The sequence below is a fragment of the Harpia harpyja genome, chromosome 14 (genome assembly GCF_026419915.1).
Source record: "Harpia harpyja isolate bHarHar1 chromosome 14, bHarHar1 primary haplotype, whole genome shotgun sequence".
In the NCBI taxonomy this organism is placed as follows: Eukaryota; Metazoa; Chordata; class Aves; order Accipitriformes; family Accipitridae; genus Harpia; species Harpia harpyja.
Window position 1 is genome coordinate 19,762,523 of NC_068953.1, and position 144,179 is coordinate 19,906,701.

Here is a 144,179-nt window from a genome sequence, read left to right on the forward strand (position 1 = left end):
CCTCAGGCTAAACAAAACCTAGTAAATCTTAGACCACAGCAAATTTCCACTTTTTACATTACTCCGAGATTTATCACCTAATCTAAATTATACTATTACCGATCTAATTTATTCTGCGATCACCTCTCACTCAGGGTGTCTGGGGGCCAAATATCACTGGAGCGTGACAGAAAGTGCCAGCAAGGAGTCCTGGGTCCTCCCTGTCCCTTTACAGGTCCCTCAGGGCTCCTACTCACACTGCCAGAGACTGCTGGGCTAACCTGATACAGACGTTGCTTCATTCCAAGCAGCCACTAAAACATCTCTTTGTAAGGGATTTCCAAAGTATATTTATCCTGAGGTATTCTCCAGTCCTTCACCCCTGCGGGGACATGCTTCGGGACAGCCAGTATTCAGCTCTTTCTATGCCTTACAGACAAGGAGGCAAGTTAGTTGGCTTGGGCCTTCTATGAATAAACTGGCTTTCAGAGAGGCTGAAAGAAAAGCATGACAGAATTTGGTCCTTCTCATTCAAAAGACCTTATCTAGCAGCAGAGGGAGTGAGTAGGGCAGATTCACCTTCAACATGATAATCTCTTGCTAGCTCTCCTTACGGTATTCCCAGCTTCTGCCCTTCACTGGATGCTGAGCATGAATGTGGGAATGAATCACTGCTGATCTTGGCAAAATACCAGTCTCCCTCCCTTTGCTCCAGCTTGGAATAATCCCAATTTTCCAAATGGCTTCAGTGAATCCAGGATTTAAGTTCAGCTATTAAAAAGTAGCGGGAACCCATAAATCACAGGCTTTATATCAGCGAGCTCTTTGAAGCATTTAAAACAATTACTGGGAAATATATGGTCTTCCTAAAAATAACTATTTACGTGAACACCAGGAGAGAAGCTGCTGTCAAAACATAATACATGGACAATCTTATCTCCACCCCTCAATCCTAAAGGCATGCACAAGGACTGTCTTTACTCTCTTTTGCTGCTCACGGCTCTATTAGAATTGATAATATGCTGAAATGACACATGCTTATGATGATGTTAGAGCAGTATAAAAATTATGCAGTACGTTAATGTATGCCTGCTTCCAAGTCCAAGAGGGTGAAGATCACCAGCCTACAGGACGGCATTTTTTTCACCCATCATATTGCTTACAAAATGGCTTGTAATTACAAACTTTTACACCAGGCTTGTATCAATGATGACATTTCATGCCTGCCACTGAGATGGACATAGGAGTGCTAGGAACAGACAGAAAGAGCTAATCTAGAAACAGGTCAAAGAAGAAAGCAGATTAATTCATTCTGCAGCCCACATCTTGCTAGACATTTTCACCGGCAAAACTTTTCCAGCCTGCAACTGGCTCTGTCACGGGAGTATACAGTTTTCAGCTTTCGCTAATGTTGTTTTCAAGTTTCCACTATTGCTATTGGTATGTCACTAGAACGTGACAGAGTTTGGGTAGCATAGGGACATGGTTCCCGTAACAGCATAAATGGGAGTTGTCATCTCTGCTGCTCATGTGGTGACAAAATATGACTTGTATTAATTAAGTTTTAGAGGAGAGAACAGGCTTTAAATCAGTGTATCACAGATGCCCTACTGACTAGGTTAGAGCACGCCTACCACCTGACCTGAGTTAGGACAGATCAGGAAACCACACACCAGCAGTGCATTAGCTCCAGGTCATGGGAAGCACCTGTGCTGCGGTGGCACCAGATGCCTACTCAATAAAGTATCTGCAATGGCTACAGAAACACAAAACCTCTGTGCTGTCATCAATTCTTTTGCAACAAGACAGGACCAACACACAACTTCCACCATCGAGGCAATTTCTGTCATTAAACCCAACAAACCTGCAACTCAGCCGTGAATGCTCTGAAAACTAACCCTTTAGTGGCGGTGTACAATGCAGCAGAGCTGGTCTGGTGAACCTATCGAGCAAATCCATGCTGTCCTATGGATCCTCCAGTATGCGAATCCATGCTGAAAAAAATACACTGCCTCATCGATGCTGGGACTGCTGAGACACTCCAGCCTGCAAGGAAAGGCTTTTCCCGCAATGGTTAGAGCAGGCTGAAACAGGAAGAGGGAGCTCTCCCACTGTCCCCTGCAGAAACCCAAAGACAAGCACATTCCTCAGTTTTGTCCTCTCCTTCCCAATCTCTTGTCTTTGCTCTCACAGCCCCAGATCCCTTCACCTTCTCTTGTTGCTAATTCCATCACCCCCTCCCCAAGAAAGGGCACATTGCTCATGAGCTCGCTGTGTTGGAATCCAGTAAGCTGCACTTCTGAGCCTCCCTTATCGCACCTTCTCAAGGCCACACTTGCTCTATGGTCCCTCTGGCAAGAAGCTACCAGGGAAAACAGACACAGAGTTAACCTGGTGGGGGGCATCCAGCTCCAAATAAACCCAAAGCTGGGAAGTAGGATTTACTGCGGGGAGCACTGAAAACCTTTGGGTTTGGCTTCCTTATGCATCTAACTTTTGACTGTGCGCTCTGTCTGCACAAGATTAGTGTTATTGGTACAACCCACTTAGGAAATCTCTGAAAAAGATTCAGTCACTGCAGCACGATGAGGGAAGATGTCTTGATTTAAGAACACAGACATTACTAGAAAGGGAAAAAAAATAAAAGGGTCCCTTACTGTTCTGACAAATCAAAGGGAGACTAATGAACCACCAGTTCATAGAACGACCCTGCTCTTCATTTCAGAGCCAGGCTGGCCTTTTGTGTTAAGGACACTGAATAACAAGAGCAAGAACAAACAGAAAGAACCCTTTCCCCCTGCCCAAAGTAAATTTTGAAATGAAATAATTTAAAAACTACACCCTTCTGCCCTACTTTAAGGTCCACATAAGAACAGATGAAAAGTTTTGTTCCATTGGCAAAACTGAATCAAGGCTTTTGATCCTCAAAGATCTCTTAATCGCTTTGCACATCAGTTCTTTTCATTATTTCAAACATACTTGAAGACAGCTACTTTTCTCTCTCTCTCTCTCTTTTTTTTTTTTAAGAAAAAAAACCCCTTTTCTGTGTTTGGGCCATTTCCCAGCCAACTCTGGCAGTATGGCAGACAGCTGCTTGTTCTTTACTCACTGTAAGTTTCAACATATATACATGTTGATCTGCATTAATAAAGTCTAAAAAAGCATAATCCTTGCCACCAATTGTGCTAGCTCACAATATCCACCTCTTCACCCTTCTGGTGCTTAAGAAAAGTTCCAGGGAAGATTACATGCTTCTGGTTAAAAAAAGAAAGTAGTTGTTGGTGGGATGATTGTTGGGTTTTTTTTAAAAGCTTGACTCAGAACTGGAATCTCTGTCGCATCAAACTGAACTTAACCCAAGGTTTCTTGAAAGTTTCATGTCTCTGCAATTCCAATAAGTCAAATCCAGCACTGAATCACCAATTCTTAAACAAAACAGGGACGGAATTTGCAATAACCCTGGCCATCTTAGCATCCCTGTGAGATGAGTGCTTAACTGGACTCAGAGTTTTCCAACAAATATGTACAGTGCCCTTTGTTTTTTTATTAAAGCCTTGCTCCTGGTTTTTCACTTATTTGACCAACTGAAAGGGCAGAGATGTTTTCTGAAATGGAGACCGTTCTTTGTCTGCACAAGACTTTGCAACAAGCAGGCTCCCAAAAATTATAATACAAATTATAGACAGGAGAGATGGGAGGTGGAGTCAGAGTTAGCCAGCTCGCAAGCCATCAAGGAGGATGGATAACATCAAAAACTAACTCCACCTGGAAAGCTGCATGTAGGCAGCAGAGCAGAGCAACAGTTTAATGCATTCAGAGCCTGAGGCATTGTTTAGCAAGTGGGTGGATGCTTTCTGAGCCAGCTTCATCTACCCAAATGGTGTCAAAGCCATTGTAAACTGCCTTGTTAAATTCTGGTCACAAAGCAATCCAGAGCTGAGGAGGGCCAGCAACAGAAAGCTTCTGGCTGCACCAACACAGAACAGGCGTACGCCTTGTCGTGCTACAAGGTGCAGGTAATAGGTTGTCTGCAGAGCAGCGCACAGTTTTGTCATTCAGTCCAGTCAATACAACCCGCCTGAGACCCTGCGGCAGTTTGAGAGGACACTGTCTCCGCGTTATCTGAGCTATCTATCAGTCAGACTCCTCCATGTTTCCTTGATATTAACAAGAGGAAAGGCAGTCTTTCTGGTAGGTGTCAAAAGATCCGATTGGAACTTCTGTGCCCCGCATGTAGCTGTCAAACAGTCCAGCCTCTCCGAGCCTCCTCCGCCTTGCCTACTCTCTTTATCTTGCATTTATCCTCTAAAGGCAGCGGAAGTCTCTGTCTGTAAATAAATACGGTATCTAGCGCCACACTGTCTGTACTGATATTTGGGCTTGCAGATTCAGCCACAGTAAAACAACATTTAGATCCCGGTCATTTATTCCACTGTACCAGATGAGTCAGATGAAACACAGCTGAGACCACATCAGCCATCACTGCCTCACAAACTCATCAGAGATGAAAAAAAAACAGATCCCCATCTGACAAGCGTCCTCCATGCAGGCTTGTGGGTATCTCGCTGACAAAGAGCGGTCCCCAACACCGAGCCCACGCAGACCTCACAGAGGCTGTACATGTCCAACACAGCAAAAGGAGAAAGCAGACCTGGGAAGATGAGCTTTCTCCTCATCAATTTTTAGGAGCAAACCACCACGCAACATAACAAGCATGTTTTCCACTGTTTGCCAGGACATAAAGCTTGACAAGAGAGGACTAAAAGGAACCCGGGGATTCTAGCCACCTCCTGACTAGCTTTCCATAACAGGAATGCCAGACACGGGTTGGCAGCTGGTGTGTGGCAGGACAGAACTGCTCCTACGAGCCTCGCTGAGGACACGGCTTCCTCACTGACAGTCATGCGGGTTACTCGCTGTAGGTGGCTGCCATTTTCCAACACCTTCCTGCACCTCAGTCCTGTATCTGCCACAAGCTACAGCTGAGTTCTGCGCTTCACATGGATTGCCATATATTGTACCTACTAGTGTCTTGCTGCTTGCAGAGTAATTACCACCTCTGCCCTTCCCAGTGCACGTTGTAACATTAAACCTTATTTTACTTGGCAGCTAGAGCTCACTTTTCAAGCAGCTGTGAGAAAAAGACCCCTCAACTGATGCAAATAAACATGGTTTTATTTTTATTTTGTAAATTAAAACAAACAACTTCTGTTCCAGACTGTGCAGTCCACATCCATCTCAATAACCCCCCCCACAAAGGAGACCTTCTGGCCTCTCTGAGAGGCCTGGTGTTACCCTTAGTATTGCACATTGATAAGGACAGAAAACTTCAGAAGTGTCTCTGACTCCTTTTTGCATAACCCCCACGAAATTTGAGGCCAGCTGTGAAGACCACCATTTCTACCAAAATAAAAGTCTAGCTGGAGGTGGGAATTAAACCTAGAGCATAGGTTTAGCCTACAGAAAACTGAAACTATGGAATAGATCTGACTAGTATTTGTCCATGGCCTTATCCCTCATGGCGAGGGCAGGCTTGTAAAGACCACATTTGGGAGCTAACTCACAGCAACAGCAGTTTGCTGTTTCACCAAGAATAGTGGGTCTGAATGCCCAGTGAATTTTTACCCTTGCTAGCCTAATTGCCAATGGCAGTGGTCTTATTCCTAACAAACTTAAACCATTGAAGCCCAGCACTAAAACACAAGTTTGTGATGACCTCACCTAGCACAACTTATCGGAAACACAGAAGCAATGACAGACAGACTGATGAAGTGTCTGCAAGCCTGGCGTCACTGAGTTACTGCTTCACACACAGCTACAATAATAGGAGCAGTAGCAGCAGATGGAGGAGGATTGTTCAAATGGCAGAGCTGGTCCTTCCTTCAGAGACATACGGCTCTAGCAACAGATGAAAACAACCAGCGAGGAGGTTGAGGAGAGCAGTCCTGGAACACGCGAGAAACAAATGCAAGACTGAGCAGTGGCTCTGTATCTTTTGTTGTTCCTGGCATGGCAGTACGTTGGATATACAGGTTCTTTTCCAAGTAGAACCAAGTTTAAATGAAACACCTGATGAGCAAATAATTCAAACTACATCCTCAAAAGATAGGGGAGATAGCCAAAGGCCTGGGTCCTACAGTCTTTAGCATGCTACAGGTCTCTGCCACAAAGTAAACCCCAGAAGGTGAAGATGTACCAAGTATGCACAAACCTGCCAGTCTAGATGTGCCCACACGTGTTGCTGGACTACAGAAAGATGCCAAGAGCAGAGCTTTTTGAGTTAGAAAGGCATGCAGGCAGGCAATGAAAGAACTTCAAATTTTAAGTAAGTTCCCTTAGCATATAAACTGTACAAATATACACACACTATATACATATAAAATATTGTATGTATTTTAATATAAATACATATATATGAAAACATAGAATAGTAAAGGCACAAAGGCCTGGACTCAGGAGCACTTGGCTCAGTTTATGTACATCCCACAGGCTTTCTGTAAAGGTTTAGGAAACCTAGTGCCCCTCTCTTCATTTATAAAACAAAATTGGTAATTCTTCACCTGTTTCTGGTTAGAATCCACTTGCATCAACATCTATATCAATGGAGCAGTTCAGACCACTAATTTCTCTGTAAACTAAATATTGCTACTACCGCTGCTGGAAAATGGCGAGGGGTTGCCATTCTACAATTGCTCTTTGAGATCGTATTGGATTATTGTGACTGGGGGAGAGAAGAGAAAATCATGTTGCAAATTCACAAGCTTAGGATATCATATTCTGAAGCTGATCTGTGCAACTGGATGGATTGGAAAGCTTTGCTGTGGAGTTTAGAGATATGAGGCCAGAGTTTTCATTAGTCCCTCCTGTGGATGCTTTAACACAGCAGAAGATTGTTTCCAGTACCTCTGCCCACCAGCTTTTCCCAGTTCAGCCCATTGCTTGTGGGAGATTTGTGCAAGAAGCCGATCCGTTATTCTAATGCAACTGAAAGCCAACTCCTTCAGCGGACAAAATACAGTCAGAGCAAATTTTGTATCTGCTTTCCCAAGGCCCCTTCTCTCAAACAAATAAATAAACAACAAAAAAAAGTTTGTGTTTATAGAACTTGGGCTAAAAAGCCAGTCTTGGAAATGTACTGAGTGGAGCAATCTTCCAGCACCACCCAAAACTAGCCAGCAAATGAAAGCTCGCCAAGACTGTTAATTTTACGGCTGGGGGGGAAAGGAAACCTATTGCTACCATCTGCACAAAGGAAACGGAGGCAAAGAAAAACCCTGCTGTGTGAGCAGAAAGAAAGGTTCAGCATAGCAGAGACAACACAAACCATATGAGACACTTGTTAAACCCCCTTCCTGCTTTTTTCTCCACCACTAAATGCTGCAGGACAATGATCAATCTATTCAACAGAAGCTTAAAACAAGACCCTCAGGACTGTCAGTGGTGCAGGTCTCTGTTTTCTTACAGATTCTGGCACATTAAGGCCCTGCTCCCTGGTAAATCTTTAAGACAACATGAATAGTTTGCATACTCTAAGCCCCACAGATGGTTTGGATCTAAAGACCTTGTGCAGACTGCAGTGGTCATGAAACCCATCCTCACAGCTAGAATTTGGGATGCATCACATTTTTACTGCTGTTTGTACTGCTCAGTTTGTGAACCAGAATAAACAAATGAGCTTTCAAAAAAGAAAGGCAGTTTGAAAAGGGCTTGATCTACTGTGAGCCCTTTATTCAGCTAATTTTACCCCAAAGGCAACTGTGGCTATAGTGTGTGCTATTTCATAGGTGAAGAAAACATCTCTCTCAGTAATCCTCCTGCCATGGTGGGGGTTAATCTGCAATCAGCTCTATCTGTAGCTGGCCCCTACAGCTGCACCAACATCTCAGGCTGGAAAGCTGGCAGGAATGCCTTGGTAGTGCACCAGGAGGCTCTGGGAATTTCATTACATTTTCCACTCACCCAGCATGTCTCCGGAAGACCATCTACGGAAGAGAACAGAACTAGCGTGTTGCCGCCCAACCCTCTGGAGTTTCTCCTTTCACAGCCACTGCCAAAGCACAAACACCCTCACCCTAGGCCAGATTCTGATCTTTGCACCAGCAAAAGCCAAAATCCAGTAATATCGGCTACGGACTCTTGGTGCACCATCTACTGACCAGCAATTCAGAGGGGGCAAGCCCTTCCTCCCACCTCTAGCAGTGCTGAGCACCGATTCTCCCTTGCCTCAGACTGAAGGTACAAGAAAAAAGCATCTCAGTGCTGTCCATGGAGCAGCATGGCTGGCATCCCCCCTCCCAGACTGGGCAGCAACTCGGGTACACGTGTAGGCTTGTTACAGCCTGTCTCTCAGCTGACACTTGCAATGATGCTGTGGCAGTCCGGCACTTTTCACTTGAGCTTTGAAAGAAGCTGCAATTTGCAGAGCTGGCAGGGGCGAGGGGTAAAGAATTTATCTGCTCTGCAGTTCATTTTACAGAGGGCACACACAAAATGCAGCTCAGCTGGATTCACTCATCTCCTCATCTGAGCAGATGTGAGGATATCTGGTGACCTTGTTGAAAACAGTCACCTGGAGAGATTCAGAGGTTTGTACCAAAACCAGCATTCTTCCAAAGAGCAGTTTTCACTTGGTGATTGCAAAATTCTCCTTGCAAGCAAAAAATCCTTGTGCAAATAAGAGACCACCAGTGGGGTCTCACACACAGAGAGGCACCTCTGTGCTGAAAGGATACATAGAATTTCTGTAGGTGCCCAAAACAGGAGGAAAAGGTGTAAGACTCAGGAGTCCTGACTCCAGTGCCTGATAAAGACCACTCCCTCATTACAGGAGGATACATGTCACCTTTTCAGTATGTTCACAAGACCTGTAGGAGTTGGGGGACAACCAAGCAGATGTCCTGCCCCCGGCATCAAAACACCACTTTGCACACTAATGAGGGGATCAGGGTTTGGTGTAATACTGTACCCTACTGTAGACCTATTGTCCAGGAGAGAAGTGGCACCAAACCCCAGGGGTTGCCATTGCATGAGTAGTCACAGCAGTGTGTCCTGAGATGACGGACAGCTGTGGTGTAAGCAAGCCTCTCTCTCCGCAGGACCATCTAACTCCAACTTAAAATTGAGCTTCTGTTTCAAGTCAGATTTTCCCCTGATGTGCCTCATCCTGCCCAGAGACAAAAATAGAGAAAGTGAGAAAACAAACCTTTATTACCAACTGCAATCCCCACTGCCCAGCAACCAGCTCTACACTCCATGTTAGCCTTGCATAAAGAGAAAATAATAAAACCCAACAACCCGCACTACCCACAAAATAAAATATAGACAGCATAAGCCTTTATGCAGCTCAGGCAGCAATCGCCATGTGTCTGTAAGCTGAGCAGAGGAGAGCTGCAGTCCTTGTCCTAGACACCGTCTAACCTCTGCTCCTGCTCCGAATGTGCTTCAGCGGTGCTGATGCAGGAGGTGAGCACGCTGCAGTCCGAACTGTGTCATTAGGTAAGCTGGGGCTGCAGGGTCAGGTCTCCTGTCTGTCCTGCTGAATAGGATGATCCCTTTCCAGGATTCCTCATTTCTTACCTATATATACAGAGTGGACCATTTATAATTTTGTTTTTTTCCCTGCTGGAAAAGAAAACAAAAGGTAGCGGATACAGTGATGACTACAATGAAATAGTTACATCAGGGTTAAATTGCCAGCCTGTGTGCAGTTGTGGTAGGGAACATGAGAATGACTGCAGCCTGCTGTTGGCATTGCCTACCATAATTACCCCTAACCAAATCATGGTTACACCCTGTTCCGTACAACACTTTGGATTTCCAGATTCAAGCACAATCTCAGACAGATACAGGGCCTGTTTCTATCCCTCCTGATGTCTATAGCGAGACTTCAAGGGTCCAAAGCAGTCCACACAGGACTGCTTATGCAAACTTGGTATTTAACAAATGATTTGGATGAGCCAAGGTAAATAGGCAATGCAGACACCATGGAAAGCAAGGGAGCAGTTTTAACTGAAGGAGCACATTATGCCTTCACACTATTTTATGAGGAACACATCAGCCCTGAGGGAAATGTGTGAGGAGACAAGTCTTGAGTCATTATAAAAAGGCCTGGTCTCTATTAGGAGATAGATGAATACCTTCCCAGTCCACCAGAGATACCTGCCTTCTCCCCCCAACTGTGAACTGCAGTGAGGAAGAGCAAAACCATCTTTAACTGTCTCCCATCCCTTCTTATCTCCTATTTCTCTCTGCCCTGCAACAGCCCGGGGGGACCGTCCCCACTCCACCCCGCACCGCACTGCTGGTGACACTGGAGCCCAAGAGTCTGGGCTCTGAGGAGCACATTCAACCTCTGGCATATAACCCTGCAATACGATCTCCATCATTTCCACGTGGGGCATCCCTTTCCGCCTCCTACGCTGCCTAGCATGGGCACCGGCTTAACCCACCTGCTGCGAGCTGTTAGCTGGCCAAGTGTACTCTGCTAACATGGCATTTATATGCAGTTTCTGGGATGCTAAGAGGACATCACAACGCAGCCTGCCTAGGGTAGGCAGGATTTGCGGGAAGAAAGCCTTCTGAAGCTGCTGCAATGACAGGCTACAGTCTAGTCAAGCATTAACCCCCAGGACCACTCCCAAAACTGGCAGTAACAATCCAGTTAGGAATTCGAAAGCCAGTAAGGATCTTCCCACAAACAGGCCAGGCCTTTGGCAGACAGGGGCAGGAGGGCCAGGGCAGCACACAAACACAAGCTCTCATAACACCATAAAGAGCTTCTGTTTCCCAACACGCTGCAACAGAGGGAAGGCGGAGGCAGAGAGAAAAGCAGCAGTCTCCGGCCACGTGGCAGGTCAAACCACCGCCCAGTTTGTTGGCATCCCCTAAAGTTTAAATATGCTTTGAGCCAGCAGTGAATCATCCCTGGCAGGTAAGAATGATGTTAATTTATGACATGCCAAGTGCAAGCAGATCTTTTGGTGTCGGTCCAACGGTTTTAGTCTTATTAACACACGGCGACAGCTCAGGTTGCAGCTGTGCACATTAAACTCTGGCGAGTGGCATTTTGAACAATGACAAACTTCAGAACAATCACTCCACACATGGAGCCAGGCCAGGCAAAACTGAAGGGTGGCAGAATAAAGGTCAGGAGGGTAACCTGTTTGTCTAGGAGAGGAACAGGTGGCCCGCTTGGGTTGCTGCAGGGTCTTTAAACTGTCTGAAGGACACAGTCACAGATCATTTTAACCCATTAAGCTGCTTAAGCCTTCCCTTACACTGGTTTGAACTTCAAGAGAGTATTAAATCTTAAAGAGCTTAGTAATACATCTTCAGGAAAGCTCTCCCCTGTGCTTACGCATTCACGATGCACATGCTGCACCATGGAAGTATAAATCCATCTCTGGCACCTGAACCGGATCCATGCAGCTAAAAAGCAGTAAGCTTGAACCAGAGCAGCAAGTCACACTGGGAAAGAGACACCAAGGAGGAACGCATACCCTCACCACCACGCTCCTCAACAGAGCCCGTGGCAGCCTTGGGTTGCGTCTAGGGAATTCAAACCACATCCCCAGCAAGGAGGGCTGCCTAAGAGAGTGACTTCTGAGCACAGCTTCTTACCTTGACAACTGGGCAGAGAAAAGTCAGTCCAAACCTTTCCTGCCAGTTGTGTTTTCATCAGAAAATGCGTTGGTGGAGACATAAAAGGCATTTTCATGTCAGAAAACTTAAATATTCCAAGCCATGTTTCAAAGCTGTATTTCTCAATTTGAGATATTGTATCACAATAAATTTTTTTGAAGTGTCAAAAGACAGTTGTTTCAGAATAAAACAGTAGAATAAGATCTGACCCGTAACAATATTTTCTAATGTGGTGCTTCCAAACCAATTGTTTTCAGAATTTTTATAGGCTGTCCCATCCCCGTTCCCCCCCCCCCCCCCCCCAGATCTTATTCTTGCAAGCGGAATTCTTATTTTCCAAGCAGGTATTTCCCAAAAGAAAGAATTTTAAACAATAAATCAGGTCTTGTTAAATGAATATGAGGATTTAGCTACACATGAGATCTGATCCAGAACAGAGTAGGGTGTAAATTCATAAAAAATAGTTATCTCAGATTTAAATACCAGGTGTGTGGATGTACTTATTCCCAAATGAAATTAAAGGAATTAAATTCTTTTGTAACAAGGCACTTTTATTCTAGAATAGGGGCATCCACATATGAAATTAATCAAGAACAGCTAAAGCCACAGTAAGGTCTCAGGCTACCGAGTGTAAATGAAAACAGTAAATTCATTCTCCCTCTTGCAGCTTCTTGCCACATAACATACTAGATTCCCCCTGGATAAATGTTCCTGTAAGTAAAAGACTAGTCCCAGCATGTCTGTGAACACTTCATGATAATATTTCAATGAGATGGCCCAGAATCAATTTTTCATCTTTGCAGCTTGGGGCCAGAGAACAGCGAGTGGGGCAGGGATGTCAGACAGCGTGCCACCCAACACGGCAGGGAAGGGAACTGGCTCGGCACTGACCTGGAAATAGATTTCTAGCTAGTAGGTATCAGTTCCTGCACCATTTGAGCTTCCTTGAGGGAGAAGGGAAAAAGGAGATAATTAAATAGAGGTTTTCAATTCAAACCTTCTCTCAAGTACCCTTACAGGAATCAGACATAAGTTTGGCTACAGTTTAGATTGAGCTACTGGAGAAATTTGAGCCCCCATGTTTCATAATGGAGGCTTAAGAGTGGGGATTAGATACTGCTAGATCTAAAAATCTGATATGAAGTACTGATTTAATATAAATGAATCCATTAATTTAAGTTAGATATCCTCTATTCATCTGCAGCCAGAACAGAATGCATATTCATGATCTAGATAATTTTACAGATATGTGATTAGGTGCTTTTGCCTGATGAAGAACAAACCTGTGCCACTGTGCAGGTAACACACTGCTTTAATATTAGTGAAAATGGGACCACAGCAAGAGTTTGTCTACTGACTAGAGAACAGAGCATCATTTTCTAGTCACGAGTGAGGACTGAGAGAGGAAAGAAGGGCTGTTACTTGCAAGTATACAGGAAAAGAAAGAAAAGAGGTATTGCACTGTGAGAGAGTAATGAGTGTATCAGGGGAAGTATAAAATCAATCTTAATTCTACAAAGATGTAAGGATATAAACTAACTCACTATCGTGGCAGTTACTCAGTTTTTATAGAAACAAAGATACAGAACAGTAAGGTGTGAATATACAGAATAATTAATCCTGGTACTTTTAGACATGGGATTCTCTACTGCCTGGACAACTCACTGTTTTTCATCCTACTTTAAAAGGAGCACTTACCTAGAATTCATATAGGAGACTCTGCCAGCCCTATTCCAAGCTAGGCTTTCTGAAGAAAGTTAAAGCTGTTTTTCTTGGTAATTCCTCTCTTCCTGTATCATCTACATTGATTTGGCTTTTTGCAAAATGAAATCAGACAGCCAACAGAGACAAGGCAAAATCAAAGGCAGCCAAATTCAAGTCCACGCTCAGACTGTTTTGAAAACTTCAGTGCCAGCGAAGCAATCATGGTTATCACAAACTGACCCAAGAATATTCAGCTTCATTTTTTTAATTGGTTTAACAATAAAAATCAATGGTTAAAACTCTGAAGCATAAAGGAAACCTAGTAAGATTGATATAATAGCTAGAGGTACAGAATTACAGGAGCCAGAACGTAGATCAACAAAAGCAGAATGGGGCACATTTTATACCACCATTAGTTAGTACTTGTCCCTAGAAGGAACACTTGTTATCTTTTTAAACATATTTTTTTGTAAGATCTAGGCAATGTCATCAGCATCTTCAGACCATATCTCCATTTCATCATGAATTATGTACCCTAACTGTTTCTCATTCTTAAACAAAACACTAGCTTTCCAGTGGACCTTACCTGCTCCAAAATGGAATTTAACAATGCATTCTTTGCTTTCTTACTAGAATAGCTTGATTTGCTGTTATAATAGTGCACTTAGAGAACATTCATAGTACCAATCAATAAACAAACTCAGTATTGCATTTTTCATTACAAGAAAGCTTTCTCAATTGATCTGAAGAAAAAAGTTTTAATCTCATAACTTCCTGAGGTTCACAGAAAATGACAGGAGAGCACCTTCAAGGCACTGGTCCTCATACTGTGGCTGTAGTCATATTTAGCAACAGAACAGGCATCCGTGACTGACAGCTTTCTTTGACAGAAAGAGCCAGTCAATATTTACATTCCTCATGAACATACAAAAGAGCATCAGGGTACTTGAGAAATTAGCCCTTGATTGCCACTTGGAAGGCATCATCAGAAAGTCAAATCACTTCAGCACCTCCAACAACAGAACTGCTTTCATGCTTGAGACTCAAGATCTCTCACAGATGTGTCAAGGTCTTTTGCCTGGGAGCGGGAGATGTCTCAAGGGCATAGTGGGTGCTGAAAAAGCATGCTATGAGGATTTCATTATTTAAAATGTCAAAAGATAAAGAAAGCATTCGGTCAACTCTTGCTCTTTCTTGCTGACGTAGCAGACACAAACCTCATAGTTATAAATGGCTGCTCCCAGGCTCCTGAGCCAGCTACAGGGAATACCAGTAGGATTCTTGAGTACAGAATAGAGAGGGCTCTACTGTAATTATTAAGTGATCACTAAAGTTGGGGGATGCAGATGCAGTGGTTCAATTTGGCTCTCAAGTTCCCAAAATGTCATCACACATAACAGCCCTAAATCTTGGCTTCAAAGTCACAGAACATGTACTGCCTTTCTAAGTGAGATCTCAGCTCCTCTCATTTCCTGCATACAATAGCATTATTCAGCCACTGAAGTTTCCACTTAGCTTGCATTTATGCCAAGTACTTTTAATTGCAAAGGAAAAGGATGTTAAGCTCTCCCGTTTGTTTCTTTCTAATTCATAAGGGACACAGCAGTAGTTGGTAAAAGTTATAGGTTAAGGGTTGTTCTCCACCCCGCCATCTCACTTTAGGGACTTGCATCCTCCTCCTGCTGCCTTGAATCAGAGGTTACCTACATTGCAAGGGTAGGAAAATTTATGTTGTCATTTGTAAAATACTAAAAAGGCAAGTCATTGTAAACTTACTAGCAAACAAGCATCAGGGAAGTCTGAATGGTATCTAAACCCTTCAAGGCATCCATTATAACTGATGTTCAGAGTCACCTTGACCAACATAGGTGTCATTTAAGAATGGATATGCTAGTATTCACCCAATACATGTGCAATAATTCAGACAGCATCTCACTCGAACTCATCAGAACAGATACAGGGTAGCAGCTTTGACTGAAGCAAAATGCTACACAGCAAGGAGTGAAATAACTTGAAAAACAGATGCTTAATTTCCACTTCTTTTTGGCAACCTTGTTCCTATGGTATCTGTTAGATGAGGGGAAAAAAGCTGCTGAATGCTGCTTAGTAAATAATACATGAACCACAGCCACATCTATGGACTATCAGGGTAGCACTTAATACAGCCCTATTCAAAGTTATTTTTCTTTTGATCAATCCATAGAAGGGTGTAAAGTAATGTTTCCATATGGGTTTTGTTCCTATTATGCAAGACCTGGTGAACTACATTGTCTGAGACAAAGGCATTAAGTGAATTGAAGTGGTGCTTTGGGCTTGGTAGTGTTTTAAGAAGTGTCTTCACCCCACCTCTTCAGCCTTGGGACAAGAGACTTACTAGCTAATTACTATGCAAATTAACTGAAATGTAAATTAAATGCTACATCCTAACATAGCTTAATAGGCCCAGGAGCACAAATTTAGTTAACTTTAATGGACTGTAATTCTATCAAAAAATATAGTTTATTAACAAGCACATACAATAAATTGCACCACTAACTTTAAATAAAACATCTAGCAATCTCACCTTCACACTAAGTGACATTTGGTTAATACAGAGCAAAAAAGCAATACACATATGCTTTCAACAGACATAGAACAAACTCAGTTGCAATCCAAGTTCAAGTTGTAATCCAAAGAAGGGCACATAAAAGCAAAAGCAATGAAGACGTCACATGAATCTTGCCATTTCTTTCCACCAGACCTTTGGTCTCTTACAAAATATGTCTGTAATACAAAAAGTAATAAAAACTCTGGATTCAATTTACTCAGCCTCTTCCATCACAAGTTAACTATAACATTTTGCAACAACGTGAGTAGTATTAAGAGGGAGGTAAGAGGCAAAGATAGTTACATCTTGGAATTACTAAGTTCAGCTGCAGACAGAGGCTGCCTAGCAGCAGGCATGGACTTCAGTGTCATTGTCCCAGTTTTCGCAAGAAGTACAAAGACAGTAAAACACATTCTTCTCTCTCATCAATTAAAACTTGATCTGTCCTCCACTGACATCAAGGCAAAAGTTCTTCTGTTATCAGTGGTACTCTGATGGGGCCGCAGTGGCCTTCAAAAAAAAAAAAGTCATCCTCTCTAGTGAAAGGTTTGTCACTCTCCAGTCTTCAACCTGGCTGTGATGTCAGTAAAACCTGACATGCTGTTACCACACAGGTGTTAGAACAGTCTCGTCCTCCCTTCATGCCAGAAAAAGGGATTCAGCAGAATTCGATATATAAGAATTAGAAGCCAACTTGGCAACAAACAGCTCTGCTCTGCTCCGCGTAAGATCTTAACCTCACTGCAATGAAGTAAATAGAAGGTTTGTAATGAACTTCAGTAAGAGCTCAAGAGAAGCATCAGGCCAAATCAGAAAAATATGCACTTCTTGATATTAGACCTTGTTCTTCACATGGGAAAGGACATTTGTATTTCTGATCCTTCGGGGGGAGTAACAGGAAGGTTCCCAAGAACAGTGCTCCACATGTAACAGTGTCCATAGTAAAACCACTCAAATAGTATTTTTAAACGAAGCCAGAGATTCCTCTGTTTCCTTTATGGCAGAACAAAAAGTTATCTCTATAAGCAGTAGGGTCCCAATTTTATTAACATGGTGCCTGTTATCACAACATAAACAAAAATTATGCCTGTGCTCCCTAATCACATTAGGAGTTAATCTTTACTCAGAAAAATTTTATAGCAATATCAATGGGTTAAAGACTTATTTTCTCTCATTTCTCTCCTGCACTTTTCTCTTTATAATGCCTAGGAAAAAAACCCCAGAAACTTCTCCTGCTCCCACCTTAAGTAAAGAGTTAAGATCTACTTTTATGACAAAAAAACCCTTAAAAAATGGTAATTTTTTCCAACTGCTGGAACCAGATTTTTTGCAGTACAAGGAAAAATTTATCTCATTGTGAACTAACCTGACAAACAAGAGCAAGTAATCAAAAAGTACCTAGAAATAAACACATTAAAGAGAAGTCCAAGTATTATGACACCTCATATTGAAAAACAAGTGATGCACAGTTCAATCAGCAACAAGCTCCCTCTCCCCTCTGCAACTTGCATAGCTGGCTCTCATGTTAGCTGGTTATGAAATACTCTTACAGTAGAACAGCTTAAAAATTTGGACAAGTGAGAATGGAGTTATTTTAATCTAGAACAATATCACCCAAAGATACAGATGAATGCAAACACTGTTCGTATCAAAAAACCATCAGAGAAACATGAATTTAAGCTGCATTTTCAGTCTATATATTGGCTTTCGTCTTCCTTGTTTTATAAAAATAGGGTATGACATTTCAGCTTCAATTGCGTGTTTAAGTCATTTATTCATTGAACATTCCATTCTTGAAATATCATCTATTAAAATGTTAGTTAAAATTCATCCTGCTTATAGAACAGACTAGAATTTCTTCTAAACTGCACTTCTAGACAATAATAAAGAGACTGATATGAGCTCAATAAAAACCAATTAATTATGGGAAGAAGAAAGTAAAAAATTAAAAAAAAATCAAGCTCCACTCTTACTGACTCCTAATAAAAAAACACCGCCTTTTAACTGATCAAAAGATTTAACTCCAAAATAATATTTACAGACTGAATTCAGAAATAAACTGTGTTTTAAAAGTCTGTAAGTTGCTATGAAAAGAGGACAAATAAACTTCCAACAAAACATCTCCTTCAAAGACAGAGGAAGCCACAGTAAAACTAATAATGAAAATTCCTGATCAGAGCATTGTATGAAAAATTAATATTTGTAACACTACCATAGTTCTCTTATCCATTTAAAAAAATGGATTCTGTACTACACTTGCACATTTTGGATTAGGTATAATAGGTATAATACACGGGCAATTTACATCTCAACTATGTAGTACTGAAAGAAAAGAAACAAGCTGAAGATTAATTTTGCTGCTTCAGTGGTAAACCCCACTGGGTGGGAACGCCTGTTGGGGATACCAACATTGAAACAAATTAGTGAAATGAGAGAGTCAGAAATCCAATAGTACAAAGTTTGCTTGGACATGGCTCTTTCCCCTACTGCAAAGCACATTTAATAAATGGGATTTATTTTAGAAAGTTTCACAATTCTTAAACAGTAGATGATACTTGCATTCCTGGAGGATTAAGTTCTACATGTTTTAATGTTAATTCAACTCTCTAAAACCAACCCAATAAAACCAGCAACGCTTTTACAAGTAACATGCACAGCACAACCTAAAAATTCCACCCTCAAAACTGCCTTTTCGGTACTCTTTTAAGCTCTTAAGATACTCTATTTATTGAAGAGATGCCAGGAAGCCTGCAGCAGGAACAAATGCTTCTTTGGCAAAAGGAAAACGTTTTACTGCCTCCTCCCTTCGAAGTATGCACACCTCACCACAACATATGCTAATATACTACCAAATAAGTCTCTTTATCTTGCCATTTTTATAACAAACTGCTTCATTCATATCTATTTCAGCTTGTAACTACCTACTGCACAGAGTAGTACACTGTGCTAAATCAACAAGTAGTTTATACCTAAGAAATATAAAGTAAAAAAAAAAAAGAACACATTATATTATAAAAAAAATATATATTCCAAAACAAGTCAAGAGGGGCTAATTTTGTATAAACTGTTTCAGTGTAAAATTAAAATTTTAAGTCATGCAGGCATTTTGGGTCTTTTTTCCATCCTTTGTCCTTTATTTAAAATGAACAAGATCTAACAAAAAATGATCCCCACAAATATGATAGTGAGTGGAAATTTGCGCTAAATATACCATTAATATACGAAAACAAATGTTACAGCCCTTCTGTGAAGATATGTATGTATGCATATATACCTATGCATGGAGATACACATACCTCCCCCTGGATTTCCAGCCTTCTTCGAGGCACACACTCCACTGACACACTTTCACAAATCAGCCAAATGCTGAATCTAGAAAAAGATGAAGACCAACTCTTTGCAGATCTACAGTCTGCAACTGTAAAAATATAATAAATATAGATAAATATTTACTATCATATTACTAGTTTTTTTCAAGTGAAATTGATAGTTAAAGTTGTCTTCTTCCTGAAGAACTCAAAGAAGCAAAAGGGGAAGTGTTTTTAAAAATAAAAAACTCGAAAGATGAAAATACAGAGAACACACCTGCAAACATGCTGGAGCAAGACCACTTCGTGTAGGCATCAGTACCAGCCTTCTTTACTGAAACAGGATCTTTAGTCTCCAGACATATCCTAGTTACTCCAATTAAATCAGTGTGGCTTCTAATGATACCAGAAAGGAAGATCTGCTTTTAATACGTGGATTTAAATACCACAGTTAACTGTCAAAGACTTGGTATACAACTGGGGGGGAAATATTGAGATGAGAGGAAGAAAATAAAGCTAAATTCTGTGGGAAAGTCACTGGGATCCATCAATGGTTTCTGCAGGCTTAGATTTATACACCTTAATCCAGCTGTAGGGGTAAAGAGGATGGGGGGAGGGAGAGGTGTAAGTGAAAACTCATTTGTCACAACTGAAATTTTTTTTTTTCCCCCTGTTAGGGGAATGAAAACTGCCTCAAACGATGCAACGGGTTAACCTGAAGACAGCCACATTTGAAAAATACTGGAAATCCTCAACTTAGAGCTTGTGAATTTGTTTGGTTTGTATGCTATCTTGGAGGAGAGAGAAGTTAATACTTTTAAAAGCTTGGTATTTACACTTCTGAAAAGTTTCTGCAGTTCATCCAAATCTGATAGGGCAGGATTTAAGTGCCTCTTAGTGTTTCCAACTGGGCACTTCTGCTGCTTTGGCACACGCGCACACACAGAGTATTCCAGTACCAATGGGATACGACGTCTAATGCAGCTTTAAACTGGCAGCACTCCTGAGTAGTTTTAAATGTTTATCAACTCAGTAGGTCAAAAGTCTGCAGACACTGGGTGGAGCAGCAGTATGCCACAAAACTAACAGTTGTCCTCCTAGGAAAAAAAAAGGGGGGGGGGGGAGAGAACAGTTGTCAGTTAAGATTAAAGCTCCTGGCCCCATCCCACAGCAGACAACATGCTGGTTTGTAAAATATAGGATTAGCCAATCTTGACACTTGGAGAAAAAGAAGGTTCATTTGCTCTATATGAGTGCCTGATACAAAGGCAGGGAAACACTGCAGGGGTTCTCAAAAACCTTCCTGGTTTCTTACGTATTCAGCTTAAAGCAGCAGCATGTGGTTTTTCTTTCTGTGGAGGGTGTGGCTGAGTATTACAGCCAGTAGGTTTAACAGCTAAAAGGAAAATAGCTGGGTAATTCTTTGCTTCAGCTTTGCTCATGTGTTTCTTAAATTGGTGCTTGTAGGCATGAAATAACTGAAATCCAGTGTCCTCCTTCGGTTCAGCCAAGTGAACAAACTGGGCCCAGACCTTCAGAAAGGATGATCGACAGGCAGTGCTGTTGCATTGTGCCAGGTACTACAGCAGGGGTGGCAACATGAAAGCGTGATACTAGCCTCACTGTGCTCACTGTGACCCTCCTCTTGCCCCCATCCTGGCAGGAACCTAGATATCTGCTTTAAAAATGTTAAGATCTGTTTTTTACTAACCCAGAAATCACACTTTACCCAGTGCTCATGTCATCTGTGCTTTTTCAGATACAGAAATCCAGTTCAACACCTAACTATGCTCTCCTATAAGAGGATACAGAATGTGATACAGAAATGCGGACAGAAGTTACTGGCATGGATGTGGCATGTGTTAATCAGTGCTGTTCAAACATTCAGGATCCCTACCCTGTGTGTTTTCATGGTCACTGTAAGGTCTTCAGAACAGAAACCCTGCCCTTCACATCTTTCTAAACCAGCTATCACACCTCTACAATTCCACATAATCTTACCATGTCAAGTGCACAAACTACAGAGATACGGATGACAGGCTGCCCTGTTTAGATCTCATTTTCTGTGGATTTGCATCAAATGTCAGCTACTTAAGACTGTATTCATTACGGCATTTTGCAGAACACAGTACATTCTTGTCTAAGGGAAGGAATGATAACCATTTTCTTAAACAAGTGAAAACCATGCAGAAATAAATATTTTCAATGAATATATTTTAGAACGTTAATATACTGTTCTTCCAAAATAGCCTTAAAGTATGTTTTTGTTGAGTTGTAACTTTAAAAATTCATAAAGGTGTCTACTTATATGTCTATCATCTCATGTAAGTTCTACAATGAACAACGCTTAGCAATTAATTAGAAAGTAGAGCTCTCTTCTCCAGTCCAAACTTTCCCATTGTTGGATTATTACAGATAATATAAGGATTTAGTGACCAGCAAGTAGTTTTCCATCACTTTCTAAGAAAATTATACCATTCTAATGGAGCTCAATGCTTGGAAGAAATACTTTATAGCATGATTATAACATCTTATGCCACTCTGAACATAATGACTGTAATGTAGAAGCAATTTATTTTACTCAACATGAAATCCATTTAATTTCAACATACGACTGAAGTGTAACAGAATAGCAAGTTGAAGTATACAATCTCTACATTCAGATCTTTCTAAGAAAGATGACTTTTCCAAAATAGTATTTATACAGCCTTCTGGCTGCTGTCCAGATTTGGCATACCTAAGTTGTTTTCATTTCATAAAGCTGAATTGCTTACAAATCAGATACCTTTTATGCCACAAACTCACAGCAAAAAAACCTGTGATACAGCGGTGGAAAATAGGTACCATCAACCTGAATCACCAATTAGTCTCTTCTTTTTCTTAAAGATCTTCCTGTTGAAAAACAGTGTCTTATTTTTATGGAAGATAACTATCAAATCAATGGATTTCAGCAGGACAAGAACTAAGTGGCATTCTTGTGCATTATACATATCAACAAGTAATTTCAGAAACATTCCTTTTTAAAGCACCTCTCTTTTCTGCTCCTCACCTTTAAGCAGATGCTTTGTAACTAACGGCTTGACATGAATTCTCTAAAAAGAACCTGAGCATCACATTTGCTTAACTCCAAGTGACTTTTCTTTAAACTTCCTTTATTAGGTTTCAAAGGCTACTGTAGTTTTGTCCATGTAGAACCAGTTGAAATTCTTCTGATGATACTTTTCCATTGCAGAAAGTGGATTTGTTGATATTATGGCTCACGATGGGCTACAGTATGAGCTCAGACTAATAGGCTAGGGAAAGAATCACTGCAAAACTATCAGTGCTCACCTTAAAGGTATTATGAATCTTCATCTACATGATGGCACTATTCCCTGAACCGTATCTCAGTTTTAAGTCCCTTCTATGACTGTACTGTCCAGCAAGTCAGGAAGTCTGTGTAGGCTTGTCTACTTGACTTGTGAATCCTGCAGACACAGTCACAACTGCTACAACCATAAAAACTGAAATATTTTTAAAAAGATGTATTGCTATGAAATGTATGTTACAAAGCAGAATGTTTCCACAGCATATCTCAAGTTAATTAGTGGGGAAAGAATAACAAGAGTATTTTACTACAGAACATTTTGATTAAGCTCCGGCTTTAAAGATTTTTTTTCTGCCTTTAATCCTACAGCACTTTTATTTGGTGGCGGCATTCTCCTGAAGTTGGGGTTGAGACCATCAGGGGAAGTACTGGTGTCAGGTAGTATTTCCTTCCTAAGGCACAGAAGTGCCATGCATGTGCTGCACTACCACAAACAAGTCAATCCTATCATATCAAAACGCTTCACTATCTTACAGCAGTCTGAAAGAGGCAAGTGTAACAGCCCTTGTTAAACAGTCTAACAGCATGTGCTGGTTTTAGCTGGGATAGAGTTACTTTTCTTCATAGTAGCTAGTATGGGGTTATGTTTTGGATCTGTGCTGAAAACAGTGTTGATAACACCGGGATGTTTTAGTCACTGCATACACAGAGCAGTGCTTACACAGAGTCAAGGCCTTTTCTGCTTCTCACACCACCCCACCAGTGAGGAGGCTGGGGGTGCACAAGAAGTTGGAAGGAGACACAGCTGGGACAGCTGACCCCAACTGACCCAAGGGATATCCCATACCATACGACATCATGCTCAGCATATAAAGCTGGGGGAAGGAAGGGGAGGATGTTCGGAGTGATGGTGTTTGTCTTCCCAAGTAACCGTTACGCATGATGGAGCCCTGCTTTCCTGGAGATGGCTGAACACCTGTCTGCCGATGGGAACTGGTGAATGAATTCCTTGTTTTGCTTTGCTTGCACACACAGCTTTTGCTTTACCTATGAAATTGTCTTTATCTCAACCCAGAAGTTCTCACTTCTACTCTTCCGATTCTCTCCCCTATCCTGCTGTGGCAGAAGTGAGTGAGCAGCTGTGTGGTGCTTAGTTGCTGGCTGGAGTTAAACCACAACACAGCAGTATGCTGGTTGTCTTATATTTATAAGATTTGCCAACTTTTATATGCAATCATAGGAGAGGGGCTTTAGATCTGAAAGGCTTCTAAGTTAATAAAAAAAAATCCTTCAAGAATATGCTTTGTTCCATAAGGTGTTTTTCTTCCTAAATGAAACCCCAGTGTAATTTCCTGTATAATTACCCTTGATGCAATCCTGCCATTGGAGTTTCCCTTAAGGGAAAGAGCTTTGGGTAGACAATGGTAAACATAGGCTGGCTGCAGCGGTGGCAGTGTCCCAAGGGACAGTGCAGCAATTCCAAGAGGCTTTTGGGTAGGGAGATTGGAGTCAGAAAGTTCAAATCTAGAGAAAAGAAACAAAAAAGGCTTGTAACAAAACAATTGCATGATAAAGTCAAACACAACAAGCATGATCCATGACAATTCAGAAAATCAGCTGTCTCACATTCTTAAGACTTTGTCAAGAGAACCACAATTAGGGTGAAGCGCATGGTGCTTTCCATGTATAAGCTCAAAAAGTTAAATGTATAAATTTAACATCTGTGGGTGTAAGATTAACTGGCCCTAAATACCCAGGTGAAAATATTATAGCTCAAGCAAATAATAAAAAACAGTAATACATCACAAAGCATTTTTAGACACAAAGATGATCTAGACAGATGTTTAGTAATTAATAACAATATAAAATTCTGAAAAAGGACATCAACAGTATTTTATTAAAATATTTCAGCAACCAATCCAGCAGAATAGCTAAGCTCACTAAAAAGCCCAAACTCCACCATCAGCAAAAAGGGATCTGAAATATTTAGAATTACTTGAAATACAATCCAGCCCAGCATAATTCTCACAGGTCCAACCAAAGAGACCCCTCTAAAAAGATCAATACATTCATAATCTCTTAAGTGTGCCCCCACAGTTTACAAGATGCCATCATTTTCACCAAATGGGACTCCAGGGTCATTTCATGGGAAAGAGCAATCATCTTCTCAGGCTTGGCCCAAGCCATGTAGTGCTTTATAAATTAAAACCAACATCCTAATCTCCATCTAGAAACTAAGAGATGGCCAAGGCAGGTGAATGAGTTTAGGTGCTGAGTAATCAAGACAAAACACAGTACTTGATAAATCTGTTTCACGATATCACACTAGTTTCAGCTTTCAAACACTGTAAGGTTTAACCCCATACACAATGTACCAGAACAGCCTCAATTGAGATGACAAGCATGATGAATAGTACGCTTGCGTCAGAAAGAAAAGGTCACATTCTGGAGCCAAGCAAAGATGGAGGAAAAGTAGTCCAGTCGCTTCTGTCATACTTACCTAGCAGCCGCCAAGTATTTAACAGCACCCTTGGAACTGCAAATTTAAGGCAGTGATAGAGCAAATCTGTTACTTTAATCTTAAGTGCCACCTGCTTCCTCAGCACACCATTATCTTACACCTGTCTGAACTATGCATTACTCCTGCCTCACTGAAATGTGGGTGTTGCCAGTGGTAATGCACATAGTCTTTAATAAGGTCACTCAAAATAAGATATTTATGTCTGTGTGTTTATGTATATATAAATATATAAAAAGACTACATAGTACAGTGTAGCAAACTAGAAGTAGACAAGATAGTTAAAAAAAAAGTTTCACCATCTTTTTCAGGTTCTGCACCTTGGCTGCAACTAGATATAATCCTCACAGCCTTGTATAAACCATCTATGAACCATGTCTTAAACTGATTTTGCAATGCTATCTTGCTATTCCCCAACCAAATTTCACCAGCATCTTCAGGAACCACATTCACAGAGTCATATTCCAGAAATTATTGTGCAAGTCACAACCCGGTGAGAAAAGTAGTTACTGGTTATTTAAAAGATCTTGTACCTGATGTTCTCAAACTCCTTTTCAAAGACTAGAATTTTGCAAATCAAAATGAAATATCATTCGTCATTGTGTAATTTTGGTGTAGCTGATAACCTGATACTAAACTAAAAACCTCCCCTCTCCCCACCATAATGCAGAAATATAAAAAATACACACCCGCAAATGGGTCAGCTAATATGTTCTTTATATCAGTAAATACATTCTCCATAAAGCAGTGCTGTTTCCTGTGAACATAGGCTTGTATGGTTATCCCACCCCTCAACATGAAGCTTCTTTACAGCATATTTGCTGCAGATCTCCTTGTACACTTTTCCTGGCAAAGCAATAGTTCAGCAGTTACGATTTACTCCAGTGGCCATGGTACTAGTGACCCCTTATCATACACCCCCTAACCTTTCCATTGTATCTCTCCACCCTTCTGCTTTCTACTTTCACCTCTAAAGCTGACGAATTCCCAAGATGCCCTGAATAGGAGGGAGTCACAATACATCTAAATCTGACAAAATCTGAATCTGCAGGTTATCATCAGATATTGCTAACTCATGTGATTGCATGATGCATAACCAGATGAGCCAAGGGCCACTTTACAGCAAAGAGCCTGAATTGGGGCAGAACTAAAACAGCTCAGCTGTCACACTGTACTGAAATGGCCAAGGGCTGCTAGCATTTCTTTTGCCTTATGTATAACAAGTCTGCCAGTTTAGGAGTGTGCTGCCTGGCAAGAAGTTGCATTGTTGGCTGATGCATCTAATCTTGCCTCAGGAACTGTATTTCTCATCTCCTATTTCCATTAAAGAGTTTCCCCTGCAAAAAGTGTCCTTCTTTATATAGTCCTCAAGAAAGAAACCATTTGTAAGTACCACTCGACCTTAGAAATAGTCTTTGGATCTCTATTTCTTGATATTTTTTATATTTGTTCTAATACAGCATTTCAAACATAATTTGATTAATTAAATCTTTTAAAATATTAATCCTTGCCCAGCTCTTTGAAGACCTATTTGAAATGTTCCTATCATTGCCAGAAAAGGACTTCCACTCTTTCTGTAATCTGAAGAATGCAGAAATTTCATACCTTTTAAAAACCTGTAGTAGGTGTTATAGAGGGTCCTCATGGCCAGTTCTTGCAAAGGTAGCACATGATCTGTTTCTGTCCCTATAGATTTCACCTCTGCTGGCAGGAACACAGTTAACTGGCCCGATGAAAAAGAGAGCAGTTTCACCTCTGAAACTTGAACTGGAGAACCACAACTAGAAGGACACAAGACATTTAGGAAGTGGTTAGAAAAAAAAAAAATAATAAAAGTAACTTTATGGGAAAACCCAGATGACCAACCCGAAGTATGCCTGATACTGTTGTTCAGTGCAGCACCCTTCAAGGATTTCTTGCAGAGTGCAATACATGTTGGGGCTGGACTAGATGACCTTTAGAGGTCCCTTCCAACCCAAACTATTCTACAATTCTATGTTGACACACATTTTCTATAGATTACCACCTTCTGTGATGTGCTAGTCATGGCACATCTGGAGGTCTTTACTTATCAAATAACATTCAAAAGCTGGAGGAATGAGAACACAATCCCAAGGAGGTGAACCAAGTGCACAACATGTCCCTTACTGTACCAACGTGCTAATCTCTTTTAGGCTCTGAATGCCATTATTACTGAATATTTTATATAGGGGAGCAGTTTCATAGACCTAACAGTTGGCTTCCTGTGTCTTGGATCAACCAGTTCAGAATGGTAATGGATTTCTCAACTACAATATGTGAGGCAAACTACAACCACCAAAAAATATCATTTAAGTGCCACTGTGTGATTCTGTACTATACCCTTCCCCACCCACAGAGTTCCCTTGGAGGGTGGGGGGGGTAGGTGAAGGAAAAATAAAAAGAACATCCTAAGCTGTAGTGGAAAGATACCCTAGTATGTCTACTAGCCTTGCCCTTCCCAAATGATCTAAGGAAAAGGAAGGTTATTTGGATCCAAGGAGAGAAACTCAGCTTGTAGTAAAAATAACAACTCTTTACATGATCCCTGTTGCAAACTATCATACCAAAGAGACACGCATAGGAAAATTCTACTAAGAGGTTGGAGAAGTCAACAGGGGAATTGGAATTGTTTATGACAGCTTAAATTTGAAGCCAAGAGCAACTTGTTAGGGCCAGTCCTAACAAATGGAACAAACACAAATTTGTCAGCCATCCCAGATATTGGACCTAAAACTGAGGTAACTACACTCGACCTTATCAGTCGTGAAAGAAATCTTACAGTACTTCTCTGATAACAAAGAATCTCATCTCTTCTGATTAAAGGAAAAACAGCCCAGAGAAACAAGCAAAAAAGAGCAGCATCAAACAGCAAGTCAATAAGCCTCTTGTTAAATATTTAATGCTTTCCCACAAACCATTAATGAGGTTAAAATATAATTGGGAATTCAGAGATCCAATATTCCAACAATCCATTCCCCAGCAATCCATATCCAATGAGTTAGCTATCACAACAAATAAATCTAGAATGTTGTATTTTCAAGCTGATTAACCCCTTAACCTAGCTAGAAGACACACCCATAAACTCACTACATTTTCTGCAGTTCAGAGCTGGGCCATTTGGTCTACTTTATGTAAAGAGTGAGGCTATTAATGCCAGACCACAACACTGAAAACCAAAGTAACAAGGAAAACAGACCATCAAGAGGAATAATCTAAGAGATATACACCCTTAAATCAGGACGGATTAGGGAATGAATCTCAACCTATGAGTAATACTGGGTGCAGGAACAAAGAATTGAAAAAACCCCACACAAAATCCATAGAGGTTAAAAAGTGGAATAGACAATGGTCTAACAAGCTGGAAAAAATGGAGCTGCAGAAGAACGCTGGTGAATAACTAACTGGGGAAAAAAGGCTGTAACCACCTATTGGCTGCCTTTAACGAGACTGACAGATACCTAGCTGGAGACTATGAAATCCAATCTGCAAAAAATAAGATCAAAATTTATTTTGAGTGCTGAGATCATCACCTCTTACATAAAAGACTTTTTCAGTCACTCTGACTACAGGATTCCCAGACAGAGATTCATTACTTACACAGTGCAATTTATATTCTATTTTCAGAAATCTAGCTTTATGTTAGTAACAGCAGCATATCAGATTTTATTCTCCAGTGGATGACCAGACAGAGCACTAAAGCCTGGATCTTCAACTCTCACCTGACCCATAAAAACCTTGCATTGGTTACTAATGCTTTCTTGGAAAGAACACAGAAATTCTTCACATGACCATTATTGCATGATTTTAACGTCACTTAGCGCATTATCAAAAAAACCCTTTGGTTTCATAATAATATATATATATATGTATATATAACTACTCTTCCTATGTTGAAAATTTTCCTTAAAAATAATCTATGATGTTTCAAGATGGCTTCACAACATAAAGACAAGTATCTGTTTGGTACACAAATACAAATATTATTTTGCTTACTAAAAATAATTTCTTTTCATTCTTTATTATTAAGGGGAAAAAATTATCATTTTTTTAATTCTACAGAAGCATTACAAGAATTAATTTCATTGCAACACTTGCAAATTTTTTGGTCTCTTCTATACTAGATTTATACTACTCTCCATCAGAGATACTAGCAGCTCGGCTCACCAGCAGTGTACACGTAATGACAGCAAAAAGAACTGGTAATGTCTTTACAAAAGGTCAGTGCAAAGATAAAATTATTTTGACTGAGTATAAAATAAGGACTTAAAACATTAAAAAAAATAAAGCCATGGTTGTTTAAAATCACCTGAAATAGGCAGGACAGTTGGACCAAACTTGTTGGAACACTTTCTGCATTGTCACTAGTGGTTTTGGTCACAATCAATACAGTTCAATTACCTTTAGAGTCAATTTAATGTCTGTGTTACATTTTACTATCAGTTCTGAAAGAACAAAGGCTAGAAATTATTTTTCTTGAAAAACAAAATTAGTAGAAGCTTGAGACTGCATACAGTTCAGCAGAATTATAATCCAATTCCAAGTATTTAAATATCATACAACCAGCTGACACGGGAATATTAGAAAAACCTTAAAATGCCAAGACTCAGCATCTCACATATTGCAGTAGAGCACAGGCTGTAGAGAGGGAATTTATATTTAATGCAAGATTTGCTGAGAGTGAGCATACCAGAAATTTATAATTAGATGGTAATGTGGACAATCCTCTTCTGATCAGTGTTACACCAGTAAGGCTCCGTTCATCAGTGGTGCTGATCCTAATTTATGCTAGTGTCAGTGCAGAAAGAATTAAGCTAGTGTCCTAGACAGACTACTTTTTTCTCATATCCTAACCACAAACATGACACAGCCTAGGATATTTTGAAAATCCACACATAAAAATATACCTGTCAATCCATAATTCCTAAAAAAAGTTACTTATTTTAGTTAGTAGGTACCAAGACCTACAAGAAGCTGATACTGGGATGTAAAATGAATGAAGGAGCTGCACGTGACATTCCAAGATATATGTTATGGCCCACAACTTACAGAAATGTGAGAACTTATGAACTAGATAGATGCTGCAACACATTAAAAAATATTTTGTTCATTCTTTAGTTCTCGAAATTCTGTGAAGCCTACATTTTTGGCCAACCTTTAAATGCAGCTAGGATTCAGCTTTAGGCCTTACGTTATCATTCATTACAAATTCCTTCAGAATAACTGCACTGTCTGTCACAGCTTAATACTAAAACGTTGAAAGTCAGCAATTAACACAGAGATTTATTACAAAAATAATACAGAACTGGGAGCTGCAGTAATATCCTCAAAGTAACATCAGTTCTGAATCAATCACACACACACAAATCAGATATATCATACAGGAAGATATTTATGAGAAATTTTACAAAGAAAAGGTATGCAAGACATCTGAATTAATTCATACCTACCCACTGCAACCAATGACTTTATTATACAGATAAGATGGGAGGCCTTTCAGATGAATATTGTTATCCACATAAACATATTGCAGCTCCCGAGAACGACCTAAATCTGGGTTTAGAAAACAAGAAAAGTCAGGGGGAGAAGGGATGACAGTGACAATTGTAAGCAAAGCAATTCTCTTCAATTATAAATAAGCTAATCAGACTCAATGTAAGCAAACATAAATAGTACTTCTCAGTTGTAAAATTTCAGCCAATGGTTTTATTATGGATAAGCTGAAAAGCTGTTTAGAAAATAGCATTGAAAATTACTAAAACAAAACAAAAGCCCTTTTCAGTAGCTCTGAAAATCCCATTATAAATAATTAAATTTTAACATTGATAAACTCCAAAGTCAGTTTGAAGAATCAAAGGGACAATTAATTTCTAATCTACAGTGCATACTTCGAGTTCATAAGGTCAAACCTGCTTTCATTAACTGGCCTCATGTCACTGAAATCACAGCTTCACTATCTTTGGTAAAGTGGTAAAGACATAAACAAGAATGTGGCCTGTCCTACGCTTTCTTTTCTCCAAGAGGAGATGTTTGATTACATTAGCCATAACCAAATACAAACAGTAATCATTCAGAAACAAGTCTGTGTGATGCGGTAATTTACAGAACACAAGAAAATATACAAGCATTAAATTGCAGAATATTATACAACAAAAGTTGTGGCTACAAGTAAATGATCAATACATCTGAAGGTGTGCTGCTTACATTATTTCTGTTAAGATATTCATGGCTGGCAGTCAAAAGAAGCAAGTACAGCATATTCAAGCAATACCTTCATGGACTAGAAATATATTAACATACCTCCAGATAGGAGCATATAGGTATGGAATATTATTTTGTTTAGAAAATTAAAGTGGAAAAAAGGAGCAAAATTAAAAAAGGGAAAATTTAGTTTCTAGGAAGAATTCTTGGAAACAAGAATTTTGCTTATCAGCAAGATCTAGTCAGTGGTAAAACTGTCTGCTATCAAAAGAAGTGGAAAACACGCTAATGTGAGACATTTAAAAAGACAAACCAAATAGTGAGCTAAAAAGAATAGTCTAAAAAAGTTTTGAACTGGCAAGAAAGATGACATGTAGGATCATCTGGGCAGGCCATTTCATCTGTAGCTCTTATGCTGTTCAAGATACTAGGTTAGGAAAAGACATATGTGTTTAATACAAAGCACAAACTAAGTGAACAATGTTTGAAAGCCTCTCTTGCTTGGGAAGGGATAGCTGCAATCCAGACGAATTGCATTATGAAAAAATAAAAAAATAAATCTGTATGCCTCCCAGCTTCTTAAATTTTTATGAGCATGTTATAGAAACTAAGCAAGATAAACAAGCATTTGGCTGAATCAGCCACATTGCAAGATGGTACTAATATCAACTAATTCCAACTTCCCATCTTTATCAACTGTCAATTACCTTGGTTGGCATAAACATAAGGATACCCAGAGAAATTAGCATAGCTTTTGTCCCTTTTGTAATCATGGCCAAAAAGAGAATAAAAATTAAAACAATTTCCATGATAGTTCTATTCAGAAATTCTATTTGGAATAATGATCACATCATTCCCTACTATGACTATAGGTAATACAGTCCCTTCTTTATTATTGAATAGTTTTATTGTACGCAAGAGCTCTGGACACCACTTAGTGCAGATAAAGCAAATGATATTTTAAGTGATCCCTCCCCAAACATTTGGCCATCTTAAAATATACTGAATGTCTTCCACTGTCACCCACTTGAATGGCAGCTGTAAGCACCAGAAGCCTTAAAAGCTCACTCTGAGGAACAGCTTCAGAGGATGTCACATTATCAAATCTTTGATATAAAGAACAAGTGATGATACCAACAGAAAACAAATAGATTGTTTTTCTGAAATAAAAATGTTAACATAGAAAAACTGAGTTTTGCTTTTTTTTCTTTTAATACAGGCCCTTGCCCTGCAACAGTCTATGGAGGTTTCAGGGACCATAATCTGGACTTTGTCCAAACTGGAGTTACTGGACATCAGGGGACATGTTCAGCCATCACATACTGCTTTGACCCTGTCCCAAAGACATTCTAGTTTGCAGAGTTATCTGCTGCATCCATCAACTGTCCTGCCGCAAGAAGCAAGTACAAATATCTCTGCTGACTGGTAGGCACTGCTGTAAGATGCTGCTGTACATAGTTATGAGCTAACACCTCAAAGATGATTTATTTTGGCTCAGTATTGCAGGGCTGAAAATAGTTTAGTAAAGTTCTGGGATATTTTTAGATGAAACAAAAACATTGTTATCCTACAACGAATAAAAACATTGCAATACTGAGGCACTATAACATCATAAAATATTGTAAGGCTGGAAAAGAATCAGCCAATAAAATTTAAAGCAGATAGCATGTGCAGGGCACACCTAACACTTAGAGAATATTGCCTCATGTTGCAGAAGCCAATTACACTATGAGGAGCAGAAAACTATGGGTTGCTGGACTAGCTTGAATGTGCTACTGTTTAACTTATTAATTTAGAGAATGGAAGAAAATTTTTAAGAGAGGCTCATCTTGTTCAATTCTACACAGATGTATGCAAATGTGCTGAAAATCAGGCAAGTCAAAAAAAGCCCTGAAGCTGTTCTTTTCATATGCATTGAGGGGGGAGTTAGGCTGCATCTCATCTCTTCCCTCTGTCTTTATCTTATGCTATGTTTAGATTCTGAGTTGACTGCATTTCCTAGGTAATTAAAGCAAATTTTTTGATGTTAGACAAAATATCTCAGTGGGAAAAATTCAATAGCCAAAGCCAAATAGCCTGTAACTATAAATGTTCCTTTGATATAGTTTCTTTGCATTAAATAACCAAGCATCTTCTAGTCCCCAAAAGATTTTTTTTTTCCAGTTTCAAACACTATCCATAAAGTTTAAATTTAAATAAATCATCACTTTAAAAAGCTCTTTGTAACCCATCCACATTATTTTTTATGTCTTATATCAGTCAACAAATATTGTTAACAGTTCTCTAAAAAACATGCTTCTGAAGAACTTTGTAAAATAAGGAAGCTGTCCATCTTTGAAAAGGCTAAAGCTACAAAGAATGTTTTCATGTGGCTTCTGCAAGCACTGTACTGTGTCTAAAACATTTCCACTTTCCTCCTTCCAGGCTCCCAGATCAAAGACCTCTCTCCCAGAAATGACCAAATGCCATGAGTCCTGAACAAACCCCAATTCTATTTTTCCTTTTTTTTTTTCTCTTTTTTTTTCCCCAATTTTTTTTTCTTTTTTCTCCTTTTTTTTTTTTCTTAACCTCAGGGCCCTGGCATATGCATTCCACATGGCTGAAGATGGAACAAAAGCACTTGTGTGTCTGCACTGATGCTCTTTTAACCATACTGTGAGGGCAAGGACACAAAAGCAGCATATACCGAGGTAGAATAAGACCTTTGTTTACTGTGCAGTGATAATTACTAGACCCATTTTCTAAACAAAAAGTGCACATAAACCCTCAATAAAGTGATATAACACTGAATATTTGCTGTCATAACATCCCCTGTACTGCCAGTACACTTGAGAATTTATGGCCAATTTAATTATATTTGTACTTTATTACATAAATCATTTTTACTTTTGCAATATCATCAGATTCAAATTTCTGCTTGCACTGGAATTTGTTTTCAGGCATTGGAGCATTTGCTAAAGGTAAAATTTTAAAGCTAAATTTCTGTCAAAGGATAATTCATATTTTAAGTAGATTGACATAAAATGATCAGTAGTTCCATCTACCATTCAAGAACAGAATTCCTAAGACCATTTATTTGGGCAGCATGAAAGCTACCCTGACAATAACAGGACTGTCCAGGATGCAGTTTCCAGTTCAAGTTACACATACAATTTGGGCTTTTCTAAAAAATAAATTTATTAGGAAGGTCCAAAGGCTTGGATCCATGCAGTCTTGTTTCATTGGATATTCAACAGCTGAAAAATACTGGCATATCCAAGAATTAAGTGTATTCTGCAGAACAAATGACTAATTCATTATTGTTTACCCATCTGCTTCTTTATATACCAGTTCTGAGAGTCACAAAGCGGGATCAGGTATTTTTATTGTATTTTGTAAAACTGGTTAATAGTGTTACACTTTTTTCTTACGACACATGTGCCCACAAACTTAAAAGAATGCACAGGACAAAAAACTACGTAGTACCCTTCCAGCAGTGCTGTGAAAGTACTGTGTGCTGCTGAAATAAATCTTACACCTATCAATCTAGGAACAGGAAAATGCAGATTTCCCTAACACTTAACAAGAGGCTCTACTGGCAGCTACAAGGGACATACTTAAATGAGGAAGAATGGATTCCTTGGCATAGTAGATGTCAACCACCATATGGAATAAATGAAGTAAATCACACATTAAAAACCATTAAGCAATATGTTCTAAACATATTTCTTCTAACATGGACATGTCTAATAAAAAAGAGGAAAAAAACCCACATTCTGTCAGGAGATGAATAAATTGTCTGCTTTTCAACTCAGCTCCCTAACTGAAAAAAATCGTTTGACAATTCTTGCTTGAATATCACTTGTAGATATTTCTACAGTATCTTTTGCTGTTATTTAATGTCCTTACTCAGTCATTAACTAGTAAAGTGAAGTTGGATGTAAGAATACACACAAAACAACCATTAGCCAACATGTGCAGCTAGCAGAAATAATGCTACAATTATGCCTTAACTTCAGTAAAACTCCAAGAAAAATATTTTCCCATACAACAGATGGTAAATTTAATCTTTCTCTTTTTCAATGCACTAACTCTATCTTCTACTTTATTTCATCACATCTTGACCACTCTGAAGCCCTCTGATTCTTCTGAGGAAGGATTAAACATTTACATTTATACTGTGCTGCTTTTCCTCTGAACTCTAGGATTTATGATTCAGTTTCATATCCACAGATAGCAAATTATCTCCAAATGTTCACCAGTGAGTCACTATTAAGAACTACTGAACAAGGTCAATTGGCAGTCTTTGATGTTTCCCGTTATTTTAAAAGTTCCTTTTGAATGTTTTGAATTTGAGTCTAAAAATAAAGAAAAAAAAAAAAGGTGTGTCATTATATTAGAGATTTATTTCCTTCTTTTGAACTTAAAACACTTCTGCAGATCTACAGCTCATCCAGGTCATAGCTCGCTCACAGATAAGCTACTAGCGCAAAAGTAGCAAAAACTGTTATCCTTTAATATTTCACACCTCATCTTACTGAACAGCATCTTATTTTGGCAAAATTAAAAAGATTCAACTTCCTGTCTCATGAAATGGAGTTAGAAATATTTTCCAAAATAGGGGAAGTTATTTTGCTTGTTTTAGTTAGTACTGTGGAATCTGGATGATGCATCCTGGAACTCATTTTCTCATTTATATAATGACATATGTTGGAACATAACTAAAACACTATGTCTGGAGACATTATTTGCACTTACTTTCCAGTAATATAAAGTAAGGTGCTAAGAAAATCAGAAAGATCATAAACTTCTTTAAAGACTAAATTGCTAGCACAGAAAAAATTAAGTTAAAGGCATACAATGTAATTAATTTAGAAATTATAATCTCATTTTTAGCCACCTCAATTTTCAGCTTCTTTTCAATGTGATTATCATAACTTCATCTGCACCTAATTAACACTGAACTCTGATTGTATTCTAGAAAAACTATTAATGGCTATTCAAATGACATGCCAGATCCTGCATGTGTGTCTGTATTTCAGCAGAGATTAGCCCCTGGCAGGGCTAAAAAGTAACAAACGCAGGGAAGAGGACTTGCTTTTCACGAACAGAATACACAGTCCACGCTTACTGACAACACAACTACTTCCCACAACAAACCACCACACACTGACTGCACCTCCTACTCTTGAAGGCCTGGTTCAACACTTCCAAACTTCGAAAGGGTTGAGAAGGCGGCAGATAAATTCTTTCCTGGGCTACTGCTGTGGAAGTTTTGATGGATGCCTATACACAGCACAAACTAAACCTTTGCTAGATTTTGCAGTACTGACATTCCCAATCATGAAAAATAATTTATGTGGAGTCACTGGGATTCCACAGCAAGTTTTAGACACTAGCTGAAGAATCTTAGTTAAATCATCAGATCCCGCAAACAGAAACAGATCATTACCCAAAGTGGTAGAAGTCAGATTACATAGTACCGTATTTAAACACAACATCATTTAAACTTTCTTCCCCCTCAGTTAGCTAAAAATAAAGCAAATTTGATAGCTGACCTATGATTTAAAACAGACATGAAACCTTAACCTGCTTTTTTTTTTTTTGTTATCAACATATTTTCCAACAATATGATCACTGTGACAACTCCATAAACAGAGTTTGTAGGGACCACCAAAGAAAATCACTTGCTGTGGGTTTTTAGTTTTTGGATTTTTTTTAATTATTATTATTTTTTTTGTTTGGTTTTGTTTGTTTGGGTTTTGTTTGTTTGTTTCCTTTTCTTTTGGGACAGAAGGTTTGTTTTCCTGTCTCTGACCTACCCCCTGCCCAATGACAGTGGTGACTCACCAAGTGGCAAAAATGCAAGGCGGTTTCCAGCCATGGAGAGCTCATTGAGGCTTGGTAGTTGGCACAGGTGGCGGGGAACATACCACAGGTGGTTTCGGTCTGCGGTCAAGTACTGCAGTGAAAGGCACATATGCAGCCTTTCAGGTAACGTTATCAAACAATTGGTTGAAATGTCCAGTGTTTGCAGCTCCCTCAGGTCTCCAACCTCTACAATCCAAACAGGAGGAATTGAGAATTATTAATGTAACTATTTTCACAAACAAGACCACAGAAATATCTCACATAAATCAAAAACAAAGGTCATCAGTTAGCTGTGCTGTTTTTCTCTTAAGATACTGTTCTGTCAATCTGTGTTGAGAACTGATACTAATAATCCCCATCATCATCTTATTTCAAATCTTTTTGATGAGGAACAGTTATCAGTTAGGCAGTATGTTTAAACACGAGATCTGTCAATATAGAGCATTCCTGAATTGTGACAATTACTACTGTCAAAAATATCAAGCAGTTTCCTGGTCCTGCATCAGAACTAGAAAAAAAAAACCCCAAACAACAAACCCCAAACAAAACACATTACATAGCTTACTGTTATTGATGGTGTTTTGCATGACCCCAAATTCATGCAAATTCAAATTAATTTAAAAAAAACCAAAACATTTGAGGATGCGATGCTTATATCCACCTTACTTAAGATTCTCTTGCAATGAGACTTACAAATGCATGCATAACACTTCTTGCTTAGTGACAGTCTTTCACCAAGCATGCTTAGGAACAACAGCTCTGTCTTCATAATACAATTCAAAAGACCTAGTTTAAATTAGAAAAGAAATCTCTTAATAACCTGTAAGTTATATTGCTATGTTACATTGTAGGAAGATACTACAGGAAGCGCTAACCTGTAGTTGTAATAATTAGTTACAGCTTCTAGAAATTCTTTTTTAACGTTTTAAGAATTTTAAAAGTACATGTTGTGTTTTAAATAGTATAATTTTTTTATGTAGGTAACAAATGAAGTTCTTAAAAGTCTGCAAGATGTGATCACACAAGTAGCCTCCCTTGTGCAACGGTGATTTTCCTTGTGTCTGGTCTGTGGGACCAGGATGCACTTCTTTAATGACTGACTGAGAAATTTATTAAGCAGCTCTACAAGTTATCTTGTCGTTTATTTACTTATTTTTTTTACAGTTACTCTAAAAATTGGATAACTCTATAAATTCTTTTCCCCAAATATGGGGAAACTGTAAACAGTTTTGCTTTGTTTTTAAATACTTTACAGCAATGGAACCAACTCATGAAGTGCTTGATGCCCCCTAATTCTTACTGCAGTTCTGAGCAACTTGCAGAGCCAAATGTACTTTGCTCTCAGCTGAATGAAACCAGCTCTTGCATCTGATAGCTGCTAAAACAAGATTCACTAGAATTTTCTACACAGAAAACACCAGACAATCTACACAATTCACAATCCGCACAATTTACATCTCTATCACCCAGAATTTTTTAAAAGATATAAATAGGGTAACACTGTTTAAGTTAAAGCTAAACAGAAGCTGTTGTGCCCTTAAGCGCTCTCTCTGCAGCAGGAGCTATAAAATTTGCTATTCCCTGAGCTCTGAGGTAGCACCCTGTATACTACACCCAAAGAAGAAAACAAAACACTAGGTTAATTTCAAGCTGTCTTCTACACAATGGGGAAAAAAAATGCCAAATCTGAAGTTGACCTTGGGAAAAACTGCTATAAATGTTACTTTCAAGACTGAAAACATGAAATAAAGGGAAGTTATAATTCAGTATTAGAGATTTTCACAGAAGTACTAATTAAACAAAAGCGTGCACATATAAAAGGAGTTTCTGCTCACTACAAACAATCCCAGCATTAACTACAATAATCAAAAACATAGTACATGCATCCTTTTATAAAATATTACTGACAGAAGCAGCTGCTCTACACAGATGACCACATTCTTCAAATCTCTTAGTTTTGATGTCAACAGGAATCCTAAGCTTTATTTTAAAAGTTTTTTTTTTTTTACTATGAGATTGAAAATGAATGGCAAAAGCAAAATAATCACTACCAAATAGCAAAATACTACTGTGCAAAAGAACTGCAGTAGAACTCATTTTTAAAGAGTTTTATATTCATCACAAAGCCATATGCTTGAAAACAGTGACAGGAAAAGAGCCACCTACAGTCAGCCAAACCACTGACCACATGCAGTCAATAATAGGCCTAGCTATTTTCATGCACTAACCTTTTTCTCTGCCACTAAAAACAGTTTTCTAATTCAGTTTAGGTCCAAAATCCCATAAATGTTACAGTTGGCAAAGCTGGCAGAGTTTCAAAGGCATTGCTAGAATGATATGTTTCAAATCTAAGAGGAAATAAAAGTATTCTCATTTTATCCTTCATCCAAGAAACACATACTTGCCCAAAACTTCATCCTCTCTACCTTACTCTTCCAATGCATACCAGATGTAAACATCCACTTTCAACATACAGTGCCATATGTTACAGAAACATCCATTGACCCATGATGAAGTTAAAAAGTAAACCAAACAACTTAAAAGTGCCATCAGATTAAAGATATAACCCCCAGATTCCCCACTATAGTGTTGAAAGCTCATTTTGAAGAACATGCTCAGACATTTACTAATGAAACTAAATTGGTTTCGATCTCGTTAAAGCAAAGGAAAACAATAAAGAGGAATAACACAAAATATAAACAATCCATTAATAAGTTTTTCAAGCTTTTAGTTACTATATACTATTATCCATGCTTTAAAAATCTTGCAACATAAATACTGAAGGATGTCTTGGCTAACAAACACAGTGAAAGACTTACAAATCTCTCTCTTGCTATCACCTCATCAAGCACTAAGACACATATGAGAGGTGGACTTTGGAAATTTCAGGCAGACCCAGTAAAGAAAATAGCTATTCCCAAATAAAAAGAACTGACAAAGAAGGGACTTTTACCCACCCCTGCCCCTGAGGGTAGGAGAGAGAGAAGCATTATACATCACCATTAAACCACATTGAGGCGTTCCAATTATGTTTAAATGAAATTCATAAATTAATAATTTAAAGTTTATATTAGCTCTAGGATTAACACTATCAAAATCAACACGGCAGAGCACTGAACCCCATTTTGATATCAGAAGCCAGAAGAAAATCCTCAGTGGCTTTGTTAATCAGAAAGACCTGAGTCCAGACGTTAAGTTCCTGTTGCTAGTTCTTTGGACCCAAGTGTTTCAGTCATGTCCATCTGCACAGATTACTGCCTTCACATATAGCTGGGCAATTCTGTGGCTTGGCCGTATGGTACAAATGTGTTCATGGCATTGTACACACGAAGTGGCTGACAGACTGTAAATCTGCACACTACCTTACTTCACAGAAACTTAAGCGCAGGCTTATACACAGAGTCCTGCCTACAGCCTCCTAAAGGTGGTTTCAGTGACAGAGACATACACATAAATACTTCCCTGTATTCTAAAACTGCAAGCACTTGACTATTTATCTTTTTCATCCCTGACGAAGATTCAGAAGTGATTACTGTGGCTCCAAAAAGCAGCCTTTGCATTCATGGTAATAGCTTTCCCAGCCCCTTGGAGAAAGGGACAAGTGAACTGTCATCACATGCATTTGGGTTTTCAAAAGAAAAACTGCCAAATACATTTCTCTCTCAACACAAAGAGAAAAGACACATCAGCATACCTTTTAAAAAAAAAAAAAAAAAAAAAGAGAGAGAAAGTGAAACCTTGAAAGATTTCAGGAAATTTCCAAAATTATTGGCCTTCTAACAGATTGCCTTTGTATAAACATACCTAGCATCAGGAAAGAAAAAAATCTATTTCTGATTCAGATGGTTTAAATGCCAGTCTTTAATTCCCATGGCTTTACATGAAGGAAGAAAAAACATCTGGAAGTAAGCAGCCTATGCAACATATAATAATTGCCAAAGGCAATTCAAACTTCCTTAACCTTCTGGGGGTACAGGCCTTACCAGCTGCATAACTCGAAAATAACTAACAGTTTTCTTTACATTTCAAGAGCAATCCCACCTTTCCCTGTTGGGCCATAACCCAAAATTTCATCCAAACATATATGAAACACATACACAATTGGATTTGAGTGTATGGAATGCATGGATTTACTTTAAATCAAATGCTATCTGAGTCTTTCCATCCAAGTAAAGGAAAAAAGGGGACAGGAAAGGCTACAGACCTACCTGCATGAGAATGCACCTCAAAGCAGGATATTAAGAGAAAGCAGAGAACCTACAAGGAATGGAAAAAGGGACTGATCAGCAGAGAGAGCTGGCACTTAGAGGTCACGTCACAGAACTTAAATGAAAACTGCCAGTAGGCCAGGAAAATGGGAACTCACCGTCAAACAAAAGGTTTCTCAACAAGAAATAAAGAGCAAGAAATGAAGAACTGGTGTCAACAAGGGGTAGAAATTAGGAGGAAAGACCAAATATTAAATTAGCTTTTTGCATCATTTTTTCTTGTAAGAATAATGCTGTGTATGAGGACAGAGACAGAATACCTCATGGGAACAAGGACAAAGCACTGAAAATTACCACATCCATTACTAAAATGAAATGAGGCTGCTTAAAAAATTTCCATCCCAGAACGCTGAAAAAATGGGTTATCTATCAAAATTGCAAGCTCAGGCACAAAGATTCTCAATGAATAAGACTTTTTCTGGGATAGCAGCCTAGGGCTGGAGAAGAAATGTGGAACCTGTGTTCAAAAAAGCCCTGTTAACATGAACTTGGCGCTCTTCAGTATCTTGTAACAACTGTTCTAAGGGGAAAGAGCAACCAAGAGTAACCAATGACTGGAACATAAATAGAAAGCAGAATGAAAACGCAACCCAGATCTCTCCAAATGTAAATCATGTTATACTGGCTTATCTTTCTTCAATGACATTTTTTGGTTAATGGTAACATATGAGTATCACATCTCATGGCAAACTATTGGGCTGGAGAAAACATTACTAGTGGTGTTCCTCAAGGGTCTACTTTGTGTAGAATTTCTATTTTCTACCTTGGTTAAAAAATCCCTAGGTTTTAGTTTGCTGTTGACACAAGCATTTAAAGTATTGCTAATATGATAGAGAACCAAATTATCATACAGGAAGAAGAGCAAGAACTTTTAGACTGAAGTGACTGCAATGGAGTGAGAAATAACAGAAAATAAGGATCATAAGAAGGTGCTGCAAGTCAGGTCTCTGCTTGAAACAATGAAGGAAGAGAAGGATCAGCTATACTGGTTCACCACCTAAGGATAATGAGCCACCAGTGAAAATAACTAATGCAACTTCTATATATAGCCAGCTTCAGAGCAGGAAAGTATGTTAATATACCTTAGTATTGTAGGCAATAATGATGATCTTGCTATTATCCTACAAACATTTACATCTACCACCCTGCTACCAAAGGGTTCTAACATGGAGGCGATCCTCTCCCTTGCCTGTCATCCACTCTGCAATGCCAGCAGCATGTCGCTGTTTAAGGCTGCAACACGCTGTACTAAAAATCTTTCCTATATAACATAGAGTAATGTTTTCCAGCTTGTGGTACCCAGAGGGACATATTCCTACGAATCCTTACAGAATCAAGTGCTGTGATGACTGGCTGTGATTGTGAAGCACTAGCCTTTATGCACCCAGTGATCCCTCTCTATACTGCGGTCTAAAAAGGACCTTGGTTGCTTCAGGAAAAGAACAGAAAGTCCTAAAAGTGGCGACCATACTTCACCCTTGAAATAATGTTTTAATCAACTTCCATGAACCTGAGTACAAGATACATTTTCCTATTAGAGCTATAAAACCATGCAACAGTGAGTAAAAGGTGTTTTGAAGTCTTTCATACTTAAAAAGCTTATCACCTGTCCCATTAGAAAAAAAATGCAAGTCTCTATACATGCCTGTGAATTTGAACTGTAATACTTTTACCAGTTAAAACTGTAATGGACAGGAAATGTAAGTTTAAATCACTGAAAGCTTGATAGAAAAGATCTCCTTTAGATCTGCTCTGGGATGTCTCAGGAGACTTAAATAGATTTTAAGATGGTTAAAACAAATTAAATATCCTATTATATATTACATTACATTTACTGTCCTACCACGCAGCTCACGTTTCATAGCCTATAAAAATTAAATTTTCTAGCACAAATTGGCACTTATGATAGACCTGTGCCATCTTCAAACAAGGAAGTTTGACCATAACTGAAAATTGGCATCATTAGATCTAAGGACAAAGAAAGGGGGAGGCAAATTGAATCACATTTACATTTTGACACTGCTGTATGCAATCTGTTACTGTATTGTTAGCGAAAGAGCTTGAAAAATGTTCTGTTTCTCAAGCCTAACTCACCTGAAGGTGATTCTTTCCTTGTATTTTTCACATGTAGGCTAATACTTGCTCAATATTTAAAGAAAAAAAAAAAAAGAGGGCCTGGAAGAGACATTTTGATACTGCAGCAACTATTTTATGAATAACCTATTTTAAAATAAGGTGCTGAATATGAGTTCAAACCCATAAAAATTCTATGAAAAAAGGCCTCTATCCCAGCTGATCAAACTTGAATCTATTACTTTTAACCATACTTATGGTTGCATTTCACACACACATCCTGGCTGGAAAGAACAGGGAAAAAGATTTTCTGGGGTAACACCTCAAAAATGTTCCCAATTCTCAGTTTCACCTACTTCAGCCATAAACTATATTGACTCTTCTCCAAAACATTTAAGCAGCAAAACTCAAAACCAAGTGAAAAATACATACTTCTATTGAACATACCCAAATAGCATCTTTTTTTCCTCAACCTTTCTAAATACCACAAGCCAATTTAGTACCAAGTCTTACTTATTTTGTACCATCATTCACAAGCAAAGGTGAAGAAAAGTGGCTTTCTAAAGGCCAATCTTGCTAAACAGTAATTTTAGTTCAGCTAAAAGCAGCTGAAAACAGCCATCAGGCATGAGGGTCTCATTAAACCAAACTCATCTAAAAGGTCAGTGGTTCCCCATCTTTTACCATAATTAAGCTTAAATTAACAAAACTGGCAGCCTTGTGCATTTTATGGGTCCAGCACTCTGTGCTTTTCTCAGCATCAGCACTGAAGCACCAGACAGAGAGCACAGATCCAGAATGGTTATCAGGTTATGCTCCATATTTCCCCCCAGTGCAGGTTTGGAATTCCATTTTCTTCCATAATTTGATGGTCTCACTGAGAACAGTTAGAACAAATCAGATTATAAAAATGCCAGAAATTAACATACACGAGAAAAGTGGAAAAGGTGGGTGAAGGGGCAAAAAGGATAAGGAGGGGAAAAAAAAAAGTTTATGCACAAAGGAAGCTCAAGGCCCTGAAACAATCAAGTTTGCCGTTGTTTGGTTTGGTTTTGGTTTTTTTGTTTGGTCTTTTTTTTTTTTTTCTTTAGAAGACAACCTATCCTTTCATTTTGTTCTAGTGTACTTTGCCTAGTACTTTACTGCCCCACAGCAAATTACTACTGCTACACAAATATGTAATAGATGTGAAATTAACATATTAATATTATTCTATGGTTTTATTAAACAATATCCCAAATTGTGGGCAGAGGAGCCAAAATGAAGTGTGAAGAGACAGAATCGTACTTTGTCAAGTATATTGCATGAAAAATTCTGCTAGCACCTTACGGAAAAGTCTCTTATTTAGGAAGTGATGTGGGTTTGCTGTTGTCTTTCCTTTGAGGAGCAGCTGTTTTCCTTTTTCTGGGTGTTCCTGAGTGGTATGAACATAAACAAATGTGAATGAATAAAGCATAAGACCTATTACATTTTTCTTGTTTTGTTTATGTCTTACCATCTTTATTGCTGCACATCATCTACAGTTCACTGTGCACTAATATCACTACATGGTAAGAGGGGGAAAAGCCTTCCAGAAAAACTTTGTGCGTAAAATAAAGAGCTAATAATTTGAACTCAAAATGCCAGTCAGCTAGAGATGGCTACTTAAGTACGCTGCTTTGATTAAGTACAAACCAGTAATCACCTAAAATGAAGGCAAACAAAATGAGCATCCTAAAGAGGTATCAAGGATGGCTCAGTGTCGTGGTTTAACTCCAGCCAGCAACCAAGCACCACGCAGCCACTCACTCACTCCCCCCCTACCCAGTCGGATGGGGGAGAAAATCGGGAAAAGAAGCAAAACTCATGCGTTGACATAAGAACAGTTTAATAGAATATAAAAAGAAGAAACTAATAATGATAATGATAACACTAATAAAGTGGCAGCAGTAATAATAAAAGGATTGGAATGTACAAATTATGCACAGTGCAATTGCTCACCACCCACTGATCAACGCCCAGTTAGTCCCCGAGCAGTGATACCCCCGTCCCCATTCCCCCCAGTTTATCTACTGGATGTGACATCACATGGTATGGGATACCCCGTTGGCCACTTCGGGTCAGCTGCCCTGGCTGTGTCCTGTGCCAGCTTCTTGTGCTCCTCCAGCTTTCTCGCTGGCTGGGCATGAGAAGCTGAAAAATCCTTGACTTTAGACTAAACATTACTTAGCAACAACTGAAAACATCAGTGTTATCAACATTCTTCTCATACTGAACTCAAAACATAGCACTGTACCAGCTGCTAGGAAGACAATTAACTCTATCCCAGCTGAAACCAGGACACTCAGGAAGCCACAGAGACAGGGCCAGTCCTGGCTATAAATTCTCAGGCAGCTTTTTCCTTTCTTCTTCTTCAAAGGAAAAACTTCAGATCAACACAATGGACTGGTCTCTCCGACAAATATAGATTAGTAGCTCCTAACTTGTTACTACACTAGTGTCTAAATAATCCAAGCAAAGACCTATCTGTTGTGACTGTTGCTATCATCTGTTTCCAACCAACTGGAAACAGACACATCTTTCTTCCTTTTCTTGAGGTGGGTGGGTTTGGGTTTTTTTCCTTCCTCACCAAGAAGTAACTAAATGCATAACAAAAGCAATAGGTCCAGGTTAGATTTTCATCTTTCAGTGGAAAAGTATTATGCTATATCAAGCCAAATTATGCTTACTTATATTACTATTGGGAGATATGAAAGAACCCTCTTCCCTGAAGGTAAACTCTGTCCCCATAACAAAAAAAAATGCAACTACAAATTTGAGTGGGGTGAGGGAAAGAAAAAGAATCAAAGGAAGCTCTTTAGTTTGGAACCACTCTTAGGGCAGTGGAGTCACCATATCTGTTTTTCAAAGGAATGCTAATGGATGGGATTGTTTTAACTGAAGTCCTATGAAAATAAGAATTCTTCCAGGCCACTGGAAGTTACTACAAATTGCAACAGTAATTACATGGGAGGGACTGGCTAAACATTCACATGAAGTATTCCCACTATAATAGAGGTGCATCTTAAATATAAACTATGGATTCAGATGCCCTTTACTAGCAGCATTAACAGGAGCTTCTCTTGCTCCTCCTCACTTGCCCGGCTCATTTGTGCTCATCAGTGTGTGGCCACCCACCAGACTCGCTAATTCAGCAGTTGAGGAGGGCAGGCAGGCACTACTATAATGATGTGGTTACTACTGAGAAAATGGCATGGACCAACTACTAACAGTTTCTAACTAAGATTATCACCAAAAAAGAAGACATCTGACTTCAAACAACACTAGCAATGTTCTGATTTTCAAAATGCTGAGAGCAACTGCAAGCCTCATCTTAATCAGTGGAAGATACTGCTGTTTAGTGTTTCAAATCAGCACAAAAGACGACAAGTAAGGCTTGTAATTATACTCCCCCCCCCCATCATTCCAAATTGCATTCCTTTAGCAACACAAGTAAGTAGTCTTAGTCCATAAAGCTCTCAAACATTAAATAATTACCAACTGGAGTATACTTGCAGTTGCTCAGTATCAAAGCCTTCCATAAAGAATGACAATTTAATGCAGATTTAGACAATGCTAAGTTAAACACCCGTCTTTATTTTAAATACCACTGTGATAAAGTTAAGATAACTGAAATACAGGTATCAAACTCTGTGTGTGACATGAACCACAGGAAAGTTAATCTCACATAATACCTCCAGTTCTACACATTTTCTTTAAAAGCTTTTTCCATTTAGATTTAATGTTAGTAAACAATGCATTTTATTTTGCCTCAATTTATTTAAGACTAGCTGAGTAAAAACAAGGATGTCGATAACAAGTAGTATTTTAACTCTCTCACAATGGTATGTATAAAAGACAATTATATTTGGCCAGAAAGGTCAAAATGGAAATCAATACATTCTAAAATTCTTCTGTTGCACAGCACTAACAATTTGTGTTTGTTCAAAGACTGAATGACACTGTTCTCCAAGCTTCCCTGAGCACTCAAGTCCTACTAGTAAATTCCATTTGCTTAATGCACAAGTAAAATCAACTACCCGTTAATGTAGCTAATCACTGTACATAAGTTACAGAGAGCTTAGGGAAAGGAAAAAAAAACGAAGGGAACCAAAGAGACAAAAGTACATTCATAGATAACTTTATTTATAAAGACTTAAGGGGAAAACAAGTTAACTTTTAACACCCAACCCCAAAAATTTCAAAAACTAAGCTTCAAGAGCTAATTTCTTCTTGTCACAACTGTTAATTTGGTGCAACAAAAAAGAATCTCAAATATTTCGAATTAGTAAGAGGTTGTACATGAAAAACGAGTAGCAAATTACTTTAGTCAACAGGTAATTTTCTTCCAAACACTAAATAACTGAATAGGGTCTATGAACTAACAACTACTCAATTTCATGAACAAGTTTGCAACAAGTTTGCAGCCATGTGCTGGCATAGCAGATACACACTGTTTAACTTTCACCAACGTCGTTATGGTGGTGCAGTATACAATAAACTGCAGTTTTCAGCATTTTTTTTATTTTAAAACAGTATCAGTAAAGGCAGTAAGCATGGACATAACCCTCCTGAAAAGCTGGTTTTGCTTGTATGGCTTACTTAGTCTTTGCTTAGGACCTTCCTGAAATAAGTCAGTGCAGCAAAACGAAGTTAGAGCCCTTAGGCAGTACAACATTCTGAAATCAGTAAGGCATTCCTAATGTAAACCTGGAATTTGCAAAGCAGTTACTACTACCATTTCCTTTTTCACACATTTACAAACCGATGAAAAATTTCAGAGAAAAAAGGCTCACAGTTTAATACCTGTTCAAAGCTGAGGTTCTTTGAAACCCTGACTAAATGCTATTGAACAGATTGTCTGCATTAAAGAAGTTTTCATACCACAGAAACACAAACACCATTTGTATATGAAACACATCTTTCTGAGCATACATTCAACTCTCCATCTTGGAGGTTTAGTCTCAGCCTTGTCAATACACATCTGTCTCCACCCATGTGAACAGCTATTGGCAAATGTTTATGAGAGAGGCCCTAAGCATCTTAAAACCCCCTTTAAGTTCAGTTTTGCTTTTGGGTAACAGTTCTAAAAAGACTTTTATAAGTATTTTAACAAACATCTGTTCTGAAGTTTCACAAGTGAACTTCATATACATCATATGTGCCTTGAACCAGGCAATCAGTAAAGTCAGATCTTTACTATCAGAATGATCAGAAGAATTCAGTGCTGACAGATGAAGTACAAACCAACTTTTTCTGAAATTCCTTTACTTAGGAAGCTAGTCTGATATTAGGCACTATATGATCACTCAAGTTCAGTTTAATTTCTTGGAATATGTTAACTCTCAAGAACAAGTGATGATTTTTATAAAAACAGACAGTCAAAGGGAAAAGACTTACTAGAAGTCCCATATTCTTCTTCTCATAAAGACAGGCTAGTACATGCATTGCACAAGAAGGAGAATCCGCCTCATGACAGCCCCAAGCTATGTTGCTCAGAACATGTCTGTTGCCAGCCATAACATGGAAAAACCCTTGTATCAAATTCCAAAGAAGAGGCTTTGCTGGGCTCAGTAAAGGATTCAGCATGTTGAGGGAAGAAGTTCCAAAAGGAGGGGCATGACACCTTAAAAAAAGTTACAGTAACTTACGTGAATTTTATTTTAATGTAGTTTTTTTCTTATGTAAGAATACAGTTGAAAAATCCTAAAGATTTCTTTTGGGGTTAGTTTTTTTGGTTTTTTGAAAACACAAAAGCAAACACCCCTGCCCAAATGTCTTAACATAGGTCCAAGCATTCTATTGTAATAAATACAACAGTGACTACATTCATTTTCAACAGTACTGAAGACAGTTGTACAGCAAATCAGCCAGACAAGCAATGAAGCATCATACCTTCTCAGTTATGAAGATTATCAGAGATGCCACCAAGAATTTCGGGGTGGGAGGGGATTTGCCAGAGCTATGAATGGAATAATGATCTGTAGAGCTTTAGAGCCCACGCAGGTAATACATAAATTAAAGCACCAAGGAATGTTAGTTTTTATAGTCTTCATGGATTTTCAGATATATTTATGTAACTAACACCTTCAAAGACTCAGAGCAAGACTACAACACAGAATTACATACCTACAGAATTACAAAATTAAATTCCTGGTAGTCTGCTTTTATACATCTTAGATTCAACTCCACAGGAGTAAGACTGACCAAAAGCAACCAAAGACCCTCCACTTCTCCTTCCTCTCCTCTGCTATGCAGTCAATAAACTCACATAAAACAAACACCACAAATGGAATAATTACTGAATTCAAACACAACTGTGGCCACTTTCAGACTTATTTTTTTCTGTGGTATATAACTGTGTCACAATGAGTCCTGTCCATAAATCTCAAACCCAAGTTTTCAAACCATCAAAACATAAAAACCAAATAATTCTATTTGACCTTCATTATTTAGGTCTGCGTGCCAGGTCTAATCAGTTCTCACAAGCACATTCCAGTTTTTAAAAACAGACTGTAGAAATACATTTTTCAAACTAAAAGGAACAGAATGCATTGTTTTGATGCTACAGCCTGAAGCCCTTTATCTGAGTTTTATCAAAGTATACTCTATCACTGATCAAAGCAGCAATGACAACTTAATGTTCTTTAAAGTTATATACTGCTGCATAAACTTCCCACTTTTGCCTTGTGGCCTCCGGCTCAGCATGTCATTGGGAGTATATTCAAAGGTCAAAAGACTTTCTTTCAGAAGCCCTCTGTTCCCAAGTGGCAGCTCTAATGATTGCAGGAGCGGAGAGTAGAACAGGGTAGATTAATTCCATCAGGGCTCTGTTCTCATATACCCTAGAAAATTCAGGTTGTCATTTCTTCTGTCAGATGTTTGAAAGACTACTTTGTACATTACTGTATGAACTATTTGTATGTGGTAGCAGCATTTCCATGTCACCCTATTACTGATTTTATTATCTACAGACCTCTTCTCAGTCTAGCACTGAAATCAGTATTTCATTTTAAATTCCTTTCAATTTAGTATTTTGCATATGCCATGTGACTGGCTGACTTTTTGAAGTAAAGTTTGGAAGTTACTTAGACATGAAAGATGACTTTTTTTTTTAAATCTGTATTTTAACAATTTACATTTAAGAAATCTCAAATTGAGTTTACTAGAAAAATATTATACAATTTTATGTTTAATGAACTGTGTTGAAATGAATTGTACTTAAGATTCCTTATTTAATAAAAAGGCATAAGAACATGCAACATAACTACCATGCTTCCACAGTTACATTTAAGATCTCCAACATCTTCATAAAGTTTTAAGCTTCAGATGAATGCTTGTCACAATTACTTAAAGCACTCTCAACATATTCAAAATTCCTGTCCACCCGCCACAGAAAAGAGGAAAACCCCTGGAGAAACAAGGCTTACAGTGACTTGAGAAATCAAGGACTGCTGAACAGAAGAATAAGCCAGGATTCAAGAGGCAGTACCAAATCTCTTAACAATAGAGAATCCAGTTAAATCTGCTCCCATACTCTCAGGAATGCACCAATCGTCCAAGTACCTCACCATTAAAAGCAGCACTCAAACTCCTGTATCTTGGCACACCTCCTTTATCTCCTATCTAAAAGCCCTGGAGGGGGACGGCTACCAGGGGGAAAGCCCATGGCCCAGAGCTTAGAAAACATACGTGTTCCAGCAAAGATTTTTATTTTCGCAAGTGGAGTACTGCAAAGCCAGAAGCACAACAGGCTTCAGAGCACCACTGGTAGTAATTAGGCTGGCTCTTCTCTGCTCCATCCTGATTTCACCTACACCTTACCAGGTCTCCTACTAACTCCTTTTCCAAGAAGGAAAGGAACTGGGGGGTGGGGAGGGACATATGGGGCTGGTGGGGCCAGATTCTGCAAGTTTGATGCACGGCAACTTTCACAAGGATCTCAGATGGAATAGTAGGGAACAAATGGCAACATTGGCCCATTCTCAGTAACCAGTTTCAAAGCACTAAACCCATAAATATCTGGGATTTTGATGCTTCAAAGGAAATCAAAATTGAAAATAAAAAATTGCGCAACAGCAGGTCACAGGCAGCCTTGCACTGACATATTCTTACCCTCTAAAATAATGTTCTTTCTACCAGGAATACAATATAATAAAAAAGTATTTTAATGATTAGAACTCACATGGTGTCATTCTGAAAGATGTCTCTTTCCAGACGTGTGATACCACCATAACTTTCACCAAGATTCTGTGGCCAATAAGAATTATCACATAAAAAGTGAACCTTTACAGGTCAATCCCTGCCCAGACCATATGAAAAATTCAAATGAACTTAACATGGTCTGAAATGCTGATGTACAGCACCCTACTCTCAGGCACTCTTGGATCTTTTCATGAACTCAGTAATTAAATGAGCACACTGTTCATGTTTTAGATATAGTCAAACCTCAACCAGGCAGAGATTTTTCAAATTAAAGCATCACCAAAACCAAAGTAGGGATCTAAGAAAGTGATTGATCCAAAATCTTTATCATCTTGCTAAAATACATAAGAAAGAAGAAAAAAATCGAAATCAGTAAGGTCAAGTTACAATTTTGAGTGACTTTTAAATATTGTAAAACTAGTATTAGAAAACTCCAGCACTTGGTCATTAGCCTTTTGCTTCAATAGGATTTTAGCTTTCAATTTACTACCATGAAACCTCAATGCCAGTTTCAGTTTGTCCCTGATCACTTTTCTGGATACATAATGACCACAGAAGCTGTTTTATGACCTATGTTTTATAAAATTGCAGGTATTTGGAAATATGATGCACTGAGCCATATCACAATTCCTTAACTAAAAACATGCTCATTAAAATAGCTTAATTTCCAAATACTTTTTCCAGTGATTGCGCTAAATTACAATAGCAAAATTTAAGATGGAATTTTCTAGTCCAATAAGCCTAGTACACAAAGCAATATTTGAATACATAATTTAAATGTTACAATGAAAGACATTGATGGTTTCTTCCAACTGTTTCCTATTAGTTTTCAGATTAATGAATTACAACACATACATACTTAGCACATGCATTTTTGAGAACCTGCTGTGCAACACCATGAGGAATACCACAGGCCATTGTTGAAAGAGATAGTTTTGTTGGGTTTTTTTGTTTTTAACGTCATTTCTGCTACAGTTACGGGAAATACTTCAGTTCCAGTACACCCAATAGAAGGCCATCTGGAAGAAGTGTTGGAACAAAAGCATACATTAGGACAACATTTTAAGCTTAAACTATAGCTCTAGAATTTTTCTGACTATGTGTTTATACTACTATTTTTGCTACCAGCATCCAGTGACATTATGAACCTTCCATGGTATACTAAAAAATGTTGTATGATACTAACAAAGAGGCTTTTAAAAGCCCCTCAACAGTAGGGGGATTGACAAAAAATAACCATACAAAGGGGCAAGCAGACAAACAGAGAATAGCGAGCAGCTCTGCATACACAGATGACTCATTCTGACACACTATACAGGTGAGGGTATACAGGAAAAACTTCAGTTAATGAAAATTTCCAGGAATTTAATGGAATTTTTTTATTCTCTGTCTTCACTTCCCTCCCCATAAATTTAAAGCACTCAGAAGTACTAGTAGTCCTTCTGAGAATTTAACCCAAACCAAATGTTTGAGCAAGGCAGAGTCTGTTGTAAAATCTCACACAATCAACATCCTTTAATTAAATAGGTACCACTGTGTTTGGACATGCATGAAAGCTAATCTGTAAGGAATACCACTTGTACAATACATTATCCTGTGCTGTGGTCATCTCTATTTAGGTCACAAATTCCAATGACAATCAGTAACCATCCACATTGCCATTTTGTTCCTAACTCTTCAGAGATTACTCTCTGCTATCATTTCCTAGGAGACATTTTTCTTAAAAAAATTTCAGTCCTTACAGGCTGTCAGGACAGGGCTGTACTGGAGTTTATACAAGATCAAAACACATAAAAATCTTTTCCTCCTAGAAATTCAAAGAATGTTTTAAAGATACTATCAGTTATTTTTATTGTGCTTCTACATTAATACAGCATAATTACTGAAGACTTACTAATTCTAATATGAAAAAACAATACAGTAACAGGCAAGTGTGGGTAAGTTTTGCATTGATTTAGGTAAAAAAAAAAATTTGTTGTTGTTGAACCTAAGAGCTAATGTAAACCTTAGTATGCTGAGTCTTGGTTTTATACAGTAAACTGAATCTAGAAATGAATTATTAAACAGCATATATTTTACAGATCTGTGCAAAGAAAAAATTATTTTTAATAATTGGGCATCAACCTACTTCAAGGAAAACAACATATTATGATAATAATTAAAAGATATTTTTATTTAGAAGTCCATGCTCCTTTAAATAGTCATATACTTAGAGAGTGCAAAGCTCATGTAACCTAATCTATGTTTTCCTCAAATCCCCACAAGTCCATTTACTTAAAAACACCACACTCCTGGATGGGTGCCTGGCGTACCAAACCTGTCCCGTCGTGCATATTTTTATACATGTTACTAAATTAGGAAAGCAGAGTGGACTAAGGTTATGCCAACTCTGAAAAAAGAACAGGGTCTGCATCAGTTTGTGCCTTTGCTTTTAAAGTCACAATCATTATTAAAAAAAAAAAAAAAAAAGAACTTTATTAAGTATCAAAGCGGTCTGCCCTTATCAGAGACAGTAATAAAAGCAGAAAGGAAGGTGGGGGGGCAAAATTATTCCCCCCCATTTTGAAGGCTCTATATCAAAATATGGAAAACAAGTTTAAAAAATGAGTTAGGACTGCATATTTTAATGCTAGGTTCTAGAATAAGAATAGAATTATTTGCATGCTGTACCCACGATCAGTGGAAATCTACTGTGAAAAGGAAGTAGGGAAGAAGTTATGTTTATATGGCTTTAAGATTTACCAAAATACCTCATATTGAGCTCTACTCAGAATTACTAAGTTGGGTATTCAAGAAGTCTTTACCCGTGAAATACTAGTATGAATAGTAAATACAGATATTGTACTTTATAGCAACTTAAAAAAAGTGAGAAATGAATATGCAGTTTTCATGTCTCAAAGTTTCTCTTGCCCCCAATTAGCAAAGCAAATTCCTAAGGAAAACAGACTTAGGAATAATCAATTAACATTGAGGGTTACTTTATAAATAGACAAAGCAGTAATCAACAATTATAGTTTGATTTATAATTTTAATAACAATTGAACCCTTCCTGTCATTACCACTGGAGTTACCTATGCAAGAGAAAATGATCTAGTGTTTATCTGCAAGTTATATTTTTCAAAATTCATCTTCATGAACTCTTCCAGCCTTCTGGAAGCACAAGTTGTTTCAGTTACAAAACCTCACTGATCTTACCCCTATTAATTTCCTATTAACTTAGAGAGTTATTAATTATGGAAAGGTAATTATTAATTTCCTAATAACGGGTAGAAAGACTCAATCCTCCCCAATATTAAATATGATCAACCTCAAAAAAGGTGTGGTCTTAACAAATGGAATGGGAACACCCATGTTCTATTTCTGGGTAACACTGACTGATGCTGTGGCCTGGAGCAAATCACTTCTGTACAAACACTTTTTTCCATTTTATAAAATGAGGATAACACTCCCTTATCAGCTTCACAGGATCTTTCTCAAATGCTTTGAAGATGAAGTGTTATAAGACTACAAATGTATTTTAATGAGGCTTAAACCGACTATATTTCTAAAACATTTTGCCTTAAAACGGAAAAGGATTTGAACAGAAATGAAATGAAGAGTATATGTGCTATTAACCTCCCCTAAATATTGTTGCAGTTTGCACTTTGAAAACACCAAAGGCAGATGAATAAATTTCCTTCAGATTCTACCTAAATGAAGAAAAATGGCAAGAAGTGGATGCAATATGCAGAAGTCTCAAGAGACAGCATGGAAATGTCAATTTGAAATGGAAGCCACACATCTCCTCATATGGGGAAGAAAGGGCATTTGCTAAACCTGCCTTTGACTCTTGCAGAGATCTGTACCCCCCTTCAGCAACAGCAATTGCTGGTGCTCCCCAGTCATCTGCACTTTCACCCTACAGATTAAGAAATAGCATCACGCAGTTTACATGAAGTTTGGTATTATTTGACTGCGGGTGTTTTTTTGCCTGATCAATGTGCTCAACTCTTGGTTTTTAAAGTTCCCTGACAACAAACACAAAGGGAAACTTGGTCTAGCCCATGTAAAGACAACTGCTGATGTATTTCTTTTTCCCCCCCTTCTTAAAGGGAACTTTGCCAAAAGATGGGCTGGGATCATAAACCATACCCTATTCTTTGTTTAATTACTTAGCTTTTGCTCTTGACTTGGCAAAACATTAAGCTTTTCATTTTAGTAAATCTATAATTAACTCCAACATGTGCTGAGTAAACATAACCTCATTTTTAATTAAATCTTAAGAACAAGATGCTACAACATGCCATTTCTAAGGAGAAGTATATCTCAAGTAATGTGCAATAAAAAAAAAAATCTAATCCATGTCAAATAAGAAACTTAAGTCCTACTTTGAGTATAACTCACTCTTTTTTAAGTCATCTGTCGGACAAACGTGCATTCACTAAACTACAAGACCAAAATGTAAATCTGAAAATCAAAAGTTTCCAAGGCTAAAGCCAAATCAAATCTAAATGGTAACACAGCAAAACTGAGAGATAACTTTGGCTTTGGAACTCCTGAAGAATCATTTTTCCAGTATATTTCACTGGATTACTTTGTTTTTTTTTTTTTTGCAAATGATGCAATAATGCTTACACAAAGAGAAAAGAAATACAATTTCTCAAGAATGAAAGGAGTTGAAATATCACATGTATTATAAACATCAGAAACAAAGGGGAACTTCCTAATCAGTCATTCATAAGTGAGAAAATTCAGAAAATGTACTTCTGAGAGCACATTCATATAGGACTAAATACAATTCTAAATTAAAATGAGACACCAATTCTCTGAATAAAGAGAAATCCTAAAATCTAAAGTTAAGCTACTATGAAAACATAATGTCAACTCTTAAGTCAAGCTTACACATGAACTAATGTAATAATATCAAATAATAACCATATTTTGTTTATGCTGCAACTCTAAGATTTTTTCAAATAAAATCTCTGGCATTACATATTTCCAAATGGCCCTCAAGAATTTAGATTATTTAAGTGCTACAGTTAAATAGTACAAAACTTCACAAAACTTTACAGCATGTTCAAGAATTATATACAGCAGAGCCAAACAAAAGAACCAAGAAATTGTTAAAGACAGAAGCTACAAGATTTACAGTTTGCAGAACAAAAAAATGCTGTGCATTTCAATAAAGGGCTCAAGAGAACTTAATAATATTAAATCTCATCTTCTTACTTATTTGCAACTCTTTTAATCAGCTCTCCTGTCAGAGTCTCTCAGTTAGTGATTCTGATTACCACAGAACCTAGATACTGATGACTCCGCATTAGGCAGAAGCTGGTCCACTTACTAACTTTATCCAAAGTATATTCAAAACATGACTTCAAGAGAATTTCACAAAGCATTTTCTTCCAGCCATTTTATATTATATTTCAATTTCAACATGCTGCTTCTGGACAAATTTTTCACTTTGCTTCTCATCAAGTTTAGCTTCGTCATCTTTCAACAATTCTCACAACAATTTAACGATGCGTGATGGAAGTCCCATTGTTTCAGTGGTAGCGCACTATTAAGCAAAGTGCCTTGAGGCCAAAGTACTTGATCTTATCCATGGGTGACACTGATTTGCTAGTGTTTGCTCAGCACAAAGGTAGGATTATCCTTTACACTACAAGAGTGCCACAGCACAGAAAGTGCTTTCTAATCTCCAAGGCCCTTTCCCCCCCCATCAATCCTGTATTGCCTGATTTCTTCAGGAAACCAAGACTTAAGCATTCATGATATATTTTCATCATTCTCCCCCACCTCCGCCCCTAAAGTAACTTCTTCAAACTAGTTGGACAATCATGACCAAACCTGAGAAAAGAATAGAGGTCTTCATTATTAAATTCTCGCAAGTTTAATGAAAACAAGTACTTAAGAGACCAAAATCTTGCCCATCACATTGAAGATAAACAGCAGCACAGGCTCAACCTTTATTAGAGTCTGAAGAATGTCTACAGACTGAAGACATAAATCTTTATACGGCTTCATGATGCATACTATTTCAATGGTTTAAAAAAGAGTTATGCCAGACTTCTATAAGGCAAATATTAAATACTAAAAATCAACATTAATTGTGAATTGTGGAACAAAAACATTAAAAATAGATAATGAATCAACTTATGCTATTAATTGCATTGTTTCTTTCAGTTCTTAATCACAGTTAAGGAAGACACAACAGAGAATCATTCTTAAAATACAAAATGCAATAGAAAAGTGTGGATGTTCAGACACTTAATGGCAAACGTTTACCATCCAACTGTTCTGCAGTTGTAATGAAGAGTTTTTTTAGCAATTGATTAAGGATATTACTAAGAGTATCCTCCTAGATATCCACTGAGTTTCAACAAAAACTGAGGGTACTTGTAACACCACACACTGGGAAGGGAAAGACAAGAGGAATGACAGGGCAACAACTCTAAAGTAAGCTTTTTATGTGATGACATCATTATGCTGCAAGTCGGCCTATGTGGTTACACAAGGTGAATACTGATCAGCCTGTCTTAACTAGAACCTCTGCTGTGATAAACAGTTCACTGCCATTTGTGTGATATGTGCAGGTCTAAGTCTGGAAGAAAATGGTCACTAGTTTTGAAAAGTTACTTTAAAAAAATGACTATCACCTATACCTGAAAGCTATTTTTTAATGCAAATCTTTAAATTCTGCACAAGCTGCACTAGTAGAAGCTAAATTGTATCTTAAATGGTTACTTACTATAAATTAAGAGCAATTAAGAGCTGTCTTTCCCTAACAAGGCATTGCAGTGCAGTATCTGCTGTAAAGAAAGCAGTTAACACACAGTAAAATGATGTACTGCAGTGAAATTACATCTCATCCTAGTTCATTTTATTAACTTTACTAGCTTTCCTAACAGAACGCTGTTTAACACTATTATGAAGATTCATGCTACCAATATAATTAAGGATAAAAGAACTCATCAAACCCTACTATTTTGCTCTATTTTTTCAATTGTTGAACATAAATGTTATTTTCAAACTTAAAGATTTTGGTATAAAGTCATCTTCGAAATATTAGCAATTTCACAAAGAAAAACTATGCAAATATGCTTGGAAGCCCTCTTCAGGAAGTGTTATGTTTAAGAAATGCAGCAGATTAACTCTCCAGTCTAAGTGAAAGACTAATCTTGCTCTGACTGGTAACACTCAAGCTGTATGACATCCAGTCCTGTTGACAGTGACAGCACCTGAACAGGCAGGATTAGTAACGACAGCAATAATGGCATATGTATAAACTGATGGTACACTACCAGCAAAACCAGAAAGACCAGACACCACTGGATTCTCTGATTCAACAGTAGCCAACAGCGGTATTATTTCTAAGCATGCAAAATTTTCATGCACGCAAAACTAGGCGCGCTTAAGGACAATGCTCAGTACCAAATTTTGTAAACTTCAGGAGAAATTAAACGCAGCATGTCTATGCAGCTGATACCAGTTCCTAATCAAATGTGGTAGACTCGAAATCAACTCTTCAGTAATGTAAATTATCCTTTTGAAAGTCTTTTTTGGAACCTTTTTAAGTTAACGTGTGAAGTTTTGCAGAAAATGTGTCACTTTTTCTTTGAACAAGTCTTTCTTTCATGGTACAGTACCATAAGGTAAATTATCTTTGAGGAACATAAAGCACACTCAAGTCACTCCTTTCTTTTGAATGTAGGACATCCGAAAATTGATGGAAATTTTATTGGCCTTAGGTCATAATGTTTAACAGGTTTATCTAATTTCATTCCAGAGAATTTACATAGTCATATAAATTTTTTTCTTTCTAATCATAGTCATCCCTTGACTTGTTCTTATTAAGCTTATTATGCCTAGAAAAGTACATGGGAAGGACAGCTAGATTTCTGCACCCAAAACTTCAAGGAGCAATTGCAATATATTTCTTGAGAATAAGCAATGTGAACTTACAAACACATGAAGGTCACATTGAGAAGTTAGTTAAAATTAGAGCCAAAAGCTAATTCTGTTAGATTAAATTAGACTAGTTTTTTGAAATGCTGGCCCTAGATTATCATCTCTGCAAATCAGAAAATGCAAATACGCCAGAGAAACATCAAAATATAAAATAAGGAAGTATTAAAAAATCACCATCATCTCATCTGGACAGATACAAGGGCAATGAAAGAAGAATAATCAGTTATGTCTGCTTATCAAAGTATGTAGAAGGAAAAAAAAAAAATCATTCAAAATCTGCCTATGGTCAACTTTTTCTGACTTTGCGTCACATTCACTTTGAATAAATTTTGCTTTTTTTATTATAAACTAGCAAGACAAACATTTGTTATTTACTGTCATAGTGAGGTAGAACTGCCATAGGCAAACCTACTAGACGTGTCTTTTTAGAAAATACAAGTATGGGGCTGTTGGGCAAAAAGCAAGGAAGGACAGACTGGAATCCTTTATATTCTGGAAATTTGGAAGAAACATCATTTTATCATAATGCCAGTTGTCACTGGCATTTTGTGTCTTCTCAAGGAAGTTCAATATTTTCTTGATACAATGGCAAAGACTGTTAAATAGATAATTTTTTCCCCACTTCAGAAGCATTTTTCAGGACTTTTTTACCTCAAGTACATACAGCATGGCTTTTTTCTAACTACAGAGTATATTTAGTACAATACATAGAATGGCAATCCCTGCCTAGTCTTTAAATGTAAGTTGTACCATGCTTCAACTGTAAGATACGAATAAACCTAGAGCATATCACTATGCAAATTGAGTTCAAATGGAATTTGTCATTGCTGTAATCCCTCACACATTTTACTTACCTGCAGGTAAATATTTCAGCTGGTTGTTAGCCAAGCGAAGATGACGTAAAGATCTCAGGCGGCCAATCTCTGGACACACAATTTCGAGGGCATTATCACTTAGGTCCAGAAACTGCAGTTTAACGAGGGAGCCAATGGCTTGTGAGAGAACAGATTAAAACGTGAATGTGACCCAACAGTAATGTTAAAATCTTAATAGGACTATGAGAGGATAAAAAGCCACAGTACCTAACACCTATGTCTGAGCAGATTTTGACGTATTAAAGCCAGTCTCACAACTGAATGACATAATTTGTAGAAATGCTTATCTATCAAACAAGCAGTACTGCTGGCAGTGAGACAGGGCGGGGGGGGGAAGCAAAGTACAGAATACTCCCATTTCTAGATTCCCCTCAGACGATTCTGCTCTGAAATCACTTTTTCCATTCCCTTCCTTTAAGTCTACCCATTTTATATATTCAGAAAGAGTTTAAAGTACTTTCCTGAGGTTGGGCATGTAACTCTACAATTAAGACAAGAAAGAGAAACTAGTACAAGTTCTTGATACTTTAAGTTTCAAATCTGTCATGATCTAAATGAGTAGAATATTCTGTGTGGTAACTGGCTGAAAGCAGAAGACACTCCAGATTTTTGTTTCTGTAGATGAGCGCCATTTAGACTTTTCACTTTCTGCAATTAGAACTGAAGCAAACAGCATTTAGGTGCATTTGAGAATTCATTAAAAGAATTTAACATAGCATAAACAAGGATATTATCAACTAAGAGCTACACTGGTATATTTTGTATGAAATCTTTAATGTTTTATGGGAAAATAAAGGAAAAATAGGCCTCTTGAAAGAAGAAAAATGAATATTTTATGATTCCTGGCACTTATTGTGAGCTGGTAGGTTACTTACCTTCAGGTACAACAACTATGTTATTTGAATGAAGGTACCTGGGGGGAGGAGAAAAAAAAGCAAAGGACACCACCTGTTACCCTCAAGGACTTCTGCTACATAATCAGTTTGCAAAATATCCAATTTCAGACTGAAAGAGCACCCTCAAAGCCATTCCTCTCTATGACCACAAAAGCTGTGGAAGCTGTATAAACTGGCAATGGATAGGTACTTAAGTTCCACTTAGACTATTAAATGAATAACATAAAAATGAGAGAGAATAACATAAAATTATTTAAAACAAAACATTCACAGTTACAGTAATAATGGGCTTTAGTTTTGAGAGTTGTAAGAGGAAAACAAAAAGGGAAAAGGATAAAGGAAAATGAATAACCAGAACGAACCATATTTGATCACTAGGTTATTCCCCACTAAATGCTGAGCAAGTAAAGACAAAAGCCCAAACCCACACAAATTATACAATTAAAAACATTCTCCCTTGCACATAAATTCTTACACCTTTACTGACTGAAGAAACAAGCACATGATCTACTCACTGCAAGTGGGTTTTTCAAACCTAGAGTACATTTTTCGAAAGAAAAAAAGCAATCTTACACATCGTCATTTAGGTAGTTACAGAGGATGGCCAGATCTCTCACCAAGAATATTCAGCACCCTCTGCTGGAGCACTTCCAGTACTATTGGTAACATAAAAACTACATATTTTTTTAGTTGTCAATCAACATTGCTGCAAATGAACAAACGGGTCTTATAGAAAATAAGAGTAACATAATTTTCAAATATTGATATCTAATTATAAAGGAATACTGAGTACTCAATGTCCAATTGCTTAGGCACACATGGATTATTTGCACAGCATGTTTTTTTCCATTCTATTCAAACAGCATTTCCTAAAGTAGGAGCCTGTCTTTTCGGGGAGATAGAGGCAGAACAAGACGACAGACATAGGAACATTTCAACTGCATGGAGCATCTGAGCCTTCTCTTTTTCTTTAAAAATTGCAGACATTTAAAGTTTATTAAAAATGTAACAAACATAAGGATAGCAGATATGTTTGTAGAAATCCTCATGTATAATCACAAGATGAGAATTCTTCTACTCACTTCAGCTGCAGCTCCTGAAAATACTTGTGAACTACTTCACTCAAGCTAAAAAAAATGTGTATTATGAGGATCTATCCAGTATGAGGGAAACAATATACAAAGAAACACAGACAACAGTAAAGTTTTTAAAAATATATAGTGAAATTGCTAAGACTGTAACTTTCAGGAAAATGAAAATCAGTTAAGTGTGTCTTTCAAAATGTAAAGCTACTATAATACATTATTCTTTAATTAAATCTTTATTTTGTGGTCTCTTCTCTGTCAACAAAAGATGTCTTATTGTCTGATCAAATATTGACTTGTACTATTAGACCTACACAAACCACAGGCCCACTGCAGTTCTCGCTAGACCACGAGAATATGTTGGATAATGGTGGTACAACTAAGCTTGCTGAACCCCAAATAATCAGGTTTGACTCCTACAATTCATTGTTTGTAAGAGATTATTTTAAGCTGTAATTTATACAGGTTTTCCTAAAGGCACCATCAGATAACATGGAGATTTCCTGATGCCCCATGGCAAATCATTAAATACTAGGTATATCAAATACAAAAATATTTATTTTACTGCTTCAGAGCATAAACATACTCTCAAGACTCAGGCATGATGAGACAAGACCATCTCTTAAGCAAGTCGGAGACTGCAGTGACCTACAAAACAGTTCAATTATACTGTGGTCACGTGTACCAGAAAGGTGTGGTTTCAAGGGCCAAATTAAGATGACAAGATCAGACAGCTGAATGCATTAGACTACTCAGATATACACGTCCTCTGTTTGGAGCTTTCCATTAAACAAACAGAATCAATGGTCCATCAGTTAGTCAACTGAAAGTGAGCCAAATGAATTATAAAGGGAAAACAGAATGTCCCTTTTAACACCCCTGCCATCAATCCTACCATACAAGGAAATCATAACCTTACAAGAAGAAAAGGGGAGGGAAGAAAACATTGACTCAGGGGCTTACAGCTTAAAATTAATTGCCAAAATAATACAGTTCACGTGACATCCATTCTTTGGACAAGATTGGATAAACTACTCTGCCTACAGCAGTCACCATTAAATAGTTACTACCCCTACTTGCTCATTCCTTCTCCTATTTGACAATCTGTGACTTGGTTCCAAAAAACTTATTACTACAATCAGCAAGACTGAGATCATACTAACTCTGGTAGCTAGGGTGGAAATGAGCAGCTAGGAATGGGCTGGAGGCAGTAACCTGTTACTCTGGCTCTGTCACAACTACCTGACCATTGCATTTGGAGGTTCCAGTGCTTTATCAGGGTGACAACAGTCTACACAGGAGTTGGGGGGGGTTAAGTATTTTTTCCCTTAGCAGTGTAGACATTTGTACCAGAGTTCTTGTTATACAATAAACAAAAAATTGTTAGAAATATTAACATGGGACTGAATACATCTGGATATACCTCCTTTAAAAAAAGAAAAGAAAAAAGAAAAACCCAACAAAAATTGACCCTTTCTTGCCCTCCAAGAAAACCCTTTACACTTAAGAGGTAGGTTATGTGCAAGCAATACATCCTAGTATTATTTTAAGATAAGATGGATCAGCATAATAAAAAAATATATTAGAACTCCTACACAAACTCACAATTCCACGAGGTTTGGAAGCTTCTGTGCAAGGTTTTCTGGCTGAAAAAGAGTTAGAGATTTTTTAGGTTTCAAAACAAAAACCAGACACACACATATCGTGTACCCAACTCTTTTTAATAACCATACTAAAACATGTCAGCAGCTAGTCACAGAAAAAATGGCATCAAGGAGGTTGTATACAACACCCTATTTCCACATCCCCGCACGTTCTCCATCAGTGCGATCTGGGATATATGAAGTGAGCAATTCACTACTGAAACAGAACTACAGCCTAGAAGCGACATCAACGTGTCCTCAACCAAATGGTAGTCAGACTTCTGTGGCTGAAAAGATGAATTACCAAAACCTTACTATTGAAAATATATTCAAATAATTGAGTTAGTTGAAGCCAAGAGACTGCTAAGAAGCTGCAGCCTTTACAGACTTAAAGTAGAACAAGAACTATACAAGATGTCTAACCATAATGTATTTTATTTTGTAATGCTGCTAAACTGGGAAATGACCTACAAACTTTGTGTAGCTTAATCAGTTACCACCAAACCAGAAGTGCTGAATCCATCAAACTAGATTTCCATATTTACATATTAACATGCATATCATTTTCTAACTGCTAACTGATCCCTAGCTGCAATTCTGTTTCTTGATGGCATTTATAACCATGAATATATATCACAAAATCGGCTTCACAAGTTTCAGATGTCATGTTGGTAAGCATACCCAAAATTATCCAAGGTTAAAAGTTTTATTGCTTAAGAAATCTACTTTAAACATAGATATGTTTTATTGAAATAAGTTTTTACAATACATATATATGCAGAAACAAATGAATTTTAAAAGCAGTTCGATCACATGGTCAATTTACTTTTTTAAAAAACCTGGCAATTTTCACTCACATGTAAATTAAAGGTATACTATCATCTAAAATACTTTGTGTTTATAAATTTATTATGAAGAAATATGCTAACCTGAAAAAGTAATGTCATAATATTCTTATATAGCAAACATGCCACATCCTAGATCTGAGTACAAAAAATAGTTTGTTTTTAACTATGGAGCAGCAACTGATGTCTCAAATGCATCCGTTGACGTCAAGACCCAAGAAACAGGCTATAACTAATCAGTTGTTGCCACCTACTGGAAGGTTTGCTACAGTTCATTTATCTTCTCAGCACAGAATTTTATTTGGTCAAAGAGGAAAGCTTAAGCTGGGAAAATATGCAAAGGCTGCAACATGCTTAAGCACAAAAAATTCAAGCTTTAATTTAAAAAATTAAGAGGGAATGTGAAAAAACAAATTCATTGTCATCCTACACCCTTTATTAGAATAAGGATACTAACCTGAATCACAAACTATTTTCACATTATACATGAAGGTTATATTCTTATTCTTCCTTTAACTGCTTCATATTGTTAAGAGAGCTAAATTCAGGAGAGAGACAACTTTAGAGCTGAGCAAGTCCGTAACAGAAATTCTGCTTATCTTGAGTACCACAATAACAATGGGTCTGAGTCAAAGTTGCTCAATACAACATCCTACAATGAAATTAAGATTTTAAAAAAACTATTCGTGATCCATCAGTTGAGAGGTAAAACTAACTCCGGTCTCTACTGGTGACATGACAACAAATGATGATAAACGAATCATTAATTCTGCCACCAGCTTAGGGAAGCTTGCCTTGCCTTCACACCCCACAAGATGTTTTTCAAAAAGTGAACCTGCTGATGTGCTATACAGCTTCTTGATCCATTCATTATGTCATAGCCCTCTATCATTTCCATCTTGCCAATGAAGACAAAAATTAAATTATTCTTAGGCAAGGTATATGTAAATTCTGTCAGCATAACTAATCCAGACGTTTTCATACGAGCCATCTGTCAAGGTCTAGAGTAATTTTAGAAGAGCAAAGAACAAAAGCCGATTTAGTCAACATTTTTCAGAACTCTGAAGGAATGAACTGGTGGGACAAAAGTACCACCTAACTTTAAAGAAATACTGTGCAGATTTAGTTTTGATGATTGCTAATAATCCATATGCAATTTAAAGTCTTTATTCATGAGCTAATGCTCATCATCTCACATAGAATCAAAGGAGCACAAGGCCGAAAGAGACATCTTCCTTCAATAACCTATTTGTTTTCAACTATTCTCAGATGAGATTTCTCCCCCCACCCCCTGGCAACTTACTACTACTTTACTGAAATTGAGAGTATTACTTGTCTTACCAGCAGTGGACATGAAAAAAAAAAAATCATTATGAAAATACTGCTTTGTAAAAATACTGATGATTTCTGCTCTCCCCCATTCCTCCTCTTCTATTTTTTTTTCCTCTGTCTTCTCTTTTTGCAAGAGGAATTAACCTAAATCTCTCAACCTTCTCTCACAGGGCATGTTCTCTAAAAATCCCTTGTTACTGCTTTCTAGGTTCTTTCCAGTTTACCTAGGTTGTTCCTAAGTATGAAACTCCAGACTCAACCTTTGCTCCACCTTATGCTTTAACAGTATCCAATAATTATCCCCTTCTGCCTCTAATGGAGATTGTGAAACTTCCAAAAAAACATTTGCCTTTTTTTGTAACATGCTGCTAACTTGATCTATTTTGGTCCACTACAACTTCCAACATCTATTCTGCTGAACAGATGCTCAGTGAATTAGACCCAATTTTGTTTGCCTAGGTCCTAACTGTAGTAATATGCACTTGAATGAGATGCCACCAAGTCATATTATGAGCAAGTTATCCTGATCGTTTTGAATCCTAATGCTCTACTTGATGCTGTTTGCAAGTCATTTTGCTGAGGTATGATCTACATTTTAATATTGTTTCAGTTCCTTTATCCCAGGCCTCAATTACAATACCTAACGGTTGCGGGCGAGAGCCGACTCCCTCATTTAACATATCTTCTGTTGACAGCAACCATGGGTAATTACTTATGCCATCTTACACATCTATTGGCTGGTAGTATTAACAGATATCGAGAGGAAAATGGAACTAAACTGTTACTTTCAAGACTTCGTTTTGCTTTCTATTTTATAATTACTTTGAGAAAAACAAAACCAGGCTCTAACACATACATACAAAAAAAGCATATGCAAAACTCTCCTTACCATTGTTTTATCTTTTGAGCAGTACAAACTTCACAAACCTTACACCACTAAATAATCACTGAATTTCACAAAGTGTCAAAGCAGAACTGTTTACAGTCATCGGTTAATTTTTAAAGCAGTTTTAATTTGTAACCATGAATCCTATCCTCCCATTAAATTATTAAGCAAAGGACTTGCTCAAAACCAAGAAGTGCCAAAATACTTCTCTACAGTCAATGCAAACTGAAGTGACTCATTCAAGATGAAGAAAAGGCATAAAAATCTTAAGAATCCTTTCAGCTTTTGGCCCAAGAAGCAAAACCTTTATTGAGGAATTCTAATGTATCATTGCCAAAGCTTTAAACACTATTCCTTAAACTGGAGTACTGGACTTATTCTAGGAAGTGCTGAAAAACATATTATTTTGGTGAATTTTAAGTAGTCAGGCCCTCCAGCTCCTCTGCCCTGGCTATTATTTTACCTATCACACCATGGAAGACCCCAAGACAAAAAAAAACTGAATTACTTGGAGACTTGAGCCTATTGACAGTGGCAAGTTCTGACTCTATAGAGAGAGTCTTACCAGCTCAGAATATTCCACGCAATTATTTAACTAGTCCACACTGAATTCTGAGGTCACATCATTCATTCAGGGTGAGAATTTGTTCAGTTCAGGGAAAAACAACAAAACAAAAACCCCACAACAGAAAATCCCACATCCCTGAAATTAACTGTTTGTTCTCCTATCAACAGCAGCCCACAGATACAAGTTTTCACTGGCACCTTAACAGCAAGCTTTGAATTAGACCCTGGGATCGATGACACCTTTAAAATAAGGCATGCACCAAGGCAAAAGTAGTTTAGCCTAACAAAGGAATGTAGACTAGATTTGCATAGTATCACCTAGTGGTAGAAAAGCCTGACCACCAAGCAAAATTTATAGCAGTAAAAAAAAAAAAAACACCAAAAAAAAAACCCCCACAAAAAACCAAACCTCACAAGAAAACCCCCAGCAGATCTTCACAGAGCTTCAAAAGTGTAACTATAAAATGTCATAAACTTTCATTTATTATACTCTACATTACCTATGCAAGTTCAAACATAATACAACCAAATACTCATATTTCACAATGGATGACATCATTCAGGATCAGATTTGCTGTAAGATTTTTTTTTTTTTTTAAATTATCTTGGTTTTTTCTGTTCCAAAAATCAGAATTCCTAAACATACAGACAGTAAACATGACAATAAAGAGGTTGTCGTACCAATGTGGTCAGGGAATTTCTTTTCATATAAAGTCTCTCCAAGTACTGCAGCCCCTCATCTTTCAGTAACTCCAAAGGAAATTGATGGAGATTTCGGTAATTTAAGAACAAGTTCTTGTGCCTTTCCAGCTTTGCCTCAGATATTGTTTTACATAGTTCTGATGCCATGACTAATCCTGTTCCAAGCACCACATCTAATGCATTGCATCTTCTGAAAGCAGACCCATTTCTAGGAGACAAAAAGAGCAAAAAAAACCCCAAAACATTATCAAGGTGTATGCCACGCATTCTTTTGCAGAAAGAGTTAGTTACTACATTTTATCTGATAATTTATCTAAACACACTTGGTCGAGTTAATACATAAATGAAGTACCCAGAACATCCACACCATAAGATAAGTTAGAAGCAAATCTTTGACTATTTTCTGGATGAAGTTTTGGTGTGTTTTCATACCAGCAATAACAAGATCTTAAGGTATACATAACGCTTTTTTTCATCCATTTTCCACAGACCTTTTAGATAATTTTGTCAAAGTCTTCACCACAAGAAGAAACAGAAAACAAAACAAAAAAAAACCCAACCTCTCTCTTCTAACCATTACTGATGTCCTACATCTATTCTGTGCAGTGTGCTAAAAGAATCTACAGATCATAAGAAAAATGCACAATTTATTAGAGGACTTCTTATCTTCAGATGACTAAAATGCCTTCATGTAGCTTTTAATCCAGAATGACAAAAGGCAATGAAAGTTTGTTAAGCTTTCCCATATAAAAGTATTGTAAGAATTTATTAGTTGGAAGAGATATTGGGGATGGACAATCAGTTAGGGCATTTTAAAATAATAAACTAATATATGAGAAATCTGAAACGTAAAGCAAGAAAATTTATAAAGAGCTAAATGTGAGAGCAGATTTTCAGCTCTCTTTCCTAAAAATAAAACCAGAAAGAACTAAATGTCAAGCTTTAACTGACAATTTCAAACCCAGAAAACAAAAGCATGAAGACATATTAAAAATTAACTTGTATCTGGAACTAGACTTTATTTAGCTTGTTTTTCTGGTATAACCAAAGTTCTAGTCATTACTATGTTGTCTAGATTTAGATAACAACAGCAATGTTACATGTTTTCAATTGTCTCAGAAATCAGAAGACCAAATAAATCCAGACTATTTATTAATTTAAAGTTACCAGTTTGCTAGACTCACGTGTATAAATTAGTTTCCATTATCAAAAGGCAAGGAATCGTAACTGCTTTCCACCAACAACATTTTATATTTTAGTTCCTTCTGTTACTGAAGGAGAGATTTCCAATCATAACAGATATTGGAAGTGAAGGTACCGAGTTATGAACAAGAATCCTATCTGATTATATGGTAGTCTTTGCAAACAAAACTCCTTACCCAGCTGAAGACTGACAACCAGACCATACAAGTAAGTTAAACTACTTTATCAGTTTCAATAATTCTCTTGATTTACAAATCAGCAGCTTTTACCAGTGACCTATGTCCTTCTAGAAGAATACAGCATTTTTTTTTTCTTAGAGTTCCCATAAGCACTACTAACCACAACTTAGGGTAATATCCTGCACACCAGTCTTGAGTTATCCCCAATTCAAGCCACACTAAGATAGTTCTGCAAGCAAATGACTACTGTGTTAAGAATCCTATACAAGATTAGAAAGTCCAGCTTTGGTTAAACAGTATTCACATGAGAACAACCATTGCTATAACAGTTGCCTTCATTAGCTATCTTAAGGAGACAGGGTACACACACTCCCGGCCCTTGGCACTAGCAACATTAAAGCTCCCTTAGTTCAGCAGATAAAGGAAATTAAGCCACTACAATTCCAAACTCCACATCTGTGATCAGCATTAAAATATTTCAAGGAAAAGCATTAGAATTTTTAACGTGCATAGTCTGAGACTATGTGAGGATTAACTGCTACAATGTAAGAAATGGTAATGGAAAGCTCATCTTTCCCCGAAATATTTTTTTTAAATGAAAAGCTGTGAAGTCACAAAACACATACGTAAATATCTAACCGCCTGCCAATCTGTCCAGAGATGCTTTCTAGGTGTTCTGCACTTGCAGACTTCTCTTCAGAGTTGTGACTCCATACACCAACTGGACCACATTTAGCCATGGCACACATGAATACACAGACCTACAAGCCCACAAATGCAAAGTCCAGTCATAACCTACCTACTCTATTTTGGCTCTTACTTCAAAGGAAAAGCCTCCTACTCCCTTCCACTACCAGCCAAACTTCTTCTCTCTAAATACTCTTTTTCCAGACATGAGACACAGCACTACCAAAAAGGAACAGACACAATCCTGCTCTTCAAGGAAAGGCAGAAGGGAGGAAGAGGACAGATAATACCCAGTGACAATGGCCCTGTGAGGAGTCAGGTCATTCAGGGGGTAAAACCGCCGTTTCAGAGGATGGAGAAGACAGAAATACGCCCGCACTGAGCACACGACAAGGAGCAGATGCTGTGTGAAGGCGTGCGAAGGGCTGACACCGGGAGGCTCGGGAGACCCCGAACACCTGCGGACCGCCTCCAGCCGAGCTGGAACTGCTTGGAGGGAAAGGGCGCACGCGGGCTGCTGAGAACTTGGAGGAGCCGCAAGGCACAAGAGAACGAGGCTATGAGGTAGGGCCGCACGGAGCCGCCCTGCTCGGTGCTCCTCGGGCCCTGGGAACTGGGGGAGGCCGGTCTGTCACGGGTGGGTGCGGGGGAACCAGCCTGTCCCGGGTGTGTGGGGGTAAGCCGCCACAGGCGGAGGCCTGCGAGGACTGAGGAGGCGGCGGGAGGCCGCCCCCACGGCTGAAGGGGAGCCGGAGAGGGGCAAGGATGAAGGGGCCTCGGCCAGGGGCGGAGGGCCGGCGAAGGCTCACACCCCCTCACGGAGAAGGCGCCGTGCCCGCGCGGTCCAGTGGGCAGACAGCAAGGGGCAGAGCAGCGGAGGCACCTACACACCCCCCCAGAACCCGACCCGCGCTGTCCCTCTCCCCGCCCGCCGGGGAAAGAATTACTCACCGGCGCCGCCGGAGCGGGGAGCGGCGATCGGCTCTGCTCGGCGGCGCCGCCGCCGTCGGCCCAAGCACCCGGGGGCGGGCGCGGAGCGGGCCGCAGCCGCGCGAGACCGCTACCGCCACACGACTCTCGCGAGACACCGCCCGGCCACAGCACCGCCCTGCCTCGCGTCCTGCCACAACACCGCCCCCTCACCGCCCGCACCCGCCTCTCACCCAATCACAAGGCAGTCCACCGTCCACCATCCAATCACAAGTTCCCCCCTCTCCTACCCTCGTGCCCCCAACTCTGTCAGCCAATGGGAGGGCGCCCCACCTCAGCGCCTCGCCTGCCTCCTGCTTTGGCGTGGAGGCGGGTGGGAAGGTCTGGCTGGCGTTGGGGTCAGGGAGTTTCCTTCCTTCCCTCCCGGTGGGTCTCCTTGGGGCAACGTGTAGGCTCAACTTGCCTTCCCAGGTGTTTACACAGTTCTTGGTGTTAACAACAGTTGTTCCTGCTTAACAGCTTTTGAAGGAGAATGTCATTGCAGGTAAGAGCCACAACTCTCGGTGGCTGGAGACCGTCTTTCCAGCCACATTTTGGTGCAAGTAACACTAGCTTTTATATCTTTGTTAACAGCAGACTAGACACCCTTAGGCAATCCTGCCTACACCCACAACCTGCCCATCATGACCGTTTTTACCCATGATAGTTGGCTTGTTGAAACAGGTAAGGGCATTATGGAAGCTCAATTTACCTATGTGCTGTTCACTTGATGCTTATTTTATGTGTATTCGCACATACTGAGATGACCCAGTACATAAATCCTGTCCTAGGGAAGGTCTCATTTGTGTTATGTTAGTACTCTAATGACAGCAAATTCCCTCATACTTAGAATATTTAACATTACTGGGTATTAAAAGTTCTTCTTTGCTGAAGATTAGCCCTACCAGCTGCCTAAAAAAAGAATCCCAGCTGCAGAAATCCTCTTTCTAGTTCCCACAGACTAATTAACATAAACTTGTCTTAACAAGATTCACATAGCAGGTCTGCAGGGGAACCAAGAAGCTGAATGTAGAAGATGAATACCTTGCGGAAGGCTTTTCTTCTCTCCTATATATTCACAGAACTTTCACTTGAAGCAAAGCAGCATGCAGAAAAAGCTTAAGATTTTTTCTTGCAGACTTATTTATCTTTTTTTCAGTTCTGAATAAAGAATAGCAACCCTTAATTGCTCATTTTTCATTTTCCTACACTTGAAAGGCAATAATTGATTTTGACAAGTATACTTGCTCAGTCTTACTTGCCACTTGCAGACTTTTTGGAGTTGTTTTTTCCAATAAGTAGATTGGATTTTGTTGAAATAATTTGAGATGAAATAATTTACCCTTTGAAATTTAACATCCTCCATACTTACCACATCATGCTGCGCATATTATTTCTTACTGTGGTTGATAGTACTTGTCTGTTTTTCTCAGCTAATTGTTAAATTGCAGGAAGTGGCCTGCTTGTATACCACCACGGTTTTAAAAACAGCCACTACATCACACTTCTTAATGTCGCTTAGATCCCACGTTATAAATACCTGAGAAGTTAGAAGTTAAGTGTACTTCAGACCAAAGTAGAAGCTGAGTATGAGCACAGTTAGCAACACGTTCCTCAGTGGGAATTCAATGATGTGTCAAACCAAATGTTCTTCTCCAGGATATTAAGTCATTGACCAGGACAAAAACTGTGTTCCTACCTTCTTCCACTAAAGTACAGACAGGAAAGATGACGGTTTTTTCTTGGGAGACCTGCTCTTAACAGAGCCAGGATAGTTAATGTGTTTCTTTACACATATGTTGTAATGTTTTTGGTTTTTTGGTTGGGGATTTTTTTGAGACAGTAACAGAGAGGAGATAAGATTACTGCACTTTGTTATTTTTGACAGCAAACTTTTGTCTGTTTCTTCTTTTCTGCTCACACCAACAAAGGGACTACAGAGATCAGAGCAATGCTAAAATGTCTTTGGTTCTGCTCTGTCACAGAAACAAATTCAGTTCTCAGGGTGTGCTTTCAGTGATTATAAAACATGCTATACACATGGATTCAACATAAACTGCAGGAGCAGTTTAGGATCACTGAAACTATTAAAAATGTTAATATATATAAAGTACTGGGGCTGTCAGTATTTCAGTGGGGAGTGTCAAAACTGTGGATTCGAAAGAGTATTTTTAAAATCTCTCTTGTTTTCTGAGTGAAAGGGCTCTTGCTAGCAGTATTTAAAATGTCTTGTCCCTACTGATAATAATGTATATGATTCCCTCCAGTCTGCTTTTCAATTGGCAGAACAGTCTGTAGAATAAGATGAGCTGTTCTTTGCCAAGACAAACAAACATTCTCACCCAACTCAAATATATTACATTTTTCTTCCTTGTTCCAGAGCTGTATCAGGTTCATGTCAGCTCTACAGAGGTACATGCCAGTTACCTCATAGCTTTATGATATCCACAAGAATTTCTAATGTGATTTGAGTGTTCACACATCACTTTATCTTTTGTCTTTCATCCTGAAGCAGTCAGTCACTTAGGATTCTCACTTTATTGTTTTGCATGGCCTGCAGTCATCACACTCATTCATTCTCAGTCTGATTTTTTTTTCTGCCTTGATCAATGCCATCACGATCTCCCAGGCTTGTGTCATCAAATTCTGTGCAGTGCTCTCAGATCTGAAAGCTGATCTCTGAAGCTCTGATCCTGCACAGCACAGGTGTGCAGTCTTGCCTGTGTAGTCACAAGGCTAAAAATGATGAGCAGAGCAGGGAGCATTGGAATCTGATCTTCTGTTAAGGACAGTGCTTGCCTCATGGTTGCCAAGTCATTCCCATCTAACAAGTGAGACTAGTGGGATAGCCTTTGCTAAGTAGATTTTTACTGTTTAATTCTTAATTTTGTGCTTGTGAGAGCAAGGAACAGAGGGGATTGAAATTTACATCTTGCTCAGAAGGATGACTGATCTTATCTGTGCCTATATAAAGAAACTAATAATACTTGTTTTGAAGTGCAACTTTGAGGTAGATCTATTCAAGTAGTTTGCAGTTGCCAGTGTCTTGCAGACCCACCTTCATCAGTTGGTTTACTGGAACAAATCCGGTAACTGGAGCAAATGGGTACAGCTTCACCAGTGATCCCTTGTTTGTGACAAACTTATGCAAGCCAGATGAATGTAGTGTGAGTACAAAGAAATAATGATACATGATCAGATTTATTACACAAGGTAACTATATGAGACTAACAACTTTGGGAAGATGCGGTTGGAAATATCTTTGTATAGTAAAGCCTTATGCAACCATTTTCTTTTGTTTTGCCAAGTGAAACATGAAGAAATTCTTTTTACTGAGGTTTTTGTGACAAGATTCCTAGCTCTCAATTTCACAGAACTAGGAGATCCAAAATGTCTTACTGAGCTTTTGAATTTGAATTCTGAACACTCTGAGGTTCAGCCTCCCTAATAATCCTGGGTGAGTTTCTTCCACCCAGTACAGTGGATACCATTTATATTGAATCATGTGCATTAAATTAGACTTTGTAAGTTTGGATTATGATTAAAATATTCACTGAGCGATTAAAGGTCAGTTTTTAGCAGCAGGAAACTTTAGTGTGACTGATGTGTGACAGGAAAAGAGTGTTTCTCCTTTAAGGTCAGATAATTAGGAAATATTTTTAAGCTTTGCTCTTTAGTGTGTTAACTAGCAGTTAAGGTGGGCTTTCTTGGACATCCCTGTATTCTGAGAATTATAGTGAAGCAAAAATCCATCGCTAAACACTAAGCTCATGCAGTTACACCCGGTACAGAGAGGTCCTGTGGGTTGGAGGAATCATCTAGGCACAAGGAATCAACAGATCAATCCAGTGATCAACAGATGCAGTTTCAGCTTTCTTCAGGTTCTGCTTGCTGAAGGGTTGGTGTGTACTAGAGCGTTAGTATATGACATGCACAAGCGTGGAAAGCCGTACTAACCCAGTGGACTGTCTGGTACATCTGCCAGATCTCACAGCCAGTGAACTTCTTTTCCATGGTCAGACAGGAGAAGAATCTGCTTCACACATGCCTGAGATGTTTGAAATGGTCTAGGAAAATGGCAGAGCTTTCCCTTACATGGCAGGATTCCAGTATGGGAGGGGTCAATGGTTTGTGCTGTCCTTTTGTCTTCTGCTTATACCTAGAAAATGTACATTGCCTAGAATTTTGAAAGTTCCCATGCAGTTGAGTACACAATTTTATTTATTGCAGACACTGAGAGTGGCTTTTTCCCTCATCTGTGATGTCTGCTGACTTACATACTTCTAACGAGAGCTGAGGGCCTTGTGTCATCACCAGATTCTGCAAACTGAGACTTTAAGAAGCACAATTTCCTACCTTACTGGAGAGACAATATATGTTGTGGTGTGATTGTCACTACTAAGAATTTTTTCAGTTTGCGTTCTTTCTTCTAGAATTTCAAATCTATTAATTCTACTTACCCTTGTTTGCACTTTACAATGTCTCACATAATGCTTTTTGAGTATATACAGCTTTCATATAGACAATGATACAAGATCTTGGTATAAATTTTGAGAATTTAGGATCTATTCTTTCCATAGGAGGGTTTTTTTGCATTACACATACATTCATTGATTTGTCTCTTGTATCAGGAAGAAACAAACTCACCTAAACCATTCTATTTTTGCTGATGGAGAAAGAATCCATTCTCCAGAAAGTCCTGGCTCTTCTTAGGAGATCTTTCCTAACTTCCAGTTAGTAATTTTGGTGTAGTGACAAAGCTGTCTTATTTGAGTGGAATACAGTTACAGTGACTCATCACAGTACTGGTAACTGATTCCATAAACCTTTTACTTGAAACTCTGGCTTCTGCAGCAGTACCAAAAACTGGAAGGCAGGTGGAGCTCCTGCATGCCAAAGTGCCAACATGCCAGTATTTAATGTTTAGACATCATCCACCTTTGGCTTAAGTCTTTTTATTTTCAGTTTATTTGTTATTGTATTTGTTAAACTTAGTGACTCCTTTTTCAATGGCACAGTAATGCTAATGAAAAAGCTAATCTGAAAGAAAGTTACTTGTACTGCCTGGTATGGTTCAAATCAGCAATATAGAAGCTTTTAAAACAGTCTATCACTAATTTGGGCTGAACTCATTTTTTGAGGGAAATTTCCTGGTAATCACATTGATTATGTTGTGCAATAGATTTCCTAAGAACTAGTAATTTGGACAAACTGCAATTTGAATGGAACAACCCTAACACAGAATAAGTGAGCAGTGGGGTTTGGTCCTGATAATGCAGTCGCTGCTCATTCTAAATTCCCACTGATCTAATTAATCTCAGTTGGAAAAAGAACAATGCCTCACTGACTGCCCTAGAAACCAAATTCCTCTGTTAATGCACTAAGCAAATATAACAACAGGCAGAATCAACATTTCTGCCTCTGCTCCACCAGGAAATCTCAATATGGGATTGCCACAAAGGGTACAAATCAGCCAGCTCTCCATGGCTAATTCAGTTGTTAGTCCTTCTTTAATGACTGCTAAACGTGCATGTAGCTGATATGGAGATATTTTGTGTTACCTCTTGTTGATAAGATAATCAAGGCTTTCAAATTAATTTCAATTAACCCAGTATTATTTTTCAACTTATCAACATTGCTGTATGTCACAAATGCATTAATGGATAAAATTTTGTTTATCTTTTGGAATTCACTCTATGATACACTTGACCAATTTGGTTCAATTAAAGCCACTTAGAATATTATCTCCAGTTTTGCTTCACTGTAAAACCAGAAAAGTAGTAAAACTTAAATAGCAAATTTAGGCAGCATATGGATGTTTATTAGTTTCAGGCAGCAAATGGCATGAAATGTTCTTTGGTCTATTTTTATATGACCTCAATAATATTATTTTTTATTACCGCCCTCTGCTGTCATAGAGGCTGTATGGTGGTTATTTCTCCATTTTTCTGCCTGGCCCAAGACCTGCTTTCTTTTCATCTTCACTGCACTTCCCTTCAGTTCAACCCACAGATTTGCTGAGTTTGCAATAACTGTCAAAAGTATTTCTAATGATTCATTGGATCTAATCAGACCAAAAGTTATTATTAATTCACCTGAAAACAGTGGTTTTAAGCTTATTCTGAAGCTGTTTCTACTTCCAGATACCAAACTTGCTTCAATTCTTTAATCTGATATGACTATTGCTGCCTAATGTCATTTTCTTTCTCCTCTCTTAGCCATTTATTTTTCCGAGGGAGAAGTCCCATGCTCTTCTGTGTGTCAGAGCAAAGTCATATTTTGTAGAGACTCTGTATGGTTAGTAAAGCTCCATTGTTCCTATAAATTTACTTAAAAACCTCGGTAAAATATTAAATCCTTACACTCTTGTCCACAAGGTTCCATAATTTTAGTACAATAAGGTTGAAATGGAGTTGTGTTGCTTTTGCTTTTTAGTGACAATACACATACTTGAAATAACATATTTTCATGTATTTATGAGATGTTTGTATTTCTTATGGAAAAGTTCCAAGTGGGGTGCCAAATATCTTGGTTGTGTAAGAGTGACCATTTTTGTAATTTTATTCTGCCATTCATATCAGAAGGGTGTTAACTCCGTGGCCTGTTACATTATGACAGAAATGAGGCAGGTGGTGAGCTATTTTTCATTCCAAGTGAGTATAAATAGTGAAGGGGGGAAGCGTGGTGTATACACAGCTCTTTGATTTATGCAAGCATATTGTGGAACCTGTTATAGCGAAGTCAGATATAGAAATCTTCTGTTCCTGAGACCAGTGGGAGATTTGCTTTTAGAGAGCTTGCAGGGTTTCTCCTTTCCATGTAAACCATCCATCTGGTTACAGCTGGGGTCTGACCTTTCTTTTTAATGAAAGCACTAGGAATAGCTTAAATACATGCCTGGATGTTCACATGTCGGGGAGACACTCAATAGACTGTTTCCTGTTAAAAGCAGAATTTTTAGTGTTCGAGAGCAAAGCAGAAAAGTCAAAGATATTTCTTTTCTTGTTGTGCTCTGTGTGTCCTCTCAGGAATTCTTCATGTGAATTCCTGAGCACTTTGTTACTGAGAAGTCTAACAGTCAAAATTTGAGCTAAAACAAGTAACAAAAGTCAAGACATAATTGGGCTTGAGGAGGCTCTTAGGTAGTGGTGAATTAACAGTCTTGCAGTAGTGACTGCTTAGCATATGTACTTTTTGTGAGTTCTTACCTCCTTCCTGGTTTTGTCACATTTGCAATACAACATTGATAAAGACCTTTCCAGATTATAAAATCATGGCATAATACTAGCTACCGGCTCCCATTTTCCTTGATGGAAAGAGTGTTTTGGACAATACGGCATTGTGTCTGGCACCAGCTCTGCTACTAGGGAACTATTCCAGACCACATGTCTGTAGCAGGTTAACATGTTCTGTCTGACAAAAGGAGCTAATTTAGCCTCCATTCAAAATCAGAAATGGAGACTCAGAGTAACTTCAACTGACGATAACTAGACCCTCAAACTGAAACCATTTGTCATTTTTTACCAATGGCATAGGAAACGGAGTCATGTGCCTCTCAATCTCTTCCAGGGATTAATACCGCATAATTCTGGGGCAGTGAAGTAATTAGGTCTATTAAACCCTTTTAGTGACCTAGTGCTTTTAGCTTTGAAGTCATGCTCAATGAGTTCAAGTTTCTTAAATACACATTGATATACTTAGAACAGCTATCATCTAGTGAGTGATTGCACCTTTATAACGGTAATCCATACATACATAGAGCTACAAATTAGAGATAACCCTACCAGTACAGATTACCAAAGAAGTACAGCTGCAACTTTATTATAATCCTTAAATTAGTATTTGTTTCTTTCATAAAATAGAAGCCAGTCAGACAACCACATACAAAACACAAAATTTGGCTGCTGGAGAATATACCCCTGTCAGTGTACCAATGCTGCAGTCCTTTTGTGCAACTGAAAAGGAATTTTCATAGATGGACTTTTGTTTCTGTTGCATTTTAACCTGCCTTGAATTGGTGGATCAGTGTGTCCTCAGTGAATTACTGAGGATCTCTTAACACAATAAGAAAGAAAACTAATTTAAAATATGCTTTGACCTACCTATTTGTTATTTTGCTGCAAGAATATAATTTTTCTAATTTAATCAGGGCTACAGTCTGTAATTTAAATTCAAAAGTAATTTCTCCTTCTATTTCATTGGAGGAAAAAAAGAAACTAAATAAGGATCTGAGTTTACCAATACATTTATGAATATAAATATTTTAGAGCATATACTGGTTCTGTGTATGTTTCTATTATCATTATCAAATATGTGGTAAAAATCTCTAAAATATTTATAGTCCTTTCAGCAATCAAATAATTTTTTTTTTACTCAGTACCTCAAACACACAAGTATTCAATAATCTTGTACGTGAGCAGAACTATGCCCTACATTAAAGACTAATCACAGTAGTAAATGTTTCGAAGAATTGAGATGTAAATAGAGCCGTAATTCAGACTGAATTCTAACTTGAGGAATTTGCTATTGGTAGACAAAGGAAAGACAGCTTCAGGTGACACATATGCACCACAGCAGACTATTTTAACCCCAAACTTGGTACAACACATAAAAATGCTTCTGTTAATCTCTCCATAGAAAGTGCAATAAAAGACATGTGTATCTCAAAATCTGTTTCTGTATTGGTCACTTTCTTATAGTTCCTTAGACTGACCAGGTACCAGTGAACCTTGAAACTGCTATGGCTTCATTCATTACTTCAGCACTGTTGAAGATCCGTTCACTTCATGTTTCCCCCTTTAGTGTTCTTTTGGGATACAAAACTTCCAAGATGATGTCATTACTTTTTTTTTTTTCCCAAGTACTATTACTACTATATGACTTTAACATTCTACTCAACAAACAAAGGGACTATTAATTTAACCATTTACTCTCTTGGGAGGTTCCAGTTACTTTATGGAAACAAGAATAGAAAATAACTTTTTTTTTCCCCCCTTTGCCTGTGTAAAGAACAGGTGACCGAGTCCTGCAGGCTAACAATCTAGGAAAAGAAAGCAAAAATCAGGAAAAGCAGAAGTATGTAGTTAAAGAAACATGGGCTTGCTCTGGATTTATTAGTTCTCTTACTGTTCTTTTATAGTTCCTGAACACTTTGATCAGGCTGCTAAATAGCCATCTGACAGGAATTCCATTTCTAAGCTATAGACACAGGACTTTGCAGAATAGTTCATTAAAAGACAATCTCCACACCTCTGCTTATATTTTAGAGAGAATTTGTGACTAAGGGGAAGTAGGGTAGTGAGAAACCTGATCTAACATTGAAGTTAGTTCTGCTCTGAGTAGAGGGGCTGGGCCAGTTGGCCTCATGAGTTCCCTTTTGGGGATAGTGCTTTTGCTGCTATTATAACTAATGTGGTCATTGCTATAGCCTTAATCAATCCTTGTTATTGACTGAGCAAAACAGCTTCGCACTGAGTAGATGTGGCATTTAAAAAAGCCTTTCAGGCTTTCCCTCTCTGATCTTTCAGCCTAGGCAAGGTCCTTTCCTTAGCTGAAACATCAAATGGTACCCCTGGCAAAATGTTTTCTTCCAGTCCCATGACTGTGTGTGTTTATGGGTAGACATCCTTAGCACACTGCTATCAGAAAAAAAAAAAAAAAAAAAAAAAGAAAAAAAAAGGGGGGGGGGGGAAGAAGTTAATGTTTTACATTTAATTTTATTTAGATTTTGAACCACATTGCACATCTAAGACCAAAGAAGAAATTCATACCAGAACTGTTTTGTGTGTTTTATATTTTTGAAAAATGGGCATTCCCTGTGTATATCCTGTCCTTAGAGATGACTAGTAAGTAATGTCACTCCTGACCTTCCCAGATTTTACTCTGGAATAGAACATGACATGTTTTAATATGTACATCTTTTAAAATGTACAGGAAAATACAGGGAAGGATGGAAGGGCTAGAAAATGAACAATAATAACATAGTCTCCTACTGAGTGTAGCCATAACTGATATTGGAAATTAGATAGAGTGAAAGTAATGTTTTTCTCCCATGGCATAATTTTGGCCTGAGTAACTACTACTGCCATTGTTCTTGTGAAAGACCTGTCTGTTGGGGTGTTACAGTGACTAAGGTAGTAACTGTAGCTATTCCACATGCTAAAGATAGCAACTCAGGTAGTATATTGGTAGTACCTAGTTTAGTATCAGCTCAGAGAGACAGTGCTGCCTATTTCATGTAGGTAATCTGTTTCCTTCATCTTTTCCTGTGTGGACAGTTCAGTTTGAGTGCAAGCAATTCTAGGTGACCTCCAGCCTCTCTCTCCAGAAGTGTGCTACCACTAGCAATGTGAAGTGACTGCCTTTGCCTGGTGGAGACTTGTTAGATAAAGCTCAGTACCTTTTTAAAACCAGATTGCTAATGCATTGCTTACGCTAACAGAAGCGCAAAGAAGGCATATAGCTTAGATGAAGCCTGTTTTGTTTTGGATTTTGTTGTTGTTTTATCCTGTATCCATTCTGTCCAAACAGCTATGATTAAATTTTTTTTTTTAATTTGAAATAATTTCCTTATTCTAGCTTGAGGTAGCCTGTGTGATGAGAAATAGATCAGTCTGGGTTTGTAAAACAGGTGGATAAATGCACCCTCATTTGGCCTCTACTTTATGTTTTAAAAAATCAGTTTAAATAGTCTTAATATACCCTTCAGTAAGTGGAGAAAGGGAGGAAACTGATAACGTGTTGTGATACTATGAAATGGAGAAGCACACTTCCATGGAAGATTTATGTGGTACAGTATGCCAGCATTTAACAGCATATGTCAAGTTTGTATGGGTTGATGACACGATAAGTTTTATTTTGCTGAAGAGGGGGCTCAGCTGTCAATGACTTGGCCATCCCTGATGCAGAGAAAACTGTGCCAGTGAAGCAAATAATTTTTACCTACTTCCATTTGCAGGTGTTCCCTCCCTGACCTCTTCACCACACATAGATGATTTTTCAAAGCAATACAGGGTGAATGGCAAATCCTTTGTGTTTGAAAAATATCCAATCCTTCAGTTCCTTAGGGGAAGGACTGTACTGAAACAACATGAAACAACTACTAACGATACTTTTCCTTGCTGAAAGACAAAGTCAAGGATCAATGCACAAGACCAATATTGAAAGATAAGAGCAAAAAGGGAAAGGAGCAAAGTTAAGTAGATAAAAGCATCACAACATAAGTGCTTAGATGAGTCTCAGTGTTCTGACCTCTGCTGCTGTCATGAAGTGTTTGAATTTGTTCAATACCTCATAGAAAAAGAGTCCAAAAACCACAGAAGGTATAGCATGTAAAGGGGAATTTCCTTGTTCAGTAAGGATGGAAGTTATGCCATGATAGACAGCCCTATTCAGACAGAAGCACCATCTTTCAGAGAACTAGCAATGAGCATTTTTTGTAAGGCACTCTGTTAAATTTAGTATTGTGGCTCCATGTTAAGATACAGAAGTACATTCCTTCCCTTTCTTCAAGGAGGTAGTTTTATTTTTCAGTCTTTGTTGTGAATTGTAACACAGCATTCTTGAGGACTGTTGAACTCTTTAGTTTCAATATTGGAAGAAGAGTATTTTTGCACAGTTTGTATAATAGTTTAAAAGTACTTTGAATCTGGCAGATTTAGGTGTACTGGGCCTGGCTGAGATAGAGTTATTTTTTCTTCATAGCAGCTCAAAATGTGCCGTGTTTTAGAATTGTGACCAAGACAATACTGATAACACACTAATGTTTTAGTTATTGCTGAACAGTGTTTGCATAGCATCAAGGCCTCTCTGTTTCTCACTCTGCCCCCCCTAGTTGTTACTTCTACTGTGGTAAGCAAATGACATTTGGCTTGGCAGGTTCAGGGCAGTGTGATGTAATCAATCTGTGAGGCCTCCCCATATGGATATTGCGGCCACTGTCCTTTATACCAGAGAGGCTTTATTCACTTGGCTTGTTTGTTTATGGTGTGTTTCACATTCATTAATAACCTCTGTGATGGCTTTCTCTCTTCTTCTCCTTCATTTATTAAACAATTTTTATCTCAACCCACAAGTTTTCTTGCTCTTATTCTTCCTTTCCTCTCCACCCACTGGGGGTGAGGGCTGTGTGGTGCTTAGCTGCCTGCTGGGGTTAACCCACAACAGAAGGTCTGTAGTAAGTTAAAATTTATCACTGCCATTCATGTTGCCAAATTTTTTTTAAATACTGCTGAGTTTGGTTTTTGGTTGTTGTAATACATACACTTTCCCTTGAACAACAGTAACTCAAGTAAGTAAGTAAGAAGGAATTTGCTATTTTCCCCTCATGTTAAACATTTCAGTGACCGTTACAAAGTAGGTGAGCTTATTTATGTCTCATAAATGACATGGCTATTTAGTTAATTCAGCAAGTTGGTAAGAAGCTGCTCTGTAGACTAAGGCCCTTTACTTCAGAATGGAAGCTGATTCATATGACTAACAAATGTATTTAGTAGCTAAATGTCTGATACAAAGTCAGCTGAAGGCAGTGAGATAAACTGTTAGTAGGCATAGAATATTGCATTTATAAAGTTTGCTTCCCTCAGAAAATATATTCTTATTACTGACTTATTTTTTTCTTATCCCACAGAAGGCAATCATATTTGTGTCATTAAGTCAAATATTTGGACTTTTTAAATTTCTTACTTCATTTTCTACAGTACTTTTGATGGAATATTGTTTTTTCTCAGGGCATCTTGGCAGTTTTCTGTGCTGTGTATTACTCTGTGCCCTCCTTCTGTCTAATCCTTGGCTTTTAGGAGCAAGTATCTAAGTTACCAGATAGAGCTATAGAGAGACTTGAAGTAACATCAACAGCTACTTTGTGACAAGTCATAAAATAACGATAAAGCTTAGCTTTGTGTAACATCAAACTAACCATAAGTTTGAGTAAATTGCTGGAAACTTTGCTGTAGCTGAAAAACATTGATCTCAGGGGCAGCACCATCAGTTTTTCCCATCTTAACTGATGTCGGTTTAGGATTCTTCCACAACTGGCACGTTGTCCTATGTGATTTTTTTTTATTTTCTTGGGATTTTTCAGTTTTCTCTTTCCACCTTAAATTCTGTCTGTGGCACAGAACTCAACAATATGCAAATATTGCAAAAAGAACATTGCAACACTACTCAAAAGCTAGTAGTATTTCTCTATGCTTTTATTTATACAAAGCTAGAATAGGGGAGGATCTTTTTGCAAAAAAGACATTACTCACTAAAACTGAAGTTCAGCTCAATGCAGAGAACTCTGCAATTTGCTTCATAATATGGCATTCCACATTATAGCTCTAAGTGCAATAATTTGAAATGTCCAGGGGGTTGTACAGACTCTCATCTCTGGAAGTTCAATGAGAGCAAACTCCAGTGAATGTTAGTGCAAGGAAGAAACTATGCTTATTTACTAGGAATTGGTATCAAGCAGGAACCAAGGTAAAATAGGGATTTTGCAGAACTGAGTAAATTATTTTAAAATATTACTAATACATTTGCTGCAGACAGAGGGTCACTCAAAGATAAAGATAGGCCCATATCCTTTAACTTTCCTACATGCACTAGCTATCCAGTTCAAGCAGATTAGTTAAATGCAATGTGTGTGGAAAAGATAATATTTCGACAGAATGATTTATGCTTAGTATTCCTTTGGTTTATAAAAGTGCTGCTAGCAACGTAGTTTCATGCATATTTTAAAAGGCTATTTCAAGTGACCAGAGACGGGAAGGACATGAAAGATTTGTGGATGGCAAGTTTATAAAAGGAAAATAAATGGAAGGGAAATAAAAACCCTTTCCAGCAGTATTTGACTTTCCCAACCCATGTGATGGACATAGGCAAACTTCTAGCATTTTGTTCATGACATTTAGTCATGTTCCCCACTGTTTTCAGATCCCTTGGACTTTTCTTCTTTCCCATCCCTCAGTGAAGAGATAATATCTAAGCCTTGAAGATAACTTAAGTCCAGTGAAATTACAGAAGTAGAAATATGCACTAATGAGAAAAGCAAACTTACTATCATATCTAAGTTCACATTAATCCTACCAGTATTTTAGCCAACAAACCATTTTGTTTCCCTTGTGCTTTTCTGTGTATTTGCCTTCTTATTTTGACTTAGCAGTTAGATTATTAGGAGTTTTGCCTTCTTGCTTCAAGAACTTAGGAAGAAACATGACAACATCTTCCAAGCAAAAAATTCTCAATTTTGTGGCAGAGAAAAGAGCTTTGATTATGTTAGGATACTATAGGCTTGATTGAGCCCAAGCTCACGGTGAATGGAACAGCAACTATCTTTGTCCTCATTTTTCATACCTAATCTTCTATTGCAGGCTAGAGCTTTCCTGTAGGGTTTTTTTTTTTTAACTGGGGCTGTCCCCTCATCAGGTAGCACCATACCCCTTCAACTTCTGTTCCGTTCCAGCAAATTTGCAGCTCTGGGCATATCTGCCATCGGTTCTATCTGCAGAAGAGGGCTCTTGCTGATGGCTCTGTATAGCTCTAGCTATTGGCATCCATACAACCCTTAGGTATAGGGCTTGGGTACAAGTCCTCCTCCATGTCTAACCCTCCCTGGAGAGGCAGGAAGGAACCCATATATAACCAGTGTGGTGATCAAAGTTTGGGCTCCAAGCTAACATATCAATATAGATAAACCCTGGGTTAGCACTGTATCACTGCTGGGACTGTACAGCTACACTGAATCTCCAATGGGGGGACAGGGATAAACGTTTTAAAATGGCATACAATCCAAAGTCAAATTTGCCAGTGCAACTGATAAGCAATATTTGATGACTGCAATACCATATAAATTCTAGCTACAGATTACTAGTCAGCTCTTTTCCCAGCAAACTGCAACTGTACATGTAAATTGTCCACTTGAGATTTTTAAGTGCTTTAATTTCCTGGAGCTATTTACAAATCTTAGAGACCACAGAGAGAGCTTCCTTAAAAGGGTAAGAAAAGCCACTGCTCTTACTGCAGCCAGAAAAGTCTCTACAGTCAGATCATCCTCCTAGTGTTACACTGATTGAAGAAAGAGGGTGAAAAAATTAAAAATGTTTTGGACTTTCATCCCAAAGCACAGAAGTCCGGTGGACAATTATTCCCAGAGGTGAGAACTTTCTGCAAAGACTTATATTGTCAATTCCAAAAGACAGTCAGTTGTAGATGACATTAAAAGGAATGTCCTAGCTTTCTTAATTAACATTGCTGGAGAGAGGGGATCACACAGTTAAACCAGCTCTCAGAACATTCAGGGCTTATGAAATTGTAATTGAATTGCACTGAAAGCAAATTGATAGTGCACATTTAGGTAGAATATGTTGGCAAATTCACCCATCCTAAATTTCAGTTAATTTCAAAAGAAGTTTTAATGCTTATATATGTTTGTAGTGGCTGTCTGGTCTGCATACAAGAAGGGCATAGATGTCCATTCTGAGGTCACTTATCAAGGTTCTCATGTCATCGCTATGACTATTTTTTATTAGACTTCCTAATAGTCCAAAGACATACAGACCACAAATCATCATCTTCTCTAAGCCTTTAGAATATAAGTACATTTTCTCCCAGTTCCAAGTTTTACAGGCTGTATTGGGTAACTGCTAATACTGGTTTAGATGACTGCAGAAACAGCTATATCAGAGAATTTTGGCCTTTTTTTTTCATTACAACTTTTCTGGATGCGCAGTCGATTTGGAGAGGGGAAGTCAATGGATTACAGTCTTGTAGTTATTTTCAACTATGCTGGCCTGCAAACTGATAACTTAAGGTAGACTAGCCTTACTAGGGTAGCCAGTGTCACCTGATGTCAGACTTTTATAATAACACTTCTTGCAGCACTGAAAAGCATTCAAAACATTTGCCTTTCGTTTATAGCTCGTTCCATAAATGATAGTAATCTGAAGTAGCTTGTGAGGCAGAGAGTACTTCAGTGTAAACCTCCAAAGCGTGAAACTAGAAACAGAGCCACACACAGGCACAGCCTTGTTTGGAGTTGTTTCCCTCTTTGCTTTTCAATGCTTGAACCCCATCCAGACTGTGTTCTTTAAAGAGCATTTGAATACAGCATCTGCACAACACAGCAGGCACCAGGCAGAGAGACATTTCTTTAACTCTGCTGTTCTTCCCCAGGTTGCAGTTGTCACAGTTCAGTACAAGGCTAATTGTACTGAATTTCAATAGCAGATTTAGGCCATGTTCACAGTTATTTTGGAATCAGTTCTATTTGCTATAAACTTTCCCAATTTATATTTCATGCTTATATATGTCATCCCTTATGCTATGCAAAACACATTAGTACTTTCCTCTTTCCTAACAATTTATTATATAAATTATGGTATTACAATTTTATGGCACCTTTGATACAATGATCTAAAAATGTTTCATAAACACTGCTATGCCTCATTAAGCCTGTTGATTTTTTAAAACTCATTTGAGAGATGATTAAACTGGGATTTAGAATACTCATGTCATTTTGCTAAAAATGCTCATAATAAGTAAGCGAGGATTGGGAATAGAACCCAAACTCTTGTTCACACTTCTGTCCAGAAATATCATTGTGTAATACTAGTCTGAGGCAACGATCAGAGGTTTAACATAGATAGATCATGTTCAATGCCATTGGTTTTCCACATTTAATCTCTACCATCAAAAGTCAAGCATGAAAAATATAAATTCTTTTTAATGGGAGAACCAGCTATAATGAATAATGAATTACTTGCTTGTCAGTCAATAAAATACATATATATTTAAATCAACAAGAATATAGTGTTTTCTTAGGAAGTGCTTATATCATCTCCAAATCAAAACAGCTCAGTGGTTTTGACACTATGGCAGCTTCATTTTCAGTGTATGTATCTTGCATGTTCACTTAATAAAGTATTACCCCAGTCTTGAAGTCCTACATTTGCATTCACAATTCAATTACATGGCCATCTTGTTAAAAAAATTAGATGTAGGTGTACATTTTTTTGCATTACTGAAGAGCTAATAATGTCATTTTAGTATAGACCCACTGTCTATCACTAGGATTTTAGTTAGAGATGTTCGATGTCCAAATCAGTCAAAATGAATTTAATTTAGACATCTAACTCCCTCAGGCCTGGTTGGAAAATGTCAGCCTAAAATAGCATGTGCTTGAGTACAACAAACTAGAAAGGCACTTCTGATGTATATGTCTGTATGTATGAACAAATGTCACAGAGTATATCAGAATAGCAACTAACCTCTTCTTCACAGAGCTGAATTGTCATTCACAGAATTAAGATAACTATAAGGAGTTGCAGGAGTAATACTTAGTTCTGTTTACATAGCACCTGAATAAAATAAGAGCTCCTTAACTTCACCAGGTAGTGGCTAGTGATCATAGGAAAGATTAAAATAGCTACCACTGAGGTACCAGTTACGGACTGGCCCAAATGCCAAGGGTTTAAAAAGTGAGCTAATGTTCTAAAGAAGAATATATATATTGGGTAACTTATAAGTCAAGAACAGAATTTAATGCTGCTCAGTAACGTGAACACAGAAAGCAGTAACAATTCAATTATTTGCTTTTGAACAAGATCAAGTTAAACGTTTCTTAGCTTCATTTTCCATTAGAAAAACAGAATATCAGATGTACATGTGCAAATAATTTAGTTTTATTTGTAATTCAGCAGATGAAGTGCAGAAGTCACACATACCTCTTTCAAAGTGTACAATATCAGTCATTACCTATCTGCTGCCCTAAATCTTCCCTGGAAGCAAGTGAAAAGCTTGTCTAAAGTGTGCTGAAAGGTAAATAAAGCATTTAACATACCAGAGAAAACATAACACATCCACAATTTTGAAGGCACAGGGACAGCACAGCAGAAAGGAAAAATCCTGAAGCATGTTCTTTAATGGGGCAATTGTCGGGCGAAAACCTGAACAATTTATATGGGAAATTTCTCTGATTCTTTCATGTAACAGAAAGAAATCAGTAACTCTGTGGTTTTTTCATCCTGAGCTCTTTTTAAAGAAGCATGACAAAAACATCCTAGTAGAAATAAAGAATTCTGCATTATGACCTTGAACTAATGAAATCATTCAATAGTCAGAAATTCTTAAATAATTCTTAACTTGTTCCTCTTACTGTTTATTTTTAGATTTATTGTTAAAAGCTAAACCTGTGGACTTTTTTTCCACTGAAATAGGTAATTTATACCATTTATACTGAAGAACGGTGAATTGCTTTATTTTTCCCCTGTTATAAAGAGCTACAATATGTTTCAGTCAAATTCCTAGCAGAGCTGGCTGCAACGTTTGAATTAACAATTCAAGTATAAATTTACAATTCAATTAAAATTCAAATAAAATTCAAACAATTCCAAGTAAAATTAGAAACTAGATTATTGGAATTGGATTTTTTTTTACTACAAGTTTGTTGAAAAATGTATTTGGAAAAAACCTCTTTTAGTATTAAAGATGTATTCTGTGATATCTTAGATAATTACTAATGGATGCATTTTTATAGAATTCAAGAAACTGTATTTAGCTTTTTTTAGGTGGCTGGAAGATAACTTTCAGAACATTTTCAAGGAAGCTAAAGGAAATACGGAAAATAATGCTTTAAAACTGAGGATTGTTCCTGTCTGTTTCTTACAGCCTCAAAACAAACAATGCAAAGATCATTACAACAGCATGCCTGTCTCTGCTTATTAACATAGTTCACCAGTAGCAGTGACTATCTATATAGTTTTTTGGTTTGTTTTTTTTTTTTTTGCTATAGTGTTTCCATAGATTACTATAATTTTCTACTCAGCTTACCACGAACAGCAATAAAGAAAGAAAAGACAAAGAGGAACGTTAAGTAATAATTTGGTCTTCTTCCTCCCACCAAATTAGTTAAATTGCATAGCTAATACTGACATCAGGTTATGATCGTTAAGAATTTTATTTGCAGTGCCTCGATACTAGTTTGCTCATATATTGGTGCTGTTAGGAATCTTACATGCTGATGAAAGTAGAAGGCAATGGGTTACTTCAGGCTTACTGTGCTATTCCCATGAACAAGAGGAGGCTCTTGAATATACTGTGCAGATTTTCAGTGTGCTAGGAGAGCACGTCCACAGTGGAAAATTTTCACAACTATACATTTGCTTTGTTAACCACAGTTTGCTTCTTTTGTTGTTACTAATAGAGACCTTAGTTGCATTTTTCCACATTCTGTATTTTGCAAATATTAGCACAGGGAATCAACAGGCTTTAGAGACAAAAACTCTGACAAATACATTTGGATTACTTGAAGGATAATAATTACAGTACCAAACTAAAACTCATTGAAGAAAATGGCAAGCTCTCCACTCTGTTCAGAAGGCTTTGGATGAGGCAGTTTGCAAAAGCAAGTTGGCAGAAACACAGGAAACTACTACCTATTTTAATTACCTAAATTAAGTTAAATCCCAGCAAGTAAACTTTGGTTATTTTTATTAATGGCTCCCCTGTGTTAAAATAAAGAAATTCAGGTGGCAACACCTTATGTTATCTTGCACATATAGTTTAGGTACTTATGTCCTGTCTTAACTAAAAGCATTTTAAAATTAGGCCACATACAGAGAAGATTTGGATTTTGTAATAAGTAGGATTTATTTTCATCTTCTTTCATAAAAACGATTGGAGTTAATTAGCTTATGTAAGAGTTGGTACTTTTTCCTCTCTTCTCTGACCACCAGTTCTTAAATGTTTTGGTCACTGTTTCTCTCACAAAAAGCAACTGTGCTGCTGAAAGAAGGGCCAGGAATTAGAATGGCTACATGCAGGGATCTTAGCCCAGAAGTAACCAAGACAGAGGGGCGCCTGGAAGTGACAGAATGGGTAAAAGGGCACACAAGTAGAGCACACATGAAACCTAAGCAGGTACAACCATTAGCTTAAGAGTTGGCAATGTTCTAAAGATGCTTTTCAGATAGGCAATTTATACCCTGGCAGATCTTATTCTGGCTGACTCTTTGTAATGAACCAGGGTTCTTCATCTCAGTAACAGGAACTTGGCTCATCCAAATCATCCACAGAACTAGGGAAGTGCAAAAGCAAACAGTGAAGATAAATCCCATATTTGTAGTTGCTGCTGACTGATTCTGCTGGAGAATCTGACGCTGGCATCTGCACTTAGTAACTGATGGAAAAAGTTACGCTTCTCAGCTCTGCCATGTAATATTAACCTGTATCTAACTTATTTCTTATTCTGTCAGCACTTTTGAAAACGTTGCTGTGGTAGGAGGCAAGTACTCTTCTGCGTAGGGGACACTGGACTTCATCATGAACTCTGCTAACTTCCTTACTTTCCCCTGCTGTGAATCATGGCATTGTGGCAACAAGCAGGCATCAGTTAGAACCCCAGTGTACAGGGTTCAGAGACACCAGGTCCCTGCTGGAGCAGCATAGAAGGTTGTTCATCTGTGCAGATCCAGAACTCATAGCCAGCTATATGGTTTAAATAGAAATTTAACCATTACCTATTTTAGTCTAAGCTGACACTGACACTCGTGTCTGTGGGCTGTAGAAGCTGAAGAAATTGCATGTCCCCTTCTGTTGTCCTCGATACAGTGCTACCTAATTGTTGGCAGATAACTAGGGGCAATAATCTCCTTAAGTGACAGAGCCCATCTGCCAGAGCCCTCCTACACTCTTGGGAATTTGGCTGGTGGTGCACAGGCACTGATAATGGGAGGTTCCTCCCCTCTGCTCTTGCTGGCAGGAAGTGTTTTATTTATGATACCACAAAATATTTGCTCTGCTTCAAGACAAAAGAAGAGGGGTTGTCACTGCTTGCTTTCCAAAAATAATCTTTTTAATGTTATTCCTCTGAAAACAAGTCCTAAAAGGGAGTTGCCAGGTTACATTGCTATGGGTTTGATCACCTCTTGCATGAAGTTAATGTCCTGCTTGCTATTTACTTTGATCATGTGGGATCAGGGCCCAACTATCAGCCATTCTTTGCAAATCATACCATATTCAAATAATTGCTAAGAAACATGCTTTTTCTTCTCCCCCAAGCTGAAAGGTATTTGTGCCAGGATAACAGAGGGAGCAGTAAGTCATCAATATATTGAATGGCCTGCCAGCAACTTGTTTACATGAAACAATTTTACTTTAATTTAGCAACTCAGTGGAGTGATTTTAGTAATGAGCATGTCCTCTGTAAGTTTCCAGAAAAGGGAAAACTAATACATTTATTACAGAACACTATGTTTTTGTTCTGACAGAGAATTATATCCACTTAGGAATGCTAGCACAAGTTTTACTTATCTTTTTGTTTTTCCCTAGTGTTAATGTACACTTAAAGTGAATTCCCATGCTTCAAAGGAGGTTAATCTATTTTCAGCTACAAGTAAGCAAACCCATATTTGGTGTCACATAGAATAAACAGCAGATCTCCAATTTAGATTTTATAACACCAGTTTAACCTATTGCTGTTATTTACTCTTAATTGAACCATGGTGCAAAATAAGATGTACAGTTAGTTATTGAAGAAAAATTAGGCTGTGTTACATTTCCCTTTAAGGAATTAATACATTTCATATTTTGTTTATTTTCTTTCTTTAAAAGAAAGCAAGAAATTAGCCTGCTAGTCCTCCCCTCTGGTAAATTCAATATTCAAAGTAACAATCACTTGTTACAAACATTTCCTAGAAAAAAAAATGAAAGTAGCTTGTTGGATTTTATGAAAGTGCAGTCTTTTACTTTATTTCAAAAGCATCTATAGCAGTCTAAGAGATATTATGGCTCACTTCATTTTTTAAAAAGAATACAGAACAGTAATTTTTTTTTTTTCCACATTACATTGCTCCAAAGCTAATCTTTTCCTTCTGCAGGAAAATTCTTACTATTCTACACAGTAATGTGCTGGTACTGGTCTAATTGGAAGAAATTTATTAAACTTGAACAATTTTTAGAGAAAGATTTTTCAGTGAGAATTGTGCAAACTGTTCCTTTGTAATAACTAATCTGATGCTGAGTAGCGACTTCTAACAAAAAGACAAAACTTGAAAAGCTGATCCAAGCCACAAAAGTTGCCTTATTCAGGATTCAAAAAGCGAGGCCAGTAGTCTTTTAGCATAGGCTGTTTTTGTGGACTATTTTAACTGTCCATTCTACATTATAACAGCAGCTGCAGGGGTAGTTTCCAGCATAGCTGTTTGGAAACCATTTCAATAGAAGTTTTTCCAGATGTAGGTTCGAGTGTGCCAAATGGTCTGACTCTTCAGTATAAAAAGCAAACTGGAAGTTGAGACTACAGTGCTTCAGCAGTAAGCAGCTTTAATCAATGCTCAGCTCAAAGAACCTGCCTGCTCTGAAAAATTGTGATGGTTCCACAGGGCTTAATTTGGAGAGCGATACAAAAATATGTCAAAGCCTTCTTTCCTCCTCCCCCCAAGTTTATTCTTTTTCCCTCCCAGTAATACAAATTGTCTAATAATCTATATAAAGTTGAAGGATTTCTATTGAGGCTTCAGAAAATCGATTTTATACCCATAATACATAAAAAATACCCACTAATGCTGTATGTTATATGTAATTACTCTCTCACACAAGGAAAGGATAAATTACCAGCTATACAGCCAATCAAAATTATTTACCATGCAATGAGATGGGATCTTATGGGATAAATAAATTCTGCAAAGGCACAATTTATCTGTCAGAAAAGCATCTTTATAATGTTGCTAGTTCTTAGGTTATAGGAATTCTGATTCTAAACTTTAACTCTTCCCCCCTTCAAAGAAACATTGATGTTTAGCAAAGACTGATGTCTATGCATTACCTTACAATTATCTGAAGTTTTGTTGAGTACAGTCTACTATTGTAGATTATTCTATTCTATTACTGTATGCCAACTGTGAAGTACCTGGGCTGTGTTTAGTATACCACTTCCTATGGCTGAATTAGAGGAGTAGCTTAAAATACCAAATTGAAGAAGTTACAGCTTTTCAATTTGCTCACCTGATGTGGGATTCAAACTATTTTATTAGAGGAGGATTCACAGGGAGGGGGATATGCATATTCTCTGGTGTTCTACAGCATATTTTTACAGTACCAATTCCCAGACCCTCCTTTTCCTCTTCCTACTTTCTTTCTCTCCCTCTCCAAACCACTGCAGGATCCTTAGATGTACATTATACCATGAACAGTCAGATGATGAAAAACCATCTGATTTTTCAGATGTAGTGCCAGTTATCACGTATCAGTGTCCATCTCTCAGTTACTGCCACTCAAAAGTTTGTGGAGGTGATTGCAAATAATTTATTTTAAATAAACTGAGTGTTGAAATTAAATCTTGACATTTAGAGCTAGTGCGCTGAAAGCATTCAGATTTCCTCCCACTACAGGTGTAAGACCTACCTTTGTATCAAGTATCACTGGCATTTGAAAGATAGATCTCTGAAAACTCAAGTCTGTCTAACTGATAACAGCAAAATTAAAGGCTAATACTTTATAGTATTGCACTTAAAACCAACCATAAAACTAGTTATTAAAAATCAATTTCTTGTACTATTTGCTTAAAATTTGGATGAAGCAGGCTCTCCATAAATAGCACAACATTATCAAATACCCATATTTGTCTATGGGTATAATACCTAGCACATGCTGCATTCAACAGGAAAGTATCACATAAGTGAGAATAAATAATCTTAACAGTGTCCCAAGAACAGGATAGAACCATGTACCTGAAAACATTTGTTTTCTTTTCTAACTGCATGAGTTCATCTGGAAAGGTATATTTTTTTCTACAATGTTTACTTTCAGATTTAGTAAATACAGTCTTAAAACATTGAGCCTCAAAACTCTCTCACCCCCCAACTCCCTAAAGACTAATATCATGACCACAGATTATTCATTCCCTCTAAACATTCTTTGGCTTGCATAAAATTGCCATGATAAATGAGGGAAAAGAAAAACATCAGCTTATAGGTTCAAAGGAAAAAACAAAAACATGGTAGTAAGTAATATTGTAACTTACTCATTTTCAGTAACTTACGCATTTTCAGGGTGTTCTTTCCTGGCTTTGGTTGGTAATCTAAGGATTTAAGAGTAATTTCTTTTAAAATTCCTAATGCAAATTTCTGGGGCTCTGCTGTAAGAGCAATTTCCTTTGCCTGGAACAAAATATATAAGCCTTCAGCCAAGCTCTTGCCAAAACTCCTTGTTGAACAGAACTTGGTCTGCACTATCAATGATAGCTAAGTAACAACCAGTATTTATATAAATGTTCACCACTGTATAGTCAAAGCCATCTACAATAAATATACTTTACTTTCCAGTAATGTGATAGCAAATACAAAGTTATCTTAATCACACTCCCGTCTCAATGCACTGCTCCAGAGGCAATGTTTTCATGAAAGCTGAGAGGTTTAATGAAATTAACCATATCCTTATTTAATTTGACTGTCACAGGGCTACCTGTATTACTCAGAGTAACAGTATTTTTCCATACATCTGTATATACTAGTGGAAAATAGATGATTTGACTTTTCTCTTTATCAGTTTACTCCAGTGAGAGTCTAAGAAACATGTATTGTTGAATTATATGTTGTACTACCATCACTTACAAATCTCATTTAGCACCCACAATAAAAAAAGGATTGATAGCAATTCAAGAAACTGCTGACATATTCAGAGCAAGTTTTTAATTAGATCTCTTCTTGGCTGAGCATCTTTTTGCATCTTGTTAGAATCTATATTCCTTTGTACTTCTCAGAGATATTTAGGCACAAGAGTCACACAAATGCCTGATGGAAAAGACAGATGAGTCAAACTGTTGGAAAGTTCCCTGGGCAGCTGTTCAGATCGCTAACTTTTCAGACTTTTTCCTCTGCTAAATGTCAGATGTGTCACCGATTTAACAGCCATTGCCTGAACAGATTTGATTATGTGCCACCATCACCCCTCTCGATTAATCAAAGCAACAAGTGAAAATAAGAGAATATGTTCACCTTCAATTTTTTTCCTAAATCATAGAAGAAAATCAGTAATTTTCTAGGTTAACTCTTCTGCTTAAGTGATAATAGCAAACAGTGACAGAAGTGGTCATACAGCATCTTATTGTTTTCACAGGATGATGCAATGACATTAAGTGAAAGTAAAGCCAAAATTATGAGAAAAATCAACCAACCGAAAGCAGCTGTTTCCAATCACGAAGAGAATTGCCTTTTTATAGAGTTGTATGAAATAGCTGGGTATCTTGCAGGCATACACTCTGCAACACAAAATGAAAATGGCAAACAATGTTGACCTGATAAGAAATTATAAGCTCTATCTCCCTGCCTGTTTTTCTGGGCCACAAAAAGTCTGACAAAACAAAGATTAAATAAGATAGACCAACATACTGAAACACCAACCCACCATGAGTCTCCTCTGACTATTGTCCCAAAGCACAACATTACTATCAGGAAACAAGGCCAGTCTGACAGGTTTCTTATTCTTAACAAAGATGAATCAATTTGTTCCATTTCTGCTATCCATCATGAAGACCCGTCCCGTGTCATGTCCGTCCCCCCCCCCCCCCCAAATTCCTTGAATATAGATTGGTTACATAGAGGAGTACAAGAATAAAATTAATACAGGTAAGCATATTCCTTACACTCTTCGTCTGTTCAGAATATTATTCACTGTCTTTTTATTTCCTTTAGTAAAAAAAGAAAACTCACTGAAATTCAATACAAAAGTAGTAAAATAAAGATAAAATTCAGGCAGCCATATCTGCTTGTGGATTACAAGTCAACTTATTATCTTCTTGTATACATCTAGATTTTAGTTTTCTAGTCTACTCAAGGTAATTTTTTTACTGTAGAATGAATCACGGAAGTAAGAGGAAAGTAGAAGTTTTAGCCTGTCAGAGGCATTTTGGTTAAAGTATATTGCTTTTGCTATCAGGTCTATAAAGCTTTCTCACCTGAAAAAAGGGTCTGTAGTTGAAAAAAGTAGGCTTGACTCCAGCTGTAAATTCCTGCCACACCAACTTCACATCGTGATTTGGAAATGAAACCCAGAACCAATACTAGTGGTTTGTGAGCAGGAGATAACATCTTTCAAAAACCAAAGCTGAAGAAAAACTTTTCCTTGTTTGTTGGGCACGTTGCTTGTGATTTTGCTCACATTTGGTTGCAGGGATACATGAGGAAAAAACGGTTTTACCTTTGAAACTATTTAAATTTGGAGTGTGAATAAACACCCTTTTCCCCCCCATTTAATTTTAAGCACTCCTTTCTAGAATTTAACATTGAGAGACCCCCATACTTTCATTCCATCTTTAAAATGTTATCACAACTGACAAGTGTGTCAAAACCAGGAAACTGAAAAGAAATGTTAAACAGTGTATTAAATGCCAATGCGCTGTGAGTGCCATTCCTTACTATTCAGAGACACGCTTCAGGTTTCAGAGAAATTAGATCTTCACCATTGACAGTTTAAACAGCAATACTACTTAACTTAGTAGATGAAGGCTGAAAACATGTTTTTCTGACAGAGGCCAGTTTCAGTGGAAACTATTTTGCTGATCATTTAACCATCTTCAGAATATGCTGTGATTTAGTCAGTACCTTCAGATACCGTTTTTCCCCATTTTGTAAGAAATGGAGGATTATGTGATTTTTCTCAGTGTATTAAAAATGGATGATGTCTTTAGAAAGTCTCACTCTTCCATACAAAAGACTCATTATGACCCATTTCTTTAATCAAGAGAAAATTGGGTTAAAGGCATGATATTTTCTTCATTACAAACAAAGTATGTGGTTAAAGAGAAAAATAAACTTCACAGCATAGAGAGAGGTACCATTTTAAAAAATTACATATGTACTTCTCCATTGAAGGTCTAAACATGCATAAAAAGATTTTCTTTGCTAGCAAAGGGTAAAAGTTAAGACTTACCTTGGTCAAATCCCAGGATCCAAAGAAGACTATGATGCTGGCAACTCCAGGAGTCCTACCTTCTGTGTTGTTTTATACTGCCTCTCCCACTACCAGCTGTTGAACTCAAGAACCACTGCTTGTCCACCCGTTTTGTATGTAGGTGCAATAAAGAATATGTTATGTTTTGCCATCATTTCTATTATCAATGTGAAAGAGGTATGCCTTTGCTGGAATGAAAAATTATGTTCATTCTTTGAACTGAAATTAACTCATCAGTCTGAGAGGCCTTAGAGCAAGGCATTTATAGACATGAAGTCCTTTTTCTTTGACAGCGCAGCCTTAAAAACATCAGACGGGAAGAAAGAGTAACATCTGCATTGATTTTGATTGTTTAATACTCAAGAGTGAAAAAGTGTAAAATCACAAAGCTTATACCACCACAAAAATGCAGTTTCATTACAAATGACCAAAACACAAGCTGCCTGCAAAGTTTCACACAGCTGACATCAATAAACCCAGTTTCAACATTCTTACTGTCTTTTTAAACACCTGCTATGCACAAACATCAGTCATTACAGAGTTCTAGGTCTCTCACACATCTTTCTTTATATTCTATGCTATATTTGCTTTCTAGACCTGTGGTTTACACATTTGGAAAACAGTGCCCCACTTCTGATCTATATCAGCATATAAATACATAGGTTTTTACCTGCCAAATTACTGAATCTATTTTAAAAGCATTTTGTTTAATCCAAACTCAGCAGTAAAGTTCTCATTTGTATTTAATGAAAAGCACAACTTATATGAGTAAGCTTCAGAAGTGCATGCTGACTGAGGTTGTATCACCAATCCTTTCAGCCATAGGTTATAATACTTACGCAGAAAGTGATCACATAGGGTGAGTTTATACATCAGACAGGAGGTTGTATTTGCTCTTAGTAATGCATGGACCTACAGCCCTGATTCTGCAAATGCAACCATTAGGCCTGCAGGATGTGATTGTCCACCTAACTACATTTTGTTGCCTGAAGGTAGTATTACCCAAAAGCTAGCATTATGTCAAAATGTCTCAGGTTAAGAAGAACTAAATGGAAAATGGGCTGCTTACACAAACATTTTTAAAACTTAAACCCTTGTTACATGAGATATCTTTGTTTTTACAGCCCGAAAGTATTTATGCAAAGGAACTGTGCATACATTTAAATGTTATGCTAATGCACATTTCCAGTTCTCTACAATAAACTAACTTTCCAACAGTTGATTAAAATCCTGATCTTAAATAGAACTAAAGAAACTACACAGAACAAATTTTTCCCTCCAGACAATCAAAACGGAAATATATCTTGGTATAACCTACTACCTCAAAAAGTGATGCATAAAGGAGCTGTTGTTGCCTCAGTGGAAACAATACTGATTTATTTTTTTTTCTCCTTCAGTGCTAAGGCCATCTACATTTTGAGATTCACTTGCTTCTTACTGGTTTATTCCTTCATCTGATATTATAATCCTCTGAGCAGGTGAAGATAAACGTAACAGTGTTGGTATAGTTATTCTTAAGGAGCATGTCTGTCTACAAGATTCCACAAGGTATCAATACATGGATTTGACCTTGTAAGTAGCTTTTTTGTTGGTTACAAAATACATTTTCTGCAGATATTCTTATATCTGTTTTACAGAGAAAGTTTAAGTTTCAGCTTAGAATAAAACTTCAAGAAAACTGTTTTTTTTTAACTCTGCTGCTTATTACAGACCTGACTTCTTCTTTTATGCAGTTGTTTAATACTTGAAGTACAGAATCTGATTGCTTGCAGTTAGGCGTCTAGCTGGAAAACTTTGGCTTATACACAATTATTAAAATAAACACAGACATGTTACCATCTTTAAAATCATAGGGCCAGCTAAGGAAACAAAAGCATAGGATGATACTAGAAGTGTTACAATTAATAACACCCTATTTATAAATGGAAGCACAGGATCTTTTGGGGGCACATATGAATAATTTTGAAAAAATATTATTATCCATTACACAGTGAACAGTATAAATAACCTTAGCATACATGCCTTTAGTGCTTCTACACACCTCAGTTCCCTATTCCTTTTCCAGCTGTTGGTTACACTTCCAATTTCAACAAATGATTTCATAGTACACAACTGAAAAACATCCAATCCCAAGTACCCTGGTACTCACACTTATACAAAATGAGGAGAACATACAGAAAAGTTTGCAGTGCTGACAAACCTCATGAGTTAATCTTTGGAACATTAATAGCTTTGTACAATTTCAAACTTAGTAACTAAGGCACACAACGATTAAACTGTCCCATATCTGAAACAGCACGGTATGTCAGTCAGCATGGAGCTTCTCTTTAGCTTTGCATTTACATTCATATTATAAAGTAGCAGTCAGTTTTGAAAAAAATCTAGCTTCTGTTAATATTAAGCAATCTGAAAAGTGACCAGCCATGCCAGACTAAGATAGTTTAACTGGATTCTGATATGGATTAGCACACACAAAACTATGCTTACATAACCACAGGAAAAAAAAAAAATTCTGAGTCAGCAACCACCGGACTGGCACAACATAGCCATCCAGATACAGGTGTGTTTCTACTCTGCAGCCATGTGAAAGAGTGAGTGGTTGAGTGAGTGTGCGTGCGTGTGTGTGCATGTAAAAACAGCAGCTTCTCATTTGTGTATCTTATTTCTCATATGTGTCCAGTATGGTATCTTCTTACCCCAGTGACAAAAATATTTTGGCTGCTATTTTTGCTTCTGCTAGCACTGCACAGTTTAGTACAGTTAGTGGTACTGTCTTCTGATCTGGACTTTGAAGTCACTGAATTATACTTGTAAAGTTAAATTATGTCCTTCATTTAACCAATGTGCAATCCAAGTGAAATTAGTTTATTTCAAATGATTTAAGTAGAAACCAACTTTGGCCTAAGGCAAATATTACAACCAGTAAAAAAGGAAAAAAAAAAAAAGGAAAATTCAAATCTCAGGTTAGGTTTACAGGGCTAGTAATTGAAAAGGGCATCTTCTCATTTGTAAACAAAGAAAGGATTATCTGGAAATTACTCGACACACAATGATCGTAAGTGTCATCAATGCCATTTTTACAAGTTTTGTTCAGAACAAAACACGTATTAGCTAATTTCACTGCATTAAGAAATCGGGCATTATGTAATAATGTTTGACACTTCACACTTACCTTTAGCAATACCTAGTATCAAGGTTACCCATATACTGCAAAATAAGTTTATGTTATTAATGTACATAGCCACTGAAGCTGTAAAGAGTTCTCCTTACATCAGTGGAAATACTATCCAGCCTATTTTTTAAATTTATTTTATTTTTAAAGGTATTAAATGTACTACTGCCTAACCATAAAAATCACTGTTTCTCATTAGGAATACTGTGAGAAATTCTTGCTTCAGTGTTACCTTTTTCTTTTTTGCACTGCATTTTAGCTATACAAGTAATACCATTTTTGTCAATTCTTGCTATGCTTAGTTTGATCCTACAGAAATGTATTTATTTTTTATAGCTGTAATAACTGTATCTTAAAACGTTTTAATTAGGTGTTGCATCTAAGTACTCAGAAATGGAATTGAAAATCAGCTACCTACCATCCTCATTAGTCTTATAGTCTGTTATATTTGTGGTCAGTAGCTTGAGATTTAAATAGAATTGCTGAATATTTTAGTAACCAAGTACAATACAGTATTTAAAAAAAAAAAAAAATGGAAAAGTCCTATTCAAGCACACACTTATTAATTGACCTGCTATAAAACAAACAAAAAAATAGAATCCTTTGAATTCCCCAGTAGCAAATTCCTGCCTCTATGGGTGGAAAAATCTGAAATTATTGGACGCAGGTCTCTGAGGAAAACATACTAATAGCATGATTTCTCCCAAAAATAAAATTTCCAATAAAGCAAAAAGTGTGCTGATTAGGTAGAGGCTTAGATTCAATACCTCTCAGTCCACTATTAATAATCTAAATAGTTTGAGTGTTTCCCCATCCCTTTTTTTATCTTTTTAAAAAAGAAAGATAACCAAAAATATGTATAAACAAATTGCTAAGTAGACTTCATTAAAGAGTCCTTTCAGAACCACTGTCCATCATTATCATCATCATCTTCCTCCTCATGGTCCAGATAAAGAAGAGCGACTTTCTTTTCATCAGAAATAACTGACCTTTGGTCTACCATTCTTTGCAACTGTACAGTTTTATCAAAAAAGGACCTTTCCACTACCTTTTCACCATGATCTTGAGAAAAACTGGAGAGAACATAGCCTCTTCTTTGATTTTCGTCTTCTACAATCTGGTCACTTTCAACTACAATCTGTGACTGACCAACAGAAGGGTCTTGCTTATTGGATATGGGCATTGTTGCTTGCTGTTCTCCACTTTTTACTGTAGATATTCCACCCGTATTGGAAACATCCATTTGAAAAGTAAAAGATGTTTCCTTGGGTCCTACTTTAAAATGCTTTACAGACCTACTGCTCTCAGTTGACTCTTCTGTTTGTGAAAGATCTTCCAGTGTTTCAGAAATAGGTCTTGTAAAGATTATTTGCTCAGCATGAGTTTCTACAGGACTTATTTTAATATGCCTGAAAGATCTATTGATATCTGAGCTTCCTTCATTCTCTGAAAGATGTCCTTCTTTGTTAATGAGCTCAGGAGTTTCAGAGAGGGAGCCCTGATATCTGATTTGTTCAGTGGTTTTAACTCCCACTTGACCTAGTCTAACACGCTTTATTGAGCCTTCTGAAAGAGTCTGGTCTTCCAGTTCACTGATTTCTGTGTGCTCAGAGATGGGCCCCTGGTAGATGATTTCTTCAGCTGTCATAAACTCTTGGGGACCCAACTGAATGTGTCTGACTGAACTTTCTGTCTCTGAGAAGTCTCCAGTGTCACTGACCTCCACTTTACCGGAGATTGGTCCTTCAAAGATAACTTGCTCAGTATGAATCTCTTCTGGACCTAATCTAAATTGCCTTACTGATCTGCTGACATCCTCAGACCTTTCTGTCTGAGAAAGGTTACCTGAGCTATTGAGCTCCAGAGAGTCTGACGCAGGCCCTTCAATAGAGACTTCTTCAGTTACTTGCCTTGATCCTACTGTGACATGTCTGGTGGACCTGTTGAAGTCTGTTGAAAACTTATGGGAAAGATTTCCAGAATCAATCTCTTCTACAGTTGTAGTAATAGGGCCTGTATAAATTACTTCTTCTGTTGTTTGGATTTCTTTAGGACCCAGTTTAAAATGCTTCACAGATCGGCTAAACTCTGACGATCCTTCTGTCTGAACAATATCTTCTGTAGCACTGAGCTCCAGCATTTCAGAACCAGGCCCTTCATATACTATCTGCTCAAATCTCTGAACTTCTGCTGGACCAACCTTAATATGCCTTATGGATTTGGTCTCATCAGTTGATTGTGGTGAGTGAGAGACTTCTCCAAAATCTGCAGTTTCCAAAACCGAACTGCGATAAATAACTTTTTCAGTGGTATGATACCCTGTGCCACCACTCCTCCTCACTGTGGATGAGTTATAGATTTCTTGATCAGCCAGAGGAGTGTATTTATCACTGTGGGAAGAAACATCTACTTCTATATTGCTTCTACCATCAACAACTCTCTCCGAGCTCCCTTTTTTCAGGGAGTGCAATGTTGCCTTCTCCTTCTCACTTGCAATTACTTCACCAAGCTGAGCTACATCAAATTCATCAGTATTAAGTGTCTGTGACAGATTGACTTCAGCAACAATTGTTACCAAGCCACCCTCCTCCGTTTGATCAACTTTTTTGATATCAAATTCTAAGCTACTAGAGTCAGCTTGATTTTCTTTTGTTAATGCAGACAGCTCCTCTTTCACACTTTCTGGGAGACTGCCCTCCAACTGCTCCAAAGCTTCCTTCAATTGATGTTTAGGGTCCTTTGTTTCCTTTGATAAAAGCCCTTTTATTGAAGTCTGAAATTCATGGGGAATTTTAATTTCCTTTTCAATAACAATGGATTCAACATGGGATGTTTCAGCTTCAGGATACTCTTTTAAAATATGGGCACTTGCTTCCTCCCCTACCACTTGATATGTTTCCTCTGGAGAGCTTACACCTTCATGTCTCTTACTTTGTGTGCCTTGCAAAAATTCATCTTGCCAAGAGTATTTAATAGTCGATTCTTCTTCTATATGAATTTGCCCATATACTGAGTCCTTGTCTTTTTCATTAATAATAGGATGATCATCAGGAACAGATACAAAATATTTTTGTTCAGTAGGTGAGTCATCTTCCTCAGTTACTTCTTCCACGTGAGTGAAACTCTCATGGCGTTGTTTCTTCTTTTTAACATCTTCATATGTGAACGTTACGTTTTGTTCCTCCTCATCACCGTAACGCCTCTCTCTCTCTGGGAACGTATCTTCCACTTCCTCTACTTCAAAAGGTGTTGAAAAATCAGTCCTTTCATCAGTGGCATAATCCAGTGGCTCCTCTACAATCTCAACATTAACAGACATGTTCTTTCTGCCTTCATTTCCTTTCAGGCCATGATGTACTATTTCTTCTATCTCCTCTTTGGAAGGAGTTCCCTCAAGACCCTCTCGAACCACTTTTCTAACATCCTGAGTTGATAGACCTCCTTCGTCAGCTTCATCAGAAATATCTATGTTTTCTTGAACTTGAGATTGCACTGTGATCTCAGTCTTTATTTTCCCATCATCTGGTTGTTCTTTCTTATTAAAATAGGTCACTTTCATGTCTGTTGATATCTGTGAACTAGGAGACTGCGTAAAACTTTTAAGAATGTCAGCAACAATATTCTCTGCTATATTTTCAGTTGACAGAGCTCCCATTTTATGACTTCTGTCACTAATTTGCTTTTCATCTTTCAAACTGGATTCTGCTTCCAAAATACTCACTTTGTGAATTTCAGCAGGCTTAGTTACATGGTCATCTGTTTCTCTTCCTATGGAAGTTTTAAAACCTTCTAACCTTATTTCTTTATTACTCTGAGATTCTTTGTCAGGAGCAGGCATTTCAAGACTGATAGGTATCTCAATGACTTCTTTGCTTCTTGATTCCAAGGTCACATTTGTATCCTTTTTGGTTGATTCACTTTTCAAAGTTCTTGCATTAGAAATATCAGTCCCTGTTAACGTCTGGTTAATGATTTCCTCGTGGATATATTTTTTCTGCTCAGTTTTCCCTCCAAAATCAACACTTCTTTCTTCTAGAAAAGGTTTCTCATCTGTTTTCTTTTTCTCGTCCTTTGTTTGTTTCTCTAGCTTATCTTTTTCTTTCAGCAGAGATTTTTTTTCTTCAGTTGGTTTGCTGCCTCCTCTTTTTTCTTTTAGCGTTGTCCAAGTTTCAGTTATGGTTTCTTCATATTTAGATGGTTTAAAATTGGTATTCAGCTCATAAGTCGGAAATTTAGTGAAGCTTGGTTTTGTTCTTATATTTTCAGAAATCCCTGGCTTTGTGTCAGGCTTGTGGTCCTTGCCTGATCTTTCAGCATGTGCTGATTCTTCTGAAAAAGATACTGTGGATGAAGTTGTAACTTCTGTTTTCTTTCTTTCTGGAATTATCTTTTGCTGCATTTCAGTGTTTTTCCAGCTACTGTAGGCTGGAGTAAATGTTCTTAAATCTTTGTGGTCTGTTACAATCCTTTCATCCTTTGTAACAGTTGTTGAAGGGCGATATATTGAACCAAGTACCTCTCTTCCAAAAGCCCTTCCACTGGCTGTTGTCTGTGATCCAGCCTGTGTTGACTGAGCTGAATAACGTGCAGAACTGCTAGTATTCATCACTGGCATTCTATGTCTTGTGTCAGTGATCCTGATAGCTGGTGAAGCTTTATTTCTATTTCTTTCTCGATAAGTAGAATAAGTATCAGTGTAGTTATATGACGTGTTTATAATACCTGTAAAAAGAGCATAGGTAACCAAATATTAAAATAATGGCTTGTGTCTAAAATAATATAAAAGAGGCATGAGCTAAGAAATTTTATACTAAATTTTTTAAAGAAATAATGGCTTCATTTTCAGTGGAGCTTTGTTAAGACATTCCTGTAGGTTTTGCATGATAATTAAATCTATGCATAAATTATATTAAAACTGAAAGCAAAGTTTTTTACTAAGTTGCAAGTTCTTGCTGATTTTACCTGTTGTGAGCTACTGGGTGTTATGGCATATACTTAAGAGTTACACCTTTCGTATGTATATTAATGCTCATTTACATTTACAACTTCTTATTAAATAATGTATGTTAATATCCTAGGCTTGGGGTTTTGCTTCAAAAAACTTTCAGTCAAAGTGGCCTGAAGTTTCGCAGTTCCTATTGAGAATTAAAGGCATACCTGCCACCACAAACTGGAAATTGAAAACATAAACACAACTCTTCATAGCCGCAAGGTACAACAAGGGAGAGAAATAAAGAACCTTTTAGGCTATATCTATACAATTTAATAAAATGTACCAGGAATCATTGTCTGGCTCTAAAACCAACCAGCACTGCACAACTCAAATCTCCTACTCCTAAAAAGCTAGCCACATCTCCTCTGACTTTGGTAGTGTTTCCTGGTCTGTGGTAACCACTAAATATGCCTGAGCATTGTCTGCAAAAGTACTGGCTAGTCCAGATCAAAACTGTGCCACAGACATTGCTAACAATTTAACAGCATAGGCAATTCTATGTCAGCGTTTCAGCCTAGGCCCTAGTCTGTTTAATTTACTACTACAGATGCCACCTTCAAATCTCTTCTGGGACTACTGTCTATGATAGTCTGATGATTTTAAGAACATATATTGTTAAACTCAGGAGTATTATCAAGACTAATTCTGTTATTAATAACAGTGGCCATAGCAGTCAGATCGAAGGTCCATCTTGTCTAGTATCCTGTTTACAGTGACCAACAGTAGATACATAGGGAAGAGTATAAGAACAGGGCAAGTAAATAGTGATACTTCCCTGGTATACTCTCACAGCCTCCAGAGATTTGCAGCTCCTAAGATAGAAACGGTATCTTTATGTTTAGTAAGTCTTTGATTTTTCTTTCATTACTCGCTAAAACTTCTCTTTAAACCCACATAAACTTTTTAACACTCACAATGCCTCATGATGGTGAATTCCACAATTTTAACTACATGTTTAGTTAAATACCTCTTGCTTTATACTTCAAAACTCTCTTAAGACCTATGGGCATTCAAAAGTTCTTGCACCATTAGAGCTATGAAACATCACTCCCTATTTACCTTCTCCACTTAAGTCGTGATTTTATAAATTATCTCATATAGAATAGCTGTATGTTGATTTAAAATATTAACAGTCAAAGCCAATTCAATATTCATTTTGCAATATACTCGCAAAAAGTATTCTTCAGGAATACAACTAAACCATAGTTTCCAGTCATATTTAATTTCATTCAACATTCATTTTTTAATATTCATTTTTTACCTTGAGGCAATTTCCCTGTATGCTGATCTCTCCATGTAATAATCCACTGGTTGCTCTCCCCTTCTAACAAAGCTCTGCAAAACACATAAAAAGGCATTCCAATAAAATATTCGGAAAATAATCGTAATATTTAAAATTTATAAGTCTTAGAAACAATTACCCTGCAGTTGGGTCAGATTCTGAGTGTTTTTCACACACATATTTTTATTACTGGGAATGAGAAATCCTTAGCATCTTCCAGACTCTTTGTCTGCAGAGTCCAGTTCATGAGAACAATGCAGTAATCTTACAGTAGGTGACAGTAGCAGACATAATACAGTTTTAGATCAAGTCTTCCACATGAGCCAACATACTGCTTCCTGACATAGACAAGATCCACTGATTTCCACTATGGAATCATACAAGCTAGCAAATTTTTCCAGAATGATGATCTTATAACAGAGTTAGGAGAAAACAAAGCCACGCAAAACTTACCAGATATTCAGTAAAGCTTTCTCAGAGAAACACATGGAGATGTTTTATAAAGAAAAGGCAAAAAAGAAAAAAATATTTGCAAGCAAATAGTCAGCAGCTTTCCTGCTGGTAATACAGTACTAAAGGTGTTGTTGCAGTGTGATATATGAGGGAACTGTTACAGCCAGGATTTGTAAGTTCTATCCTTTTCAAATGAAAATTGAAGGAAAGTATTACTTCTCCTGTCAAACACTGGCTAGTGCTAGAGGAAACAACTTACAGTATTAAAGTAACTGTTCTTATTTCCTATTCAATTGGAAATCAACACAACATATTTTACAAGAAAGGACTAGGAAAATGCTTTGTGACAGAAACTGCTTGGTTTCTTTTAATGACATCTCTGTTTGTCCCCTCTGTTCCTCAGCCTTCCATTCATTATTTTTTGCAGTGACTCTCTAATAGCTTCCATAGTTCCACGAAGCTAGCAATTCCACAGGACTATTGTGGTCAAGGCTTCCTCTTGTTGACCAACCAAGACATCATGTTAGCTCAGCAGCAATTGATCAGAAATGGACAGTACACCAATTTGCTTACCTTTACATTATGGAACTTAGATCACTACAAGCAAATAGCAGAAGCAGGCAAACTGTTGATAATCTGCTTCATAATTTTGTTTACTACCTATTCTTGGTGTGCTGACGCACAGAATGGAAACTCTGTGAATTGCCTCTTCTATGCTGGTGACACACATTACTTGTTCTTGGAGACATTATACCCAGCTGATTGCTTGAGAACACTGGCTATCCTTCCTTTATGCCAAACTTTGTTCCCTATACAGCATGCACGTACAAGGACCGCACTCCCTCAAGACCCATCTGACAGCAGCCACAGGCTTGTTCTATTCCTGCATAAGGTCACTACCCTACATTTTCTCCTTTCTACAGTGGTGGAAAATACTCCAGAGGTACATTTCCCACGGAGATTAGCACAACTGAGGGGCAAAACATTTTCAGGAGTAATTGCTTTGCATTAAGAATATTCAAGTAGGCACACAGAATACTTTTGTCCTGGGGGGGGGGGGGAGGCGGGGGGCGGGGGGAAGGCGTGCAGTGCGGCAGGTGGGGCAACTAAGTGCATTCTCTAGAATTACTCAGCTGCTCTAAAAAAATAAAATTGTTGGCTTCTTCCATATACCAAATACAAAAAGTAGATATTAGGGTGATCTTATTCAGTTCTAGAAGTTTTAGAGATGGTTATCCAGTAAGACTGAGTCTCAGAATTCCTGATAAATTCTCTGGAAATCTTTGTGTGCTTTCCTTCCCTCCTGCTGTCCACATGCTTGTACTGTCTGACTTAAAATATGTCCAGCCATTTTTCAAAAAAAGAAAAAAAAAAATGGCAGTCTGTCCCTTTTCTACTTTTGCAGGGCAACAAGCTATGTTATCCCCCAAAAAAGTGCTCAACTGCAGCATTCTGGTGCAACAGCCTAGAAATTCTATGGCAGGTTCTTTCAATATGCAACAGAATGCTATCATCAGTACAGTAACTCTGGTGTTTTTATATTCACTTCTACTAGTGAGATACCTGTTTCATCATTTCCAGTTTTGGAAATGCCAGATGTTTTGCACTGATAACATACAGCTGCAACATGAAAGTTGTCAAGAGTAAGGCTGGAGGATTATGATAGCCAAGGCTTCTGACTTCCGGGGGCGGGAGTTGAAAGCAATTTAGGGTTGTGGTATAAATACATTTGCTGGGCATTTCTGTGAAAACTAACAAAGCAGACATTTTATATGTCACCTGTAGATTTCACACTTCACATGACTGATCACGGTGGACATTTTATGCTTCTTTTGGTTTCTGACTGCCTCTAGATTCAGTAGGACAATGCTACATCAGCAAAATACCATTAGTAAGGTTTTCTTTGCAATCATGGATTTGCCTAGATTCAGAAGAAAAGCCAGGCTAGTATTACCTAACATATTTACAGGTCATTTTCCCCCTTAAAACAGGCTCAGATGGATACCTTTACTTCTTTGTTAGTCAAAAAACCAAAGTAAAAGCAATTTATCCTCCTCCATGTTAAGAGAGGCTTTATAGGAATTAGATGACTTCAACACATACAGAGAATGTTCCCAAGACCAAACATCTGAGCTGACAAAGCTAGTGAGTGCCAAACAAATTGCTCAGATATACATGCACTAGAGAAGCTGGCGGTGACGTTGCAGAGATATATCAAGGAGCTGGCAATGAAAGTGTTAACCATGACGAAGGAAACTAGGAATGCGGGTAGTTTGACTTAAGGATTTCTGGCTGCTGTTAAAACAACAGTTGTTCAGTTGCTGCAGCAACGTATGAAGTCACTAAAAATAAGTTCCAAGAGGTAACTGTATATGGCAAAGGGCAACAGCACACAGAAAACTGGATCTGAAATATTACTACTGAAAATACGTTGTATTCAAAAATGAAAAGGTAAAGCTTCATGAAACCTCTATAAAACGGGACAGTGAATCAGTGTTTTACTGTACACAGTTCATAGTATGTAGGTCCTCAAGCTTATCAGATAAACAAGAAAATGTTAAACTGACTTCGGCTTAATAAACTAGCATGAGAAACTGTAGTGTAATGTCCTGAGCACTGGCTTGGAAGTCAGCAAACTCAGGTTATGTTCCTCAGCTCCACCATAGCTTCAGTTTATGCACGTCATTTTGCTTCTCTGTTCCTTTACATGCTTTTGTAATACTAATAATTTAAACTATAACCTCTTCATGGTGAGGACTGCTTTTAAACTTAAACTGCCTGAAGAACAGGGTGTTAATCTCAACTATGTGAACTCTTAAGTATTCACAGTAATAACAAAAAACATTCCTCCAAGCAGCACTTCTAAAAAATAACCATGTCAGCTACTTCCTGGAAATCAGATCCCAAATGACATATACACGTTGTGTTAATACTTAGTTTAAGTGTTGCCAGAAAATATTCCAACTGCACCTTTAACTCATTTCATTATTAATGTCATTTATCTAAAGTTAGCAGCGACATGCTAGTCAGCCTGAAGACCTGCGGTGTGCTGGATAATGACAGAAATAACTAGTCCATGAAAGTAGGTGGATGAGATAAACTGGTTGGGGTCGGGAGAGAAAAGTTACCAAAAACAAAAGGATGCACTGCAAATGTTATCATGGTCATTCACAACAGCAATGACTTTGTTTCAACTACAGAAACCCAAAATCTCAGATGGGGCAGTTAGCCAGCAGGCCGTAAAAATTCATCCTCTCTATTCATGGTATTTGGCAAGAAGTTACAAAAAAACAAAACCTCTCCAGGAAGTGGAATGGAAGAAGAATTTTTAGGGGTAAAGGCCACTCCACATCTTTTTTCCATCACGGGATGGGAGGACAAGCACTGTGTGAAGAACAGCAGGTAACTGACTGCATGTTAAATTCCCTGGGTGTAGAAAACTCAGAATGTTCTCAAAATAAAACAAATACAGGAATAGGACATATTGGATGGTACAAGTTGTGAACAGGAAATAATGAAACTGACTGAAAAAGCTGTCGTGAGCAGCTGAGGAGGCCTTAATGCTGCTGATGATTTCTTGAGAGGCAGACATGGAAAGTGTCAGAAGTATTGATGTAGGAAACCAACCGAAGGAGGATTGGAAAGTATGCCTGGCAAGTGTATTAACAGATCCTGACAATGACCATGACAAAAAAAGAAAGGGAGAGGGGGAAGCTTTGTAGCCTCCACTGCTTAAAGATGCAGGGTGGTAACTTAGAAGAGAACATTTCCATGAACTAGGATTTCAAAGGAAAATGTTTTACCCTTCGGCAACAACTTATTTTAGAGAGGACAGAAAAACTACTTAACCTATGGTGGAGGCTCTGGGCAGCCTCTGCTATTTGAAGAGAAGCAGCTTCTGATAGCTGAAGAGAAAGGCTTGATAGTGAATCTGATCCTAGGCAGACTTCCTGTCTCCTTTTAAAATTAAGAGTCTTACACAGTGAATAATTCACCACTTCTCTCTGGAAATAAAACTTAAGCATAGTCTAAGTAGTTGCAATTTTGCAGGATTCCAAGAACACACAACAAAACTGCAAGACACGTGCTAAGTATTTACTTCACTGGTGAAAAAGGATTGCGAATGAAGATTCCCATGAGTGTAACTTCATAAAGCCACATAAGACATATATTTCACTTCCTGAGTGAGCCTCAGCTCCCAGCGCAGGAAGGGTGAGCAGAATCGGAGAGGAAGTACCCTTGGTCCTTCGGGAAGGGTGTTCCTTGCAACAATGATCCTTCTTGCCAGTCCAGGAGCAGTGTTGAATAACGGAAAGAACTGGCTTTAAAACAGGACCTGTAGGAGTTGTAAAACAAAGAGAAAATACAGGGTGGGAGGTACAAAGAAAGCTAGAAGAAGTAGACTAGATACCACACCCTTAACCTATAATGCCAGGGGGAAAGGACGTGCCAAGGCCCTCAAGAAAGTTCAGGATGTTGAATTAAGTATTTAGGTGCCTTTTGTTTCCAATACGCATAAGCAAGGGTATGTGCCAACATCCTTCATGAAAACAAACAAGCTGGCTTCACATGCCCTGGTTGTCACAGATAAAAAGACCTGGGCGATGAACGGGATTTGAAAAAGTACATAGATGAGCAGTCCCGAATTCTTTTACTAGACAGCTTACTAACTGGATCCATACTGATTCCCTCCCACAGCAGTGTTGATAAAGGCATACAGTAGGAAAGGCATTATTTTCTTAAGTGAAGGGTGAATAATAAGAGGAATAAGTAAAAACGTATAAATGTAAAAAAAAAAAAAAAATGAAAACAATCACTTTTCAGCTTCTGATATTTTAGAAGAATTTTGTTTGCAGGCATTAGATAGCATGTTTTCTGATCTGTAGCAAGGCCCATTTCTCCGCTTTCATCTGTAGATCTTTTTCAGTAGGTAGATGCTCATTTGTCCGCTGAAGTCTGCCTTGCCAACGCAATCAGTGATACAAGTTGCATTCACTACAATCAGATGAAGAAACCCTACAGGTTAAGGAGCTTCTTAACTGGGCAGCAGACACATGCTGCAGGCGATGCTGAATTGGCCTCCTTTCATTAATGAGGGCAAGGAATCCTTAGGCAAACCAATAATGCTCAGATAATCAGTGATATGACCTCTGGAGAAGTTCCAGAATTTAATGGGCTTTACAAGGTTTCACAGAGCAGAAGCACTGATGGTTCACTTATCAACTAAGAGCATGTCCACTGGGCATTGTCATTCCTACTTCTGGATGAAAACAATTCTGATAATTCTATTATTGTGAAAGTGCTAATCCCATTTTGCAGATGAATAAACCGAGGGAGAAAGTTTAAGTGACAACAGTAAAAGTCAACATCAGAGCTAGGATTAAATTTAGAAGAATCATATGTTTTAGCAAAGTTAACAGAATTAACATACACAGATAAGGATCACAACTGGCTACCATTTCCACAGTTTCTCTGCTACTAGTAATGCTCCAGACACTACTGGCTTTTCAAGGATCACAGAGATCCCACTCCACCAACAAACATCCAGGTACTGTTGCTAACCAGTTGACTGCAAAGTACTTGTCCCACATACTGCTTGTGATTTCATCTTGTCTAGAAGCCAGCCTTGGTCTGTACCTCATAGCATACAATACTCGAGGCATCTTGAACAGGCCATTTTTGCTCTTCGATGGACTACTGTTCTTGCTCTTTGATGGACTACAGACATCCTTTGCTCACTAGGCTGTAATCAAGCTACTCAGTAGTTACTCTTTCAAGCTCCTCATATTTTCAGTTATGCAACTGCAATTAAATTTCATTTTTATCAGTGAATTGCTTTAGTCTACACATTTCACCCATAATTCAGCTGGTACCATCTTTATCCAGACTTAGATGCTTATTGGTTCATAGCAATGTTACACACTTAGAACGTAGTGTTAACACTTTAGGACACAGAAGCATATATCATATATAACTGGTAATACCACTGTCTGTTTACGCAGGTTGAATATGAATAATGCACACAATATAGACAAACTAATGACTGAGGCATACTCCTTAAAAAGAATACAAAAGTAGGCTGACATTAAATTTCTGCAAATTATTACCTTGCTCAATAAGATGGCACTTCTCTTAAGATCAGTATCTCAATTAAATTTATTGAAAATATTGTGCTAGTTGTAGAAAAAAACATTACCTTTAAAATAAGGTAGTATCTTCCTCCAGTTCATAGCTTTTGGTTGGTTTGGGTTTTTTTCCCTTCTGAATAGCTTTTATGCCATGTGCCAACTGACACATCATGATTCTCCAGACAGGAGAATTACTCTGGCTTTTCAACCCCACAGCTACTAAGTGGCTAGAGAGATATACAGTACTGAAGATTCACTAGCAGAGATGTTTGCTGATATGTCACACCTGATGCAAACATGTTTCCATAACAAATCAAGGATGGAGAAAGCCAGGATTTAATCAAACAGACTTTTCTGTTATCTTCCCACTATCCTACAACTGAAACAGGAATGGGAAACTTGCTACGTATATCGATGCTGCAGGTGGACACATATTTAAACAATGAAACATGCCATATAAGTTGACAGATGGCAACTACACTACCTCATGTTTTATTGATTGCAATTTAGGGATACTGGCTTTTCACCTTGCAATCAAATATTGCGTTAACAATTCACATCAATTTGATACCAACTTGGCCAGGACTAAGAAGGTTTCTTACATATCACTGTATTTGTACAAAGTTAATAGGATTCCTATGGATTATATTGGCTTCTCTAATGTGTTGTTCTGGGGACAGAGGAACAGAATGAATTACTACCAGAGATAGTTTTGCTCGAGTGATCAAATTCCAGTCATCTTTGCCCACTAGTAATTCTTATCAGTATTACTAATGAATAGCAGTATCTTAATATTCTTAGAGTTTTCCCAGAGATCTCAGACAACTCCACATGTATTAGCAGCCTTCTGAAGGAGTGTTATCTTCCTTTCACAGACAGCACAGTCAAGCACAGAATGGCATGGTGACCCATGTCACAGAACAAGCCAACAGTGAGCTAAAAACTGGCATGAGGGGTCCATTCACACTATTTAACAAACCGCAATACATACAAGGAGTCTTGATCTGAGACTCTAAAAGTAGCTGTCTGTATTTTAAATGCTGGAAAGACGATGTATGGGGCTCCCATATCTACAAAAAGGGATTAAAATTATCCTCTGATTAGACAATTGAGTGTGACTGCAATTCTTACCTGTAAGTTTCAATTTCAAGGATAAGGCCTGCTTTCACCTGCAGTAGTTCTTGGTAGTCCTTCAGGTAATCTGTGATTGACATGGTCAGGAACTGCTTTTCTTCTTCTAAGGCTTCAATTATCCTCTAAACAGAAATGTTGATTTTTAGTTTTGAACCAACATAAAAATCTGTACACTTGAATGCCTAATAACTTAAAATTCTTAATTAAAAAAATAAGCTGAGAGAACAATAAATCAGTATGTTCCATTGCTTCAAAAACCAGAAGAAATCAGCTCTACGACCTTCCCATATACAATCTGAAATACATTGTTACTGAAGCAGAGTTTTATGCTAAGATTTCATTTTATGCCTTACTAAGCTAGTTAAATATTTCAGTAAAACCCATTCAGATGCCCTGTACAAAAGTTATCAAGTATACATAACAAGGAATATACACTCCTTTATAAATGTGACTTAAATGTGACTCCTTTTGTCATTTTAAGAGCATAGACATACATGCCTAAATCATACTTGAGATGAGGAATTTGGGCAATTTGCTTTGCCATGAGAACCTGGCCTGTTTCTCTTTATCAGTATTTTCAGTTCCATAGACATGTGGGTCCAAATCAGTTTTTGGATTCTAGCATCAGGAGATGTTCATAGTGCCTAGAGGGTGAAGGATGAACCTCCAGCGGTTCCTTCTAGCCAGGTTTTCTACAGTATTTGGACACTTGCTTCATAGTCCACCCAGCTTTGTCCTAACTGCTTCTCAAGATATACAAGGGATTGCTCATTTTCATCTTGATAACTAAATATAACTTTTTACCTTCATAGGTGTGTGCATGTATGGGAGGAGTGTAGTTATAGGACACCCACAATTGACTTGAGAGCAGCAGCACTGATGAGATAGTAGGTAAGGCCTGTCCACCTTTCTTTAACAAGTTTTGGAAATGGAGAAAGGGACTGATGAGCAGAAAAATACCAAAGTCCAAAATTATCTAAATTTGAACATACTCTGAAATACTAAATGGAAGATTAAATACTGAAAACTGTACACAACAGAAAAAGCAACGAAGACTTATGCAAAGGAACATTAAGACTTGATTTAGACCAAGACAACCGACTCTCATGCTCTTGAAAAGAACATTGCAGAAATAAGTGCTTTAATCGCTGGTGTTACCTCTCACATGAAGGGCAAATTGCCATCTTCCAGAAAATAAGCCCTCCCCTGATAACTGAGAGGAGCTTGTTCAGTACAGACTCAGAACTAAAAGTATCAGTATTAGCTGTTCAGTACGGTTCTTAATGGTTTCCTCACTGTGGACAGAATCTACTAACCCAGATCAATCCTCAGCCAGCAGATTGATGCTAACCAAAATACTATAGATTACACTTTGTTCTGGGGGCTGGGAAGACAGAAATTAAATCTCAGCAAAGGCCTGATTCTATTTTGTTCACATCACTCTGCACTATGCAAGGACACTGAACTGTCATTTACAGAGCAAAATCTCATACACATGTACAGCACTGAACAGGAATTCATGACAGCGTATTTTAGATTGCATCCTAACAAATGCTTTGCAATACACACTGGAAAGTCAAGACACTGATAGTCTAGTTTTAAAAAATTCAAATTACATCATTTACACGCAGCAAGTGTTCAAGTATCACAGTATGAGGAATAGCATAAAAATGAAGATACAGCAGGGGACTCCCCATGTTGGTTAATGCCATTATAATATCCTAGGCAGAAGTAAGGTTTAAGAACTAAGAATATGAAGTGCTGGCATTTTAAACATTAATAGTCTTTTTTTCTTGGGTTTTTTTTTTTTTTTGAGTAAAAGTAAAAAGAAAGCTTTATGAAGGAAGCTGCCTGTATCCTCATATACATGTGGGTATATCTCTCTATATAACACGTTAATCTATTTCTTCATTTGCACTTGCAGCTCTTGTTAAATGATTACACTGATGTTTTCTTTGACATAACAAACCTTGCCTACAGTCTTCAGTGTACCTAAAACTTCCTTTTTATGGCAGAAGACAAATCATATCTGTATATCTGAAAAAAGTACTATCAGCCATCCAACAGCCTCATCCAGACTGCAGTGGAGGTAACATCCTGTATGATCATGCACAGCAGCAAGCAGAACCGCTGACCTTTAGCAGCTCTGAGGCAGCAATCCTGTTCAAGAACTGACATAATGGAAAATCCCAAAATGAGAAGGGAAGAAAAGTGCCAGGCCCTGCTTTTAAAAGCAACAGGCTATCAACCAAGAATGGACAGGGTATTGACAGAACCAGAGGAGTCAGCAAAAGGAGCAAAAGACAAGACTGGATCTCTATGGGACCAACCCCTAAAGGTGGTAAGAGCTCTGATACAAAACATTAAGTGACTCAGGCATTTGTGGCCTCCTCATACACGTACATGCATCTATTAAAAAGAGCTTCACAATGCACAGGTCTTGCTGCAGTCCCAGATGAATCTATACAGGGAATCTGTACACCGGACTACAGGGTCTGTGGAGCTCTGAAAGACTGGGGATATTCACACCCATCTAAAACATAGGAACTTCAGTTCGTCACCACCAAGTTCTATAGCCTGGGTTTGAAAAGCCACCTAGATTCTACCTGATGGACTGGGAAAGCACTTGGGATCCAGAAGTCTGAGTTAATGATTACCATATGGGGCTACATAACTCAGCCAGCTGTGTAATAGTTCCAAAGGAATTCATTCCAACGGGAGCAGACATTGTATAGACTGGACGGCAGACAGCCGGTCATCTAGCCCTCCAGTCACTGATGCTTGAACATAATGCAAAGGACAATTGGTCTTAAGTCCCATTTCCAAGTATGCCAAAAAGTACAGAAACCACTTTGGCCAAGTTCAGGAGATTGCAAGACGGCAAACTTCCATTTTGCAAAAGGTAACCTGTATTGTTGCAGCTGTGTTTGCATCACACAGGACTTTCTTGGAAAGATTTCTTTCTTGACCACATCAATCTCATGCCCCCCCCCAAATCCAGTTGATGTCCTGCTAGAACTCAGTAACTCAATAGAAGTGATTTTCTTTCTCACCCTTCAGATGTTCCTTTCCAGGCAGCAGTGGGAAATTTTAGCAGGGCAGTAGAGGGAGAAGAATTTACTTGGGTTGTCCAAGCTATACCTACTCAGGGAATAAAGAGAAGATCCCAGGCTCCAGCCCTGTCCAGTAAATCTGGTACTATCTACCAATCCCACAGCTCATTCAGTGGCTTGGCAAGGGAAGAACTGACACTCTGCACTTAGCTGGCTAGAAACTGGTACACAAGAAAATGCATATGACGTTGATAGTTTCATTTGACAAGATGTTTTCTTCTTTTCTGGAGCTCACAACACTGACGCAGGAACTGATCCTAAACCCACGGTATTAGTGAAAAATATCTGCCTCATTTCAAAGCAGCAGGATGAGCCATGGCCATTTTTACATCCAAAAAACACAGGGCTTTCTCAAATCACGTAAGTATTGTCACAGCACACAGCTAAAATTATGGAAGTAAGAGATGTACTGAGTTCATCCCTTTAGCATCCAGGATCAGTGAAAATTTTCCAAACAATGTATGACTTACAGCTTGCCTGGTTCAGCTAAATTATAACTCCAAATACATATTTCTGTTTAACACTGGTGAAAGCTTTTGTGAGGATAAGGACGGTGCAGGAGGCATGGATGGACATATAAGGCAACTGGATGATATATGGAAAATATGAATAAATCCAATTGTCATTGCAGCTGCAATGAACAATAATCACTTGACTTAAATCTGTACAGACATATCATTTCTATGTGACACTTTACAATAAATAAGCATGGAATGGGTGGTCTTTAAAGACTAGTTTAAAATCCATGCTGAACATACTTTCACCAATAACAGAAATAATGAGGGAGGGAAAAAAGCTTTGATCACAAGAACAAAACCCGAAACAGCTGCTTCTATGCATTCTATAATTTTTATTCCTGGATGCGAGCAAATGATATTTTATTTCTCATGTACAGTAGACTGGCCACTGGAAAAGGCCTTTCTCATTAGAAACCAAACATTTTAAATATGAAACCATTCAGAAGTTATAAACCTTGTGATATAATTTTCACCAGAATTTAAATATTATCTAGATATATATTCAAACATAACACAGCTCACGTGTTTTCAAGTTGGCTATCAAAGCACTTTTTTCTTCTTGTATTACTAAGATTTGAAGCTATTGTTCCTGTAAAATCCAAAGCACACCACATGCTTGTGAAAGTAAACCAGAAGTTTGTTATGTTGGTATCAAAATAACAATCCATTTTTTAGTATTGAATCAGGACAATTCAGGGGCATGCATTGATTTCGATTATCTGACTTCTACAACGGGTTGGTCTGTCTCCACTTGCTCTTCTGAATAAAATTCTTTAAAAATACAACCAGATACAGAGACAACACACCAGTATAAAAACACCTTGCTGAGTTGAAAGAAAGAGTTAGGTATCTGAACACACCCATTCTAACTGGCTTTAGAAGAAAAACTTGTAGCATGGATAGGGAGCTATACAAAATGCTCTTATTAAAATAACACCATATTTAAAGGTTTTAAATTTGAGCAATGATGATGGAAGATCAATGAAATTTTCATTATAAATCCCTAATAACAAATATAGATAGCAAGGAGGACATATTTTAGAAATTGAAATAACTTTAAATATTAGTAGGCTTATGTACATTTATATAAACTTACATACCTTAAAAACGGGAAAAAAAGAGGGGGTTTTTTTCCTTACATTTTCACCTGGCTTTGACTGATAGATAGATTTAATTAATGAGGATTTACATATAACATCTTCTTCTAAAGCTTTGGAAATGTTTACATACATGATTGGAAGAATGAATTGTCCTGTCAAAAATGAAAAAAATAATATTTAAAAGTTAAAAGCCTTTCTGATTACTTCTTACATACCTCATCTGCCTCAGTTCACAGCATCTGCAAACTATGCAACTTGCAAACAATCTAGCAATGTACAAAAACCAGACACATACAGAGCAACAGGTCCCAGTCCTTTCCCAATTGCCAGCATCTCCGTAATCTACCACGGCTGTTGGACACAATGCGATTCAGACAAACACTGAGCTCCAGCAGAGTGTTAATAAAAGGCCCAGCAATGAACAAAAGAAATGTTGCCCTCAGGAAATTGATCGATGGTCTGGATGATCTAATATGTGCTCTCCACTCTAAATTTGATGAACTGATATTTTGCTGTTCCGGCAGTTACAGATCTGTTCACAAGCACAGGGTCATTATACATCGTTATGCCAAACGTTACTCTGACAGCAAGCAAATTCTCAGCTACAGATGCTATAACCCTCTCTTTAACACCAAACATCCACCTCAAACAGATACCAGTCACCTACATCATTGAAGTTTTATTTTAAAAAAAAATCTGTTCTGCTCACTGCCTGTAGCACAGTAACGAGTCTTTCTGCCCTTAAACAACTAAAAGTTCTCTTAACTACGCTGGGGCCCTGGAGCTTTTCTCTAGGCTCGGGGCCCGCAGGGGCGTGTGTAAGGCAGGAAGAAAATTCAGATCATTTCTCTGATCACGACAGGTCAACCTCAAGTCTCAGGCTAGAAGGGGAGCTTCGTGTCCCACCGCACGGGGACTCGGTGCATCTGCTCCTAGGGACCGCTCCATGTCCCATCTGCTTATGCCAACCCGAGCCGGAGCCCTGGCAAGCCTCCGCGCCAGCTCCATGCTCTTGGGTACTTGCCAAGGGCAGGTTGGGAAGGGAGCACCTGTCACCAGGAAGATGTCCTCGGGGTCACCGTCTCCCTTTGGATCCCCACCAAAGGATCCACCCAGCTCCTCCCAAACGGAGCAGGGGGTCTCAGAGGGACTCCCTGCTCCACCCAGAGAAGGGCTCTGCAGCAACAAGCTCTTGCTGGGCCACCTCCTCTTCCAGCCTGGGGAAATCCTACTGCAGGGAGGCAAAGCGGGGCGAGGAAGCCCTGGCCCACGCAGACTCGGAGGGGTTTAGGCACTTCGCGCCGCAGAGGGAGCGGGAGGGATGGGAATTAGCCTACGGGAGCGGAGTGCAGGGTCGTGGGAAATGACAACTCGCGGAGGGCCAGAACTGAAGGGAAAACGCGAGCGGGAGGGCCAGGACTGAAGGAAAAACGCGAGCAGGAGGGCGGAAGGAGACCCGGAGGAGCACCAACACAAGCACCGCGGGGCGGGAAGGAAGCGGCACGGCTAGAGTGTCCCGGCGAGGAGGGCTGGGAGAGGCCCGGGACCGGGGGGGGCGACAGCGGCCGGGGGCCCGCCCGACGCGGCGGCGGGGCACTGCCACGCACCTGGTACTCCTCCACCTCGGCGCCGTGGCGGTCCTGCATGGCGAGCAGCTCCCGCTCCAGCCGCTCCCGGAGCCCGCACAGCTCCTGGCCCTGGCGGTGGAGGTCCTCCAGGTGCTGGCGGCACTGCCGGCTCTCCTCCCGCAGGAGCTCCAGGCTCTCCCGGCCCCGCCGCGCCTCCTGCTCCTGCAGCACCTGGATCTGCTCCTGGTAGCGCAGCAGGGTCTCCCGGCAGCTCTGGCCGAGCAGCATCTCGTAGGTCTCCTCCAGCTCCTCCAGGCTCAGCCCGGCCAAGGGGGGCGGCAAGGCGGCCAGGTCCATCCGCAGCTCCCGCATCTCCACCGCCTCCCGCCGCTGCCGCTCCGCCAGGTGCCCGTGCTCGGCCCGCAGCCGCAGCAGCAGCTCCTCCAGGGCGACGCACTCGCTCCGCAGCCGCTCCAGCAGCTCCCGCTGCCCGGCCAGCTCGGGCTCCAGGCGGCGCCGCATAGCCAGCACCTCGGCGCCCAGCAGCTGCAGCTGCTCCAGCTCCCGCCGCAGCCCGTCCCGCTCCCGCTCCGCCTCCAGCTTCGCCCGACTCAGCTCCTCCAGCTGCATGCGCAGCCAGGCCAGCTCCTGCTCGGGCACCCGGAGCCCGATCAGCTCCTGCTCCCGCAGCTCCGCCAGCTCCCGCGCCAGAAAGCGGTTCTCCTCCTCCAGGTCCCGCACGCGGGACACGAAGACCCGCAGTCGGGAGTTGAGCTCCTGCAGCTCCCTCTTCTCGTCCCATCCCGCTTCCCAGCGCCGCCACATATTGCCCGGGACGCGGGGTCGGGGCCGGGGTGGTCGACGAGCACTGCGCAGCTGCCGCCTCGTCGCGGGGCTCTGAGCGCCGCGACGGCCGCCGGCCCGGCCCGGCCCCGCCAGGCCCCGCCCCACGGGGCGCCCTGCCCCGCCCCCGCGCCCGCGCCGCAGCCCTGCGGCGCCCCCTGCCGGGCTCGTGGCGCCTCCCGCCAAGTTGCTCCGAGGGGGAAGCCAAAGTCGCGCCTAGGGAACAGACCCCGCTTTTAGGGAACAGACCCCGCCTAGGGAGCGAACCCCGCTTAGAGAACAGACTCCGCTTAGCGAGTGAACCCCGCCTAGGGAGCGAACCCCGCTTTGGGAACAGACCCCGCTCTAGGGAACAGACCCTGCTCCGGGAGCGCCCAGCACCGCTCTCACGAAGCCCCTTCGCGACATCCTTGTTCCCCGTCCCCCGGTGTGGGCCGTACTGGCTGACACTGAGCCCGCTTTTCCAGCACACCGCCGTAGGAGCTCTGTTCCCCAGGAGGTATTTGTTGCGTTTGTGATCCACCGGCTGCTATTACTGTACAGTCGCTGGGCTTAAGTTAATATAAACTGTCCAATGCCTTTTTAGAACACCACTTTTACGTTGAAATGCCGAAATGCCTCCAGTTTTGAGCTTGCGTCACAACTCATAAAATCTTTGCACAACAGAAAAGCATCCCACCTCCCGGGCTCACCACCCGGCAGAAGCGCCTGCAGCCAGTGCATCCCTGTGCCCCATTCTCCTCTGCCTTGTTTTGCTCCATATATGGGCTAAATCCAGAAAAGTCCTTTCATTGACTGCACTGAAACTGGCGATGTACGAGCTGCTCAGCAAGGAGAGTGGAGCATCCCACCCCGTACTATCTACCAAATTAGACAAAAAGACGAGGAGTGACTCATTTCAAACTTTTTCATCTCCCCGGGCATTCTTTCTCTCCCTCTCTCTGACACACACAGAGACTTCTAAATTTCCCCCAGTGCCACAGCACTGGGAGTTTTGCAGACATTTGCTGCGTCACGTAAGGCAGCACAGCTCCCACCTCTGCATTTATTTCTCAGGACCGCTCCCAACCAAAGCTCACACAGGGAAAGGACTGGAATTTGGCACAAGCCCTGCAAAGCTGGGATCAGGGCACAGATCTGCTCTGGGCACTGCACCCCCTTCTCTGCTCTCTCCCACCTTTCCCAAAGCCTTCCACCTCAGCACCACATCTCCCTGCTGTCAGAAAGGCCAAATTTCGGCTGCTGCTTTGCTCTCTGCTGAGTAAATTTCCTTCTAATCTCAATACAGCCTCTAGGATTTCAGCCCAACCAACACAGATAAATCATTGACTTTGGCCTAAAAGTCAGCCAATTTAGCCTTGGCAGATTTGCTCCGTCAGAGGTCACTGAGAAGCTGAGATTTACTAAAGACACTTGCTTTTTCTTGGCTTTGTGGTCAAAATCAAGTCCCTCGGTGACACTCCAACACCTGCTGTTCTTTTATGAGGGAAACCACTATGCTTCTGGGAAGAGGTAAGCTCCTGTGGTTTACGAGGCTTTTTTTACCTCTGATGTCACTGTTATCCTAAAAACCCCAAGTAAAGAGTGCACTGCACAGAGAAACGCTGCTGCATTGGCAGGAGCAGGGCAGCTGGTTTAAATGAGCTTTCTGGGGTTCACTGTGGATGTCCTGCCAAATGTCAAGCTAGCAGTTGCTTGTCTTTTCTTACTGAGAATTTGACTAATTTTTTTGCTGCAACCGTATTCATAAATTTTTATGATTTCGTTGTTGAAAACACAGTAGATACTGAACTTCTGCTTTTATGTCCCTTGAAGAAAACACCATAGACCTCTCTCTAGATGTTGGATAGCTTTCCAGGCTGGGTGATCTACTTCTCCATCGAAGTTGTATATGCTGTTGTCTGCTAAACAGCCAGTAGTTAATTCCTGGGCCTGGACCTGCAATTGGGCAAGGAATTTGTGGTCTAGGACAGGGAATGCCTGAAATGGACAAAGTTTGGGCAAGCCATTTCTGAAACAGATTTTGAAGTTTTGTTAACTGGGTTCCAACACTCAGTAGGCCATTGAGAATCCCCTGACCAAAGCAGTTATGCGGAGACCTGAAATGCAAACAAGTCATTGGAGTCCTCCTCCCTGAAGGCTTTAATGAATTAATCTGCACCTGCAGACAAAGGGAAAGAAACCTAATGCGCTCTACCAATGATGGGCAAATGAAAAACAGAGGTGCTTGCTGCCACAGTTGTTTCTCTTTGTGGGAAGAAGTGCGATGGAGCCACAACTTTGTGCTGTCACTGCCATTGAAGACGGCTGCAGGAGAGCCTGACAGAAGAGAAAGTGAAGCAGCAGACCTTCGGCACAACCAAGACAAGCAATGGCATGGAGCATCCCTCTTCCCAAGGTAAATCCCTGGCGCCAGGGGCCACATCCTGCCCCTGGGAAGTCAGCTGTAACGCACAGGCAATACTAGCAAAGATCCGGGGAGGGAAAGGGCAGGGGAAATTGACAATCTTCATTGCCACTTCAGTGACAGCAGAGGCAAATTGGGTCTCTGTGGTCTCTTCAGCTCCAGTGAAGGTCTTATGCTTTTGAGAGGCTCATTGTCAGCATCCTGCAAACTACAAAGTGTCACCCTGGTAACTCTTAATCCTGCTTCAGCACAGATTGTTCTGCACGCTCTCTCATCTGCGGATTTTAAAGGATGAAGCTGTCACTGGGGAAATGTTCCGATTCCGACATTCTTGAGCTAGACTGACACAAAGAAAACATAGGTTATTAAAATGGTGCAAGATGTTGTGATGCCTATTTATGTGGGAGTTTCAAAACACACGTTTGTTTACAGACAGTTCCTGCAATTAGATCAATGTAGGACTATTCCCCCATGGTGGGTGGGGAAGGAGGGAGAAGTGCAATATTTCCCATCTTCACCTTTTGGCTTTCATGGCTACCCTGTATTTATAATAGAGATAATAAAGCAAACACCAGCCATTTACTATTTTAATGAATATCAGATACTTCCCCAATACTGGGGAAAGCTGGACTTCAGCTCTCTATATCCCCTTTGCTGGGCTCTACAAAGCTTGGAAACCCTCAAAAACCAGCTAAAATGTCATCGGGGGTGGGGAATGTTTCTCGGCAGGCTGGAACTGAGGACCCTCTCTCTGCTTCCAGAGCAGGAGGAATGCTTTGCTGCTTCCACAGTCCCTGCAGTGTCTCCACTGTCCTCGCTGGCTGCAGCAGGAGTTCACGGTTTATGGATTTTTTTCTGCAAGAGATACCTAGGAAGATCAATTTCCTATATGCCATCCTGTCATATTTGCACCCCTTTGGATAAATCTTTGCAGATATATAACCTGAAAGCAAGAGTCTATCTGCAGAGGCATTTGTGCTGTCCATACGTGCACAGCCCTGAGAGTAAGCACCTTCCTTCTGTGACCTTTGGATCTTAGAAACATGAGCAGTAACCTGGTTTTCTTCTCAAAAGGCCTTTGAAAACAGGAGCCTTATTTGACGTGGTACAGAAGTGCCTTTTTTAGAAACTCCCTCAGAAATATTTATTTCAAAGGATGCAAAAGTTCTGATTAAGGTATTTTTGTTGCCTCTATCGAGGTGAGTTTTCCTCATTTCTGTGAGCAGCTTAGTCGCATCTGTCTGCAGTCTTTCCGAAGAGAAATGTGCAGAAATGGTGTCCACCTCTAGATGGTGTGCTTTACTCAGAAGAACTTTATGCCCGGGCCTTTACGTAACTTTTGCTCACTTCTCTAAGGTTGCAAACACTTTTCAACCAAACCACACAGATTTTAGTATTTCCTTGTTTTCTTAACATGAGACTCTGGCTGCAGTGTAATGCAAAAAAAAAATGATAAAAATATGTTACTTAGATGCTTCAAAACGTGTATTATATGACCCATTTGGTTGGACATGTGAGGTATTTACTATGTAATGTATCTATAGCATTGCATGTCTTCTGGGTTCATTCCTGTGCTAACTAAATTAAAACAGAATCTAATTTTTTCTAATACAATGCCTCTGCTCTTGTACTTGAATGTAAAGAAAGAGGGAAGGAACAAATGTGGGTAACACCACAAGGCTAAAATGGTGGTGGTGGTGTAATAACTAACTCTGTCCACAGTATCTCTGCTTCTTTTCTCTGGACAGCATAGGCTGGAGCTATGAAACTTTGGAGGAAAAAAAAAGTATTTTAGCAAGTGTGTAACGTTCCCACAAACTTCTGAAGCTCTTTGAGAGCTGTAGGCTGCTTGGGCTGATGATTCCTGACTGGTTTAAGATGGTTTCTGTGGGGGATGCTGCCCAAAAAGCTAAAGAACTCTTCCCAAATATTAATTAATTAAGATTTCAAACCTTTTTGTGAGGCAGATTAAGTGATCCTGACATGGTCTTCATGTCCCAGACCCTTCTCAGGACATCACAGCTGCTCTAAATATGTAGCACAACAGTTCAGGACAGACAATAAGGAAGATGACTCTCAGATCTATGTCATGGAGGATGATCACAACTCCCTGCCGTTTGAATTTGCATCTTAGCAGGCACAACTCACCGTGATGGTAAGAGGACGGCAGGTAGAGATTTACTTTGCTGTGGGATGTACAGCAACCAGGGAGTTACACATTACATGTGTGTAGGGCTGTGCTGGGCTCTACTATAGACCTTGTAGAATTGCTCTGCAGAAATGTCTTGAAAGAGTCAAAATCTGATCTATCATTGGACTTGTGATTTTATTTTTTACCTGTTTTTTGATAGTCTGGAGGAAAAGTGTACAGAAGTATGTCTGAGAAGAATGAGTGTCACAGCCTCTGTTTTAATTCTCTAATACTCTTCAGTACCCAGGAGTGTGAGTGATATACCCTGGTTAACCAAATAGCCAAAATACAGTTTGTGACTTACTTGAAATAGAGAGTGGTTTCCTTCTGAATGTCAGCATTTCCCTGCTTGAAGGAACAACACGAGATAATTTAACCCCCCAGTTTTTGTCACTTTAGAAAAGCAACAAGGAGGAAATAGAGAATTAATATCACTAGTTTGGGGCTAGAGCCAAGGACCATTTGGTTTTGCTGCTTTTGTTTTGAGGGTTTATTTGTTTGATTTTTTTTTTTAAGAAATTGAAAGACCATGTAGTTTTCTTTCCTGTTCTTGGGCATAGGAATGGTACAGTTAAATTAACTGGGAGCAGAAAAGGCACCAACCTGCTTGCACTGTCCAACTGAAATGTACAGAAAGTAATCAAATAGAATAAATGATAAAAAAGAAATTAGTTCAAAATATCTGCTGGGCTTTCATAAGCTAAAATGTTCTTCACAATACAGGTAAGGAAATTGCTTGTGCTGACTTCAATGGGTCCAAGATTTTCTCCATGATTTCTAACCTGAAATTGCTGCTTTTAGCAAGTTTTAAAAAAGGCCCTGTATGGAATCAACTTTTCTAGTGCATTATGAGTAATATCTACTGCTTTTATTTTACATCTCAGCTTAGTGATAGAACTTTCTTGTAAATAAGGGTTATTTCCACTAAAAGGCTATTATGAAGTTATCTTTGATGCTGAGGCTACAGTCTCACTTCCCAAGCGTAAAAGAACAATTTAGAATATAAACAGCTTTGTTACATCTGCTTAAACACCCTGTTTTCTCCAGGAGCAGCCTAGGGAGGAGTGAGGGCACAACCTGGGCTGCTTCGCTGCAGCATGAGACATTTCAAGCTCCACTGGCGGGTGCCTGACAAAAGGCCACCACACAGGAATTAGGCTTTCATGTGGTTATCGCAGGGTGTTGCTAGCAGGTTTCATTTAGCTTTTCACTAGATTTCTCCTGCCGATTGCTGGGAGGCCCATAAATGCCATCAGAAGTACCTCTCCCGCCGAGCCCTCTCTTTTTTTGCTTGCTGTGGCCGGGGCTGAGCAGCCACGTGGCTATTGCTGTGTCCTGATTGAATGCAGTGTTCCCTTCACTGGTTTCAGTTGCTGGAGGTGGGTGTTGAGATTCATTCTTACGTCATTTGGGTTTTTTCTTTTTTTCCCCGATTTATGTCCCCCAGTTTTAGCGTGGATGACAGACATTCCTTGCTGCAACACAGGAGCTGAACCGTCGGGAAAAGACGGCACTTAGAGCCTTCTCGGAGGATGCCTCTGTCCCCCTCCCACTTCTTCTTGGCCTCCTGGTCTTCGTCATCCTCCCACCCTTTGCTGGCCTCCCACTCCCTTCCAGCCTCCCCCACTTTTGGACCTCCCATTCACCCTCTTTGGGACCCAAACCCCTCCTGGCCTCCAACTATTTTGCAGCCCCCACTACCTCCAGGCCTCTGACTATTTTTTGGCCTCCCACCCCGTTTGGCCTCCTGGCCTCCAATCCTCCTTTTCTGGCCTCTCACCTCACTATTCAGCCTCCCACCCACCACCAGCCTCCAACCCTTATTCTGCCTCCCAGCCTGTCCTAAACTCCCACCTCCTTCCCCCTTTTTCGACCTGCCACCCCCCTTTTTGGCCGGCCACCCCTCTCCCAGCCTCCCATCCCCTTTTGGACTCCCACCCCTTTTTGAACCTCCCATCCCTTTTGGCCTCCCTTCCCTTCTGCGCCTGCAATCCTGTTTTCAGTCTGCCACCTTTTTTTTTCTGCCTGCAACCCTGTTTTCAGCCTGGCACCCCTATTTCAGCCCTTTTTCATCCTCTCACCCCTTTTTAGCCTTCCACAATTTTTTGGCCTCTAACCTCCTCCTGGCCTCCCCGCCCTGTTTTGGCTGCCCCTGTTTGGGGTTTCGTGAAGGGCAGCACCGCAGCTGGGCTATTTTAGATTCTGGAAAACACACCTGAGAGGCTGTTGATCACATTTCTTAACAGCAGGTTGTTTGCAAGGAAACCGCTGAGAGCGTTTGCACTTGGAATTTAATCAGGCCCAAAATATTCAGAAAAGCCTCAGCAACAGCGCTGCTCTTCAACTCGTCTGTCAGCCGGGTGTCTGCGCAGGCGAATGTGGGGAGAAGTGGTAGATCTGCTCACAGAGATCCATCACCTCTGACATTAGGCTTATCGTCTTGCTATCCTGTGTCCCCGCAATCTTTTGCTCGTGGCTTAGCATCAGCCATAATTGTTATCTAAGATTAAAAGCCCTTGTGCTCTTGGGAGAGGGTGGTCCCTCCCACCTTGGTGGTCCTACCTCACCTGGAGCGGTGGCACAGGGCAAGGAGAGCCCTTGCAGGGACGAGGCTGGTCTCTCCTCTCCTCTTAGCTTGGGTATCTTGGGTTAAACCTTCCAAATGGATGTTTTCAGCCCACGTGTTGGTGCGGCATCTTCTCCCCCAGATTTTCCACACCCCATTCAACCCTTTGTATCATCCTGGCTGGGAACACACTGGCTGTTTTCACACAGAAGACATCTTTTAAGTTTCTTCATGCACAAAGAAATGCATTTTTCCAAGCCATGCAGTTACTGTCAGCTTTCTAAAAAGCAGTGGTGGGGCAGACTGTCTCAGATCTACCCCAGTTTTATCTCAGACTTGTATAAAGCTCAAGCAATCCTAACATTCCTCCTCCCACGCCCTTACCTATTTTGACAGTCAGCTAAGGGAGGCGAGTTTAATTTGTTATTCCAGCAATACTGACCGTTAACCTTGGATCCTCATTTAGGACAATATTTAATCACAAGCTTAAAAAGCCTTGAAAGGAGTTGTTTTATAAATGATAATCTGAGCCATTTGTCCCACTCAAGGCCTGGAGGGTTAACAACAGGAACATCTGCAAGACGGTTATTGTGGCAATTGATTCCAAAATGCAAATAACTCAGTAATTTATAATAGACCCCCACCATTAAATTGTACTGTGCTTTTTTTATTGATCTCAGTACTTATTATGTACTTACTATGTGTGTTACACTTATTTCTAATAATCTATCTGGCCTTTTCATTTACTTACTGGTGCTCGTCAGATTTAGCTCTGGTTTGGTACTGGAAAGCCTGTGAAGCAGGCTGGATCTACCATTTTAATTGTTATTCCAGTTCACTAGATCAAACAAATCTGAATTAGGAACTAACATTTGGCCACATCAGAGTGATGAGTTCTTGTTGTTCAGAGGAATTAATACATGCAATTATTTTGTCTTTTCAGGTTTCAGAGTCCCAGTCTAAATTTTAGGTTTTGCCCTGGAACCATTTTCTCCCATATTAAGTCTGTCACAGGGAGAAGTCACCTGGCTCTTACCTCACCTTTGTCAGCGCCACTGAAGCAACACTGGAGAACAGTTACATTAAGAACCAAAATTATGACCACCCAGTTTCTGCTCTGGGATCTTTTATAACACCAGAGCTCTCAACATACCTCATCCCAGGAGACCAGCCTCAGCTTTGCCAGTGGAGGCTGCAGCATTGCGGTGGAAGAGTGCAGAACTGGAAACCCAGAAACTCAGCCCTTGCTTGCAGTGGACGTGAGGGCAAGCAGAGCAGTTGGCTCTGGACAGACCGCTGGAAAGGGAAGAGGCATGAAGATATGGTGATTTTTGGGTGTAGATGCAGTTGCTCCTACAGCCTGAGGGCACCTGCATCCTTAGTCATGCAGCAAAGGTGGCTTATGCAGGGAATTTGGTTCCTGTATTTCCATGTTAGGGTTCCTGTCAGGTTTTCCTCGCTAGGCAATATCAAAACGAGACAGGCGTGGGGTGAAAGTCCTCGAAGAAGCGTGTGAGGTGGTGCCAGAGGTTTCGCAGGTGACACTTGTTATTTCTGAGCCAGAGCGGAGGTGGTGTGGGGAAGGGCGTTGTGTTATGCTATCTCAGATGAGTTGAGAAAACAAGGTCATTAGGGATGCTAGGTGGCTTGGTGCTAGAGCAGAACTGTGCGTTGTGCAGCACAAGGAAGGTTTTAAAGCTAAGCTGCATGCGCAGCTCCTCAGCCTTGCCTGGACTTTCTTGTTCTTACAAATTAAGAAGCTTCATGCAAACAATCATTTCTCAGAGGAGTCGGATCAGGTGCTTGCTCAGGAGGATTCAGTGATTTGATTTTTAGACATCTTTGACCAGAGATTTATACAAATACGTTCCTGAGCAGAAAGGTCTTTTCCCAGCCAGACTTCCTCACACCCGCCTCGGTTTCCATCTCCCACCAGGCAAGCGCTGTGCTCCCGCTCCCTTGGCATTTCGGAGGGGTGGGCTGATCCCCGCTGCTGTTAGTGGAGAGGGCTGCGCTTCAGTCCCCATGGAAACAATTTGGAGAGTTTCTGAGCTTGTGTAGCATTGCTGTGCTGTGTTTCACCTTCTTTTTCACTTCCATCAGGAGGGCTGCAAAGCTTTAATTCATTAATGTTTGAAAAGCACTTTGAGGTCCTTGAAGAAGGTGCTACAGAGGAGCAAAGTGCTATTACCTCAGATTAACTGTTTCTGTTTTGCGCTGGAGTCACAGCTGTGAGTGTTCCCCGTGCCTTAGTGGAAGCCAGAAAAAGGGAGGGAGGTCTTCTTGGCCTCCTGGAGAGCTCTTCTGCCAGCACGTCTGTGCTGCAGAAAGTCACCTCGACACCGATGGGAAGTCCGAGTGAAACTTCTGTGACTGCAGTCGGACAGAGAATACATTCTAGAAAGCTCAATAGTCTGATTTCTGCAGGCAAAATGGAGGGAATCCATAAGAAGAAACGGCAGCACATAGTTCATGTGCTCTGGTGCACATCTAGACATAGCAGGCAGTAGGGCAGAGCGGGTGAGAGCTCACAGCACTCTGCACAGCAGGGCGAACTGGGGATCCACTGCTGCCTTGGATGGGAGGGTCACTCCCCAAAAGCTCTGTTAGAAGACACTATTTACTGCTACTAAAATATCCAGCCACTTCAGGGGTGTATACCCACTTTATCCAGTTGCAATTAGGAGGCCAGTTTCTGCTCCTGACTTCAGTGGTGAGAACACAGAGCTCTCTGGTATAGCTTGGAGCAGATTGCACCCCGATGCTGTGGCAGAGTAATACCACATACTTGTCTGTAATTCAGGAAGGTAACATGCTACGGCCTAAGGGATTTTACATTTCTATTCTCTACGAAGTGTCTCAGCACCTTTCAGATATCTGCTGCTCTCCAGCCCCACCTAAACTCCTGCTAAACCCATTTGTGCTTGGGAATCACTGCACAGCTCTGGGTGCTTCTGCATCTATGGGTTGGGCTCCAGTTTCCCCATCCCTCACTCCTCTATCTGTTCCCCTGTGTGGGAGACTCCATAGGGTGGGTCCCCTGCAAAATCCTCTCCAGCTTCTAGACCCATTGGCCTCCCCAGCTCTGGAAGAGCAGTCTGCAGCTGCTGACTAGGTTTCCTGAGGGGCCTGCCAATGTGTATTTCGTCTGGGCTGGCTTTTTCCTTCCCTCCTTCAATTCTGGGTTTTTTTGGGGGGGGGGTGGTCTTTGTTCTAAATTATGTTCTTTTTTTTCTTTTTGATTAATCATGTTTTTTTCAGGAAGTTACAAATAATAAACACAAGCTAAATCTGCGCTGCCTGCCTCGTTATGGGTACGGTGAGCTGGGATCACATTGCCCCATCTCTGCTTTCAGTTCCAGCAACAATTACAAAAGCCAGCTTTAAACTGTTTGTTTTAACATTTAAAACAAATCTTTTACCACACACGCTTTCTCCAGTTCGGCATGATCAGCTGAAAACTAACCATATCAAAAAATGAAGGGATCGATTTCCATCTCAGTCAGGTCCTCGCCTACAAGGCTGCCCAAACCCCGGGCAAGGGAGAGGCAATGGGACACGAGGAGGGTGAGTGCAGCCAGGAGGGACCCTTTCTGTCACAGCAGTCTTAGGTCAGCCTGAGCCACCCACGAGTACACCCTCACTTCATCCTCCTCTTCCCTGAAGATGCCCCATCCCCTTCCAGCCTCTCCCCTTGCTGCTGTGGGCCCTCTCCTGTGCAGCACGCACCGGGCTGTACCCTCTGCCCGTCCTGTCTCAGGTTCTCCTTCCCCCTTCTGTACATCCTCTCGCTGCCCTTGCTGTGATTCACTAATGCTTCAGAGATACCAGTGAATGGAAAAAAACCTAACCAAACATCAGGTTGTGCTGCTCTGTACGTTTTCTATAGTGACTCACAAGTCTGACCAGATAACTCCCCTTCCCTCTCACTTAGTCACTCTCTCCCTCCCAGATAGGCTTGTCTGACTCCTCACTTCACTCCCGGCTTATTATTACTCTGTCTTCTTTGCCATTCCCTTTCCAGCCCGTGCTCTATGGCAGAGCTTCGGGATGCAAAGTTCTCCCTCGCTGACCCGTCGCACACAATGAAGAGCAAAGGAAAACACTGACCGCAGCAACTTTGCCTATGGAGAAATCATAAAGCAGAACTGCACTCTGGCCCCCCCCTTTCTCCGCTTGGGCTACGCACAAATTACTTCGTCATTGTGGCGAAACAAATAAGGCTTCATTATCATTACCATCCTGATGGGAGTAAACAAGTTTATTTACACTTGAGCACTGCTGAAGAATAAAGTCATAGAGAAAAGTTCAGGGTAGGTGGCCTGTCTTTGTCATTAGGGACAGCTTTTACAAAATCACTGCCCGTTCGGCCAGACAGGCTGCTATTCAGGCAAGCCCGGGTTAATGAAAGTACGGTGTGTGCTTGTTAAAAGGAGGACTACAACACTTGTAATCATGGGTGGTCACATTTTTATTTAATGATATGTATCTTTCCTTTCTCCAGCGTTTGCTCTTAACCCTTTGCCTCCCACTCACCAGTCTTTATGCATTGACTAATTATGACTTGCCAAGTAAAATCTGATACCAGGTCCACAACAAGCTAAACCCACTTAACAAGCGATTTTTATTTTTAAATAATCTTTTCATTAACAGCCCTGAGATTCTGACAAAGCAAAAGGATCTCAAAGCATGAAGGGCCCCACATGTGTAATCACTGGAGCTAAAATAATAATAAAAGGACAACTGCAAACAAACTTGTGGGAAGAAAGGGCTACAAAACAGAACCGCTTCCTTTCAAGGCCTTCGTGTGGCCCGGTGATAAATCTGCTGGGACAAGGATACTTCAAAGGCAGAGGTTGAACTCTGCTCTCACTCGTGGGAGTCTCACAACTCATGCCAATGGAGTTACACCCAGGCAGGAGGTTCAGAGTTGCTGTTCTGCTCTCACAAATGCAATGAAAGCCAAAGCCAGCCATGATGGGGAAAAATATTTATTTATCTATGACATGACCTTGCTGAAGTGCTGGGTACAATCATGCTACACTAAAAAACCTCCCAACATCTCCCAGCTTTCCTGCTATTTCTTATGACTAACCAGTCTGAAGTGCTCACACCTGGATCGTGGGGAAGTTCAAGCTCAGATGTATTTTTTTTTGCATCTACTGGGTGTATTAAAGAGCTCCACAGAAGGATGTGCATACACAAAGGCAGAATTCACCATCGCTCGCCCAATATTTTCACCTGCCTGTTGCAGGCTGTTACTTCTTTCTGTGGTCACACATGGAAAGTTTCTCGGTCTGTCTACTAGCACCCCTCTCTCCCCAGAGTCATTTTTGAACTTCGCAATCACTTTTGACAGAGAAGCAGAGATGTGAAGACACTAAATTTCTCCAAGTTTTAGAAAACCCACAGCTGTATGAAAAGCTGATGCTCCAGTACATGTGAGTTATCACCTGTCACTTAGGTTTCTTTCTTACTCACAAACATTTTCCAATGGTACTTAGGAATGTAAAAACCCAAATTAGAAGCAGTTTTGGGAACGGGGAAGATTCCCACCTCAGTTAGACTTTGCATCATCTGGTCACGCCCATCTTTTTAGGACAGGGAGAGAAAAACGCTTAAGGCAAGCCTTTGTGCAATGACATTAGTTAGCTGCAGCCCAACTCTTTGGTTTCCTTACCAGGTCAGGGAAGACCTTCTTACCATGGCTCCCAGCCTGCTGTCACCTCGTGCTCCCCTCACCCAGGAGGGGCCAAAAACATCTGTCTCCACATCCCCATCCCAGGCCTGGGGCAGCACTTGAGCAGGAAGAGCTGCCGCTGATACAGAGAGAGAAGGAGCAACACGAACATGTCACTGCCTGCCCTGGTGCTCCCAGCACTCCCTGGCCCTATTTTAACCTCTGTTTCAAGGTATATTTATTATTCCAGAGGAAACAGCCCGTTGGCTCCGTGAGTTATGATAAGAGGGTGAATGATGGACTTCCAAACTCGGGGCAGCCGGAGCCTCTTCATATTTCAGGTTCAGCAAGGAAAACTCAGGTAGCTAAAAGTATAATTCAGTACTGTTGTCACAAGCCTGTGGGAATTAACTTCAGCGAAGCTCCCATGGCTGCTGGGGGAAGGCTGCACAGGAGCCAAGCCGAGAGACCGCTGGAGACCACTGGGGAGCTGGGCAATAGCCACAGGGCGAGCTGCCTCCCTACAGAAGTGACCAACAACCTCTTTCCCTTATGCTGCACTAAGCAACCAAAGGAAATGGCTTTTATATTTTTCTTCAAAGCTAAATACATTCTAAAAAGCACAGGAACATTGCTGGTGATTAGCATCACCGAGGGGTTCGGTGGGGCGGCGAGATCGTGCCTGTGGCCCCAGAGCTCCTGGCTGAGCGCAGGGTGCCAAGGAGGTGTGGGAAACCTGCCCAGGGTGCCTGCACCGCACACAGCTGCTCTCCACACACCTCATCCCCAATTTGCATGTACAAACCTGGGGTGTGAAGGCATGCGTGTTAGTCAGGGGGAAAGTCTGCATAAACAAGGAGAGCAGGTCAAGCACCGTGGCAGGAGGGCAGACGAAAGCATTGCTGAGGCTGCAGGTGACAAACAAGGCAGTGTCACCTCTGAAGTAGAGGAAACAGATATATTTATTAAATAAATATGCTAAGATAATAGGCAATGCTGAAACAATGTTCATAACTAATACTCGTTGCTTGAAAATCATTAACCTCTCCAAGCGCTTTACACATATCAGCAAGTAACCTGTGGAGCCCTGCTGCTCTCCCCTGTGGGAGGCAAACCGAGATGCAGAGAGTGAAGGATCCCATTTCCAGATGACAGCCCTGAATTTGGGAGCCCAATATGAGCCCCTCTAAACTAAAGGGAATGCTTTGAATAAAGGAGATGAGAATGGGGGGGGTGTGTGTTAATACAGAGTGATAGCAACTGTGTCTCTGTATACACAGCAGGGATTAATTCAGGTGAAGAAAATTCAAAGTGAATACATGAACCTCTCACTTTATTTACTGCTCTATGCTCAGAGGCAGAAACAAACCCAACCAGGCAACCAGGAACAGCCAAAGCCTCCACTGAACTCTGCAGTTACTAAAGGCATCTCTGGGTGTTTTCCTTCACCTTTTCCTCTTTCTTTTCTGTCCTTTTCCCCATCATTTACAGAAGGCGAAGAGGAGTCGCTGGTCATGCAAGGGTTAATGAGAGAAAGCTTCCACCTTGCTACAGCGAGGCAAAAACTTAAGAGTCTTCATGTTGTCACGAAGGTGTTGCTGAGCTTACGCTGCATGAAATCTCCCAGAACTCCTGCAAACTGTGGGATTTAAATTCACAGGCTATAATTACAGAGTCTCCGGCACCCTCCCACACTCCGCAATGCCTCCACAAGCGAGAGCAGCAAAAACACCTGTCCCGGGCTCTCGTGGGCTTGCAGGCCCTTGCCCGCAGTCAGGCAGGGCTCATTCCCTGGCAGGCAGCCGGGGCCCGGGCGGGCTGACCGCTCCCAGCAAACCTCCCGCCTGACAAGGATTATGGGGTGGGAGTCTGAATTCTCCCTGGTACATTTAGGAAACAACCCCGAAGCACAATCAGAGCGGTCATGTTTACAAGCAGGTGCTCACAGCCAGGTTAATTTGATGCCATTTTACAGTCAACCTGATGACCGGCTTAAACGCGAGGCTGGGAGGACTTGGAGAAGCAAGAGCATGAAAACAGCTTTCCTGGGATTGCTTCTGCCTGAGTGAGCCCAGGGAACACCACAGTGGTGAACCCCCAGCAATGCTCCCGAGGCTGTTTGGGGCTCCCCCCGATCAACATCAGTACTATCCGGGTTCCCAGGGTGAGGGCCAGTTCTGGTCTTGGTTGCTGCTGTGTAAATCAGGTGCAAGTAAAAGGGGCAGTTTCACAGAGGGGGTGGGGGGGCGAGGGAGTGGTTAAACTGATATAAAATTCCCAATTATCAAAAGGGCAATGCCAGGGTGCTTTGAGCCTATGTTAGGCCAGTACTGCTTAAGATGAAGCTCACCTCCATACTCACTGGAGCATCCCCTATGCCCCTAGCAGGGATTTGGGTGGCAGGCAAAGTCCCAGAGGCTCCGGGGACAGAGCAGAGACTCCCTCCCAGCTTCACCGCAGCCAGGCCGTCTCTGGTTTGCAGCACGCCTCTGCCGGGGCCGGGAGCAGGTTCCCTCCATGGTGTACAACAGGGTCTCCTCCGGCGCGTTGTTGTGAAGCCGGTTGCGAGCTGATGTCATGAGAGGCTCTGCCCGGACTGGCACAGGCAGGCTTCAGCACAGAGGTGGTTCTCTCTGCCTCCAAGGCATTTTTTGGAGAGCCCTTCCACAGCATCCTCCCCTCCCTGCCCCCACAGCCGAGCAGCAAGGCGAGGAGGAGAGCTTCCTTCCTCCTCCTGCTCTTCAAGTTATGGCAATGCTAATGCCGGAGCCAGCAGAGCCGGCTGGCGGGAGAGAAACTCCCCAGGACCTCGCTGGGCAGCATCCGGATCGCCTGGGGGAAGGGAGAGCCCACGGCCCACACCCAGGGCCACCTTGGGAACGCAGCTACAGCGCTTACCCAACAAATCCCGCGTGCCAAATGGGATAAATGTAGAGGTTGGAGCTGTCAAGGATATCCACAGCCACCAGCCAAGATGCTGCAGCACTGGGAAATGGTGGTGCCTAGGGGTTGCATGTGGACAGTGACACCTCCATCGCATGGGGTAAGTGCATTCATGCTGAGAAAGCCCCTCAGTTCCTTCTCTCTCTATCCTTATGCGTGTAATCTTTTTTTTAGCCTGTGCTGGTGTTTATCTCACCCCATGGTGATATGGGAGGGTATTTCTCATCATAATGAGCTTGAGAGTTAATATTGGGTCCTCTGGTTTGTGGCAGAAGGTGCATTTAGTGCAGCCTCACAGCTTTGCCTGTCCCTGTGTTTGCCTTCCCCCACGCCCCTTCTCCCCTGCTGCAGCCCATCCTGCCAGGCCCCCCACCCCTGGATAGAGCCTGTTTGTTCCTCAACCTTCAGCCCACCTCCCTCCTTCTGCCCGCAGCCAACTGCTTTCCTACCTGTTGGCTGTTTTAGCAATGAGTCCTGGAGCTGCAGGAAGGATCCCGCACAACCCCTCCAGCATCCGTCTGCACAAACATCCTCTGCATCCCGGAGGAGCAGAGGTAACTTGGAGCCTCCTCAGTGGGAGCAAGGACCCTCTGTGGCCTCTGCTCCAGGCTTTCCTGGTGGGACACATGCTGGGTCATCAGTGTGGCTGACTGCAATCTCCGAGCAGCTCCTGCTAGGTCTGTGCTGGCATGACCCTGCCTGAGCTATCCACAGCTTGTTTGTCTGACTCTGCTCTGCCCGGATTTGGGCTGACGTCAAACACCACAAACACGACTCTCATTTACGGCTACCCATTATCATTGTAGCTGTTACTTTATTAGCCGTTAACAGTTGGTCCTCTGCTGTTTCACTCCGAGGTGACTAATGCTGAATCTGATAAAAGTGCACCTGATATTACTGTCAATGGCTGATGTAAACTTAGCAGACAGTCATATGGCATGTCATGTGGGCAAATTTAATAGACACCCCAATAAATTCAGCATGTGTCCTATAATCCCACTTCAAGGGCATTTCTTATGTCAACATCACTAAGTTAGCTACTGTGCCCCCCTGGGAAGGCAGCACCGGAACTTTTTGGGTCAGAGGGATTTGCCTCTCGCTGCTGCGACCCATGGGGCAGCAGCTCCGACCACTGCGAAAAGCTCATACTGAGCTGGAGATAAGACGTGTGTTGAGCTCTTAGGGGGAACTTTCCACTCACCAACTCACCAAATTGTTCCTTAGCCATTTCTCATGCTTTAACTCACTCCTTTCTTTCTTTCTTTCATCCAGATTGAAACAGAGTTTTGGGACTTAGAGCAAAATACATTCCCTGTGGGGAGTGCAGAAAGCAGACTCCCCTGAGAGGAGGCAGCTCGTGCCTTGTAGCTTCTCTTGGACTGTCCATGGCACTGCAGGAGTCGGGTTTGCATTGGAAGGTTTGGCAGCTCAGAGGCAGAGCCGTTCCCGGCCCAGGGGTCTGGTTCTTGCAGGGTAAGCGTGCTGCATTGCTGGGCTGGGACCCCAGCAGCACGTGGGACACCCCACCTGCCAATGAGGTGCTCGGGGGGGGGGGGGGAATAGGCACCATCAGGACCAGCATTTCTCATGGGTCGCTCATCCTTGGTGCTGAGACACTTCAATCTGCACAGCTTTTATGCTGCGATCGGGGCGGTGTGAGACCCCCAGCGACCAGAAGTGCTCTGGGAGGTTTCCTGGGTGGCCTGTGCTCCACACGGGGCGGGCTGTAGGGCTGCTGCGAGAGGGTGGCCCTGAGCCTCACTGCACTGCTCAGGGTCTTGCCTGAGCACCCTATTTCTCAGCTGTGCCTTTCTGTGGAAATAGCATCCGATCCAGTGTGTGCTGGAGCAATGGGCAGCATCCCTCCCATGCCAGAGATTAGATATGCTCCCCCTTCAAAAAGAGCTCATTCTGCCCCCAGATTCCCATTGAGATCAACATATCGTGGATCCTCAAATTAACTGTTTCAGTGATTATTTCAACCTTGCCCAGACAAAAAAAGAAACAAAAAAGGATATGAAAAAGGCAGAAATAGAGAGCGTTTCGGTTTTCAGAACCCCCAAATCATCTGACTGAGGGACCAAAGTATTTAAAGCAGGATTCAAACCCGTTTGTTTTGCTCTGCATTTCTCACAGGACCGAGACAGAGTTTCTCAAACCGCTCCAGATTGCCGTCACGTCAACCAACGGCTTTCCCGGACAGCGGCACGACGCAGCGTCGGGGCAGCCGGAACCCCACATGAGCTGAGGGCCACCCACAGAGCCTCTGCCTGTGTCACGCTTGCTCCAGAGGGCTGAGTCCAGCCGTGGGTGTCCCAGCTGAGGTCCTTCAGGGGCAGCTCTGAGGTCCAAGGCTCTCTGCAAAGCACCGCCGGGGTCCCCTGCTCAGCCCTTGCATCCTCCCCTGTGCTTCGCAAGATCACCCCTCGTTTCTGTTTGCTCTCTGGGACCTCCATCTGTAATCACACAAAACCCCCGTAATCCCTCATTGCACACTCCATTTGCTCCTCTACATTGTTCCCCCAGCGGATATTTATTTGAAGGGTTTCATTAAATTATCACACTAACATCAGTTGGTACACAACTACAAATTAATTTAGTTAGTTTGCATTTTGGCTGACCTAATATTCATTATATTCCAGTCAAGTGGATGTGTTTTCTATTTGACGGTTTGTTTCATGATAAGATACGTGGTCCAAAGTACTATACTTAGAAATAGAGGTAATATTTACAGACACTCCACGCAAATACTGCAATTACCTGATTAATTACAGCCCTTACATTTGGTTCTGCAGATTACACTCTTATCCCTCCTTTCTCCCCTCCTTTCCCCATTGCCATATTTGTATATAGTAGATGGGAATAGTCTTTAGATCTATATAAACAAAGCAAACATGGCTGGTTTTAAAGTCTAAACGCTACATGGTTACTCAGAGCCCCCCCTCTCCCCAATGCTGTACTCGCCTGCAGTGGTTTGTTATGGCTGGGATGCATGGAGCATTACCAGTGCTGCATTTTAATAACAATCTCAGTCCAGGAGATTGGAAATCAGAGTCTAAACATAGCCCTGAAGAAGGATGAAAAGGGAAGTCAAGAGGGACTTTGAAAGAGTGTTAAACATGCAGGAGTGCTGTAACTGCGGTTGCCCTTAACCGCAGGAAATAAGCAAGCTGCAGACCGTGCTCTGGGGATTGACAGACAGACAGCTGTACTAGGGAATGTTACATTTATACAGCACTTTTCATCCTGGGATCAAAAAGCACTTTAAAAACTCCGTGCAACTGAGCAAAATGCAGCCACTGAAGTCAACCACCCCTGAGGTGAGATGCAGCTGCTGGTTGCACCAGCCCAGCACACGTTACCAGCCGGTTCCTCTGCCCATTTTTAAATTTTTTTTTTTAAATTTAAGTTTAATTAGAGGGAAGGATTCAGGCACGAACATTTGGCTTCATTCTTGTCTGACGCTGTATTTGGCCCTTCTAATGCCAGTGAAGTCATTCCTGACTTACACCAGTTTGGGAGGGCCTGTAGGTGTTTATTGTTGCAACCCAAGAAATGGCTGAGATGTGCCCTCTGGCTCAGGGGGGAGGGTGGCATTACCCCACCGTGGTTCTTCACAGGACAGCAGGGCACCCTGGGGCAGAGGTGACCCTCCTGGCAGCATGAGTTTGACCCCAGTGGAAGAAACCAAAGCAGAGCGGCAGGACGGAGGTCTGCTCTGAGCAGATGGCCATTGGTGTGGCGTTTGGCGCATCACCACTCCAGCAAAAACCACATGTAGCTCAAGAGCCGTAACTGCCCCGATGAAGCAGCGTTCCTCACCCATTTCCCCTGGTGCAAAGTACGACACCGGGGCAGGGCGGAGGAGAATCATGCCCCCAGTTTGGCCACATTTCAAAAACTGCACATGGTAGAGCCATGGCTCTTCTGTCCACTTAATGAAAAAGATGTGTGTGATGGGAAGCAAAGCTGGAGGCCTGGAAACTGCTCCCAGCTTGATGGCAGTGGTGCATGAGTGGGATTTGCTTAGGAGACCTCAACATGAAAAAGGAAGCACCAGAAAGGAACAGGCGAGCTCGGACTGGCCCCATCGCCCAGCTCATCGTTTTTGTCTTACTTGTGTAATACTGCTTCATCCTCCCTCTGCCATTGCACCCTGCCCTTGCCCAGCTGGGGACTGTGCATCATCAGCCTCTGCTGTTTCTCACCTGCTTACAGGTACAGCTCTTTCCTGCTACCTCTTCCCACAATCCCTGCCAAGTGCCATGCTTCCTGCCCCCTGCCAGGAGGTTTCCTAGGGGTTTCCTTTTGTGCTTAAGCACCCGGCAGTCAGGAACCCTACAGCAATGCAGTTTCGTTATCTGCATGCCAAATCCATCAATGAGGGGATCTCCAAGGTGAAATAAAACCATGCATTACAAATTAAATGCTCTATTGCTCTCCTTTGCCTCCTACCATCACCGGAGATCTTTGTCGTTAGCGTGCAAGACAGCTCTTCCCTACTAATTAACATTTAAAAGTCTTCCTCTCTCACCCTGCCACTGTGACACAGGGGCTGCTATAGCCCAGGTTGTTCCTTGAAATAACTCATCACTTGAGAAACATTAGAGAGCTCATTGTAATCCCACAGACCTGTCCTAAAACTAAATCTGTCCTCCTGCATCCAATGCAACAGTCTCTGCAAAGACTGGCTCAAGACTTTAACCAGATTATTTCTTAGAAAACATCTTTCCAAACAGTGTGTGTCTGATTTTACACGCAGGATTTTGTTTTTCACATCAGTAAATAGTCTGAGCAAAGAAAACACTGTGGTGTGTGTCACCTGTGAAAAGTCGCTGAATATACCCGTGTTTCCAGTTTCCTGCTGAAATCCCACCCTTTCTTTGTACAGGTCATAAGCAGCTGGAGAGAGATATTGTCCTTTACTTTGCACATTTGCAGTGCTTAGTACAAGGGCCTAATTGCTCATAGCTTTTCTCTTGTCCTGCAAAACTCATAAAATATAATCCACTTTTGCATCCACAGCTTCCCACACAGGAGCAGAGTAACTTGGGGAACGACGTGACTTGTGGAGTTCCTGTTTGCATGGGCTTGTGCTGCAGCTGTCATCTCATGGCATCCACTGCAAAACTGGTCCCATGTCCCCCTGGACATCGACATCAGGGGTACGCTCGACCTGTCCCCATCCTGGCATCAAACCTGCAAAATCAGGGAAATCCCATTTGCTCCAACTCACCTTCCATAGACTCAGGGTCTCAAACCACGATGACAGAGATACTCCTGTTCTCTCTGTTTGTTGACCCTTGCAGCAGCAATGAACTCTGGAGATCTTAGCAGTTTTGGTCCTGCCTCTTTCTTTTCCTTCAAGCGATATGTCCACTACCAGATGGAAAACAGATTGATTTTCAGTGTAACCCAAGCATTACCCACCAAACACTCCTGCCACAGAGCCTAGTTGTGCCCAGGCTTTCTGCAAGTGCTTCTTAGGCTTTTGTTAGCAGTCACCAGTGGATTCTGTACTCAGACCTGTGGTTCATGTAGTCAGGGGAAAAAAGCAAAAGAGTGCATCTACTCAGCAATGGCTCAACTGTGGAAGGTGCCGGAAAAGTATTAAATCAATGACTGTTAACTTCTCTGGTCTAAACCAGCAGTTCCTAAACTCTTT

At 39.8% G+C, this 144,179-nt stretch overlaps 2 protein-coding genes and 1 long non-coding RNA gene across 11 annotated transcripts; 1 reads left to right on the top strand and 2 right to left on the bottom strand.

The window, feature by feature from the left end:
• Positions 1-13,572: 13,572 nt before the first annotated feature.
• On the bottom strand, positions 13,573-71,637 carry LRRC28 (leucine rich repeat containing 28). 6 transcript variants are annotated; one of them, XR_008238110.1, is made up of 12 exons: positions 71,478-71,613; positions 68,437-68,665; positions 64,088-64,128; positions 61,377-61,414; positions 60,481-60,618; positions 37,092-37,298; positions 30,512-30,614; positions 26,649-26,824; positions 25,026-25,061; positions 23,890-24,049; positions 19,496-20,315; positions 13,573-19,282 (listed from the first exon to the last, which is right to left on the bottom strand). XR_008238110.1 is itself a non-coding variant. In XM_052806908.1 (11 exons), the coding sequence occupies exons 2-11, from the start codon at positions 68,602-68,604 to the stop codon at positions 20,243-20,245; spliced, it is 1,140 nt and encodes a 379-aa protein (XP_052662868.1). In that variant the 5' UTR covers positions 68,605-68,665; positions 71,478-71,637; the 3' UTR covers positions 13,573-20,242. The 6 variants fall into 6 exon arrangements, 5 of the variants coding, with proteins under 5 accessions (XP_052662868.1, XP_052662870.1, XP_052662866.1 ...); XM_052806908.1 differs by having other exon boundaries at positions 13,573-20,315; positions 71,478-71,637; XM_052806910.1 differs by lacking the exon at positions 25,026-25,061 and having other exon boundaries at positions 13,573-20,315; positions 71,478-71,637.
• Positions 71,638-98,761: 27,124 nt separating this feature from the next.
• On the bottom strand, positions 98,762-122,745 carry SYNM (synemin). 3 transcript variants are annotated; one of them, XM_052806963.1, is made up of 4 exons: positions 121,924-122,745; positions 115,583-115,707; positions 107,850-107,923; positions 98,762-106,317 (listed from the first exon to the last, which is right to left on the bottom strand). In XM_052806963.1, the coding sequence occupies exons 1-4, from the start codon at positions 122,707-122,709 to the stop codon at positions 102,494-102,496; spliced, it is 4,809 nt and encodes a 1,602-aa protein (XP_052662923.1). In that variant the 5' UTR covers positions 122,710-122,745; the 3' UTR covers positions 98,762-102,493. The 3 variants fall into 3 exon arrangements, with proteins under 3 accessions (XP_052662923.1, XP_052662925.1, XP_052662924.1); XM_052806965.1 differs by lacking the exon at positions 121,924-122,745 and adding an exon at positions 120,532-121,422; XM_052806964.1 differs by lacking the exons at positions 115,583-115,707; positions 121,924-122,745 and adding an exon at positions 112,173-112,469.
• Positions 109,779-117,894, top strand: LOC128150619 (uncharacterized). 2 transcript variants are annotated; one of them, XR_008238122.1, is made up of 3 exons: positions 109,779-111,725; positions 116,398-116,476; positions 117,510-117,894. It is a non-coding gene; the product is annotated as an uncharacterized LOC128150619 (long non-coding RNA). The 2 variants fall into 2 exon arrangements; XR_008238123.1 differs by lacking the exon at positions 109,779-111,725 and adding an exon at positions 113,127-113,871.
• Positions 122,746-144,179: the final 21,434 nt, after the last annotated feature.

Bases quoted from the DNA above. Each gene is read 5' to 3' on its own strand.
- SYNM (XM_052806963.1), bottom strand. From the start codon at position 122,709: ATGTGGCGGCGCTGGGAAGCGGGATGGGACGAGAAGAGGGAGCTGCAG. The intron at 115,708-121,923 runs GTGCGTGGCAGT...ATTTCTGTTTAG, and splicing joins CCGAGGTGGAGGAGTACCAG to AGGATAATTGAAGCCTTAGA. The intron at 106,318-107,849 runs GTAAAAAATGAA...CTCTTTTTACAG, and splicing joins TACAGGGAAATTGCCTCAAG to GTATTATAAACACGTCATAT.
- LRRC28 (XM_052806908.1), bottom strand. From the start codon at position 68,604: ATGGCATCAGAACTATGTAAAACAATATCTGAGGCAAAGCTGGAAAGG. The intron at 60,619-61,376 runs GTAAGTAACCTA...TTCTCTCACAAG, and splicing joins CATAGTTGTTGTACCTGAAG to CCATTGGCTCCCTCGTTAAA. The intron at 26,825-30,511 runs GTAGGTATGAAT...GTGTCCTTCTAG, and splicing joins AAAGTCATTGGTTGCAGTGG to TTGTGGTTCTCCAGTTCAAG.